This window comes from Dendrobium catenatum, unplaced genomic scaffold (genome assembly GCF_001605985.2).
Source record: "Dendrobium catenatum unplaced genomic scaffold, ASM160598v2 fragScaff_scaffold_1557, whole genome shotgun sequence".
In the NCBI taxonomy this organism is placed as follows: Eukaryota; Viridiplantae; Streptophyta; class Magnoliopsida; order Asparagales; family Orchidaceae; genus Dendrobium; species Dendrobium catenatum.
Genome location: NW_021320019.1, coordinates 3531227 through 3675405, shown reverse-complemented (window position 1 = coordinate 3675405; position 144179 = coordinate 3531227). Strand labels below are relative to the sequence as shown.

General features: G+C 33.8%; 4 protein-coding genes across 8 annotated transcripts in view; 2 read left to right on the top strand and 2 right to left on the bottom strand.

Moving 5' to 3' along the window:
- The window catches only part of LOC110114017 (mannosylglycoprotein endo-beta-mannosidase-like), a 54556-nt gene extending 38400 nt beyond the window's left edge, over nucleotides 1-16156 (top strand). The window contains 3 exon segments of the mRNA XM_028700583.1: nucleotides 14163-14831; nucleotides 14918-15145; nucleotides 15357-16156. Coding sequence (XP_028556416.1) covers nucleotides 14163-14831; nucleotides 14918-15145; nucleotides 15357-16100 — 1641 coding nt within the window. The 3' untranslated portion in view covers nucleotides 16101-16156.
- Nucleotides 16157-32253: 16097 nt separating this feature from the next.
- LOC110114100 lies at nucleotides 32254-72303 on the top strand. Of its 3 annotated transcripts, none has more exons than XM_020846875.2 (14): nucleotides 32254-32531; nucleotides 35629-35710; nucleotides 41114-41217; nucleotides 46087-46213; nucleotides 48312-48406; nucleotides 54030-54153; nucleotides 56904-56984; nucleotides 62600-62698; nucleotides 65375-65533; nucleotides 65635-65698; nucleotides 65805-65875; nucleotides 66720-66764; nucleotides 69219-69389; nucleotides 71492-72303. In XM_020846875.2, exons 1-14 carry the CDS (start codon nucleotides 32494-32496, stop codon nucleotides 71921-71923), a joined length of 1692 nt encoding a protein of 563 aa, XP_020702534.1. In that variant the 5' UTR covers nucleotides 32254-32493; the 3' UTR covers nucleotides 71924-72303. The 3 variants fall into 3 exon arrangements, with proteins under 3 accessions (XP_020702534.1, XP_020702526.1, XP_028556399.1); XM_020846867.2 differs by having other exon boundaries at nucleotides 69216-69389; XM_028700566.1 differs by having other exon boundaries at nucleotides 69216-69402; nucleotides 71492-71665.
- A 9225-nt stretch (nucleotides 72304-81528) lies between these two features.
- Nucleotides 81529-84590, bottom strand: LOC110114116. Its single transcript, XM_020846884.2, has 2 exons — nucleotides 82188-84590; nucleotides 81529-82110 (listed from the first exon to the last, which is right to left on the bottom strand). The coding sequence occupies exons 1-2, from the start codon at nucleotides 84270-84272 to the stop codon at nucleotides 81664-81666; spliced, it is 2532 nt and encodes an 843-aa protein (XP_020702543.1). The 5' UTR covers nucleotides 84273-84590; the 3' UTR covers nucleotides 81529-81663.
- Nucleotides 84591-94756: 10166 nt separating this feature from the next.
- LOC110114124 (10 kDa chaperonin, mitochondrial) lies at nucleotides 94757-119286 on the bottom strand. 3 transcript variants are annotated; one of them, XM_020846892.2, is made up of 4 exons: nucleotides 119097-119286; nucleotides 114928-115067; nucleotides 96619-97901; nucleotides 94757-95020 (listed from the first exon to the last, which is right to left on the bottom strand). In XM_020846892.2, exons 1-3 carry the CDS (start codon nucleotides 119199-119201, stop codon nucleotides 96791-96793), a joined length of 1356 nt encoding a protein of 451 aa, XP_020702551.1. In that variant the 5' UTR covers nucleotides 119202-119286; the 3' UTR covers nucleotides 94757-95020; nucleotides 96619-96790. The 3 variants fall into 3 exon arrangements, with proteins under 3 accessions (XP_020702551.1, XP_020702559.1, XP_020702566.1); XM_020846900.2 differs by lacking the exon at nucleotides 96619-97901 and having other exon boundaries at nucleotides 119097-119281; XM_020846907.2 differs by lacking the exon at nucleotides 94757-95020 and having other exon boundaries at nucleotides 97760-97903; nucleotides 114929-115067; nucleotides 119097-119283.
- Between the last annotated feature and the right edge of the window lie 24893 nt (nucleotides 119287-144179).

Sequence of the window (144179 nt, the reverse complement as noted above, 5' to 3'; positions counted from 1 at the left end):
CTTTTCTGAAATGAATTGTTGTCTTTTAATTATGTTATATGTGTTTTTTCGTACGACCATCTGATCTCGCCCGTTATTTCGGGTTAGCCGGGCCAGGTCATGATATTTATTGCCCCTTTTAGGAGTTGCCTGATAGATTTAGTAAGGGTGAGGCTTATTGCTCCATTTTAGGAGTTGTCTGATAAATTCATTTAAGATTGGACTCAAGGTTTAAAATTTTGTCGATTCAGCAAAATCTATTGAATCTTATCAATCTCATCATGAACCTAGTATAGTTATCGTTGGTCCCAAATGCTGCTAGCTACCATCCATATTTTGTTCATCATTGGAGTCTCTATCCACCACCCTCAATAGATACTGCTGTTGACCTCGTTTTTCGTCTGAGTGCCCTCGAGGGGATTCGATTGCTTTGATTCAACCTCGTCGAGCCCAATTCGAGCTCGAATCGACTCAAATTGAGTCGGATTAGACTCGACCACGTTCGATTAGGCTCAATTAATTTATTATGTTGCGCTGAGCTTGGTTCGATTTAAATTGGTGTTAATTTCGAGTTCAATTTCATATAATTAATTTTATTGAACCAGCTCGGACCCAAATTGATTCGAATTGAGTCAAATTCGAAGTCGAGTCTAATCTGGTCTTAGCCAATTTGACTGGACTCAGCCTAATTTAATTCTACTAAAATCCATTTGACTTTCTAAGCAATTTGAATTTATTTACTAGTTTAGGCAATGACTTCAACGACTCCAATTTCCCCAAAACCTGAAATCTTTCGTTGCCAGTGCCTCGACTACGTAACATATTTAATTTTGGGAGGTGTTCGAGTGCTTCTTTTATGAAGCAGGGTGAATAGAACCTATTTTCGCATTCGGAAGGGGCATGAGATCGTCCTTTAGGCTGAAAAAGACGGATTTCCCTCGCCTTTTACCTGGATCGGTCCGCCTGGGAGGGGGAATGGAAGAGACTTCAAGCAAGAAGTCTAGGGCATTAGCAATAATCTCCCGATTCGCTCAAACAAGGAGTCCCGTCGCGCCCGCCCTCTCTCAGTCCCGCTTTCTCCCTCTCGGTTCTACACATCCCAAAAAAAAAAAAACTCCCCTACTCCCTCCGTCTCTCCTCTGTTTTGGGACCGAACAAAGAGCAGAGCTCCCCCAGCCTCGTGTCTCTCTTGCTCACGCGACCCGCCTGAAGCTCTTCTCGTCTCTCTGTGTTCGCGAGCTTCAGGCGAAACAGAAGCTCCTGCCCGTTCTTCTGTTTCGACCCGACCCCTTTCCTCCGCTCCCGATTTCTCGTGCCCGGACCGAGCCCATTGCCTCCCCTGTCAACGCCGACCGACCTCCTTCAAGGCAGCAAGGTAAGCTTCCCCTTCTCCTTTCCTTCTTCCTTCATTTCTTCTTCTCCACCGTTGTTTTCTTTTCCTTCTCCCTCTATTCCTTCTTTCCTTCTTCTTCAATCTTTCTCATTGCCAAGATGAAATAAACCTGATTAGCTCAAAGTAAGACTTGTCTTGCATAAATGGTCATGATTCGTACATATTTGTTTGGGGTATTAATTACTTTATGGAGATGATTGTTTGAGCCATGGTGTCTTGTAAGGATCTGTATACTATTGTTGCTTATGATAAATAGACATGCCTTGAAACTGTTAGACGAATGCTAGGCCAACTCAAAATGTCATGTTTTTCTTTCTAAAGTTTGTTTGAAAGGTTATGATTTGATAACATTCTCTTTCATTTTAAGGGTCCTAGTGTGCTTTGAGTAAATTACATTGTGATAAGTCTAAACAAGTATATAGGTGAATCTACCTTTCTCTGAAGTATAAAGCATGATCCTTACAGTGATTAATTCTATGAACCCTTGTTGTATTGTATGCTAGTTGTTCGATGGAATGTCTCAAAGGAGTTCCAGTTATATTGAAACTTTGTATTAAGATGAATCGTCGGTTTCACATTTGTCGAAATAGCCATTTAACTACTTTGTTTCTTGCAAGTGTGGCCATTTTCTTACATGATTATTTGATGGGCAAAGAGGTGATATGTTTTTTTTTATGTTGGAAATTTGGCCCCATGTGTAGCTTTGTTTTCTAACAAAAAAAAAGGTATTTTAACGCTCTCGAATATTGATAATAATTATTACTGAGCCATGGATAGTTTCTTATGATATAGTTGAGATTCACATGTTGGCTTATATTGCTTGGAGAATAATTCTTCACATATAAAATCTGCATTCAGTTATGATTTAAATAGCATGATATTTGTATTCAAGTAAAGGTCATGAGAGATCATCAAGGGTGAAATTATTTGCTGTTAAGGTATGCTCATGAGGTATTCGTAGCAATGCCTATCAAGAGGTAATTTAAGTCTGAACTAAATAAATGAAGAACTTATACATTTGGATGATATTTTGTTAGTGCTCCTAAGATCCTTCACGAATTCTGAAGAAAGTTAAGAGTTCGTTCATTTATTTAAAAGGTAGCTATATATAAACCTATCGCATAGCTTGTTTATATGGTTGATTTAGTTAACAAAAAAAAATGAAATCACTTCTTAGCATGTGAATATTTATGGAATTGAAATCACTTCTTAGTATTTTGATGAACCATTTTATAGATGAATTTTAGAGCATATTTATGTGTATTTCTTCTTTGAAAGAGATCCTTGAGCTTATTGGAATTATGGAGGTGAATATTTTTTGAATATATGTGTTGTTCTTTGAGTAAGATTTAGACTTATGTTCCTCTTATGTTAATGCATCAAGTTATTTGTTTGACTTCTTTTTATGATTGATTGGAAGAACCTCACATGTGTTTTTATAATTAAATGGTTTCATCAGTGGAATTTAGAGATAGTATTAAATAAGCATGAGTTTTACATCTTTTCCGTTACCGGTGTAAGGATAGCATTGGCATCGAACCTTGGCAAAAATCATTGTTATGAAAATATGAACTTTATCACATAGAAAAAGTAGCCTAATGCATTAATTGTTATAAAATTTCTTGTCCTTCGAATTACACATTTACAAGCTTTTTTGAATGACACATAGCATGAAAGTGGACGGTTGTTGTAGAGCAACCATGAATTCCGTAGTCATGCAATTTATATTGTTAGTAACATGTTTAGCTATGAGGGTTCATGGATAATGAAATATCGCTATGCTTTCTTCTCTATTTGATTAAGTTTTGCCTAAAAAGTAATATTAGCAATTGTGTTGGATAGTTCTCATATATCTTTTGTTTCAAACATGGACTTTGCATGGAATCGATTTAACTCCGATTGAATGGTTAAAGGAGAAGTCTATGAGTATTATTGCAAATATTTTGCATGCTTCATATTTTGACTTAGAAAATATATATAGTTAAAATTCAAACTTGTTTGCTTTATGTTAAGAGTTTTTTTATAAATCATGTAGAGAAATACATGAATATCGGGGAATGTCATGTTTATTCGTATATCTTTGATGAATTTTCACAAGTCTAGAAGTGTTGGAGAGCTTTTTTATGTGCTTCAAAATCAGAAAAAATATTTTCTTTGTACCAAACCTCTCTTCTTTTGATTATATTTTAGTCAAATATCAAAATCAAATAAGTTGATCGTTTATTGCTTGATTTAGAGAAATGTAATTTTGATTCTCATCTTTGAATATATTTGATTTTATTATGAAGATTTTGGTTGAAGTGTAAGAAGTGATTTTGCATATATCTTCATTTGTAGCATTCAAAATCATCTCTTTTATACCCTTTTAGTTATTTGTGGTTATAAATAGTTTTGTAGAGAAATATGCTACATTGAAAGGTCTCTTTGCATGAGTAGAAGTGTTTCTTCGGAATGTTGGGAAGTTTTGTGAGTTTCTTTATGATTGGGAAGTTTTAAGAAATGTTTTTGTATTGAAATATTTTATGAATGGCTCTATGATTGGAAGCTTTGTGAAAGTTTTGTGAATGGTTTTTGTATTGAGAAGTTTTGTGACGAGTTTCATGAATTGTTTTATGATAAAAAATTTTATAATGTGTCTTGTGAATGTTTCTTGATGTAGGGCTTCATAATGCCTATTCATCGAGAAACTTCCACAAATCTACCCCACTCCAAATAAAAAAAAGCACTTGGTTGGTTTTGTGTGAAAAAAGAGTTTCTTTTTGTTTTTTTGGTGTTTTGTTTTCTTTTCGATAAGGGTTTCATATGTTGTTTCATTTGGGGATTTCATGAGTAGATTTTGGGGTTTAGAGCTTTATGGTTGATTTTGGATTGAAAGTCTCTTTGATGTCTTTATTTTGGAACGGATGATATTGTTTATGTAGGAAATTATCTTTCTTTTAGTTTGCACTTACTTTCAAAGTGGTTTTGGATTAATGTGTAGTGAGAGCATGTTTTGGATTCTAAGTGAAAAGTCCATGTTGGTTTTATTTTTGGGGATTTGTTCCCCTTTGTCGTTTGGAATTTTATTTAGAGGATAGTTAAGTTTGTTTGAGTTGGGTATTTATTCAAGTGCTTTGTTTGAAATGTAGGGACCTTAAAGAGCATTAAAAATACATTCTTACTTATTCGTATCACATCGAATTGGGGAGAAGGTTGTTTTAGAGACACATTTGGCTTCAAAGAAGTGTGCCTAACAACAACAATGCCTACATCTCTTTTATATTTAATTTTTATTCATTTCTTTCTATTGCATTTAGTCTTCTTTCTCTTTACTTCTCGTCTTCCTACTGTTTTGCTACTTATTATCATACTTTCATGCATAAATCTCTAAGCTTATTGGTACATGTATGAAAGTTTTAAGGTTTAGAAAATAAAACATCTTTTAGTCCTACAACTTTAGTGATATCTAAGGACAAAAATTAAGGACTGTGTCTTAGATAACATAGACCTAGGGTGCATGCTCTCTATAGGATAGAGACATGAAAATAAAAATTAGTGACACTTTTTTTTAGGTTTAGTTTTCTCTAATTCATTAAAAATTAACAAATCATTTGTAATCTAACTCTTAAAATGTTTTAAAAAAATATTCAATTCTTAATCAAGTTATTATTAACATTTGTAATCATTAAATTGCAAACCTAAAACTTACACCTAAAATCAGATTTAACAAATCTAATAATAAATTCCTAACCAATCTTAAAGTTTAAAAGATATAGACTTAAATTAGGAGATCGAACCTAAAACTAAATTTATTAGGATAAAAGACTTTTAAAGATCAAACCTTAGATTAATTTTTTAAAATCAATAAACAAACCTCTTAATACATAACAACTACTCCAAATATAAAGTTTATTGGATGTATTACTCCGGTCTGCGGGGCTAAGTGTCCTAAGGAGACCTAGTTCCTCAGCCTGGTGGCACATCGCCACGAATGGATTTAATGAAGTGTTAAACTTTAAAATTAATTTTTTAATTGGTTTAAGTCAAATCTTAATTGATAATAAATTGTTTAATTCACCTTTTTTTTAATTTATAACCAACTGAATAGTTCAACAAAATTGGTTGTCACTTGATAACCCAGGCCTACGAGGCTATTAAGTTAGCCCCAAATAGGGTGAAATAAACTTCACGGACTCGGTGTGAAATAAAGGTGACAATCAATTAAATACTAAAATTAAAAATTTTTAAAAATCAATGCTAAAATACTAATATTTAAGAGTTTACTTTATAAGTTGCAGAAATTATACCTGACTGTGGCGTTGTGTGAAGTGTAGCAGTTCCGATATATAATTAAGAGTTTACTTTATAAGTTGCAGAAATTATACCTGACTGTGGCGCTGTCACTTAATAGCTTCAAGCAAGCAAATTATTCTTGACCACGCAAAGCCTGTGACGCGGCCACTTAAGAGCTTTAAGCGAGCAAGTCATCCCAATGTACCTTGCAAGATAAAATAAAAGGAAAGTACACAAATGAGCGTAGATGCCATTCAGAAAATAAATACAGGTAAATGAAATTTAACACTAGCATTTATGAAACATGTACATATTATTGCTAAAACATAAAATAATGGAATGATTCTCTAACTTTGCAAGAATAATTGACATTGAATAATAAAACAAAACATCGGCCTAACCTAGAGCTAGAAGTCGGTCATAACCAAATAAGTCTAAGGTGTGTGTAAAAGGCTGTGTGGTTTAGGATATGTCTTATGTAGGATAATTTAGTTATAATTGTTTGCATTTGATTTGTTAAAGGACAAAAGAGAAATTTTAATTGAAGTTTAAATATTAGTATTTTGTATTAATTTTAAAAAAAAATTATTTTTGTATTTAATTGATTACCACCTTTATTTCACACCGAGGCCGTGAGGTTTATTTCATCCTATTTGGGGCTAACTTAATAGCCTCGTAGGCCTGGGTTACCTAGTGGTATCCAATTTTGTTGAACTATTCAGTTGGTTATAAATTAAAAAAAAAAGTGAATTAAGCAATTTATTATCAATTAAGGGTTGACTTAAACCAATTAAAAAATTAATTTTAAAGTTTAACACTCCATTAAATCCATTCGTGGCGATGTGCCACCAGGCTCTTGGAACCAAGTCTCCTTAGGACACTAAGCCCCACAGACCGGAGTAGTCCATCCAATAAACTTCATCTTTAGAGTTGTTATGTATTAAGGAGTTTGTTTATTGATTTTAAAATATTAATCTAAGGTTTGATCTTTAGAAGTCTTTTATCCTAATGAATTTAGTTTTAGGTTCGATCTTCTAATTTAAGTCTATATCTTTTAAACTTTAAGATTGGTTAGGAGTTTATTTTTAGATTTGTTAAATCTGATTTTAGGTGTATGTTTTAGGTTTGCAATTTAATGATTACAAATGTTAATAATAACTTGATTAAGAATTGAATATTTTTTTAAAACATTTTAAGAGTTGGATTACAAATGATTTGTTGATAAAACTAAACCTAGGAAAACGTGTCACTAAATTTTTATTTTGATGCCTCTATTCTATATGGAGCATGCACCTTAAGTCTATGTTATCTAAAACACAGTCCTTAATTTTTGTCCTTAGGTGTCACTAAAGTTGTAGGACTAAAAGATGTTTTGTTTTCTAACCCTTAAGACTTTCGTACATGTATCAATAAGCTTAGAGATTTATGTATAAAAGTGCGATAATAAATAACAAAGCAGTAGGAAGACGAGAAGTAAAGAGAAAGACGACTAAATATAATAGAAAGAAAAGAATAAAAATCAAACATAAATGGGATGTAGACATTGTTGTTATTAGGCACACTTTTTTGAAGTCAAGTGTGCCTCTAAAACAACCTTCTCCCCAATTCAATGTGATACGAATAAGGAAGAAGGTATTTTCAATGCCCTTTAATATCCCTACATTTCAAACAAAACACTTGAATAAATACTCAACTCAAACAAACTTAACTATCCTCTAAATAAAACTTCAAATGACAAAGGGGAGCAAATCCCCAAAAATAAAACCAACATGGACTTTTCACTTAGAACCCAAAACATACTCTTACTACACATTAATCTAAAACCCCTTTGAAAGCAAGTGCAAACTAAAAGAAAGATAATTTCCTACATAAACAAGATCATCCGTTCCAAAATAAAAACATCAAAGAGTCTTTCAATCCAAAATCAACTATAAAGCTCTAAACCCCAAAATCTACTCACGAAATCCCCAAATAAAACAACATATGAAACTCCTTATCGAAAAGAAAATAAAACACCAAAAAAAACAAAAAGAAACTCTTTTTTGACACAAAATCAATCAAGTGCTTTTTTTTTTATTTGAAGGGTTAAATTTGTGGAAGTTTCTCGATGAATAGGCATTATGAAGCCCTACATCAAGAAACATTCACAAGACACATTACAAAATTTCTTATCATAAAACAATTCGTGAAACTCGTCACAAAATTTCTCAATACAAAAACCACTCACAAAACTTTCACAAAGCTTCCAACCATAGAGCCATTCATAAAATATTTCAATACAAAAATATTTCCTAAAACTTCCCAATCATAAAAAAAACTTACAAAACTTTACAGCATTTCGAAGAAACACTTATACTCATGCAAAGAGACCTTTAAATGTAGCATACTTCTCTACAAAACTATTCATAATCACAAGTAACTAAAAGGGTATAAAAGAGATGATTTTGAATGCTACAAATGAATATATATGCAAAATCACTTCTTACACATCAACCAAAATCTTCATAATAAAATCATATATATTCAAAGATGAGAATCAAAATTACATTTCTCTAAATCAAGCAATAAACGATCAACTTATTTGATTTTGATACTTGACTAAAATATAATCAAAAGAAGAGAGGTTTGGTGCAAAAAAAATATTTTTTCTGATTTTGAAGCACATAAAAAAGATCTCCAACACTTCTAGACTTATGAAAATTCATCAAAGATGTACGAATAAATATGACATTCCCCAATATTCATGTATTTTTCTACATGATTTATAAAAAAAACTCTTAACATAAAGCAAACAAGTTTGAATTTTAACTATATATTCTCTAAGTCAAAACATAAAACCTGCGAAATATTTGCGATAATACTCATAGACTTCCCCTTTAACCATTCAATCAGCGTTTAATAGATTCCATGCAAAGTCCATATTTGAAACAAAAGATATATGAGAACTATCCAACACAATTGCTAATATTACTTTTTAGGCAAAACTTAATCAAATAGAGAAGAAAGCATAGCGATATTTCATTATCCATGAACCCCTTATCGATGCCAATGTTATCCTTGCACCGGTAACAGAAAAGATGTAAAACTCATGCTTATTTAATACTATCTCCAAATTCCACTGATGAAACCATTTAATTATAAAAACACATATGAGGTTCTTCCAACCAATCATAAAAAGAAGCCAAACAAATATCTTGATGCATTAATATCAGAGGAACATAAGTCTAAATCTTACTCCAAGAACAACACATATATTCAAAAAATATTCACCTCCATAATTCCAATAAGCTCAAGGATCTCTTTCAAAGAAGAAATACACATAAATATGCTCTAAAATTCATCTACAAAATGGTTCATCAAAATATTAAGAAGTGATTTCAATTCCATAAATATTCACATGCTAAGAAGTGATTTCATTTTTTTTTTGTTAACTAAATCAACCATATAAACAAGCTATGCGATAGGTTTATATATAGCTACCTTTTAAATAAATGAACGAACTCTTAACTTTCTTCAGAATTCGTGAAGGATCTTAGGAGCACTAACAAAATATCATCCAAATGTATAAGTTCTTCATTTATTTAGTTCAGACTTAAATTACCTCTTGATAGGCATTGCTACGAATACCTCATGAGCATACCTTAACAGCAAATAATTTCACCCTTTATGATCTCTCATGACCTTTACTTGAATACAAATATCATGCTATTCAAATCATAACTGAATGCAGATTTTATATGTGAAGAATTATTCTCCAAGCAATATAAGCCAACATGTGAATCTCAACTATATCATAAGAAACTATCTATGGCTCAGCAATAATTATTATCAATATTCGAGAGCGTTAAAATACCTTTTTTTTTGTTAGAAAACAAAGCTACACATGGGGCCAAATTTCCAACATAAAAAAAAACATATCACCTCTTTGCCCATCAAATAATCATGTAAGAAAATGGCCACACTTGCAAGAAACAAAGTAGTTAAATGGCTATTTCGACAAATGTGAAACCGACGATTCATCTTAATACAAAGTTTCAATATAACTGGAACTCCTTTGAGACATTCCATCGAACAACTAGCATACAATACAACAAGGGTCCATAGAATTAATCACTGGACAAGAAACACTCTACTATCACCTAGTCCATCTGCCGAGGTGATAAGGAGAGGACAAGAAACACTCTACTACCGCCCGGGGCGTCTGCCGGGGGCAATAAGGAGAGGACAAGAAACACTCTACTACCGCCCGGGGCGTCTGCCGGGGCGATAAGGAGAGGACGATAAACACTCTACTACCATCCGGGGCGTCTGCCGCGGCGATAAGAAGAGGACAAAAAATACTCTACTATTACCTGACGCATCTGCCGAGATGATGAGAAGAGGACCAGAGCTCAACAACCCCCAACGCACACGTGTGTGGTGCTGTGATAAAAACAAAGAGGTGAGTAATTCATCATTTAAGAAATCTCAAACTCATATTTTAGTCACCACATGATAGAGGACAAATCATCGTGGCCATGAGTAATCAAAATATAAGTAGAATTTTCTTAGGTAAAATGAAATCATGTACAACATGAAGTAACGGACTGATGTATATCTCTCTAAACAAGGAGGAACATACACAGCTAAGTGGAAAGAATAATCTCATACTAAAGAAGGGATAATAGAAGTGGCAAGGGAACACGCTTGCCACTAAAAATAATAACTATATCAAAGATCAATGATTACTGAAGGAATCACAGTGGTAACACTCATATTAACTGATGGGATCCTGTAAGAAGTGCAAGCAACATTTATGCATTCAAAGAGACGAAAGAATAATCTCATACTAAAGAAGGGATAATAGAAGTGGCAAGGGAACACGCTTGCCACTAAAAATAATAACTATATCAAAGATCAATGATTACTGAAGGAATCACAGTGGTAACACTCATATTAACTGATGGGATCCTGTAAGAAGTGCAAGCAACATTTATGCATTCAAAGAGACTGTTCTTACAGCTAAAAGCAAGCTCTCAATGGGAAATTATGTTGCTAAAGGAAGAAATTGATTGACTTTCTATTAGAAGATCAAAATCCACTAAGAAGTGATGTTAACATCTAGAGTAAGATGTATCACATTATATGAGAGGAAAAACATCTCCGTTATAAGTGAACAACCATAATAGAAGAAATGAACATATAGTCATCTCCTAAGCAATCAATAAAATGCTTTAACGAGAGAAAATGAAAGGAAGAGAATTTGGAGGGACTTTGGGCTCTTGGAGCATAGAACCGGGTTCATCCTGTGACAAGGGCAACTGATTCTACTCAACTAAGAGCTTTCATCTCTTTTAACATCATATTTTATTTATTTTCATATTATATTCACAGTTATAGATTAAGTATATCTCACACTGTCGAAAATATCACACGTAGAGGGAACGTTTATCATATCAATGAGTTACCCCTAGTATGAAATATCTTCTAATAACCGGAACATAAAGAGAGGGAGATATTGTTGATTTTGATAACCCGGGCCATATTCAACTGGGGAGAGAGAAAGATTATATATAGGATATGCACAGGAATGAGACATTGGCTTTGGTAACCCAGGCCATATTCAACTTGTATGAATGAATTGGGGAGCACAAACATCATAACAAAATTTGTAGAGAAATTCATATAATGACAATGGGTCAACATCACTACATTCGACTAATATAAATCAATGATAGACCCAGTATCACATTCTATATATATTCGAGTCAGTAGTTTTGGTATCCCAGACCACACTGAATGTGACAAGTGAAATTGGGGAAAGTCAACCCTCGAAGGGGACTGAAAAGGAGATTTCATGCTACAACACCGGAGCGATTGGTGGGCATGAGTGCAAGTACAAACACCCCTACGGCATATTTACATACAACGACTAAGGATAATCTCATACTTTGCATGACGAACATCAAGTGGTAGAGGATAAATCGTCGTGACCACGGACTGCCGAAAAGTATAAGAGATCCTTTGGAGTTATATATATACAGAGGGATATGTACAATTGGTCAGGGAAGAACAACTATCGTATCACGACCGATATGATGATGAAACATACATAGGGACATTGGAATAACATCGTCATACCTGACTAACACAGGTAGGCATGGACTCAGTATCACCTATAGAAAGTGGGCTGGAATTAGGGATATTGGATCTACCACACCACACCTGATTAACCTAGGTGGGTGTGGACCCAGTATCACCTCTAGAAAGTGGATTGAAATTAGGGATATGGGATCAAACTTATCACACCTGATTAACCTAGGTGGGTATGCCCAGTATCACCTCTGGAAAATAGATTTGAATTATTAGTTTTGGTATCCCAGACCACACTTAGAGTAACAAGTGAAACTAGGTAAAACAACCTCTCATAAAGGGGGGAACAAATCAAGGGTTTTATGCGCTAGCACCAATATGATTGATGTGCATAAATATAAGTACAAATATCCCTACAACATATTACCGTATCCCCTTTAAAGATATCATTATACTCTTTGAAGCGAACATCGTGTGGTAGAGAACAAATCGTCATGGCCACACAGACTGTCGAAAAGTAAAAAGAATCCTTTCAAGGAATACGAATACAGAATGATATTTACAGGAGGTAGGAATGTTCGCTAGTCTATAGCGAACAACCAGTACTAGTGAAAGGAGTGTCGGAAGATTTTTTACGGGAATCCTCGACTCTCGTTCCACACATTTGATGTGGAATAGGTTCCTTGCTAGTAGTCTGACGTCGGAAGTCTCCTCCCTCATCTGAGCTACTATCAACAACTAATCCACCCTTAGGTATCAAGTACCTACGAAAGGTAGGAAGGCGTCGGGGTCTACTCGGCAGTCTCAGGGTGAGAGAACCGAGCGAACACAGAAACTCGACAGGAAGAAGAGAATTTGATAAGGTACAAAATAGCCTAAAAGGCCGGAAGGGAAGGGACCAGAGCTAGGCGAAAGCCTAGCCAAGAAGGGAACCTAACTAAGAAAAGGATCCTATCTAAGAGTAAGACAAACCTAATCTAAGGAGTACCAAACCCGGAGTGCACACAAAAGAAGATAATATAATATCAGAAGATGGAGAGATAAACCTGTCCCACCGTGGTCACCAAAAATCTGTGAGTCTTCGAAAGGATGCTGCTTATGGGGTTCGAATGTAAAGACATACGACCGTTTTGTCCTACGGGATAGTGCGGTCGTACTCTTTACATTCGAACCCCATAAGCAGCATCCTTTGGAGACCCACAATTGCATCTCCGCTAACTTTCACTTGCAACGTTCCACAACTTTCAAGATCTTGTACGAACGTCATCTAGGTTGACAGCGTTCAATTCAATTCTTCTAGTTCCTATCATTTGATGACACCTCACACGTACTTTGCTCGACCTTGAGGGCACGGTCATTTCGAAGGGGTGGGTAATGATAGGGTAATGTGAGATAATTAATTCTTATATTAGGTTAATAAAACTAATTAACTAGTTAGAAGTTAGTGGTGATGATTTAGTCTTGCACATCTATTTTTATTTGGAGACATTTGGATGAATGAAAGAATGATGTGAGTTCTTCTCAATATCTACCCTCTTTTGGAGTTTCTGGCAAACTCGAATTTCCCGGTAGATGGAGTTGCCAGCAAACTCAAATCCACTATTTATCCCTTACAATCCTATAGGATCGTATCACATGATCGCCAATATTTTTTAAGTACAAGTGAAATGCTTCTTCTATAGCTAAATACGGTTGTACTATACAGACAAACACTACCAAAATAGCTTCCTTATATGAAGATACCTTCTGGTTATTTTATGATCAGATGGTGCCAATTCTAGTGGCGTGAAATGAATGAGGTCTTCTATGCTGTGAAAATCTGTAGTGACACATAACAGTTCCACGGAGATCTGACCTACAGTTTTCTTTCCACTATGTTGCATCCTGCAATGCATACTCTATCCGATCCTCCTATTCATTTGTGTATCCAAAAGTTTACTATTGGAAGGGGAGAGTTGGAAAATGATTCTTAAATTAGTTGCATGAAGGCTTGCTTTGTCACGACCCGCCCGGAGTTTCGAATTAACGAGGCGGGAATAGATGTTCGGACGGAAATGAGTAGGGAATTTCGGTCCCTTAAGTAAATGAGAATATTCCAAAAGACTAAAATACCCCTTGCATGCTATAATTCGTTTTAATAATTATTAAGGGTAGTTTGGTATTATGAAACTTCTAACATTTTTAACTTAAATTTAAGTGAAATTGAATATAGATTATTTTTATCAATTTGCTCGAAATTTTGCGTAGAATTTTATAAAATTAATTTCGTTGAATTCCGACGACTTTGAAATTTTACTTAAATTTCGTCACGACGCATAGAGATTGAGTTTGCCCCATCTTTAATCCGCCCTTGCTGCGCTATTGAGTTTTTTAACATGTATTCTTAAGTATTCAGGCAGATCTAATCTTTGTGTCAAAATTTATTAGTGATTTCTCTTTGTTGCAGGTTTGGCAAGAGTTCTGGATAACAGGTGACTGTGATGGAAGAGGCATACCTGTATCAAACCCCAATGGTCCATTGGACCATGACCTATTCCTTTTTTGTGCACAAGACACTATTAAGCTTCTTAGGAATCATGCAAGTCTTGCTCTTTGGGTTGGTGGCAATGAACAAACTCCTCCGAAAGACATCAATACCACTCTTATGAATTATCTAAAGCTCCACCCTCTTTTCAAGTCCAATGAAGAAAATTCTGTTGCTGGTGAAGATTTGTCACAAGAATCAACTGATCCTAGTCAATATCTGGATGGAACCCGTTCTTATGTTCAAGCATCAATGTGGGATGGTTTTGCAGACGGGAAAGGTGATTTTACCGATGGCCCATATGAAATCCAAAATCCAGAAGATTTTTTCAAGGATGATTTCTATCAATATGGATTCAATCCTGAGGTTGGCTCTGTGGGGATGCCAGTTGCGGCTACTATTAGGGCTACAATGCCACCAGAAGGATGGCAAATCCCATTGTTTAGAAAGCTCTCCAATGGTTACATAGAAGAAATTCCAAATCCAATATGGAAGTACCATAAATACATCCCATACTCAAACCCAGGGAAAGTCCATGACCAGATCGAATCATATGGTCACCCAAAGAATCTTGATGACTTTTGTGAAAAGGCGAGCTGAAATATCAACCGATTCTTAACTTGGATATGTTAATTTTGGTTAATATGCCATCTCTTCTAATCCTTGTTGTGTTTCAGGCACAACTTGTAAATTATGTACAATATAAAGCGCTCCTTGAGGGTTGGACTTCTCGAATGTGGACCAAGTATACCGGTGTTAATATCTGGAAGACGCAGAATCCATGGACTGGTCTAAGAGGTCAGTTTTATGATCATCTCCATGACCAAACAGCAGGTTTCTATGGTTGCCGCAGTGCTTCTGAGCCTATTCATGCACAGCTCAATCTCGCTACTTACTATATTGAGGTTAGAAAATATACATACTATTCATGCACAGCTTTCTGATATGCATTTTAAGGTTTCATTTGGGACAGCTTTCTTACTACTTCTTAAAGCAGCTTTTTAGTAAATTTTTGTACTAGAAAGCTGCTTTAAGAAACAGTAAGAAAGTCATCCCAAACGAAGCCTAAGTTTCACCTTGAGCTGTATGAGAGAACATTTGGTGGTTTTTTATCAGGTAGTGAATACTACATCAGATGAACTGTCAGATGTATCTGTAGAAGCTTCAGTTTGGGATCTTGATGGTAAATGCCCATATTACAATGTTACAGATAAGCTTTTCATACCATCAAAGAAAGTATTCCCGGTTGTTGAAATGAAATATCCTACATCAAAGAATGCAAAACCTGTCTATTTTCTTTTGCTCAAACTCTTCAGACTGTCTGATACAAGCATCATATCAAGAAACTTCTACTGGTTGCATCAGCCAGATACTAATTACAACATTTTGGAGCCTTATCGTGCCAAGAAAGTGCCACTGAAGATTACTTCTCAAACATTTATCACTGGCTCCTCGTATAAAATACAGATGAGTGTTCTTAATATAACTAAGAATTCGAACTCATTGGATCTCGTTAAAGAACCTGAAGCAGCGAGGTTCAAAAGTGGTGTATTAAGCAGGATATTTAGTGGCCTGCAAGTCTCAAGATCAGAGCATGGCTCAAGGGTGTTTGAAGTTGCTGGATCTGATACTGGAGTAGCTTTCTTCCTCCATTTCTCTGTTCATGATGGAAAGGCGGTGGAAGAAGCAACTAATGGAGACACTCGCATCCTTCCTGTGCATTATTCTGATAACTATTTCTCGCTGGTTCCAGGTGAATCGACGACCATTAACATCTCATTTGAGGTTCCTCAAGGTGTCACGCCAAGGGTTGTTCTTCAGGGTTGGAATTACCATGGCCATGGCTTCTCTGTCTGCTAATGTATGGGTGAGAATTAGCCCTTAACTTTTTTAGCTATTGGTTGCATATTGCATCATGCGCGCTGTTCTTATGAAACAGATTATTTCTAATAGACCATTGTTGTTTTTTGTCTGCTAATAAAATGCTTTCTATACTATTGACTGATATTTCAGATGGATTAACAAAATCCATTTTTTTGTACAATAATACATAAAAAATTGATGTGAAAACTTTATAGTGGTTCTAAAATTTCACTGATATCAAGAAAACCCACATTTGGTATCAGCTGCTAAGATGTAGCTTTATGGCTTCGCATGACCTGCTTTTTTTTGGGAAAATTTGGGGCAGAAGCTCGTATCATTGCTAAGAGAAAGTTACAAGGAACAAAACTATAATCCAAAACCTCATAGACAAAAGGAGATAATGAATTCTAAAGAAAGAAAATTACAATTCAGTGATATAAAACTAAAAAGGAAAGGCCAAAGCCATGAAGAACTCAGAAAATGCTCAAAATTATGCGAAAGGGCCAAAAATACTTGAGGAGCCAATGTTTGAGCCAAGTCCCTGGTTGTCCAGAAGACCGTCCAAGGGGCAGCTGAAAAGATCAGCAATCATCATCGTCCAAGGGGCATGACCTGTCAGTGCCATGCAAGATACAAATTAAAGTTATAAAATTGGGTGATTGCTATAGTTACACTCGGTAATGTACAACTAAAACCCATTAAGAATTTTATGAATAAAAAGCATTTAACTTGTTATGCAAGACTTTGGCAAAAGGACCTATATAATCTTAAAGTCATTTTATGATTTAAATGTATTTTGGATCAGAAATAATGCGTCATTCTTTGAAAATCACTATCAGTAATGCGTCTTGGGTGCTTAGGGTTACACAAACAAGTTTGTTGGGTTGCTTCAAGCAGTGCATATGAGAATCGTTTGACTGAGAATAAAAAAAAGAGCATGAAATAAAGAGCGAAGAGATGCATCATCTCTTCGGGAGTTTGATTCGGTCCCATTATCAGCAATGGATGCATCCTTTCTGCGCAATAACTACCGTCAACAAGCAAATCGATAAAAACGGGAAGAAACAAAGAAGAAAAAAAACTTGCGCCCTATCTTCCTGACGTCATACAAGCCGCTCGCATAAATTTCCTTCGCCTCCACTCCACCGAAGGGCCAACCAATCGGCAATTCTTTGTTGTATGATATTTCCAACCATGTATTTTAATTTCAAGTCTTGCGTCACGATTTTTAATTTGGGAGGATGGTTTAAAATGCGAAGACCCGCGTCGTGATTTTTAATCCAGGCGGATGGTTTAAAATGTGAAAACTCGTGTCTTGATTTTTAATCTGAGCGGATGATTTAAAATTTTGAAGACCATACGCTGTCGATCTTTGATCCGGGTATGATGCTTTTAAATTTTGAAGACCTTGCCCCGTCGATCTTTGATCCGGGCAGGAAGAAATTATAACAAATGCCGTCTTTGAAGAAATTATAAAAATAACCCCTTTGATATGCTTTGAAGTAGAACTATGATGTCAAGATCCCTAATTTGATTGCCTAAAAATTTTCTTTGAAGCAATGTGGCACTGAGAAGCAGAATTGTGATGCTAGGCTATCTATTAGGGATCATCATAAAATTGTGAATGTTAGTGCTACAGTGCAGTATTTTTAAACATAAAATACCATTTAAAAAAATTCATTTTTCTTTGGGAGGCAACAAATTAGAGAGAGAAGGAGAAGAGTTATAGAGAGAGAGAGTTACATTTGGGGATTTTAGAGCCAAATTACCCATTGGGCCAGTTGAGAAAGTTATAGCTCGAGGTAGGTTACCGTTACCCTACATTAGTTTCTAATTTCGGGTTTTATATGTGAGTTTTGGTATTTTATTTGGTTAAATTTTATACAAACTCAATTTTATAAAGTTTAAAAAACGTTTTGCTGTGTAACTTTTAGCATGTTGTAGTATAGAGTATTCTAAGCATGTTAACAAAAAAAAAAAAAAACTAATTTCACCAGTTAGTTTTGAATATACAACATTTCATGTATGTTGATGAAAATAATGACATGTGCATGAAGTTTTATAGAACAATAAAAGCTCCAAAATTATGTTAAAAATGTTGTTTATGAATGTTTATATAGTTTGCAAATGTTAAGTATGCGCACAAGTATTTCTCCAAAACCACTAAGTTTTTCCTACATGTAAAAGTTTATATACTCATGTGTCATGTTAGATACTTAGATACTATTTTTATATGTTAAAAGTGTTAATGTTATTATTCATATATGCTGGAAAGTTTGTTGGTGATGGTCGTACATGTTGAGTAGGTTGATTTCATGTGTTGCTAATATATATTAAAAATACTAATATTTACGTGTTAATGTTACTGTTCATATATGTTGAAAATATTAATCTTCTAATGTTGCCAATACATGTTGAAAATGTCAATGCTTCTATATTCATGTTCTTAAAATATGTGGGGAAAAGGGGTGTTAGATAATGTGGCAAATATTATGAATGTGGCAGATGTTATGTATATAATAAAAGTGGAGATATTGGTGGTTATGCACTCATTTGTGCACATGTTCATATATTCTTCCATCTATGCATATGATATGCCTGAGCAGATGTGAGCTGACAAGTGGAGGTATAAGTGAGAGTGGATGTAATAAGAATGCATTAAGAAATATGAATGTTATGTTATATGTTATTCAAATTATGCTACTTATATTCAAATATCATACTCAAGTAAATATTTATGTTATATTACATAATGCTATTTCTATTTTAAAGTTATGTTTAGGTAATGTATATGTTGTTATTGTTGGTGTGTGTGGACCTTCGAAAGGACACCTCTAGCTACTAGAGTGCAGAGAGGTATACGACCACACCACCCTGAGGGATAAAGACGATCGCAGGCCTCCGTGCTCCTCGAAAACGGGTCGATGGAAGGGCATATTAAATCGTACATACGACTAACCATTGAGGATAGCAGCTCTCGCCAATGCACCTCGATGGGTAATAATATATATGATCTGATCGTAACAACGAATTTCCCCCACCCAATACATCAACTCAAGTGGAGTTTATTTGATGGTGGAGTTCTGTTTCCCGTGGGTGCAAGCCCCCGTGGTTAATTAGATCTCGAGCCTAGGGCCCGATAAAACTCTCGATTAAGGATACAATAATATTCTTCCAGAATAAGGGATTGGTACGAAAAGGGAGACTAGGAAATCCTATTTAAAAGGAAAGAATGGTCTCAAGTGGGCTTAGTCACCATGCACGGTTCATCTCAGCATCCGGAGGGACTAAGGCAATTGGGGAGATAAAGAAACTCAAACACTCAGAGTACGTAGAGAGAAAGGATAAAAGTTACGCTACCTATGTGACGCGGATAAGTAGGATTTATAGTCCATGAAGAAAGGGAACTTACCTATTATTTAGGCATTCTACGAGACACCGGGTATAGTAGCCTCAAATCATAAATTTAAGATGGGATTAGTGTTTTACCCAATATTAACGCCCGTGTCCTAGCTAATGCACCTGGGCTTATACCCTACATGAAGAGGGAAGCCAACTAACCACCTAAGCGTATAAAATCCATGATATCAAGTCTTTATGAAAGATGAGTAGGTAGTTTAAGTATTTTGGAAGTAGGGCCAACATCTAGAAAGTTTTCTAATTGGCCCTGAACTTATATAGGGTGAATGCTCCTAGAGCTAATGCAATTAAATTTTAATTAAATTAGTTTCTAATGCAATGCATGATGGTTGAAGTCTCCAAATCAGATATGCATAAGATTTTAAAAATAGGCTTATAGAAAATTATTTTTTTAGAAAAGACTAGGCCTCCACAGGTCCGGCACTTCATCCTCATATGTTAGATTATCCGGACTCTACCCGCAGGCGAGGAGGTGTCTTATTAGAAGGAGAAAGAGAGATGTAATAATATGCATGCGACCTCGGACGGCTTCGGTTGTTCCCTATGTCGTTAAGTTTCTAAGTTATTTAAACCTTAAAATATTAATTTTTAATTACGAGTAGAAAATATTTTATCCTATAGAGCCTAACAAAAATCTGGCCACACACATGCAAGAAAGAAACCTAAGAAAATAGGCAATTTCTACTGCATAAAAAATAAATACATCAATATAAATCTAGAAAACACAGTAAAGTAAAGTCTATGACAAGTGTCATATAAGTACAACCCAGGATCTGCAGAAAAGTAATGGTGGCTAGGCTCCATCGACAATAACATGGATTCTAATCCTAATAAATAATACAAGCCTTAAAAGTCGGGCATTTCATCTTCAATGCTTTGTCTTCAAGTGGATTGTCCTTCTCCATATCTTCTTTCTTCAGATCGTTTCCTTTGTGCTCCGTTTAGTTCGTCCTCTAGAAGGGTACCCAAATGACTAGGCCTTTCTTATTCTCTTTAAGTACCGAGTATTTAAAATGCCAGACTTTTAAAGACTTTCACAACTCAATGTTTTATAAATTACAATACATTTTTAAAAAAGAAAATCTAGACTCATACCCCTGCAAGGTTATCCTAATAAAAAGCACAAGCAATAACACACAACATCCCAAGTAGTTAATATTTATAGAAAAATAAACATGCTTGGCCACGCTGTTTTAATTTTAAGGTGGCTAAGTAGTCTCTGGAGCATCTGCATAAAACAACAATAGTATTTAAAGCTTTAATTATGATTGCCCCCTTTATTAGCGTTGCATGAGCGTGACCACCTGCATAAGATTGGATTAGTATAAAGGCGGCCCTAACCCATGGGTAGTCTATCGCATAAATCACAACATAATCAATATATGGAAAACACATCAATAAAATAAATAATCATCACAACTAATCAATCATGGCAAACAACACACGTGTCACATATAATTGCATCACATCACAGAAGCAAAAAAAGTAAATAAAGCATCGGCCCTAATCCTAGAGCTGGAAGTGGTTTCTTAGCAAATAACTCTATGTGTGGGGTAAGCTTGTGTGGCTTTAGATAGGTCCTATACATGGTAATTAGTTTAAGTTTTCTAGAGTTCGAATTTGTTTAAGGCTAAAAGGGAAGCTTTAATTGAAGTTTAAATATTAATGAATTGGTATCAGTTTTAAATTATTTTAGTTTGTTGATCCATTTTAATGCTTAGGGTAGTGATATTTGAATTTCAAATTACAATAGATAATTTTGGAAAATCCTGGGTCTTCCTATATGCTAGGCTAAGGGGATCCAAAAGATCACTATAGGAAATAGACTAAGTTTAGGGGTTCTAGTATTTTTAGTTAAATATTAGGCCTTAAGGGGAGTAGTTAGGCATTGAGTTTGCTGGATTTGGAGTTTAATAGGTCAAGATATAAATTTTAGAAGATTTGGGCCATTAAAGGATTATTAAAATTGTCTAATTATGAGTGATTTTATAGTTTTGATCCAAATCAGCTCCAAACTAATTGGAATTACCCCCAAAGATCAGAAATGATCTAAGAAGATGTTCCCAAGTGTTTGAAGAAATTTTGAAATTTTTAATAATTTATTAAGGGCAAAATAGTAATATTTAATTAAAGTCAAATTAGGGATCAGATTGAGGTCCAATTAAAAGGCCCTAATTATCTAAGGTTAAGGGCTGAATTTTAAACAATTCAAGCTATTATTGATAAGTTTTTGATTTGAAATTGATTTATTAGAATTTTCGAAAGTTATCGGGACCTAATTAACAAGTAAATTAGGATTGGTTAATTAAAGGGTCTTGAGGCTCCTAAAAAATTCTAGAAAATTATAGGAGGTTTAAGATGTCACTAAATTTAATTATTAAAAGTTTTAAGTCATTCAGAGATCTATCATAGCTCATAGAATTTTTCTAAATTTGTCACATGTGTCCTTAATTATTGTCCTTAGGGTGTCATTATGTTAGATGGATTTAAAATAAAGTTTTGGACTAATCCTTAGGGAAATATGCATGGAATATTTGAAAATAGTAAACATACCAAATCCTAGGATCCAGGAGGGCCTAGCCTAAGTGCTCGTGCCTCCTACACATGTAAAAGATAATAAAAAGTAAGACTAAGTGCATTTAGCGGTGTAATTAGTGAATGACTGGAGCTCAATCATCTACTAATCTACCTCTTCATGAATTTCATTCACATGTAAAACTTATGTTTAAAATTCCAAGAATAGATCTCCCGAAATTAATGGATTTAAAATATACGTAATTTTAAAATAGTTTAAAATACGTAAATATTAAGTATATAAATATAAATTTAAGAAAATAGTATAATTAAAAGTAATTCAATTTAGATGTGTTTGAGAGATCCGCTGGTCACCCAAATGAGGCAATCAAAAAAATTTTGAAAATAGTTTTTTTTTTAATTTCAAAATAATTAAGATACTAATTATTTAAATAATAGTTAAATAAGCAATTAATTAAATAATACAAAAAATATGATAGAAAAATAAGTTTTAATGTATGAAAATATTTTAAAAGTGAAATACATATTTTTCAAAAATTGCAAGGTATTATACGCATAAATCCGATTTAAAATGAAATTACTATGAATTTTCAAATTTTAAAATGATTAAATGGGATTTTATAATAATTTAAAATAATAAATATTTAAAAAAAGTTATTAAATTAGATTTATTTAAAAAAATTAAGGTTTGTGAAAACAACTACAAAATAAAAATTATCTAATTATTTAGAAAATATTTTGAAATTAAGTTTATATAATTTTTAATAGAACACTCTAAATATTTAATTATTTAAAAAATTACAAAATACTCAAAATTAAATAAAATAGTTTTTCTTTAGAAATTGATATATTATAATAATATATTTAGTTTTAAAAATAATTTAAAAACATCTTTTAGAATTTTTTAATTTTAAAATCACATTTAAAATAATTTTTAAAATAAATCAAATTTATATAATGGCGGTAGCAGCTAGGGCTACGTGGCGCGCTCTGATTTGGCAGATGAAACTACGAACGCGGTTTAGCAATCATTGCCAATGATTGCACCATCGCGTAATCATTGGCATTGATTGTCACGGCGTCGGAACCAGGGCCCGGTCACTTAACCCCATCAATACGGACGCGAGATTGTCGGATGCTTCGCAATTTGAAATGGGTGGCCCTGAACTCACCGGAAGGTTTGCGGAACCGCGGGATCGAGATCCGCGGTTGATCCGAACTGCAAAACTGCTAGATCACGGCCGTTTATCACGGGATCAACGACCAAGATCGCTCTCCAGCGAATGGGAGTGTAACCCGAACCCTAGAATGATTTTTTGACTCGTTCTCTTGATCCAATGAATGAAAATTGATGAAATTTTAAACACATGCTCTATGAATGAAGGTCATTATGAATGGAGGTCATTCATGGGGATGTGGTTTTAAGTTCTAAAAATCTCTATATTAAAAGCTATTTAATTCTAAGTGTTGTGACATAGGTTTAGAGTTTTTAGAGAATTTCACATTAGGTCTTAAAATCTTTGGCACGGTTGAGCTTGTAAAATGTCCTTGTACAAGTTCCTAGTTGATCTCGAGCTTTGAAACGCCTTGGATCAAGCAGAAATTGCCTTGGCAGTGGAATAGCTTCGGTTGGCCGGAGATCTCGCCGCTGGCGAGGTTTGGGTGGAGAGTTTGAGTAAAAGAAGGTGGAGGGATGCTAGAGGATCTCACACACGAGAAGACTCGGGTTGAGAGCCACTAGAGAGAGAGAGAGAGAGTAAAAGCAAGAGAGAGGGTTATGAAACCCTAAACACCCTATTTATAGCTCTAACCCTATGATGGATAGTTTGGATTGATCCTAGGGTTAATTAAGAGGGTTATTAGGCTATTCTAGCCGTGGTTTTGAATTGGGGGAGGAATAGGAAAGATTTAATGGCTTTAAAGGGCTTAAATTTACCTAAATAGGTCAATTTGGACCAAAGAAGATTTGGGTTGACCAAGTCAAGGGTTGACTTGGTCAACCCAGTCAATTAAATCCATTAGGTAAAAGGATTGAGCCAGGATGAGTTTGGATTAGGTTTGAGCTTGATTTGACTCATTAAAGCTAATTGAGTCAATCTGGGTTGACCCAGGGCACAAGTCTGGGCCTAGTAGATTGGGTTTAACCCACTGAGCCCAAGGGAGGTGGTAATTTAGCTTGAAAAGATCTGAATTGGATTTGAAACCAAGTAGAGGGCTTTAAGTCAATTTGGGTCAACCCAGGTTGACCTGGTAAAGCAGGTTGACCCAGGGCTTGGGTAAGGGCTCAACAGTTTTGGTTTGACCCACGGAATTGAATGGGAGAGGTCTTGGGGCCTGACCTGGTTACTTTGACTAGGTCAACCCCCTTGACCAGGGGTTTGGAGAAAAACAAGGTCAACATTGTGCATATTATTTTACCCCTATTTCATTTTGATACAAAACTATTAATCACACTATTCAATACAAACATTATGATAATTAACTTTGAATATAAATTATTATTAATATATTGTTAAATAGTATAAAAGCTATTTTATAAAGGTATATTAAACTCTATAGTAGTATATTTTAGATAATCTACTGAGAAAGTGGTTAGCTCATCCTACGTATTTGTATGTGTTTTTAGGAAAGGTAAAGCCCTACTTGAGCATATTCTATTGATACTGACTATTAACTTGGTCAAGTTTTGAATCTAAGAATATTTAGTACATGTATTATTTTATCAGTCATGAGCATGTTTATGTCTTGATGAAAAAGGGAATTAAATCACGATTGATATATATTATTCTTTTGAAAGTACAATTCAATGAAATAAAATGAAATTAATGTTTTATTTATGTTTACATTTGATGTATTAGTTGTCTCTTTATTGTAAATGTTGAAAAAAATCCTTCAAATTAAGTCTCGTGAAGTATTAGTTCGGTTGTCACGATCTTGACATGATTCGACTCACTTCGGGATAGTGGGCTATATTGGGTTGGGTTTTGACATGTAAGGAGTTTGTGAAGGCCTAAAAATAATTAAGTTCTTAGGCTAAACTCTTTATATAGTAACGAAGTGCACATAAATATTTTCAAAGAAACCTTAACCTTGCTAAGGCTTGTATAAATCAAGCCATGCTTCATATTTTTTTAATAAGGCCTAATTTTGAAAACTCTATTTAGTTAATTCATAATAAAACATTATATAATTTTTATAAAATAAGTCAGCTTGATGAAAAATAATTTCAAAATATTTATGTGATAAAAAACTTAATCTTAGCTATTTAAAAGTACATCTGGCTCACTTGGTTACATGCCTACTAATTGACTTTAATAATATGTTTAAATTGTCCTTATACTTGAGTGATTAATAAATTTTTTTTTATAGTCTAATAACATTGTCCTCATGTACTTTAAGTCTTTTTTTGGTAGTGTACCTATTTCTTCCACAAGCTTAAATGAAACAATCAATCTAGATTCTTTAGCATATTTAAAATTATCAAAATCTATAGCACACATGGGCTCCCTAATCCATCCAATTGAAACCTCATACATTCAATATACATAGTAATGGGAATCCCATGGAGGTGAGTTTTTAATGGGTGATAAAGATGGCATCTAAATAGCATTTGAACACATAACAAGTGATCTTGATAAAGGGCGAGTTTTAGGATTATTATAATTATTTGAAGGCTTTTAATGCGGGTTTTGAAAGCTCTTAGAGAGAGGGGTAAATAAGAGAAGGGATGTCTATGTTTCTCAGAGAATTAATTTTAATTATGTATTTTTTGAAGTGAGGATTGGGTAATGGAGTTGATGGTTCTGGGTTTGCTTATTATTACTATGAGAGAGTTTAGAAATCTTAGCCATGTTAATGATTGAAAGGAAGGGGAAGGAGAACTCTATCTCTCATACCTTTGACTACAACTTCTACCTCTTTTGATTTGAGCATTAAGGACATAAACAATTTTGGTAGTGCTAAGACTGTGAATATTGGTGTGAGAAATTGAGCCACAACTATTACACATTGGTGGTTTTCAATCATAGTGAACTTTAAACTGAAGCTTCTTACTAGCCAAATTGATAGGGATCTCATTTGGGAGAAAGGGGACATTTGAAACCTAAACTTAAGCTTTTGAAAAAATCAATTTGGACTTGTTAGTAATAAGAGAGTCCACAGATAATGGTACCAAATTTGTATACTATTGAATCTAAATTTATCCGTGGAAGACACCCAACCTTGTTAACAGATCGAAATAAAGAGTGGGCGAGTAACATGAAATCTATGAGAGAATGGAGAGAGAGAGAGAGAGAGAGAGAGAGAGAGAGAGAGAGTAGGTCCAAAAGTTGAGCTTAAGGTCGCAAATTATTCATCATCACCCCTTATAGGATTTTGAGGGCAGAATATTAGACTATAAAACAAATGTTAACAGACATAATGCTACATATAATACTCGTACAATGCTATACAACATCCTAGACTCTTGCATCTCCTAATTGGGTGAAGGATGGATATGTCGGAAGGCTTCAGTGAGTTTCATCAAAATGAGTCAAGTAGTGTGTGAAAATTCATGAGAGTTGTGAAACCCTAAAGAACTAGTCCCGAGGCTAACCAAGAGGGGGTGAATTGGTAATTTAAAATTTTCTTTAAAGAATAAAAATTTAAAACCCCTTGATACGGAAGCAGAACTAATTTTACAATAATAACAATCAGATATTTCAAACATAAATCAAATAATAAAAATAAAAGTGGAAAATAAAATACAAAAAATAAATAGAAAGAACACACCAATTTATAGTGGTTCAGTCAACCTGACCTACGTCCATTCCTTGAAGACTCCCTCTCCAAGTATTACACTAAACAGAAGTGACTCTCTTTTTGTTCCCGTAGCAAGATGGAGAAGCATGTACATATGTTATTTTACATCCCCGGTGTAGTAGAGAACCGTGACTCTTTTACAGGCAGAGAACATCAACTCTATTTTCACCCTCCTGGTGATGGTCAGAGAACCACAACTCTATTTTCACCCTCCAGGTGACGGTCAGGGAACCACAATCTTTGATGAAGAATTCTTCTCTGGAGCGATAGAGATTCTAATTAGATGCTTGTAAGTACTGGCAAGATTATTGCTTGGAGCAACCTTGTGAACCCCCTTACAACTTCTCCCTCACAAAATCTCCCTCTCTTCTCTCACCAATATCTCCTTCTTCTCTTCCTCAAGCTCTCTCTCAAGAAGACTAAACATCAAAAGTTATCTCAAAAGAATATCTGAAACCTTTAAATAGCGAGCTTGAAAAAATTCTAAATTTCAAGCCATCTGACTTATGTTCATATAGTATGATACACGTATGGTACGGTATGATCAGTTCAATTCAAACTTATCCAGCAAGATCTTTTAAATGAAATGTTCAAAATTTATAATACATCATACAGTATGATCAAACATTGTACGGTACGATATACAGAAATTACTTCTGTTCATTTAGGATGATCCTTGGGAAGGCCAACTTCGTTCACGAGTGATCATCCATCATTATGAACATCGTATAGTATGATCATTATAAAAATCATGGATTTTCTTTGGTATGATCCAAATATGACCAATTTCATACACGGGTAATCATACAATATGAAATATTTCATATAGTATGATCAATCATAATAATTATCCATGATTTGATTGCCTGATATTGTGAGATTAATTAAGAAAGATTTTAATTATGTCGTACAGTACGATCCAAATAGTATAGTACGATATGTACAAAACTAATATCTTTCTTAACCTTTGCTAGATAGGGTTTTGATAGAGCACAAAAGTTTGAATAATACAAATTAAAATCATACAGTACGAGATACTTCATACAGTATGAATACTTTGTACAGTATGAAACCAATTTTATACAATACGAATTACCAAAAAAATAACTCTCTCAAAAACATTTTCATCTCTCCCCCTATGTGCGTGCTAGGTTACTCAGCAAAGTCATCCACCCAATTATATGACATGACTCAAGAAAAGAGAAAATACAGAAAAATTAAAATCGACTATAACTCTAATCTACCTTGTGTTGAGCTGATCAGAATTACAAGTGAATGGTGAACTTATTTCCTGAAATATTAGTATGCATAAACATAAAATAAAATATCATAGAAATAAGAGAAAGCAATAACATAGATAATAACATTTGATATCATCAAAATTACAGTGCTTGAATACAGTCTGCAATAGTGTAAAGTGGACAATAACGAGTGTGATAGGGTGAGAGCTGATATGAGAGGGGATCGACACTTCCATGTTGGTTAACGTGGCTGATGATTGGTTTGAAATCTCAAAGATCACCTAAAAAGAGATAAGCGAGTGAGATATTGTTATAGGAAAGGAGAGCTTTAGCCCGAATGGTTGGGGCAAGTCGAACTAAGGGTCTCATGAATAAACACCTTCATGTAGCCGAGTTTGATGAAAATATTCACCCTGGGAGTGAGCGGGTGATTGAAATGTGGTTTTGGTATGTGGTGAGTGCTGAGTTACCAACTCTAAAGAGAAATCCTTAATTTTCCCCTAGTAAAGAGAGCTCTTGGGAAGGCCTTAGCAATTGACGCGTGTTGGTCGTTACACGAGAGTTCACTTGTGAGTTCCGACTGACTTCCCCAATAAAACTTTCTAAGGGTTTTGGGTTATCATGGTGGAATGAGACAAAATTAGCATAGATAATTCTTCAAATAAGGAAAGAACAATTTACTTTTTTGAGTCAATGAGTTTGCATTGTTTGGATAAAATTAAAAATTGAATCGAATTGATTTTATTTTTTAAGTTTGATTTGATTTTTAAAATATAAATATTTATTATGATTTTGACTTTCTTAAAAAATTTTATTATTAATACAAATTTTTAACACAATGTATTAAAGGATTCGTATCATGATTATTCGACAAATTTTATGCTAACTATCAACTACCTAATGCAACCCTTCATTTTTCTCATCAAGGAATTGAGACCACAACGGGCCGCCACAAAGTTAAGGAAAAATTCTATAAGATGGTGGTCAGACCTGCAATGTTTTATGGTTTAGAATGTTGGCCATTAAAAGAGAAGCATAATATTAAGTTAAATGTTGTGGAGATGAGGACGCTCATGTGGATAAGTGGTTTTACTCTTAGAGACATGGTATGAAATGAGCTTATACATGCAAAGGTTGGACTAGCTCCAGGGGAAGAAAAGATTAGAGAGAGACAACTTCGATGGTTTGGCCACATAAAATAAAGACCTTCCAATGACCTAGTTAGGAGAGTAGATGTATTAAATTTGTCTTATGTTAAGAAAAGTAGAGGTAGACCTAAAAAATTGGTTAGAAAATATTAAAAATGACATTTTTTTGTTAGATTTAAATGAGAATTTGAACATTAACATGACACAAAGAAGAAAAAGAATTCACTGACCCTACATACTGAGATAAAGGTTTGATGTTGCATTAATACAATTTTTTATTTATGGAAAATCAATCAAAACATCAAATTAACTATATCAGTTTATTCAAAAATCAAATTGATACATACTCCAAAAATTATCTTGATCGGGCACGAATCTCGAGGCAAAAGCTAGTTGGAAACTTCAAAAATTAATTTTGGGAGCCCCCGAACTCCGATTTCAGCAAGCTTATAGTCAAATTGAGCGTCTCGGAAATACGAACCCAACGACACCAAGATCAACCCAATCTGAGCCCAAATGAGTCCGAATCAAGGGCTCAAAGCGCTATTGGAAGGTTTAAACCGCAATTTGAGTTACAGTCTCCGATTTTGAAGAGCTTATACTCGAATCGAACGGCTCGACGAGATGAATCCAACGAACCCAAGATCGCCGACTTCCGACATCATTAAGGCCTTCAAATGCCCAACGAATGGTGCATGATCAAAGGATTCGATATCGGCCGTCCATTCAAAACACTCCCAATTCGCCCCTGATCTCACGCCTATTTACGTGCTATACCACTCCAGAAAAACTATAAATAGAGCCCTCATTCTACACTAAAGGGACTCAAGTGAAGAGAGAGAAGAAGAAGGAAAATGGGAAAAGGAGAATTCCCTCTTCCTCGACCACCGCCGGAGCTCTTCCTGCCGTCCGAACACGCCGGTATTCTGCGTGATATTAGGGAGAACGCAGGAATTCTTCCCAACTTCCACGTGGTGCTGAAATTCTTCACAACTTGCAACAGAGTTTCCTTCTGACGCCGAAACTCGCCCAAGTGAAGCTGGAGTTCTCTTTTGCCACCAATAGACGTCGGACTTCTACCCAACGTCGAACCTTCACTCTTCGCCAAGTTTCTACCTGACGTAGAACTTCTACCGGTTATAGGACTTCGCTAGACGTCTACGCGAAGATGGATTTCTTTCCATTGTTGGACTTCTACCTGACGCTGTCCTTCTAATCTTCGTCGTCAGGCTACAGTCCTTCCGACTTCCATCGCCAACCGACTACGGTCCTCCTGACGTCCGTCGCCCACCGACTACAAGTCTTCCGACCTCCGTCGCCCGCCGACTACGGTCCTCCTGACTTATGTCGCCCGCAGACTACAATATTTCCAACCTCTGTTGCCCGCCGACTACTGTGCTCCTGACTTATGTCGCCCGCCGACTACAGTTCTTCCGACCTCCGTCGCCAACCGACTACGGTCCTCCTGACATCCGTCGCCCACCGACTACAAGTCTTCCGACCTCCGTCGCCCTCCGACTACTGTTGAAATAGAGAAAGAGGCAGTAATGACTTTTCATAGTTTGACATAGAGTTGTAGGGCTATTTAATGATTTATTATTTAAAATATTTAATTATTTAAATCATAATTAAATATGATTTTATTAAAAAATTTATTTGTTAACTAACTATTCTTTATCTAATAATAATTATTAAATATTAAATTATCATCCATTTATTTATTTATTTTTGCACTGCTAATAATCTAATTAATTAAGGTGAATGGTACATTTTGCTTTTTCTCTCTCTTTTTGCGCAATCGAAATGTTGCGGCCGCGCACTTATGACTTAGTACGAGAGATCTTTTCTAAAGGATTTAGCTAAAGCTAAAACTGAAAGCAAAAAGGGCTTAAATCTAATTGTTTTGGTGGCTTAATAGAGCAACAAGTTCGTCAACGAGAAAACATGCTCTAATTTGTATAACTCTTACTTTTAAAGTTATTTATTAATCCATAAAAGTCACAAACATTTTTTTCTGAACACATGAAAAGCATCAATGGTTCATTTTCCCCTTTACTTCTCTCTCACGACTCACGAGTCACGACCTCGAGCACTGCTTTAGTTTTCCCTTTCGCTCTCTCTCACCCCCAAATAAAGACCGTATGTGGCATATGTTTATGCCTTATAAGCTCAAAGGTTCATGTTATTTGCATTATTAATTTTGATTTTACAGCTCCTCTTAGCTCCGGTAACGAGAGACAAACAGAACTATTTTAATATATTCTAACATTCCAAATGAGACGACAAGCATAACTATTTTAATTTAGACATGTTGCGGGCTAGAATATACGCGGCGATAGAATTGTAATTCTACATCTTAGCGTTGCACGAATATCCAACTTACACACATAGAACACAAGAATTTTTACGTGGAAAACCTTGGAAAATGGGGAAAACCATGCGGCCTAGCACAGTTGAAAAGATTTTGTATCGAGATTCGTATCCGATGAAGATAATTTTTGATGATATATCAAGGCCCCTCCTGAACATAATTTCTGGCTCCGCCACTGTTTGACGCGAATTCGTTCCTCCCCGCGAGCCCATATTCGAAGCACCTCAACTTCCAAAAAAGAAAAAAAATTATTAATTTTCGATTAGTTTAGAATTGAGTTGAACCGATTCAACTTAGAAAATATTTAACTAATTTATAAATCAAATAAATTAAATCGAAATTACGAATAAAGAGAGGATATTTTTGTGGGACAAAGTGTTCTATTTTGCTAAAAAACAATAGCGGTTATGTGTTAGTGACAAAACGACGCTCGGCCGTCCTTCGCGAAGAATCTTGCAGGATGGGCAATAACAGCTTAAAGTGGGCCCCACAAGCAAAAGCGACCTCCAGCTTCAGGTAGATGGCTTCGGCTCTAACGTGCTCCGGTTGGACACGTGCGAATCGGGGCCAAGCCACAGTTACACGTGCGAACACATCCGGATGCCTGAGCTGTAAGTTCTGCCTGTTTCCGAATTCTTTATTTACGTTTTTCTTGGGAAGGGACGGCTTTTGACAGGGGAAGAAACAAGGGAGAGAGAATCACAAGAAAAGGGGAACAACACCCTCAGCTCTTTGCTCTCCCTCTCCTTACCTCTCTCTCTCTCTCTCTCCTCTGGATCTTCTTCGTTTTCCTCCTCTTGCGCCTTCTTTTCTCTCAAATTGGCTGGAGATCCTGCGAACTGTCTGCCGATTGGGTGTAGTAATCTTAGTTTCTAATGGAGCAGCTTGTAAATTTCATTATCCGTCCCCCGAGGTATGAGTATTGGGCTTTTTTATTGTTTCCTATTTTGCACTTTGTGTTCTTCTTCTACCCCTTTGTTTATTCTCTTATGTTTTATGCCTTGGTTGATCCTGTGAGGATTGTTCAATATATGAGCCTTGTTTCCTCCTACATAACCGGTTCTTAAAATGTCTTATTTTATTGTTTGTGGGGTAGGTCGGTTTTGGTTGGCTTTGTGTATATTGGACTGGTTTAGGGTGTAAAGCTTGATGAGATTTCCTGATTAGGAATACCGAAATTGAGTAGGAATCCGCGTAAGTCATCGTATGGGTAGAGTGTGGGACCGTAGAAGTGGTTCAGTCATAGCAAGTAGCTTTGAAAGAATCACAATAGCGAAGTTGGTGAAACTTGAAAACAAAAGGGACAGGGCCGTATTCATGCCTCAAGAAGAACTGAGCATACAGTTAGACATTTAGAATCCTCTCTCGCCAACTGTTTTTTTGTCTCCCTTCTTTAATGTAATATCTTTATTTCAGCTATGAAACATTTTTCCAAACAAAATCCCATGGATGATTAAGATTTGTATCACTTACCATATAGTGGCTATAATGAATATGCATAAGTAATTTAAATATGTTTAGTGGCGGAACCAGAAATTTCTTATATAAGGGCCTGAATTAATTTCTTAAAAAATTTATCTCAAAATTTTTTTTTTCATCTGTAGTTGGGACCGGCATTGACATTTTTTTCCATAACTCTTTTGCGAAATTAAAATACTTAGAACATGTAGAATTGGCAACCAAATTACAGTTCACTTCACTAATCATTTGCATGAAAATTGATTCTTAATTCTTAAAATAAATTCATGAAAGTATTAAAAGATGATTGATTTTGGTTAGTGAACATAATGATATCATCAATCAATATTAAATAGAATAGCAACATTTCACAATACAAATTGGATCTCATGAAGGATAACACTAAAAAAGACAATGAAAATACTATTAAAATAAATAAAGATGCTTGGTTACAAATTAGTTCCCACTTCTATGAATCCAATAATAAAAATGCGACAAAAGAGGGAGGTCCTCTTGTAGATGAAGGTTGATACAAAAATTTGGTTGGGAAGCTCATTTACCTCTGTCACAATTAGAAGATAGCATATACACTTATAGCTTCATCACTTATGAAAATTGCCAAAATTAAGAAACTTAAAAGGTAGAAGATACACCAAAACAAACTTACAGGCATAAGAGCCTTACACATTCTGAAAATAAAAGGTAAACCAGTAAGGCAATAAAATGAGTTTAGAAAAAAAAATTACATAATTTAAAACTATAGGTTTTATAATTGAAAGAAAAAGAACTTAACATAAGCAAAATGCTTGTTTAAGAACGCGATAGGCACAACGACTTCAATTTTCCAACATGTCCTGTAGTGTCAAAGCAGTTTCCTTGCCAGGAAACAAAGCCGACCTCACCCTATGGAAATCCCATGCGACAACGACGACTCTTGTAAAGTGCGAAGAGGAGTTTAGCAACACTCTTGGTCTGTAGTGCTTTGGCTTTTGAAGAAGGTGACAGGCACAGTGGCTTCGAAGAGCGCAAATAAGCTTCCTTTAGCAATTATTTCAAAATACGACAGAGGTGAAAGATCGCTACCTTCATTGGTGAATGAGGCTACGAACCATTGCTGCAAGCTCCCGTTCTAAGGTTTGATCAAAAGAGGCGACATGCAAATTAGAATGGTCAAGGTTCAAGCAGATTGATAGCTATTTATTTTATATGTTGTCTCTTAATGTTTTTAACAAATAGACAATTTGTATTCTATTTTATTAGCATTGCTTGCATCATTGTGCAGTGTAAGTACAGACATGCAAATGTATACAAGGGTGTATTGTGAGTTCCTCAAGCACAATAGAAGGATCATTTATGAAAAAGAAGCAAGGTGGCATCAAGAGAATTCAAGCAAAAATCAAGGCAAGGGTGGCCAACGTAGGGCTTGAAATTCAAATGATGGTAGTTTTACATGGATTACTCATACAACTCATCCCCACAACAAGGAGATGTCTAATGATGCTTCAAAATCATACTCCTACATCCATGGTGCCATATCGCTCCACTCCCCACAAGGCATAGGCTGACCTTGCCACCTCATTTTATAACCACACACACTCCCTACATTCAAGTAGTTATCTCTTGCATACAAGGGTTTTTTAATTTGAGTTTCCATTATGTAAGAGGGAGTATATGATATAATAGGGATGTGAATTGAAGTTTAATTATTATTGGAATGAAAATTTAGTTGTGCCTTCAAGAACTTTTACCTCTCCTTAGCTTGGTCATTGTGAGCACCAGTTGTTTGGGATAAGGTTAATTTAATTGCTACCATTGTTATGCACTTTAAGTCTCAATCCATTCCATCTTCCTCATATCTATAACCTATTAACATCCTCTCTAGCCTTCTTTCCACAGTGTAAAAGAAAATCCTAAAAATAACACCTCTCGGTTTGCCCTCTTCAATCAAACCTTAGCTCAACCCCATTGTCTCCTTAAGACTCTACACTTATCAACTCCATCTACCAATCTCCAGAAGTATTCTAAGCCCTTCCTCCTATCCCTTGAGAACAAATAGCTATGAGAACCTTCCTTTTTTTCATCCACAAAATTCTGTTTTAAGGACTTATTATGGTGTTCCACTTGTTCTATCTCCACAAATACCTTATTCTACATATCTCCAATACGTCCTTCTAACTCTAAAAACACCCTAATCCCTTACCATCTTCATTAACCTCTTTATCCACATTTTAACAACCTTGGCCAACATCTTGAAGGCTTCCACAAGGAATATAGCTTTTTTTTTTTGGGCAAATGACTATTTGTAATGCTTTCTGTTATTGGATAGGCATAATGAAACGTTATTTAATTTTTTTCATGAATATCAAGAGTTTTGAAAACTTATGACTTCTACGTGCTAGGATTTATAAATTATGCATTTTTCAGATGATACAATGAAAATTTCTGTCTTTTAATTTAGAGTCCCTCTCATAGTCTTTTCTAGATTTTTGTTTCTTTTCTTAGCTTGTTATTCTTGTACAGAGTTTAACTATTTCTTCTTTGACCAACCACAGAGCTGATTATAATCCAAAAAATGATTTGCTGGATCAAGAATTCATGTTGAAAGGGAGATGGTTCATGAGAAAGGACTTGGAGGTAATAATAATGTCTCTTCATGAAGCTTGTTGATTATTTTTAAAGTGGGAGGTTGGGAATTGCTTTTCTAACAACATTAATTGCTTAGTATCTCAAATGCATCGTGTGAATTATTAGTTTTTTCTGAGTCATTTTATAGTTACTTTCTTTGTGTTTTTCTCTTATATTAAAATTGATTAAGGAGTGTGATTTAGATCCGCATCTATGTCAGATGGTGACTTTGTTGCATACATTTTTTTTTCTTGTGAAATGTAATATATGGCTTGTTTATCAACATGAATTCAACTATAACGAGGAATGGGTGGTGTGTCATCTATTGTCATGGTCTAGATGTGAATGAAGGTGCAAGTTTGGCAATTTGAATATGATAAAAGAACTTAACATTAACTTGCTAGTTACATCCCTGGAGTTAAGGCAAAATGAAACAATTTTGTATTCCAAAGTAAGATTCACATATAGAAATAAATAAAAATTTATAACAATAAAATATATAAAATGTAATTTTTTGAATTAATGAAAATACTAACACTCTATCATCAGGAGAAATTAAAACATCAAATCAATGAAAAAAAAAAGATAATTACCACAAATAATTGAAATTAAACAAAGGCCATGTTAAAATAAATAAGCTCCTATTGAAATAATAATACCTGAATTCAAAGAATATATATTGTTAACAAATTTACTCCTAGCCTAATAGTTTTCGAATCAATCCAATAGGTTATATTTGGAAGTAAAATGGGTGTAAAGTATTCCAAATGCAAGGGTTTTGAAAATGTTGGTGTTTGGTTGGTGAAAAAGGGATGCAAAGTAAAGTAATAACAATTATTCTAAATTAATTACACATACATATGGTTTGAGTTACATTAGTTAAGATTTTTGTTAAAATACATAGGAATGTGAGAAATAAAAACTATAGAGATAATTTCCTTGATCTATGATTATGGCATAAACCGTTCTAGGTTAAATTAATTTAAGTAAGAAATCTGAATTATAAAATTTTTGTTAAAACGGTTTAGTGAAAATTTAAATGAATATATAATCAACCCAACTATTATGATTAAAACAGTTTCTAGTTGAAATTTGATTGAATTAATCAAGATCAAATTATCATTGTGTTTTAGTACTCTATTAATTGATGAAAATAATATAAAGGAAATGAATGATTTTAGGACATTTAGGGCCATGAAGTGAACAATGATGACCTTATATAACAATAGTTGTATTGCCGAAGGGAGGAAGAATCCAAGACTATTACAACATAGATCCATGAGGGACTTTTGCGATGTTCACCAGTCTAGCCCCAAAATAACAACTAAAATTAAATGAATACACAAATATTATCCAAACATGGTTCAAGGTTGCATTAACCACATTGCAAAGTGTCATGAGTGTCAAATAAATGTTAACATAATTTATTGTCACTAATTTGGTCCATCGAAAGTTGGGGTACCGACACTGTAGGTTCTATTGGCTCATCATTGTTAGTTGACTAGAATTTCATCCTAGCAGCATGGTTAACCAAGTATTTGTTCAACACTTTAGTGGTTTCTTTGGCTAAGGCTTTCAATTCTACTCATTTTGTGAAGTAATCGACCAGTGCCAATAGGAACCTTATTCAAACACTAATCTTAGGAGGGGCGTTAACAATGTTAATCCTTTGCATCACAAGCAACTTGAGATTGGTGATCCACCAGAACTCTTGAACCTATCAGTGAAGAATCGTAGAATGGGACTTGAGATTGGTGATCCACCAGAGCTCTTGAACCTATCAGTGAAGAATCGTAGAATGGGCTTTGCATGCTCTACGTGATTTAGCAAATTTGATTATGATCTTGGATGTTAGCCAGAAGAAACACTATCAAAATATATTGTTTGGCCGGACTTATCATCAAATGGATTTTGCACTCCCCATGATGGATATCTTCCAGCGTTTGTGCTTTGGTTGTTACCAGGCATAGAAGAAAAAAATTTGGTGAAACTGTTCTTGAAAGTACTCCATTTTAGTTAAAATCACCTAGCTACTTGGTACCTAATTGACCGGACATTCTTGCACCTACTTGTAGTACCTCATTGTTTAGATAAAGCTCTACCTCATCCACCCATCTCGGGGTTTCATCTGAATATGGCTTTTGGCTCCTTGTTAGATGGAACTAAACCTTTTAATGAGGTGGCATGAGGGCTACCATATTTGTCAAATAAATATTCTTTTTGGTTCTCTTCCTCAGGCACATGCTTCACCTTGAGATAGTCAGACCTTGCTATTGATGCTATGACTTCTCTAGTTACTTCTTTTAAAATGGGTCTAGTACTTCATATGATCCAATAATATGATTCCCCATCAGTTGTGAGCGGCGTGGAGTACTAACTCCTTACTCCAATTTTGGCCACCAGCCTCAGTTCAATAAGCAAAACTTTGTACCCCATTTGATTGTCAGTTTCATTAAAACTAAGTTGAATGAAAGTATAGCACAAAACTCCATTGCTATTCTTCCGCGAGGCTCCATCAATAAACACATTCAGGATCCTTTATTCTTTCGGTTGGTCTTGGGGAATCATGTTAAATTGATTGCTCTTAATGAACCACTAATATAGGTGTATGGGCTGGTCAATCACCATTTTGATGGGATGTACTTGGAAGGAGGCCCTCAATCTCCAGGCAAAAAATGTTCAGGGCTAGCACCAATTTCTTAGAGGGCATCTTTACACTGAACCATTGAGGGTGTGATTAACATTGAACACAACCTACTACTGCCTCCTCTTGCTTAAGGACATAGTTGCCCCCATGTTGTGGTATCCCAAGTATGGAATAACATCTTTAGTTGAGGGCTCACGAGAATGGGTGATGATTTTTAGAGTTGCTTAGCTTCAGTGAAAGCCTCCTCATACTTGGTCATTCACTCAAATTTATTTTAGTTTTTGTAACTTTAAAGAGTTCTTTGTTTCGCTTTCTCAAGCGCAAGATAAATCAACGTAGTTTGACAAGTTGATTAGTTAGCTGCAAGGCACCCTTGACTAAACATGGTGATGCAGCCTCTAGACCATTTATACATTGTCATAATTTGGAGATATATTGGCCGACGTAATCATTATTCCTAAGAATTTGTTTGAATTTGTGCCAAACAAGCTCCTGGAATGATTCAATTTCATATTATACCTCTTTAATGTTACAAATGTCTCTTATAAGTCTTCATATTTGGTCAACGACTTGCTCTTTATAAACAAGCCGTTGACTTAAATCTTAATTCCCTTTCTTTCTATTGTTGGAAGATATTATCTACAGCCATTGGTATGTGGTGCCTACATTCTTCAAATCGAATGATCACACCATGTAACAAGAAGTCCCTTCATTAATAATAACCGTGGTGTTTTTCTCATCGTTGGATGATCCATATTTGGTGGTAGCCTGAGAAGTCGTTTAACAAACTAAAGAACTTTTGAGTACTGAGTCCACCTATATATCCATCCTTACCAATAAGTACGAGTTACTTGTGCAAACTCCTTGACTTTTTTTAAGTTTACCCACGACTTTCATTTATTATTAGCTTTTTTGACCATTACAATGTTCAGGACCCATTCAAGGTGCTTGGCTTCCCTGATAAATCTAACGAGTAGCTTTGATACTTGTTCTTGAATTGCAACCTTGATCTTGATGAACTAGTTCTATTTTTTCCATTGATTAGCCCTATTTTAAATCGGATATGGAGATGATAGTTGGTGATATCTATACTGACGAAAAACATATCGGATGGCTCCTAGCTTGTAACACCCTACGGTACCCTTAAACAGTACTGTAGAGTGTTACAAATAAAATATAACATTTTTGATCTTATAACCATTTGAAACAATCCATCATTTGCATGTTTACATATTAACATATCATAAACCTTTACCAGTACATCAACGGAAGTACTTAAAATTTTTAAGAAATCATAAATTATAATTACAGAGCCATAAAAATTTGAAACAAACATTCCATGGGAATATTAACATACCTTTAGTTTAGTTTTACAAACAGAAATAAAATTAATATCTAGGATTGAAATACTTGAACTAGTCAGCAACCATTTTTTTCTTTCCCTTTTCCTATAACAACAGCCAGTAATGAAAATACTGGTGAGCTATAAGACTTAGTAAGTAATGCAGTTGTAATTAGTATTAAGGTCGCTTTGCCCTTCTCCAAGGGACTTCAACTCACGAGTCCGAACCCATCATGCGGCTGTTGACAAATTTGATTCCTCTCGTAGGAATCTCACTCTCATTCTCTCCCAAGAACAAAGTGTGGAATACAAAATTTTTCATATCAAATTCACCATCCTCTTACAATAGCTAAAGGCCATATATATAAGCCACAACATGAGAAAATAAAAAAAATTACAAAATTACCCCTCGGGCTACAACACTCAAATAAATTAACTTAGGGGTAAAACAGGAAATAACATAAAATAGAAACTAAAATGCAGAAAATAATTCATAAATGACAACTTAAATCAGAGCCGTCGATTTACGACGCCTCCTGTGATAGATGCGCCAGATTTTCGTGCCGATGTCCGCATCATCTTGTTGAGGTGGATGACATGCAGATTATTTATGACCATTCCTACGATAGAGGACATATTCCATGAGGTGAGCTGAGAAATGGTCATGCGACTGGAAGTAGAGAATAATGAAGAAGATGAGGGTTAGAGAAGCTTGTGGTGTCTCGGTTAAGTTGCTTCACTAATTTAAGAAGACAGTGGTGAGGGCTTGTGGTGATGAATGAAGGGGGAAAGTTGCAAGAGTTTACATCCGGGACTGCAATCATGTGTGAAGAGAATTTGGCTACAACCAAAATCCGAACTCCTATTTATCACGACTTCAGAGGTGGCAAACATTACAAGAGAGAGAGAGAGAGAATTGTTATATTTGGAGTAAAGCATCATTTCAGTTGGCTAGCCACGGTTCTATGAGGGCTGGCTTGGGTAAATGTTTTTTTTTTCGCCTGTTTGTTACATTTATAAGACATTTCACGTGTATATGTTATTGCATATGTGGCTGTATTTCATTTGTGAATCATGACATTGAACAGGTTGTCTCTTAAGAAAATTTGTATCCATTAAATTCTTAAATATGTATCTACTTTTGTGCTTGTCCATTTGTCTGATTAGCGAACATATCTTTCTGTCCATTTAATGTCTTGGACGATAGATTCTCTACATGTTTAGTTATCAGACATATCGATTTGTTAAAGCCTTGAGTCAAGTTCCTGACCCTTGATATTATATTGTGATGGTATTTAATTCAACATTCACATGCATAGAATGATTTAAGGGTCTTTCTTGCCATTAAAGTACTTTGTTTCACGTCAATGAGTTCAGCAACTAGCAATAAGAGGCTAAATTCTAATTTATAGAACTTTTGCAGATCAAAAATAGTAGGGGATATGTACTTCAATGCAGTCACTATGTACCCCTTGAGGTTCCAGAAGGAAAGGCTCTTCCCTGTGTCATATATTGCCATGGAAACAGGTAGAAGATCGTTTTACTGACTGATTCCTTTTTTTCCATAAAAATTTTCATTTTTATCCTGTCTATTTTTCTTGTTTTGGTGATTTGGAAACTGGAAAAAATATGTTCTGATATGGTAACACTAGGAAACATGTTATAAATCGTTTTGCTAACTTTTTTCTTCACATCATGTTGATATTGGTAAACTACTGGAAAAATATGAAGTTCTCAATATAATATGTACTGCCTTGATACATTTGATACGTTGACTTCTTATGATAATAAGTAAGATTAATCTAATTGAGGTCATGGGATTCTTATTTATCTTCTTAACTGTGAGAATCTTTCTTGGGTTCTTCATCATTGTGTATCAACTGACATAGAAGAGTAAATTAATAATTAAGGAAGTGCCCCATTTCCTTCCTTTTATGGTTTGTAGATTACATTTCTTAAACTTTAAGTACATGTCTTTGAATTCCTGTCTTAATCATGTGCTAAACATTCTTCATTGGTAAGCTTAACTTATTGAGCATGCTTGCATAACCAAGTGTATAATGCTTTAGATGAAAGCAAGGATATGATTCATATATTACAATGAAAGATGAGTGAAGAACAAATTATGGAAAGAGTCATAAAAAAAATGGGAATGATGGAATGTGTCAATCTTTGTGCTACAACCAGCAGCACTCGGCACCATACCGAAAGTAAGTCCATGACAATGGAAGAATTGTAGGGGATTGGAAAAGAATTCAGGTTGTGTCGAATGTTGACCATTCAATCCATAATTAAGTTCGGCATCAACAGTGTGATTGATCAGATTGTTTCTTGCTTTATTGAGAAATTTATATTTGAGAAATATTTGGATATGTTTCTTTTTTTATTAGTATTTATTTCTTGCCATATTTTCTTATTGTTTTTTTTTTACTTGTATCCCAATGGTTGCTTTTATTATAAATAGGGACCATTAAGGCTAGGCTGAGGCATATTAATGGTTGAATGATTTTTTGCTATTTGAGCAGTTGCCCCTTTTTCATCTCTCTCTCTTCTTAGGTCCATTGTCAATAGCTATTTCCCTTCTCTTTTTCCTCTTTTGCCCTTCTTGATATATTTTGGTATTACTTATTAGTACCTTTTAACGTTGCACCTTCATGTGCCCACAACTGATTATATTTGTTTTAATGTCACAACCTTCAATTGCACTCATCTTGCTTGCACTTATAGACCATTGATTGCATTCCCTACCCATAGCCATCATGCTTGTGTGACGTGTTGCATCTCACATTGCTCTTAAGCGATGTTTAATGGAATATCATTGTTGAACATCCCCTTGTGAACTCTAATATTATTGTCGCTTACTCCTCACATTGTTACCTACTTCTTGTTCCCCGCTTGCACTCAACCTTGGTGTTGCACCATTGCTTTTTTTTTTTGTGCAACAACCTGGTGTAGGAAACCTTGCTCTTGCACTTGTGATCCCAACCCACAAACCATTATTCCGTCGCTTTCCCTATGCTTTTCGGTGTATGTTCTCGGTGCTAGTTGATGTAGGCAGGGGGGGGGTCAAATCAAATCCTAATATTTGATTTTTGACTCCTCTAGCTCATTAATGTCTAGTAAAAAATTAGCTCATTTAACCCCACTAATTTGTCGATGGTCTCTATCATGCCAATGCTCTGCACCTCACAAAGCCATTTGCCAGTCATCCCTTGGCTTTTTGATCCCACAACTAGGATGGGAATTCATGGGAGCCTCACCTATTAAATCCTAGCTGACCCTTGGCATTTTGATCTCACAGCTAGGATGGAATCCGTAGGAGGCTCACCTGGATCACACTGATCTCCTTCCATATATAGGTGATTGATTTAGGAAGGATTATATTAGAGCAATTATTCATTATGCTATAATTATTTATTTATTTATTAAGATATCTTTTATTAATCTATAAATATGGACAAAATATAAAAGGTGTCCAAAAATCCTTTCCTTACATTTCCTCTCTAATCCTTCTATTCAAAACATCAAAAATAACAAAACAAAACCTGCCGTCCGTCAATGGGTTGCTGTCTATCATCAGAAAACAGCTCAAAGCCTGTTATTTTAACAAAGTTTGAAACTCAATGTAAGGGAAAAATATGGTTTGGAGTTGGTATACCCTTTAAAATGGGACATAGTGAAGGGATTGACTTTAACCCTTGAATAAAGTTCAAAAGTTGAGATTGATTGAACAAATTTTATACTAAAAAGATAAAATTTTATATACAAGTAATTCTAAGTAAAACAGGTAAGAATAGGCAATGGAAGTAAATAATATATCACATTCAATAGAGGTAATGTACATGAAAAACTGATGTTATTACTAGTGGAATCAATTCAATATACATGAATTTGTGTAGCAATAAATCAAGACAAAATGATCTATGCTACTTGATATTTCAAAATGAAAATTAAACGATATATACAAACGTGTGTATTACAAATAATTGAGTACTGGTGGTAGGACTAACAACTTACAATACATAAGAACCTATTACAAACACCAAGGATAATGGCTCTAACAAAGAATGATATGTTTATTCTCTAATAAATAAAGTTACTTCAAATTGAGTTATACACAATTTTAAATTTATTTGAGATTCAACTGTGTTAAGTTAAACTTAAATCGAAGCTCTTACACATCACGAACTTTCAATTAATTATAAGTATGAAATTAATGGCATTCAAATAATATTTAATTGAAATAGTTGCAATCTACTCAACCTATTTGGAATAAAATCATACTAATAACCTAATCATAATATCTATCCTAAAACTTCATCAAAACAAATGCTAGTGGTAGGGAAAGGGAGGAGGATGGCTTGAGGCTTGCTCTCGATTGTTGAAGGAGAAGAAGGAGATAAGGGAAATTGATTTTGAGGGCTGGAGGAAGGGCACAAGAGAGGAATGGTTGCTTGTTCGAAGAAGCTTGATGGCTGCGACGGGAACGGTATGTGATGCCTAGCCTGTTGCGATCTTTTTAAGGGGGAGTATAGATGAAGAAGCCAGAGATTTGCATGCTGATTGGCAACAGAGGGAGTGATCTTGTGTTCACGTGATGGAGTAGAGCAGCTAAAATTGAGGTTTGGGTTGCATGGAGGGGGAGGGGTCTACTAGTCTGGTTCAGAGAGGTTAATGGTTTATTACAATATTTGTTACAAATCTTAACTCAAAAAGAATTTATAAAATAGTGCAAAAAATATGGATTCATTGCTCTCAGTTACCATTCAATAAACACGCTCAATTTATATTTCATCATGTCTAGCAATGTTCTATTTATTCTCTCAATAACAACATTTAGTTGAGGCGTACTAGATGTAGTAAGCTGTGATAAAATGCCATGCTTAATCAAGTAATCAATAACCTCTGAATTTAAATATTTATTGCCTCAATCAGATTGAGAATCTGAATTGAATTACCTAATTGTTTTTCACCCTTAGCTTGGAATTTCTTAAACTTACCAAAAGTTTTAGATTTCTTTTGTATTTGATACATATGGCCATATCGGAAAAAATTGTCAAGAAAGATGATGAAATATTCATACCCACCCATTACGTGAACATTTAGAGGTCCACATTCATCTGAATGTTTCAACTCAAGATGTTTGGCTCTTTAATCATTTGTAGATGAAGTTTTTTTTTAGTTTTTACATTCAAGATAGGATTCACAACTAGGTAGAATGTCAATTTTAAGATCTCATTAGACCATGTTTTTTAACTCTTTCAATTCTATTTTAGGTTAACATGAACATGCTTAACATGCCAGTGATATATATCATCATCATCATGAGAATCTTTTTGTCTTTTGGACACTGGCAAAGCAATTTTGAACATTTCAACATTTAGTAGTAATTTAGGAACAAGTATTTAAAAATAAAGACTATCTAGTATCTACTAAATTTGCGGAACAAATATTTAAACCATTTCTCAAAATAATTATCGAGTTATTATTAAAAGAATTTCTAAATAAGTATTCACACGACCTAGAAATAGAAATTAAGTTTCTTCCAAAACCAGGAATAAAACAAACATTTTTCAGATCAAGTGATGTTGTTGAAACCAAAGTTCCATTGTACACTCTCATCATTAAGTCCCCAGTGGCAAGCTCCCTTGAAGAACTAAGCGCCTGCAAGAACGACAAACATGATTAGTTTCTCTCAAATCTCTCTACTTAACATATTTCTTCTTCTGCTTTAGCTTTCAAGATACTTTTTTAAAGTTTCTCTTTCGATAACTATGCTGATCACGTTGGAAATATTCTTCTTTGGCCTTTTGGTCATTAGTTTTGTTTCTTTTTTTTTTTTTCATTTTCTTCTAAATTCTTTATTTATTTTTCTTCCATATTTATCATTTCCAAATGTCCTCAGCAACATTTGCTTCAACATCCATTGCCCTGAAAATAGGCTAAAAAACTTTAAGTTTATGCAAGAGTTAATCAAATTCTGATTCATCTTATTGATGATATAAATTGACTTGAACTAGATAAAGGCAAAGGATAGTCTCTAAGATCATCTCCACCTTGGTAACCCCATCTATTATCGCCCTATTTACTTTGGCCTGAAAGTTGCTAACCATTTTCAAACTTTTTTTTTTTTCTCGTTTTTGGCTTCTTCCGTGATGAAATATTAAGCTCTTCATTCTATCTCCTAATTCTTCATAAATTCACTTTTTTGCTGTTCATTGCAAAGAGAATCGGACAATATTATGCTTAGTTTCGCTAAGTGTATTTTAAGAAAAAGGGCTTCAATTTTAGAAAACATAGATTTCTCTTTGATTATTATTTTAGTGGTTTCTATTTGAATTCTTCATGTTGGTGATGCTGATTCTTTTTTGATAACATAGTGTAAATTTATTTCAGTGGGTGCAGGGCGGATGCTAGTGAAGCTGCTATTATATTACTGCCATCAAACATTTCGGTTTTTGCCCTTGATTTTTCAGGATCTGGACTATCAGAAGGGGAGCATGTCTCTTTGGGATGGAATGAAGTAAGCATTCACTTTATGATGAAAATCTGTTTGATGAGTTGGAGAAGCAGAATGACTCTATTGATTACTCCTTTATTGGCGTATAGCCTCTATTTTTAATTAACAGTTGTTTGCATGATACATCTTCTTTATAACGAGCATTAACGCTGATATCAGACTTTGTCTTGGAGTTTTTCATTCCCTTGTAAATGAGGGCAACTTCTTGATCATTTTGGATGTGGTTGCTTTGTTTAACTACCATGTACTTATTGCACCTATTTGGTGTGTATAAAGTTAACTGTCGTAGTGATGTAGGTAAAAGATATAGGGAGCCTATACCCTTCGCCTACAAAAGAGACATGACGGACTTCTAACGACGAAATTGAGAAGGAGGAGAAAAGAGACGAGAACAATAGGGAAGAACGAACTCTTACATTTCAATTTTAAAACCAAATAAAAAAAAACTATGACGACGACTTACAAACAACACGACAGACACCCTAAAGTTGCTGTACTTTGAGAAGAAGGATACAGGTTAGGTTATTTAAGCACTGATTTCAATTATCTTTAAGCTATTACGTGTCTTTCTCACAGTGAGCCTATGGATTAATGTGCAGTAAATATTAATGTTTTATAGATAGTTATATTTTACATTTTAGCTGAAAATTGTCTTTTTTCAATAATTTTGCTACAGTTAATGATGTAACGTGTAGTTTGTTCTTGTGATAAAAAAGTGATCTCTCAATTGCGCATCTCAACTTCTCTTCAGCTCACACTGAAATTTCTTGAATAGCTATTATTATACAATTTGCATTCAACTTTACCTGTGCACAAAAGAATTTTATCAATGAGCTGATCTCCAGTATTACTTGTCATAATTCTGGTTTTAAATAATGAGCATGATTGATTTAAATGTCAACAATTAAAAGGAAAATGCTATTAGAAATGTTAATATATTCCAGACTGATTATTTATGAATGTTAATTTATTTTTTTTTTATTTTTTTGTGGATGTTAAATACATGCAGGAATCATGAAAACAAGTTTAAGTGCTATAATTTAGATCAACATTTATGGGCCTAATGCATCAAGTTAGATGCAACATAAATTAAGATATTAAGATCTTAGTTAATTATATAGACCCAGGAAATACGTAATAATTTTGTGGAATATTTAAATGAGAAAGTTAATGCTTAAGATATTTTCAGCGAGATCATAATAAAAAAAAACATGAATAGTACAATAAAGTCTTATGTTATTGGTGAATCCTTTGGGTATAAAGTTTATAAAATTATATAAGAATCAAATTTATGAATAGTACAATAAAGTCTTATGATAGCGTTATAAGACATAAGCTTAGCAAAAAGCATGTTGGTTTGAAGAAATAATGGGATTTATGCTAAGAAGAAGATCCATTATAGTGGCGATATTTGATGTGACAAAAATGAGAATGTTAAGATGAATGGATGGAAGAATTAGAACTATGAGATCGTGAAATGAAAAGATAAGAGGGACAGGGAGAATAACTCCTAAAGATAAAGTAGTGGAAAACAAACACATTATTTGGGTTGGTACATGCACAATAAAGAGTAGAAAATGCATCAAGAAGTTTTGAGAATTTAAGCAGGTAAGTACTATGTAGGAAAAGGGGTAAATTAAAGGCAACATTTACAAAACTGCTAAAAGATTTACTCAAATATAAATCTTAGACCTCAAATAATACTTAATAAAAATGAGCGGTAAATAAAGATTCATTAAACCGAGCCAAGGATAGAGCTAAGCATGATGACTATGATGATATTTTTGGTTTTTGTTCTTGTTATATATGTTATTGTTTTCAATAACAATTATTTCTATTATGCTCCTTTTTTGATGGTTTCCATAAGGAATTTTAGGCATTAGGTACCATTGAATTGTAAGTTTCACTTTGAAATTGCCAACATTTGCTAAATCTAACTATTTGGATCTTTAAATCACATTATAACATGAATTTGTATTTGGTTGTACTTCTGTTTTAGAAGATTCATATACAAGTTGTTTTTTTGGTTTTGATGAATATTTTTTATTTTTTTATGTATCTACTTTACTCTCAATTTTGACTCTTATTTGTGTTATATCAGAAAGATGATCTTAGGGCTGTGGTAAATCACTTAAGGACAGATGCAAATGTCTCTTGCATTGGTTTATGGGGGCGCTCAATGGGTGCTGTTACGAGGTATGTTTAGGATTCTTTGATTTATTCTTAACGTGTTCTTAAAATTTCCCTATGCAATCCATCCCCTATTAAATGAATCTTTTTTATGCGGTTATTGTTTCATTATGAAATCAAATGCAACTATTTATTACTTTGTATAACTTTGTTTTATGAATTACGTTAAGCATTGTAGGATAATGTATAAGTTTAAAATATAGCATATAGTAAAATCACGTATTTGAAAAAAAATGCCAATGTTTCGTTGCTTGTAAAAAAAATTTAGATGTTTAATTTTTTTTTTAATCTTTGGTTGCTTATAATGCACAACCAATTTTTGAATTATGCCAACTATGGGCAATGATAACAATTGATATTGGTTGTGTTCGATAACGGTGGTGGTGGTCGATAGTGTGGATGTTGGACGATAATGGTCCCAACGACAATTGCTGGCATCATTAGTGGTGGTCAGCTGTCGGTGGCGAGTGGTGGTGGGCGAAGCTTCATTTTTTATGTCATCAAAATTGAGCGAATTTCAAACCCCCTGAAAATGAGCTAGGTAAGTAATTCTAAATACCTCAATAGATTACTTTGTATTTGCTTTTGTTCTAACAAAATGCTAAAAAAATTAAATCTTTTGTATTTAGTTTACTTCGAACTATATATTTTTGCAACCCAACAACCCTTCAAACTATATAATTTTAGGAATATGAATAGAGGTGGAGCTTCTTAGGACTCCTTAATATATCTCCTTAATATATCTAATAGAAGAGCATAAAGGGTGGATGCACATTAGTAAATTACATTGGCTTTGAAAGAAGGAATGGCCCATTGTTTAACGGGTGGAAGGTGGTTGGATTGATTGGAGAGTGGAAGATGTAGATGGTGAGAAGGGAAGGATGTCACAACTCGGTTTGAAAGTTCAAATTAATGAGGTGGAAAAAGACAGTCGGACGACATTCACAATTCTCTTACATAACAAAAAATATTCAAATAAAAGAAATATCTGATTTTAACTGAAGTGCCATTAAAATAATTTTCAGTCTAAACATACGATAAAATAATTCTTACCTATTTTTCAATTGATCATCTTCTTCGGTACTCAAAACTTTCTTGACCAACCATTTAATTAACAAGGGTTTTAACTGAAAATTTCAATTTTATAGTTTGAGTTTTTCAGAATAAATCAATGGTTAATTATAGTTTATAATATAGCAATAAAACTATGTATGTAAACAATCATATTAATTTATCAAAATTTTAATTTAATAAATGTATAAATATTAATATATATTTAAATACTATAATTTCTTGGTTTATAAAACGTTTTTTAAAATTTCAATTCAAAAGTAATTCAATTTATTTTTCTTCCCGTTGAATCAAGATCACACAAACTATACCAGCTTCTTGTTTTTCTTTCCTAGAACATACAATTGTATAATTAAATTAGTCAAATCAAACTAAAATTATAAGCTCATTCTCAATTAGAAATTTACTTGCTCCAATTTTTCTTTTCTTTCTTCAACCTTCTACTTTGCCTGAGGTAAAAAAATAACGAACTACTCACCTTTTCTCTAACAATAAGAGTACGAAATCTTCCCCTCACACAATTTTTTTCCCTCACATATAAACTCCTCTCTTCCTTGCCTTCAGCTCTAATAGATCGAACGAGCTCACCTTATTCCACGTGAGGAGTTGTGTTCAAAGCATCACCCTCAAAATTGGCAGCTTCGCTCTGCTCCAGCCCACTTGCTCTTGAGTTCACCTGCTCAATCGTTGCACCTACTCGACCACTGCTATTATGGGACCGGTTTAATTGAACCGGTCTAGCTGGACATCACAAATTTATGGGATATGAATAGGAAGGTCTTGAATTATGGCTCTTCGATATTCAAAAATTGGATCTATCATCGCTAATGCACTCGTAGAATAAATATCTATGATCTGTTATTTTCGGATCATTGATTGGAGACATTGTTTGTGTTTGCATTTTCCAAAACACTATTGGTTGCCCAAGTTAGCTGTCACGACTCGGCTTGAAAGTACAAGTTAATGAGGCAGAAATAAACATCGAACGATTATTATCGTTCTTTCAATAACAATAACTACTTAGTAGACTCATATCCAAAATATAATTAAAGAATCACTAAAACAATTTTCCAATTTGAATATATAACAAACAAGTTATTATCTATTTTTAGTTGATCCCCTTGTTTTGTACACAAACTCTTCTCTTTCAGTCATCTAATCCACAAGAGGTTTATCTTAATTTGAGTTATTTATAATAAACTCAGTTAAAAACTTATAATTTGCGATATAATAATTAAGAATGCATATAAATTGTCATGTTAATTTGTCAAACTTTTCATTTAAAATACATATGAATATTTAGTATAAATGTATAGCAAAACTTTATTTCTTTAAATAAACTTTATTCCTTTAACATTTCAATTATTACAGGAGCACCGCCTAATTTTATAGCAATGAATGTATAATCATTTTCATTTTTATTTACTTTTCCGTTTAACATGCACGGGTACGCTGCGTCTCCAACCAATACAATAAGTGGGTGAACTCTTGTATTTTCATGTAATATATCTTTTCCCTTTCAATATTTTTCGCTTACATATTACGATTCCTTTTATTCATTTTTAAACTTTGATTATTTAGTCATCCTCAATTTGATGCATATCTGACATATCAAAGAATTAAACATTAACAAGTATATGTACATGATATAATATTCAATAATTGAAATGAAATAAAATAAAATAAAATTGCTATAGAATGGACGTAATCACCAAATTTTCTTCTCTTTTGTGTGTAGACAATCTTTTGAATTTCGGATTTTCTTTAATGTAACACCTAAGGTTGCATACACAATTACATGAATTTGCATAGTTCTCTTAAAACTATACTTTCATTAAATTCAATTAAATTTTCCATTAACATATATGTATCTCTTATTTAATCTTTTCCTAAGAACTCTTGTCATCTTCAGCACTTTTCCTCAGCTGTCAGCTCAACGATTTGAATTATTTATTGTTCTAAATAATATTCATTTGTATTAATTATCATTAATCCACTTAAAAGAAATCAATTGTCATCAAGGTAACATTGAATTAATTGGATTTTGTTAAAAATAATTTCAAATTCATCAAACCTCATTAATAAAACATTAAATAATTCTAATTTGTTATATCATAATTACAATTACAACATCTACTGTTAAATTCTAAAAATAATTGTAAGTTCTTACCTCAATAATTCTTTTTTTTTTCTTTCTTGCTGATTTGAGATTTCCATCAATTAGATTCTTCCTATTAAACGATCATTTACTTTTGTTTTAGTCAAAACTATAAATTATACATTTATATTATTTTTATATTTGAACGAGAAAGAAAATTTTAAATGACTTACTCTTTCCCATCCTAAAAAATGGAGGCTCAAGAACTCTCTCGCTGAGCATTGAGACGACAAACCCTCAACAAGAAATAACTCTCTCTTAATTTTTCTATTTTACAATATCTCTCCTCTCTTCCAATTTCCTCTACTCTCAGTCATTGTCTTCTCTCGGTCACTGCCTTCTTTTGACGGTTCTATTGGAGTGAGCAAAATTTGATATCTCACGCAAGGAGTTACATATAATCACTTCCAATCGCATTGGTTCTCTAGTTCAATGGATTTTTCCACTCGCTCGCTCGGCCCACACGCACTCCCTCAGCCTCTCATGTTCGCCTGCTGCTTGAGAAAGGACCGGTTTGATTGAACTTGTCCAACCAGTTCTTACATTAGCCCTAGTCTAGGCAGACCTACTATGTCAGTCTAGGAGCATCATCTTCTATCACAATTTAATCATTGAAAAACACTTTAAGATTACCTAGTTTATTTATAATGCCTTTTGCTGGAACAAATTTTAAATAAAACACAATATTACACTAGGAAAATGGTATAGGTACAATAACAACAATTGCCTAGAATTGCTAGAGTATAAGGAAAAGTACAAAATAGCAAATATATGAAGTTAAAAGCTAAAGGATAATATGCTCAACGATATGAGAAAACACTAAAAGAGGGAAAGAGCTCATTGGATTTATCATGTTTGAAGCTTGGTGAAAACTGGAGAATGATGGTATTTTTTTATTACGATCTCATTTGGTAAATATGATTTGAAACCTCTTATCCACCAAGAAGATCATTATTCAATATTTTTGTTAGAATCATTAGTTTGTTAAGCATCATGATTATCTAGATTTTCCTTGATAAGAGGGTGAAGGTAAACTTCCATAATTGGAGAATCAAATTCCATTATCTTACTTACAAAAGATGCATAAGTCATCATACATGTAGGGCTAGTAGGGTTTGGCACAATAGTCTTAGGATCTCGAGGAAAGTCAATTGATCCTAAACTCTGGAGCAACATTTTACTAATGATGGAGCAGTAGAAATTATTGTGGGGTTGGGAAAGATCTGAACATTTTAATGACCCTTTTGTCCAAACATTTGGTTGCCTTAGATCCGGATGTACCTAAAATCATTTAGTGAAATTGTGTCAAAAAAAATTACAAAATAAATAATATAGGTAATGCTTTTGAATACTATCTTCTATCAATAATCACAATACTCTGGAGCCAATCCACACCTCTTTTTTCAATGATAATATAACATCCATTTCAACCAAAATTCTGGCAACAAATAGGTCTCAAAAGATTATTATTGGTAGTAGCAGCTACTTGCAAAAAATTACCAAAGATTAGGGCTGTCAATTCGGGTCAACCCGTCGGGTTCGGGTCGAATCCGACCCGACCCAAATTTAAACGGGTCAACCCGAACCCGACCCGTTTTTGCAAACGGGTCAGACCTTCCAACCCGGACCCGACCCGAGCGGGTTACGGGTTGACACCCGAACCCAGATTTCCCGGGTCGGGTTCGTGTCGGGTTAGCGGGTCGTGTCAGGAATTGACAGCCATACCAAAGATAGAACTTAAAAATATGAAGTGGATTGGTTGAAGAAATGCAAATGTAGTTTAGAAAAAACTACCCAAATAGGATTGATTTGAGGTTGCATAGATGCATGAAAATTAGGAGACCTTGTAATAATACACATTGGAAAACCATTAATATAGTATGTTTAGAAATGAGTTTTGTATAGTCTTCACCTGAGATTAATCTTATAATGATGTGATGAAGATCAATAATTTCTAGGAGAAATTTTCATTTCAACTTTTTGAAAATTTTAGATATTATATAATTAACTGAATGTTTAAATTTTAAGGTTTTCACCTTAAAATACCTCAATACATGTCTGTGCAATTTCAAACTTTGGATGGAGTTCATCAATTGTCCAGAGTGCATTGTATGTCGGAGATTTTTTATTTACTAGGTTATCGTGGAGGGTCCAAATCTTTTCGGTATGACAACCATTTTGGTTTTATTGCTATACCTTTTTTGACTTTTTGAGATGTCATCATGTCGTTGATATATATCGGATATAAAGCATCAAGGTAGAATAAATAACCATATCTTGCCTTATGCTGAACTCCGATAAGTAACAGTTTTGCAGAATAGTAATGACGTTTCTCTCAAATTATATATTTTCCATTATGACTATATATTTTTAATATCTAATAATGCTCATGTTTTGCAGTTTGATGTATGGAGCTGAAGATCCATCCATTGCAGGAATGGTTCTTGATAGCCCATTTTCGAATCTTGTGGAGTTAATGATGGAGCTAGTTGACACATACAAATATCCCTTACCAAAATTCACTGTATGAAAAAGATTACCTGAGGCTCACATGTGCAATTTGTCCTTTTTTTTTCAAGGATTTGAACCTAAGAACTCCACTTAAAACATCAATAGTACAATTCAGTCCAGTGCTTTCTCTTTTATGCATGCACACACAACATATACTGATATATAAGATGTACATGTCAAAGCACACATCCTTAGGCTCTGTTCATATGTTATGAGTTTGGTATCAACGGAACTAAAAGTTCGAACATCTCAGATCATAAATTGCAAATTTATAGTGAAGCCCCAAATTGATTAATAATTACTTTTCACATAAGAAAATACTTCAATTTTTTTTTTCCGCATGCATGCATTGAGTCGTGATCCTTGCTCATGCTCTTTTTCCACTGCCAAAAAATTCCTCTACTTTTATTTGATTTTGCTGTTTTTATTTGTCCAGTACTAGGATGGAATTCTGTACGCACTACTGTTACAAACAAATGTTAGCTACCTGTGTATGTGGTCTTGATTTTTGATGTAAGTTCTTAAGTAGCAATTTTATTCAACAAAGCTCTCAGCTCTATTGCAGTTTCGTTTGTTCTGCCTTACGGTACATAATATAAAATCATTTAACAAGAGCAAATCTTTTGTGATCATATTTAGTGTTCACGTTGTTTCCCTAGACACCTGCATCTATTTCAACGTTCAACTGACCAAATTAGCAGATTATGTTCTTGGCCTGCCTCCCTTCAGAAAGTTGTTTCTATGGATGCCTAACTAGAGGGCCATGTCAGGATTGAGCCTGGCTGTCCATTTTGATCTGGCCAGGTGAACCATTAATTTAGTTGAACCAAGCACAAGTTAAACCCATAGAATTTATTCAGTGTCCAGTCTTGTAGATGAAAGCCAGTTGCATCACTGGTAATGATATGTAATGCTACTCCCAAATAGTTTGGATAAGGTGCATAGTGATTGTGATGGAATGTGAATCTATTATTATATCTTTCTTTCCTTATAGGCTAGGTCACTTCAGCTCAGGCCTTATTTAGCAATTTGGAGAGCCTTCATTTGAACAATATTATTAGTTTTATATAATCCATGGTTTAAAAAGACTCTTGAGGCGCCTACCTTGAACCGTGCCTCACCATAAGACACCCAATAAGTATCTTGAGGCTGTGATACTTTGAGTGACACTTTCTTTTTTCATTCAAGTCGCATGTTTCGAGCCAATTTTTCTTGAGGCATTTGTGGTGGAAGCAGCAACAACAACAACAACAACAACAATAACAACAATATCAAGCCTTTGGGTTTGGCTACATGAATCCTTTTTTTCCATTGTGTCATGTTAAAAGTCAAATTATCATTTAAATCTAATAAAGAAAGATCATTTCTAATATTTTCTAACCAAATCTTTTAGATCTTCCCTACCTTCCTTAACATAAGTCAAATCTAATACCTCTACTTTCCTACCCGGGTCATCGGAAGGCCTCCATGTAACCAAACCATCTAATCTTATCTTCCATTGGAGCTACTCCAACCTTTTCACATATATACTCATTTCGTATCCTATCTCTAAGGGTAAAGCCACTCATCCACTTAAGCATCCTCATCTCTACAACACTTAACTTAGTATTATGCTTCTCTTTTAAAGGCCAACATTCGCACCATAAAGAATTGCAAGTCTCACCACCATCTTATAGAATTTTCCCTTAAGTTTGAGGGGATCACATAACAAGCTCGATGCATTCTTCCACTTCAACCATCCAACTTGAATTTTGCTAATAATATCCTCATCTATTTCACCATCACTTTGAAAAATAGATCCAAGATATCTAAAATGTGTACTCTTATTAATGACTTGATCACTCAAAGTCACAATCCCCTCGCTAGGTCTATTACTACTAAAATTATACTCCATATATTCAGTTTTAGATCTACTCAAGCGAAAACCTTTAGACTCTAAGGTTGACCTCCATAATTCAAGTTTACCTTCAACTCCCTCTCTAGTCTTATCAACAAGAAGAATATCATTAGCAAAATGCATACACCAAGGTAGATCCTCGAGGCATTTTTGGCGAACACATAAGATTAATGTTTACATCAAAACACTTTTAAGTAATATACAAGAGAGTTTAAGGTTTTAGGTTTAGAGTTTAGATCGATTTGAAGATAAAGAGTTAAAGTTTTTAGGTCTTTTTCATTTTTTAGCTTTTTTTTTAAAATATTTTTACTGATTTTTATTTTAATTAACTTGTTTCTATTTTCATTTAATTTTTCTAAATTTTCTTTTAATTTAATTTTTTAGCTTTCTTTTAAATGTTTTTTCATTTGCTTTTTTAACAGTTTTTTATTATCTTCTTAACTATTTTTTTTAATTAGATTGTTGTTATTTTCTTTTAGTGTTTAGGTTTTTAATTTTAACTGTTTGTTAATAATTTGTATCATATTTATGAATTATCTTTAATTTTTTTTTTTTTTTTAGTTTGAGGCTTAGCCCTCCATTTGCTTGTGGCCTATGCTTATGCTTCACCTCAGAAAGGAAAAACACCCAAGTTTCCGATTTTACTTTTTTAAACCTTGTCATATATACGGTGGCAAGTTGGCCAGCACAAGCTAATATCATGCTATTTTCTTCATTAAGGAGTTTTAACGAGTTCGGTAATACTATTGGAGTATTTGAAACTTTTATTTTTAGTCAATTTTTTATTGAGCTTAAAACTGTGCTGTAGAAAAATGCAATTATCCCATTTGTCATTCGAAAATTAAACAATTAATTATTCTGTCCAGGTCAAGCTTGCTATACAACACATGCGCAAGATTATCAAGAGGAAGGCAAACTTTGACATTATGGATCTGGATGCTATTCAGGTTGAATTTTAGTATTTTACTAAAAAAGCCAGCTCTAAGTTCCTGAGTTTCTTAATTTTTTGTATTTTTTCTTCCTTTATTTCTTTCTTTTCTATAGTTAGAATTTCTTTAAATGGTTAAATGTACTATGCTTTTAAGTCTTCAAGCAGAATATGAATGCTTAACATGTTGCAGTGCTCTTGTAGAGTTGCTGGGTATTAATTGAACAATCTGAAAGAAACAATCAAATAATGATAAACTTATATTATTTGGCAGTCTTAGGATTCTTTAGATTGGGATCCAATGTCAGTGGACTGATATAGCCACTTCAAGGTGGAGACAGGGCTCACCATATAGGTGAAAGATAAAAATGTTGACTTTTTTTTTTTTTTGCTATTGATCTCCCACTGAAATGTTTAGGGACATGAAGGCTTTTTTCTCTTTCATTTTAGTGTTTTCGTTCACACTAAGATGCTAAAGAGCTTCAGTGTAGAACTCTTTTGTGGCAAAAGATGCTAGTGTATTTATAAGCTGATTTCTGGGAAGAGTTGACATAAAAGTCATCAAAGTCAGATAGTTTAAAGAGAAATGGTTAATATGGCGTTTGTAATGTTTAATAAATTGAATCAACCTTGTCCAATTGAATATTTTTGAAACCCTGGGGTATCCACCATATGTGTAATGTTGTTAACTCCATTTTGATATGGATGTCACGAGTGAATTGCTGAATGATTATAAAAAACCATGAAATTCTGCTTGCAATGGTTTTAATAGCTGAATTATCTATTATGCAATTAATTTTATGAAAATTTGAGCTTTGGAATGCCTTTCTAATGCTTTTTTCAGGCTATGGGAACATAGTTTGGCCTTCATAATCTCAACAATTTTCTTTTGCACGAATTTCAATAATTTGCTAAAGTTCGTTCTTTTTGTGATTTATTTGCATCTTATTGTACTTATTTGTGCACTAACGTTTCATGGTGTAATCATTAGATTCTATCATCTTCTTTTTCAGTATTTATTCTTTTATGTTTAGTTTGTTGATCAATCATTAAATAGGTCATCATATTACCTTCTCCTGACTCTTCTTCTTTCATTGTTTGCATGTTTTCTTGCCATTCTTTTGAAAGTGTATGGTGATTTGAATGATTTTTTATTTCATAATTATGCTATAGAGCTTGCATCCTAGGTTGAATCTGTTATAGATCCTGACATCAAAATATGAGAATTGGGCTTATTGAGACTTGTTTTGTATGATTTTTTAAATTGTGCCTTGTTCTTTTCTTTAAAAAAATAAAAGAGTACTTTGCCTTTATGTTACGACCCGGCCTGGAGGCTCGAATTAACAAGGTACGAATAGTAGATGGTCATATGGTTGATTAAATTTTTAATTTCTAAAATTATCACCAATAAACTAAAAGAGCCACTAAAAACCTTTAAATAAAAAAATTATAATAATTACCTTTCCCTTGGAGCGTCGCGCCTACGATATGCATTATCTCATTTTCTACTCATTTTAAGCTTTTGAATACTACCTGTAATTTATTGTCAATAAAAAGAGTATTATAAAATAACTCAACGAATTATTCATGCTTCTAAATTATAGTAACATAAGACATTTGAAATAATATGCATGCTCATTTCCTGTTATAACCCGACCCAGATGCTCGAATTAATGAGGCAGAAACAGATGGTCAGACAGTTAATTCATTTCCTTAACTTATACATAAACAAGTAAAAAAAATATATGAAAAAAAAAAATTAATATTAGCATCACTCATAAAATTAAAGAGCCACAAACAAACTTATAGATCTCAAGTGAATATACATAAACCAGATTTTACCTTTCTTCATTCAATCGCTTCTTCTGAAGATGTATTCCTCTGTTTCATCCATTTCTATTTATCAAAAGATTTACCTAAAAATTTATTTAGTTGTTTGAGTTTTACCTAGTAACTATAATGCACTGATACACCTTATGAAGGTATACAGTGTCGGACTCGATCTCGAAATGGCTGGAACATGTGTTGGACACGGCCAAAACATGTCTAATTAAAACGAACACTCGTGTCGGACACGTGTGTCCTAATATTTAATTATAAAAAAATCCTAAATAATAAAATGAACCCATTTTAAGTAGCTGTGTGTGTTGTATCCCTTTATATTCTTTATTTTCGCAATTGAATAGGCTAGGGTTTACTCGAGCGTCGTCTCTTCATTTAACAAGCAGGCAAGTCAAAGGAAGCTAAGACGTGAGCTGGCGAGGCCAAATGAGGCTAATACGGAAGCAAGCGAGGCCGAAGGAGCCTAGCTCTCGAGTAGATGAGGTCACCAAGATCGATTACATTAATTTTCCTAAGAGCCCTAGCTCGGTGTATACAAAGACCTATGTCGACAACACTAGATCTATGCACGACCTTGATTATTAGATCTCTATCACTCTTGATCTCTACCAAGGTAATAACATCAGTTTTTTCCTCCGTTTAGGGTTATGGTGGAACCGTTACATTGAAATTTTGTTTCATGTCTTTAGATTTCATTAATTTCTTGAGTTTATTTGAGTCCATACTATTAAATTTGTTAACAAGTTATTAGTAGTTTATCACCATGTTGTACTAAATAGTTTTTGCTTATATTTTTGTGGTTGTATTAGACATTTCAATGCTTATTTGTTTTATATTATAAGCTAGATAAGTAATTATGATATTGATTTATTATTGTTTATCATTTCTAATATGATACTATATTAATTTCTATGCGCTATTTAAAAATTATAATGTCGTGTCTATGTCATATCCGTTTCCTATATTTTCTATTATAGTCGTGTCCTGTGTCTCTGTCGGTGCATCATAGCCTAGTAAACTCAGTGGATAATCACAACTTCTAGCATAGCATTTATACATACATAAAATCATATTCAATAAATTTTCTCTTACATTTAAAATATATATATATATATATATATATATATCCTTAGTATATATCTGTCACGTAACATGTTGCATTTCATTTTCATTTATTCATTTTTCATTTCCCAATTATTCATTTTCCCTTTTTCATTTAGTACAGGAGCACCGTCTAAAATTTTATACCAATAAATGTACACAACCATTTCCATTTTAACGTACACGGGTATATTGCGTCCCCAACCAATATCATAAGGGGATGAACTCCTGTATTTTGCATGCATATATCTTTTTCCTTTCAATTTTTTTGTTTATATATTATAATTCTTTTCATTCAATTCATTTCCATTACATATACTTATTGTTGTTTGTTATTATTTTTCCATACAAATATATTGTAAGCTTTGATTGCTTAGTCATACTCAATTTGATGCATATCAGACAATTAAATATCAATAAATACATATGCATGATATAGTATTAATTGAAATGACATAAAAGAAACTAAAATTGCTATGAACAATATAATCACCCACTTCGTTGCTTTTTGCTGAAATCCTTTTCCAGACTTTCATAGTTTCTATATGATCTCTTTAATGTAACATCTAAGATCACATATACAATTACATAAATTTAACTTGTTATTTTTCAACTAACTTCCATTACTTTTAAATAAAGTTTCCATGAACATATATGTAACCTTATCTAAACTCCCCTTGATATCTCTTTGTGCTTTAGTATTTTATCCCAGCTCAACTATGTAAATCTCTCACTGTTCTAAAATAATATCAACAACATTTTAATTACTACTAAGATTTAATTTGAAAAATTCAAATATCATTAAAGCAACATTAAAAATTTCTTATCACTTAAGATAACAGTGAGTACTTCAATTATTGCCAAAGATTACTTTCAAAGTATTAATTATCCCTAAAACAATATCAACTGTTTTTAAATTATCATATTACACTATCTATTTTTAAACCCTTACATAATATGAAATTAAATATTCCATATTACTTAAATCATATTAATTACCTCGATAAATCTTTCTTTTCTTCTTTGCCCTCGACTTGGTTAGAACATATTAGAGGTGTTAATATTTAAACTGACCTGGAACCCAATCAAAAAATTATGGGTTCAACCAACCCGTTTGTCATATGGGTCAGGTCAATTCGTTTGCCATACCAAGTTAGTTGGTCTGATCGGGTCAACCTAGTAGCCTGAACTGTTCCGGCAGACATTTTGACCCGTTTACAAAATCGGGTCGGGTTAGGGTCAACTTATTTGGACCCGGGTCAATTCTGGGTTCGATCCGAACCCGAACCGAATGCCCATTTTTACACCCCTAGAACGTATTAGAAATGATATTTTTATTGGATTTAGATGAAAATTTAACTCTTATTTGGACACAATAGAGAAAAAGGATTTATGTAGCTGACATTACAATGAGATAAAGACTTGGTATTGTTATTTGTATGCATGTCATCCAAATAACAAAAATGGTTTGCAATAGCACAAATAGAATTTATGATGTTAGAAAAGCTGACAATGTTATACATTGTCATATCTCATTTTCCTATATATTTAAAACAAATTATTGTTCTTTGAGAAGTTTTCTAGTATGATGGGCCACCATGTGGTCCAACTATTATATTAAAAAATATTAAATTAATGAACTAAATAGTAAATATTGACATCTAACACGTTATTCTTACAATATTTATGTTTATAAGTATCTTATATGGTCACGGCTAGCTTAGGGTTGTCCTCGATTCTTAAGATCTATAAAAAGAAGCATCTTGAGATTTAGCTGCAATTAGGAAACAAGAATCAATGGTCTGAGCTCTTTAAACCCTAAGCTATAACATGAGGAAGTATATTCTTGATTTTTGTGCATTTGTACGTGAACAAGTGGACAATACCTTCTCAAGCTTGTAAAATAGACCGTCTATATTTCTTGCCCCATTGCAGAGTAGCTTGCAATACAAAATTCTCAAGCAAACCCTGATTTCAAGGAAATATATATATTTTTAAATTCTTGATACTAATTTCTTACTAATCATTTATAACTTTGTTCAGTACTTGTTAATACTCGTCAGTAAGGGGCAATCCTAACTCCAGTGACTATTCTAGCTCCTCACATAAGCAGTGGAAGATAAATCTAATAATTTTAAAATCAATTTACTCGGTTTGCATTCTAGCATTTAAAAAGTTTTAATTATTGAAAGATAGTACTTATACACATCGTAAAATCCTTGCCCTATGCTCTAGATTGATGTGTTTAATGGTTGGAATTCATTATGGATCTTTCATTTAGATTTTAAATTGCATTATCTGAATGAATTAAGAGAATAAAAGGTTAGCTTCATTTTTTTGTATTTTAACTTCTATTTCCTTGCCTCTAATTTAAGTTACATGTTTCATCTTTGGCAATCTTTAATTGTGGTCATATGCTGAATGATAAGCATCGTAAGGCTGTTTTATATGCTGCTTACTGCTTCTATTTTGTAGAAAAGTTGTTAGGGCTATTATAGTGTAATTTATTTACTATGTCACTTACATTTTAATTAATTTACATTATTTAGTTCTTGTTGATTTCATGTATCATACTGAATTTTTCGGATAGATGTCCTTTTTTATTTGATAAAACATATGAATCATCGAGTTGTCATTTGAATATATACTTATATACTCTATCCTCGGATTTTTTTTTTTTGCTTTATGCAGCCAGCAAAGTGTTGTTTCGTCCCAGCTTTGTTAGGACATGCCACTGATGATGACTTTATACAGCCACATCATTCAGACCGTATACATGATGCTTATGCTGTAAATTTCTCCAGCCCTTCTCTTGTTTTAAACTTTTGTGTGTTTTTTTCCTTTTGTATTTCTTCATTTATTTTTTTTTTTAATTTTAGGTTCATTGGTTATTCTTTTGAACATTTAAACCATTATTAGGTTGTTAACTATCTTTGTTAAGGTTTAATTATTAATGAGTAGTGGATTGTAATTAGATGTTTGTTATTTTGTTAAGGTTCAAGTTTTACAACAAGGAACTAAAATTGTGACATAGTGAAAATATACTTGAGTTGTTTTATCGAATTGTTTAATTATCTCAAACGATCTTTAAAATAGACCTAGGAATTCTCATTATGAAGTGAAGGATCATAAGATTCTGGCACATGCTGCTTAACTGGACAAGGTTCTAAAATTTATGGGACCAGAGGAACATTTGGAACCTATGTAGTCAATTGCATATGATTGGAAGAAATAGCTTTATTTGTAGAGGATACTTCTTAAATCTTTAATAATGATGAAGAAAAGTTTCATCATAATTACAAAAATAAGAAGATTTTTGTGATCTAGAATGATAACCATCAACATAATCATAATTGTTAATATGTTCTAAAATTCTTATTATGATAATAAGAATCATAATCATTGTCATTTTTGTATGAATGAAGATAGTTGAAAGAAGAAGATTGACATACATTAGTACAACCTTCTAGAGATTGAAATTGAGGATTCTAAAGATGGTGCTTAAATATGTTGATAAATCTATTGTTTATGGTGATATGGTGCCAATGAAACTTGAGCAATGAAGAGGCGTGATATAGTTTATGTTGATTAGTGGTAACATGTGAAGAAGCTATTATACTTGGTGTTGAGTGTGGCAAGGAGATTTGGCATCACTATATATAAGTGGTATTGATGTAGCATAAAGTCGTTTTGAATGCATAGTGAACAAGAAGTGATTGTGAAGCCTAGATGGGCATGTGAATATGTGGTACATTATAAGTTATAGGCGAGGGTCTTTGTGTAGAAGAGGAATCATAGAGAATCAAGGTGAGGAATCACCATGAGAGATTTACATATAGGGAGGCTATGATGTAGATGTGGGATGCTAAACGTGAATGGGTGTGGAGTGATGCTGGAAGTCGGGTTATGCATTTGGGATTTGAGGCGAAATCATCAATTAAACACCTGTGATTGCATGTGAAGTCGGTAGGTTATGGGAAGGAGATGATTGTGGTTACATAGCTGATGCAAGTCAGGTTTACAAGAATAGACATATTATCCTTGTTGATAAATTGGATTGTACATGAATGTCTAATTATTCAAGTTGTTGGGGTCTGATGGTCAAAAAAGAGATTGAATCTTGTTCTGATATCAAAATTAATGGATGGAAGAAGGAACTTCATGTACGATTTGGAGTGATTCATGTATAGAACTTAGATCTAGAAATTGCATTCAATTGGCCTCACAAAATAAATTTCATTTATCAATATATTTATCTAATTACATCCCGTTATTATTTATAAAAATAGGATTACAAGGAAAAATTCAATTTTTAAATTTAAAAATAATTATAAAGAATAATTTAACTCTACACTTATTACCATCCAAATCATGAAATTTTGGATAAAATAAAACATGCATAAAAGGTCGTGAAATCTGGCTCTACCGTGCTCCTTTGTTGCTTGATTTGTCTCCTTTTGATTGACCTATGACAATCTTGTTATTTTTGGGTTGAACTAGTTAATTGTATTGCATCAAGATTGCTTCTGTTATTGTTTCTTGGATTATACATTCTCTTCATAAAAAAGGATCATTATAAGATTTTTATTTATGATAAATACAATTATTTGCGAAGAATTCTCCCCCTCTTAAGGTGTGTCTGATTGCTCTCTCTCTCTCTCTCTCTCTCTCTCTTTCTCTGAGCAGATTTCTTTCACTTCTTCCAGTATTTTCATTGCTTATAACAATTTTTTTTCTTTTTTTATTAATCAAACTGTTCAATCACGACCATCATCTCATCACCTGCACTACTTGATATATTTGTATTATTTCTACTAGGGTAATTTCACAAGTTGCTGAGAAATTGGGTCATCCCATCTTTCATAATGGTGAAGATTGATCCACTTATTACTTGAGACTTTAAAGACTTATGCCCTTTTGTTGATAAATGTATTAGTGGTTTTATTTTTTGAATGTGCAAAGAGACGAATCATTTATGCTGAAATTGTTTTACCTTACCTCTGTGACTATAATTCTGAGAAACTCTGGTGCTACCACCCGTAATATGATGTTATAAATTGTAACATGGCAGGCCGTAATTTGGTAGCCTTTTCTCTTCGCTTTTCATTTATTTTGAGATTTGGTTTTCATTGGGCACACTTCTAAGCCAAATCAATGGTTTTGTCGCTAAGAAATGGCAAAATGTTTGTTTTTATTAGTTGCAAGGACATGATATTTAGGAGAGAAAAATGATCTTTTGATTTTTTATTGGAAAATATGGCATAATGATAATATTGATATCATTTACTATTTTGTTTGTGCCTTGATATTGATTTAATTTATTATTATTATTTCTTTTTCTTGAAACCCTTAAATGTTATTTCTCATCATTGATTTTTTTTTGTAGCCTGTTTGATAAGTGGTTATGTGGGTATATTATTGTGGTGTTGTTAACATTGGTGCATGAATAAATGTACAAAATTGTAGGGTGACAAGAACATTATCAAGTTTGATGGTGATCACAACTCCCCGCGTCCACAATTCTACTTTGATTCAATTACAATTTTTTTCCATAATGTTCTAAGTCCTCCAAAGTATGTTCCTGATGAGCACTACCTTCATACTATGCATGACTATTTTGATCAGGTAAAGTGTAGTTCAAGATATATGTTTTTTGTTTGAACTGCTTTTTTTTAATAACCATATCTTGAGGTTGATCTTTTTTCTTGACGTGATCTTTTCTGCAGGATAACTGGGATACTATCAATGACATAGAATATAGAAATCACAGACTTATAGAACCTGCTCCAGGCAAATACTTTTGAACCTTGTGCCACCTTAATGTGTCGTTTTTGAGAGAGAATATTGAGCTAGAACTAAACTGCAATTTAATAACATTCTGATTGATTTCTGTTAGGACTCACAACTAGCAGTACAGAGGATGCTATTTCTCAACTTCGTTCCAGAAGACCAATGAGTCGGATGGAGGTTGTTATTTCTTATATTTTCTGAAAGCATTGATTCGTAGATGTTCATTTACAATGTCGGACTTAAAACTAATTTACATTTAACATTTTTTGCCCTTTGGGGTTCATTCTAAAATTCCTATCTGAAAAAAGCAAGGTAATATTTTCCTATGAAGGGGAAAAAAATAACTAACCAATTACTTGTACAATGTGATAAATAAATATCAGTCAACTCTGTCAAGTTGTTTTGATAATGGTTCAACTGAGAATGAATAAAACTTGAAAGTTATCTCACTCTATCTTGTTTAAATAATCTTTGAAGGTGCATTTTTCAGAAGGCCACTAGCCACTAAAGGTCAAATGATTGAAATTTTTATGTTTGATATGTATTGTTTTTCTAAATGCATGTTCATGAGAAGAAACAATTCTAAGTTTCTAGAACTGATAAAAAAAATCTTCGATGAACTGCTCTTGCCACAAAAGTTTAAAAGTTCTTGTGATTGTTATTTTTCTTTTGCTATCTTAAAGAATATTATGTATACCGTGATATCCTCAAGGAATGCAATTAATAAAATAATTTTTATTTATTTATTTATTAATGGCTATTCTCGATGATATTTGTTAAGCTTGCTATATGAGGTTTGATATTTTTGCCATTGCATGCTAGCTTAGGGCAAAAGAATATTTGCAGGTTTAGTTTACCCCTCTCAAAGGTAGTTGGCATGTGATTTTTCAAATTAAATTGTTGACATATGTTTTTATTACTACTTTCTATTGGCTCAAGTGTCATTCATGAAGCAAAATGAAGCCTTATTAGTTACGATATTTTGAAATTTACTGGACCATTTCTAAATCCTTTTTTGCAGGTTCCTTCTGATATTTCATGTTCAGAAAACATCCATGGGCCTGAGGTATCATATGAGCTTTGATTTATTCATTATTTTATGTTTGTTTCTATTCTTTTCACTTATTTACTATCCATTGAGTAGTTATATATTTTTTTAGTGTGAAACTACATTGCAATCATGTTTAGGTTCTTGTACGCAGTAGTACCAAATTTTTTGAACCTATATTTTTGTGGAATGAATGACATTTGTTCATTTAGTGATATTAATTATATGGTAATAATGATACTCGCACTTTTAAGGATGTGTTTTTTTTTTTCACGTAGCTCTCATTGTTCTGTTGGTTGGGAGCTTTGGTTACCAACTAAGAGGTTTTGGGTTCGGGTCTTATGTATGTGGTGTGTGTATGAGTTTGCCTTAATTGACCTAAATGTTCTCCCCCCTCAAAAAAATAAATAAATAAATAAATAAAAGGATGTGTTTTTTAAGGCAAACTGAATCCTGTACAACAACATCAAGCCTTTGTCCCATTATGTGGGGTCGGCTACATGAATCCTTTTTCGCCATTGTGCCCTGTTAAAAGTCAAATTCTCATTTAAATCTAATAAAGAAAATTCAGTAAAGGCACTCATCCACCTAAGCATCCTCATCTCTGCAACACTTAACTTAGTATTATGCTTCTCTTTTAATGGCCAACATTCGGCACCATAAAGCATTGCAGGTCTCACCACCATCTTATAGAAAATAAATATTCAAAATAAATATTCAAATGATTCTTGGATCAGATTTCACGTGAAAAAAAAGGAAAAATATATAGCAATAGCTTTTGTGCACGTTCAAGAAAAGCATTCCATAAAGACTTACATGGCATTTGTGCACGGTTTATCAAACCCTCAGCTTGCTTGTTCAATTTGCCTCCCTGTCTTCTGCCTCTCTTGATCTCCTCATCTTTGTCTTTTATTTTCTCTTCATCTGTTGATTTTTTGCTTTTTTTTTTCTCTTGCATTATAGCACGCTCAGTCTTCCTCATGGTCTTCCTCGTCCTTGCTGAGTGGCACATATGAATGTTAACAACAAAACTGTTTTCTCTCTTGATGGCATTACTTCCTCTCTCTCTCTCTCTCTCTCTCTCTCTCTCTCTCTCTCTCTCTCTCTCTCTCTCTCCCCCTTCTCTTTCTTGCAATTGTTAAAAGATGAAATCCTTTGTTTCCTCTCTCTCTTTTGTGTTGGCAGCAGATGGAACCCCGTGCATGATTTCCTTAGATCAAATACCTTTGTGTTTCTCACTCTCACAATGTTAAATGGCGAAACTAGCACAGTCAATTTAGTTAAATCGATAGTTGTTAGTTCTAGTTATATATATTCTCTGGGTTATTATATTAGGCACTAGTTTCCTCAATGTATATAAGTGTTTAATGCTATCATAGGTAATTTATTATTGGTATAATGTAACAAGAGTAGATGATGGATGCAAAGCTACAAGGTAGTTTTCATCATTATTAGCCCAAACATTATAATGAATATACACTGCCGCTGTATAATATTCATTATGAACTTCATTTAATTTTTCAATGTTAACAAATAGCTATTACGAATAAATTATAAATAATGCAACAAAATCAAAATAAGATGTGGAGGTGATGAAGACTTATAAGCTTTCTAGGGGAAGTATGATGGATAACTTTATTAAAAGTTGAGAACTGAGACGCCAAAGGAAGTCCAAGGAACTTCCCAACAATAATAACTAGCTCTATTGATAAAATAAGTATTTTAGGAAGGCAACTATTTCCTAAAAATACAATAAACTAAAATGAAATTTATTAAGATTTATTTGCCTTCGATGTCAATAGCATATTTGGGCCTGAACTTTTGTGAAGGAATCCATTAGTATAAAATACATAAATATATAGTTTTGATTCAACATTCTCATATCATTTCTCCTAATATTTGATGTATCTGTCAACATTGAATCTCATATGAAATCAATGTGATTATTATCGTACAAATCAAGCCTCCTAATAGATAATCTCATTAGAATTGGAGAATGAAGTTATAAGGTCATGTCTGAAGTCTATTTTTTATTCACACGAAGAGAGAAATGTGAGCTTACTGGCACAAGTGCACATTTAGGTTCAACTTAAATTGAAGTCCAAAAAGTGAAGGTTCAATGTTGAAGTGTTGAATCTTTTTCTAGATGCCTATCTTGTGCTCTGGAAGCTAATTGCTAGTCCTGATTAGATGGCGCCACCATCTTCTTTCTACCTCTCCAGTGACTTGATGGGTGTAAACTTCAATCTTATCTGTGCCATGCAACCCTTGAAGATGAAAATAAAAAGTGCTAATCGCCTTATTTTTAAAAATCAAATATTATTACACATTGTGTAAATTTTAATTTAAACTGAACCTTAATTAATATGTGCTGATTAACTTTATACCCGCTCTTTTGGACTTGTAGTTTGGCAGTTTGAAGTATGAAGCTTGTATGCAATTATCAGTTTTTTTTTTTAATAATTGCAGCAGGAAAATGGAGGTGAATCTGATCTTGGTCCAACTGCTAGACCGTATGCTGATGCCCTTCCAAATGGTCACACCAATAGCTGGCCTATTCCAGCCCGAACAGATGGTGAGTATGTGGAGTATTCTCTTGATGGCTTATCTGATATGCCAACCACTATTGAAGATGAAGAGAGGGTAGGTGGCTCATGTACGACTTTCACACATTTATGCTCTACTTGTCAAGTTTTGATTTGTATTATAACTCTATTTATTGTTGATGGCATAGTTGCTTGTCAATAGCCGTCTCTCATGCTAGATCCTTGTCCTTGTCCCTCATGCCTACTCTGATACAGTCCTTAGCAAGTTCAATATAAGATAAATTTTCCATCTTTTTACATAAGCAAGAAGACATTTTCACAATTTTTATTAATAGAAGTCCTTATTTTGAGTCTTTTGCATGATTATCATCCATTACCCTTCATTTTGATTCTTTTATTTTTTTGATAAACAATAACAATTGTATTACATTTCTGAACTTCGAATTACATCCCTAGAAAGTAGATGCTTAAAAGATTGAATTGAATAATTTGTGTATAGTCTATGAACTGCACATCACTTTCTTGAAACATAACTCATTTACATTCCTAGGTGAGCCGTGAAAAAATTTGATGTACTTGAATCTAGGATGCACATATATGAATGTGGAAATACGGACATGAGACAAGTCTATTGTTGAAAATATAGGACACGGATATGCATTAGAAACAACATTCATTTTTAATATTTTTAAAATTAAAAATAATGCATAGAAATTAAACAAAATAAAGAGAATAAATTGAGAGAGTTATAGCAGTGCTCATTATTTTCTTTTTGCACATTGCACAATACACAAAGATATATATATAAAATATCGAATAATACAATTTAAACAAATAATAGTTAAAATTATAGCATGAAAATTGAAATTGCATATTAGTGAATTTTTTTTTTTATTAATGTTGTTTCGTTTGTAATTAAAGAATAGTTATTTGGAGTATTCATTTGTTTTCTCTTTGACTACTTCATGTTTATTTGGAGGACCTCGGGCTTCGACATCGAGAGAAGAGGATGTCAATCATTGCCTCGTTAGGCTTTGGGGTTGGCTTTTGCATTGAGGGAGGAAAGGACTTTGGTCGTCGGAGTTTGAGTTGAGCTTTGGTATTGAGAGGGGAAAGGAAGTTGGGAATCGAGCATGTGAGAGTCATGCTTTGGAAGCTAATGATTGGATGCATAAATCAGGCAATATCAACCAAGCACCAGTTGAACGTGTAAGAAAGGAATAGTTTGGGTGGAAAGATTTGCAAGAGAAGTGTTGGAGGGAGAAATGAAAAATAAATAAGTGAGATTTTTAATTAAATTTTTATGACAGGAGTGTCGGACATGTCTGCTTTTTATTATTTTTTTAATTGGACACATGACAGCTATATTTGACACATGTAGGATAGATGTCGAGCATGTGTCAATATCCAACATATGTCGAACATTGCATATCATCTTAATATATAATGTCGGAGTATCATTGACTTGAATTAAAGGTACAAATATGTTCTAAAAATTATCATCATCAAAGTGAACCTTAAATAGTTGAGATAAATCTAAGGACGAGGAAGATGATGAATATCATGATAAGCTGCCAATAATTGCACCATAATCGGTCATCTTATAGTTCTTTAGCTTTCTGAATTGTATTGGGTCGTTTTTCATTTTGATTTGGAGTTCATGTCTTTGAATCACATAAATAACCTCCATGCAATAATATGTAGGTAAGCTGTATGCATGAACACGACATACTTGGAATTGATGATCTAGATACATGTGATGTTTAGCTTTTTCATTATTCTTGAAACTTTTTAATATGAACACATGCATTGATGTTGTCGGTGCTAATTGCAACTTGGTCTCTCTTTTTTCTATTTTTATGTGTTTTTGTTTCTGGTAAAGCTGTTGGACAGATGAAAATTTCCAGTCCGATAGCAGTTTTTATGCATTTGTCTTCCAAATTTGGAAAAAAGAATGCTGAAAAATCATAGAAACTGCACCGTTTTTTTTTTTTTTTTTCTGTTTTGTAAAGTAGGAAAAAAGCACCACCAAACAAAGCCTGATAAGAATGTCATTAAAGACAAACAGAGCTCAAGTAGAGATCTCTTTTATTTGAATGTATCCTTGAAAATTATAATTGAGGCGCTCATTCGTCACTACTTAGATCTCTTTTGTTTGTATTTATTATTGAAATGCATTCGTTTTTTAACTCAATGCAGATGATTATGGAAGCAATAATTGAGTCCTTAAAAGATTTGAAACAACAAGGGCAAACCCAGGAAGACGAGCAATGCTCTGGGAGTTCCTCATTATTCGTTCCTCCAGCTTCTATTCCAGCATCAAATGAACTGTCAGATGCTGAGGGCTCCAGTTCCGCCATTACAAACATCAAAACATCTACAGAACCTGCTTTGGAGATGACAGAATCCGGCGAGACCGAGCCATTAATCTCTGAGAAATGTGCCTGTTCAAAGGACATTTCCGGCGATGATAAGAGTTCTGCAGGTGGAAGTAGCTCAGGCCAAGACACTGAGATGGCAGCTGGTACGCGGGCCACCTTGGTGGTGCAAAAGAATCCAACAAACCCGGCAAGCAATGTCATGGAAGGATTGGCCCAACGGTGGGGTAATCTATTCAGAAACAGTAGATAATACCTGCTGATTTTGTCAAAGTTTTATTAATTGCTTACGTTCTTGGTGACATTTTTTCTTCTTGTCGGAGTCTTTTGAAGTCTGAGGCGCTGCTTTTGCTGCAAATTCTTGATGTCGCGTGTGTTTTTTGTAAAGGAAAAAAAGATGGGGTCCGTTTTTTTTTTTTTTTTTTTTTGTATATATACCATAGCCATTATTGGGTGCTTGACATGTTTTGAGTTTTCTGGTATCGCTTGAATTTCTGAACGTCTGGAATCCAAGTCCTTGATTCATCCCATCCTATCTTGTGTGCGGATTTGGATCACAGTAAACTGTTGTATGGTTGTACTTCCGTTCATCAACATGCATATATGATGAAATAATTCGGTGTATCGCATGAACTACGTGTGTAGAGTAACGAAGTACATAGCTTATACTCATGACTGTTATCTGCTTCTAATAATTTTTTTCATGTGATGTGGATTATCAAGCTGGAATATTCGGCTATCGCACATTGGGAAGCATGCTTCGACAGACATGCAATGATGATAATGTATATCAATAGCGGTTAAATAGTGGATTGTTCCTCCTGAATATCTCAAAGAAAGCTTCTTTGTAGTCTTTGTAGGAGGCTTTAACTTGACTTCAATAAGAAAGAGCTTCACACAACGGCCTTCTGTAGGATGATTTTCCTGCTCCCCACTCTTCTATAATATACTATGTATCTTTTTTTATGGTACACACTAAGGCTAAGTAAGACAATAGTATATAGTAATATAGAAATAAAAAATTTTGGAAGCTCATTTCAAGCCGGGTTTCTAAGTTATAGTGATTTATTTTTTTGATAGAAGCTCGAGAAGCAGCACAATACTAGCGAAGTATTCTCCTGAAAGAAAAAAAAAACTATCATACTCTAGATCGGAATCATGGAGAAGTATTGCTTGATCATTTCTAACAATTTAAACCTTTTATGAATCGTTTTATGCAAAAAAAAAAAAAATTTTTTTTTTTTTGATACATTACATTATTTCCATTACTCATCTTTTGCGTATTTTGGTGTTTCTAATTGCCCACTTCTTTTTTATAGATACCCAGTATAGTTATAAATATAGTTGATCTTTTGCACCCACTTTAAGATAGGAAGACTAATAAAAGAATCTCAATTTTGTATGTTTTAAAAAGTATTGGAATTTTGATTGTTATTCTTAGTATTATTAGTATTTGAAAACATCTTCTTATAATCAAAAGAAAAATCATTGTATTTTGATTTGTTTCATCAATTTCTTTTTGTTCTTGATTTATTTCATTGTTGTAAATGGATTTATTAAATATCTTATTTGTCAAAGAAAAGTTGTGCATTTATCTTAGAAATGGTGGTACATAGCAATCACTTGCTTATCAAAGAAATCAAATTTCGCACTATATACTCTCCTGTTTGTTAGCATAAATCTATGTTTTAGCATTCATCTAAATCTTTCAGTTATATTCATATGGTACTTCCTCACATTTGGTAGATTATAATTTCCTATAATATTATTATATGTAGGTCCTTTATATTTTTTATAATCGTATAGGTTGGCAAGGGGGCCTATGGACGAAGTGGTGGGGTATCGGGATTTTCCAATAATTTGGCACAATGTGTTCCACTTGGCACATGAATTTCAGAGAATTATCATTAGAATATATATATATATATATATATATATATATATATTGACATTTAGATCAATTAAGATAAATTTGTACATATGATATATGCAAAATTTAAATTCAATACCTTTTAGTTAATATTTTTTTTTCTGCGTGCATTTTCAATGTGACGCATTGAGAAACTCCTTCCTCCTACCTGGCAAAAATATCATATTCTTATATGTCTTAACAAGGAATGCATCTGACGTATGATGTCATTTTTGGTAAAGAATATAATGACATATATTGGCCGTTAGGTTCTCCTCAATAACTTCAATCTTCATGCCTTCCTATTTCAGCATATATTGTCTTCATAATGTTAATTAGCAGTGTCAGGATTCCTACCATTTCCATAACACTCCTTTGTAGAAATTTCCAACCTGCCTTGTTCAAACATGCTCCATCCCTGTAAGAGGGAATCATCATAACTACACCGTGTGTGTCCCATAATATGTAGTCTTTTATGTCTAACCAAGAAGGATCCGGCCATCTTCTCTAATGCATCATCAGTGGAATGCGCTAAACATTCCTTTAATTTAGTGCTTCCCTCCATAATCAAGCTTTTCAAAGATTTTTTTTCTTTCTAATACATTGCACAAGAAAATAAAACAACCACAGGAAGATATGTAGAAGAAGTGGAGAATGTAGGGAACCAGCTACGTATATTAATTTATAGGCGATGTCCATCAGGTTCCATGATCAATTATGAGTTAGTAAGAAAATAATGAATACCTTTATTTGACATTAATAATAGATTTGACAATACAAATTTATTATATCGAAATATATAGGATAGGCTGATTTGAATATGCTGAGTTAAGACACTAGTTGATTTGACATTACATCTTAATTTGACACCACAGGCTGATTTGACCACACTTGCTGAGTTGAGAATAGTAATTGATTTGATAATATATCCTGATATTACAACACAGGCTGATTTGACAAAATATGCTGAGTTGATAACACTAGGTAATTTAACAATACATCATGATTTGACAAGACATGTTGATTTGAGAACACATGCTAATTTCATAATGGATGATGATTATTATTATGTACCATAATTATTTTGTAACTGATTTTCTTACAAATTTGAATGATTTGCTTAATTTAATATTCTTTTGTGTAACTAAAATTCTTATTAAATGTTATAAATCATATAATATTATTTAGTTTTAATTAAATTTTCTTTTTGCATTTAGTTTATTTTCTTCTATAATATTTAAATTTTAAAAAATTATATTTTAGAATATTAGATTTCTTATATAATGAATAACATATTAATAAGTTATAAATTCAAAATGAACATATCAGTGAAAATAGGAAACAGAGAATAAGTGAAATTACTTTTATTAGTGTAATATGGTTTCTTAAGAAAACAAGTTTATTTTCAAGTAATAGGAAAAATTAAGATTTTATATGACTATTCATATTAATGTTGACATTACGCAAATATTGTGATTACAATTTGAAAAAAAAAATTGATTACAGATATGGAAGATTAGGGTGGCCGATCTCACCATCTTCATCGAGCTTAAAAAGCGTCAGAACCTTAGCCTCATGTAGCAGAAGATACTGACATTTCGAGCATCACTGCATTAGGCGATACCCATAAAGAAGCTGCTTTGGATAAGGTATAAATTATTATTTCAGTTATATGCGTGCTCTTACTTATGGTTTATGAGATGATAATAATTTAATTTAAATTCATAGGCTTCAGTGTTACTAAGGGATGCACACCTACACATGACACGAGAGTGTTTGATTGTATGCTGAAGATTTATTTATGGATTACATGTCATAAGAATGGATCTTATCTGGCACATACTTTATGTTAGAATGGACCATTATCTGATCACTGCGCTTGTTGCCCATGATTGGATGATTCCTCATGCTAGACTGCTCAGACTCTCATGTCTTGTTATAGTACCTACCACTTATGAAAGATTTGATGCAGTTCAGTATGATGTCACTGGGCAGTTCATGTGATGCCCCAAGATCTAACTTGGAAAGAATGTCAATCAATTTTCCAAACAATTTACCAGAGTTATCTAAAACCTTCAATTAAGCAGTCTATCAAACATCTATAAAATTTAAAACATCAATATACAAGTCAATTCATATCTCAAAAGTCATGTACAATACTCAGGAACTACACTACAATCACCAGTACTGAAATCTATCCTGAGTACAAAACATCACCCTATAAGATGTGCAGGTATTGCTCGGACTTAAGGTGGATGGGGATGCCATGGTTGGGCCACCTGTTGTGGGACATAGTCTACGATGGGAGACCTAGCATGATTATTATGATGAGTTGCTCGGTGCTCCCCCATATCTAGAGGTTGTATACCACCATCACACATATCATAATATCTAGGCTACATTTGGTATGGGGCATTCGCATATCAACTAGATGATACAACCGCACTAGTTGTTATGAACCTTCTACAAAGAGTCATATGATGAATTGGATGCTAATGTGTTCATGCAGCATATTAAAGCATATATTTTATACATGATTGGATGATTCCTCATGCTAGACTGCTCAGACTCTCATGTCTTGTTATAGTACCTACCACTTATGAAAGATTTGATGCAGTTAAGTACGATGTCACTGGGCAGTTCAGTCCTCTCAAACATGTATAGAGAACTATCTTTGGGGATGAAGCCCACAAGATTACATTTTTTTTGGATGTTTGGCATTACTTTAGGTTTGGTCGTGGGAGAAACTACATCTTGGTAGACTAATACTTCGAGGGCCCGCTTTCCTCGATATTATTGGAAAACATCTTGGTTACAGGCATAATTTCTTGTTATATTAAAGTGAATCACATGTCATTATATATTCATTTGTTATAACATATCAGCATCATTTTACATACATGTGGGGGGAGGATCGTTTGCGATAGGTCACAAATGGGAACTTATTAATTTATCGGGAAGAGCTAGATTTTTAAATTGAATAAGAAACTCATTCGACCAAACATTATTTGAACAGGTCCCAATGATACAATATAGTGATGAACTTCTTGCGAGGCTACCTCCTATATACCAGGAGTCCTCAGAGATATACAGGGCACGGGTGCCATTGAATTATTGGAGATGGGTTGAGTGGCACATGGTTGATCGGGTGATGCACCAATTTAGGGGTATTCAATCCACAGATATACAACCCATTGAAAGGACCTTCAAGCGAGTTGATGGCCGTGGCAGAGTTGATGTTGATTGGACAAAGTATCATATGGATTACATTTCTCTGTATAATAATAAGCGCGAACATATCATTTCAATTATTCCACCTGAGAGAAATAGAAGATAGGAGTTATCTATATACATGAGATGGTATCGGTCGTGGGCTTCCCTATATATATTGAATATTCCACAACAACCTCCACAGACATTCTACCTGAGGTCATCAGGAGAGCGATTGATGGTAAGTATGTTTGATTCATATACTCAATTTATTTATTTACTCATGTTTTGTACTAATATTGCACTGCCAAAAAAATAAGCTGATTGCATCAAGCATAACAAATGTATCACTCACAGATTCACTGATTATCATGGTGAAAGTGTAAGAACTATATAGTAGACACATGATGATTGTGATGAGTTGTACTCCATGCTAGAGGTTTCATAATTTATTTACTATAATTTTCTTGATTCTGGTGAGGAGCATGAGAGAAAATAGTCCAACAAAGCTCATGATAAGGATCATATGTCAAGGCAGTCAAATCAGATGCTCCACCCATGATGATGGGAGAGAGCAGCCATGCAAGAAAGACATATGAACCAGTAAGATAGTCAATATATGTTGGGTATGGAGACTTTGTTGTGTCATCACAATTTGCTGCAGGACTTCCTAGCATGATGAGGGTGGCAAGGTTTGTCAGAGGCAGGACCATTAAGATAATATTGGAATTAATATGATTTTTATTTAGGTAGTAGTGCTCCTGCACACCAGATAGATACACTAGCATCACAACAAAAGTCGCTATACACATCTGATTTACAGATCCCCGCATGGATGAATCTATTCGGACTGCCCCACTCTCCTACACATCAGGATAAGCTCCTACACCATACTCAACATACACAAATCACTGCAGACTTGGGTGAACAAAGTAGAGATACTATTGAGACCCAATTATATCTTAGGAGAAACCGACCACCTGATAAGTACACACCGGGTAGTACAGCCATCCCTAAACATAAGAAGTAGTAGGGTAGAAGATTAATATCATGTTTATAATGGTGTTGTAATCAGATCACTCTTCTTATTTTTGTGATATGAACTTATATTTTATTTTTTGTTAATTGAGTAGCATAATATGATGAAAATTCAATATATTTTTAAATAATACTTTTTTAATTGTTATATTTGAATATTGAATTAATTTTTCTTAGATTACTGCTTAAAAGACTAAAATAATATATGAACTAATGATCAGAAAATATAAACTAAAGAATCATAACTGCTCATCTGAAATATATAATTTTTTTAATGAAGAAGCGCATGAAATGGATTACATAATAAATTAAAATACATAGACACGCTAATTCATACTAAATTAAAAAAAAAAAAAACTTTGGTCCAGAAAATATAAAAGAAGGTGATGAAGATAACATTTAGATAATAAAACATATGTACTAATTCCTAAGTAGCACATGCATATGTGATTGGAGCTATGTTCGTGTTGGACAACATTTCATATCGACGTCGAACTCATATTGCAGGTCTTGCTAGTCCTCAACATTAAAGAACTATCTAGGCTAACCATTAGGTAATACCTCATTCATCTGATCTTTATAAAAAATTCATAATGAACTGATCAAATCTCGAACACCAACTACGATATAAAATGACTTGCTGAATATCAAGGTGATTACGATCAATATCTGGCGGTGAATGATCGCCATCTCGGTGGCATTTCATCTCATGGTATCACATCTGTAAGTAATGAGGGCTGATAAGGTGACCATTCATCTCGCCGAACCTAATTTGAAGAGATTTCCAATTGGCGACATTTAAAAAAATCTTTTGTCTTGTAAAATTTGACCTGGTCAACTCAGCATGCATATTCCAGAGGAAATCTTCTTCATCTTCTGACCATTCATGGACGCAATACCTAAAGATCTCATTTGCATTCACCTTTTGCTCCAATGGAGTGTCACTGACTTGTGCTATACAAGTATGAATCCTTCGACTTGCATCATCAAATCTCAGTGGCGGAGCTAGAAATTTTATTCAGGGGGGTCTAAATTAAAATAGTTATGTTTGTCATCTCATTATCGGTGTCAAGAGAGCTATAAGATTAAAATTAAAAAAAGCAAATAACATGGTCCTTAGAACTTAGAAGGCATAAATATCTGCCATGTGTAGGGGTACAACCGAGTCAAGCCGGCTCGCGAGCTGGCTTGGGCTCGACGAGTCGAACTCAAACACGAGTTCTAGCTCAACGACTAATCGAGATCGAGCTCGAACACTTGACTGCTCGACTCGATAGCTCGTCGAGTAGCCCGAACACGAGAGCGGGAGCGGACTTCGCCGTCAGAGCGGCCGGGTCGGGGTTGCAAGCTTCGCTACAAGAGCGGGAGTGTGAACGGGCTTCGCCAGGAAAGCGGGATGCGGCAGTGGGCTTCACTGCGAGAGCAAGAGGGGGCTTTGCCGTGAGAGTAATTAATTAGATCATTAGCATTGCAAAAATAATTAAATAATTGTGTAATAATTTAATATTTAATAATTATTATTAGATAATAAATAGTTAATTAACTGATTAATTTGGTAATAAAATCATATTTAAATACTTAAATATTTTAAATAATAATTAATAAAATACCACAACAACTATGGATCAAAATCTCTTTTCATTATTCCATTCACAAAAGTCATTCCTCTATCCCTCTTTCTCTCTCTCTCTCTCAATATTTTATCCCATAAGTCTTTCTCTCTCTATACCTGAAGCATTGCATTGGCTAGGTAGAAGGTGGATTGAAAATGCATGATATCTACGTTCGCGACAGCGTATGAGATGGGTGGGGTGCTACTGTCAAGTTTTTATTTTTTTTCTGACGAAATTTAGTTAGAATATTTCAGTTTGATTAGTAATATATTAAAAGATTGATGTATATATTTTTTACTAATGATATCAAATAAATATAATAAAATATTAATATATTAAAGCTTTAAATTACCTTATTAAAATTTGATGAGAATAGCTTAACTTAAATTTCTAAATTCATTAATATTGATATATCATCAAAAAATTATCCTGATCTGGCACGAATCTCGTTGCAAAATCAAGTTGGAAACTTCTGAAATTAAAATTGGGATCATCCGAGCTCCAATTTCAGCAACTTACAGTCGAACTGAGCGTCTCAGAAATACAAACCCAACGACACCAAATTCGACTCAATCCGAGCCCAAATGAGTCCAAATCAAGGATCTGAAACACTATTAGAAGGTTTGAACCATTATTGGAAGATCACTGAATTCTGATATCACTAAGGCATACAAATGTCCATCAAACGGTCCATGATCAAGGGATTCAACATCGGCCGTCCATCCAACCATTACCCATTGGAAGATCACTGAATTCTGATATCACTAAGGCATACAAATGTCCATCAATCGGTCCATGATCAAGGGATTCAACATCGGCCGTCCATCCAACCATTACCCATTTACCCTTGATCTCTCACCTATTTACGAGTCATGTCACTCCAGAAATCTATAAATAGACCCCTCATTTCTCTTGAAAGGGGACCCAAGCAAGAAAAATAAGAGAGGAAGGAAAAGAGAATAGAAGAATGATAGGAGGGAAGAAACTCCTCCTCGACTACCGCCCGGAATTCTGCCTGACTTCCAAGTGGCGCCGGAATTCTGCCCGACTTCCAAATGACTATGGAATTCCGCCCGACTTCCATGAGATGCTGGAATTCTGCCCAAGTGATGTCAAAGTTCTGTCTAACTTTCAAGTGACGCCGGAGTTCCACCCGATCTCCAAATGACGCCGGAATTCTGTCTAATCTCCAAATGACTCTGGAGTTTTGCCCGAATACCATCTAACGTCGGAGTTCTCCCCGGCCACCGACTGACGTCGGACTTCTACCTAACGTTGGACCTCCGCTGGTTGCCAGATTTCTGCCCAATACCGGACTTCTGTCGGTTGTCAGATTTTTGCCATACATCTATCTGATGTTAGATTTCTGCCCATTGTTGGACTTTTACCTGACACAGTCCTTCCGACCAACGTAGCTCGCCGACTACGGTCCTTCTGGCTTACGTCGTCCACCGACTAAAGTCCTTCTGACCTCCATCGCCCACCAACTACGGTCCTTCTGGCTTACGTCGTCCACCGACTACAGCCTTCTAACCTCCATCGCCCGCCAACTACGGTCCTTCTAACTTACGTCGTTCATCGACTACAGTCCTTCTAACCTCAATCGCCCGCCGACTACGATCCTTCTGATTTACGTCGTCCATCAACTACAGTCCTTCCGACCTCTGTCGCCGGCCGACTACAGTCATTCTGACTTATGTCGCCCACCGACTACAGTCTTTCCGACCAAACAAACACATCAACAGTGATACTTTGTATTTCCATCATGTATTTCATATAATACACATCAAGCCAAAGACCTTCCCCATAAGGAAGGGCCTCAATTGTAATCGACTGCAAATAATAGTGGATTCATTCAAACTGGACTAAGCCCTGTAGTTTTTCCACTTTTTAGGGGTTTTTCACATAAAAATCTTGGTGTCTCTAATAAATGCTACACTCTCTCTTATCTAATTGTGTGCCAAATTTTCGTACAACGCTAAGACGCTAAACTTATATTTCTCTACCGCCGCGAATATCCTAAGACGCAACAAATACTAATAAAAAATAAATTCAGATAAAAAAAATATTTATAAAAAATCAAATAAATTCAACAATCCTCCATTTATTTTACTTCCAAACACTCCGTTCAATTACAATCTCAAAAAAAAAAAAAATGTAAATATAATAATAAAAAATTATGAAGAACAAATGTAAATATAATATACATATTCACAGAATCCATCAAGTTTCTGAGTTTCTACCCAAAAGGTCCAGCGCTGTGTCTACCAAAGAGGAAATCGTTACCTCATGGCGGCCCAATCCCACGCTCCCTGAGAAGACATTGAAGCACTCCAATTCCGATGTAGTGTCAGCGACTCGCATCAGAACTTGCTCCATTCCCGAATCCCTGAACAATTCAATGTACTTGTCCTCATATTCCATCAGAGTTGCAGCGAGTCCGATCACAAATCTCCTCATTCTGGGAACCTTGCTCTCTGGATTCTCGTATCTTCGCAGAATCTCCACCAGCTTTTCAACAAAGTTTTCATCTTTGATTCCAGCTCTTTCAATTTCATTCCTGCCATCTTCCGGATTTCCGAGTTTCAGTATTTGCAGAGCAAGTCCGATCGACACCTCCAAAAGCTTCTCCTTTTCATTCTCCTTCTCTTCCATTATCGTCTTCAATACCTATCCACAGTTTTTAATTTTTCAGTTTCGATCACATCGGCAGGTTAAGGAGCAATGAGAGATTAGAAGTGTATTACCATGGGCATTGCTTCTGCGATTATCTGGAGCCTGTCGGATCGCTCTGGGGCAGAGTAAGCGCAAAGGCCTCGCAATATCCTTGCTGCATTCACCCTCAGCGCCGGATCGCCGAGGGCGGCGACTAGCTTGGCAACCACATCGTCTCCCTCCCTCAGCATCCTCTCGCAGTTCCTCCTGCTCTCGAGTATCAGCATCGCCAATGCCTCTCCTGCCTCGTTACATACCACCCCCACCTCCTCCGTCACTATCGGCCGGAAAAATGCAGCAAGAATTAGCCGGATCATGCTCCCTGTCGCCCCTATCTTCTCTCTTGCTTCCTCATTCATGCCCAAACTGGTCAGTATCTCTACCCCTAGCATCTGAAGCTTCAGATGGCTCTCCCCGTATTGCAGTAGTTCCCTGATGTTACTCACCGAATACACAATCTCTGAGATATCTCTTCGCAGTATTTTACCCGTCTCCCCCGTTGCACAAACTAGAATCTTCATCACTTGCAACGCGCGGCGCACCGTCTTGACCCGTGACTCCGGCGCGCGATCATCGCGCAGCAGCGCCGAACCGGCGCTTGTTAGATCGATGATCCGCGCGAGCAGGCCCCGCGCATTCCCGATCTTAAAACAATTGTCATGATCCCTCGCCAGTCGCTTCAAAATTAAAAGCCCGAGCAGGTTGAAGGCGGAGAATTCATAGTTCTCCTTGTCGACCACGACCGCCCTCGGCGATGCTTCGTAGGGTCTCCCGTTCGTGCTTCCCCCGCCTGTCTGCAGCAGAGAAGCGATAGACTCCATGGCCCCCGGAATGGCAGCCACCCGTAGCGCTTGCTGCTTTTTTGAAGCCAGCTTCGACACGATTTCGGATGCCGAGCGCCGGATATCTTCTTCTGCCGGGTCTTTCCAGTTGAGCATCTCGATCAGTCGCTCGATGACTGGGGTGGAGCTTCCGATTTTGCGGAGCGTGTCTCCGGCGAACCGCTTGTTTTCGACGAACCGTTGGAGGATCCTTGCGCCAATGATCTGCTCATCGGGTGAGTCGGAATCGAGGAGCTCCTCGGCGAAGGAGACAAGGTCCATCTTCAAACCGTCGAAGATGCTGCCATCGATGCACTTCGAGTAGGCGTCGTAGAAAAAACGACGGAGAGAAACCATCCCGATAGGACCGAGGTCACAATCCTCGCATACCCGTTCGACCAATTTCCCTTGCTCGATTCTCCAAGTCCAATAGCCCTTTTCCAGGAGGAACATGAGGGCCTCAGCGAGCGCAAGACTGTAGAAGACATTGAGGGCAGATTTCTCATTTACCTGCGCATCATCACCGTAATCCTGCTGGCCTATTCGCATCAAGGAAAGTGCTGCACAGGCAGCTGCTGCAATGATTTGCAGCCAGTAGAGCAAAAGGCTGATGTTCTTCGAAACAAAAACCCAGTCGGAGTAAGGTAAGAGGGGGACGTCGGCGGGGAGCCAAGTTCGCTTTGGCTGTGATAAGGATGCTAACCCATTCAGTTGGTGCATGTTAAAGGCAAGCCGGCGGCTGGGCCGCGCAGCGAAAGATAGGGGCCGCATAGCAGCGCGAACAAGGCGGCGCGGCATGGAAAGATGGGATTGGATGCGGCGGCGGGAGGTGGCGGCGGGGAGGGTGCGTGTTGATAGATGTTGCCATTCGAGCTCACGGCTACGGCTAAAGAGGCGGGCAGCTTCGACGACAAGAATGGCTGTGACGAACCAGAAGTCTTTGGCTTTAAGAGCGGAGGCGAAGCCACCAAGGAGGACGACGGTGGCCCAAACAAAAGCTAGTTGACCGAGGCCGCACGCTGTCTTTTCAATGATGGCGAGGCGGAGGGCGAAGAGAGTCAGCTTCTTCTCCGGTGCATCGAGGGAGCTGTGGCGGGGGATGCTGCGGCTGCGGCCTGAGGGGGTCTGGTCACTGAGCTCGCGCTGCGGCTCAAAGACTGTGGAGCCCCAGCTGCCGCTGCCGCTGCCACTGCCGCTGTTGTTTCCTCCATTAGGGCGGCTTACTACCTCCAACTGGATGATGTTAGTGTTCTCAACATCCCCATCTTTCTTCTCCAGTAACCTCTCGCTCTTCATCTCTTTCTTTTTTCTTTCCTTTGATCAAACGTGGAAGCCATGATCAGCATATTTATGATGGTTGGAACAACTTGGAAGGGAAATTTAAGAAGCACTGAGTTGAGTTCTCGCAGGGGAAAATTAGTCGAAGAAGACGGGGAACAAGTCCTCGGTGGCAAGTGATGAGAAGGTAGAAACTTCATCAAACTTCAAAATACGTTTTTGTTTATTTAATTATTCAGTCATGTTGCTTGTGATCCTCTTCGGGTCATTTTCTCTGCATTGGCTTATTCTAAAAGACGTGGTTGGAACAGCCGGATTTGTTTATCTTCTTCTCGTGCCGTCTTGATTCCTTGAGTTGACTGCCTCCTTGCTTTCATTTTCTTGTCATTTTGGAGCTTAATCTACTCTCTTTTCCCCTCTTTTATTAGCTGAACGACTTGCATAATACCTTTAGCAGCTTTTCTAGATCTTGACCAGTAGAAGTTTGCCCGCGGTGATTTGTATTTTTTTTTTTTTTTTTTTTTTTTTTTTTTTTTTTGAGGTATTCAGGCCCAATTCACACACATCATCCATCACATACTTAAAATTCGAATTCAAAAACTTTAATTGATAGTCAAAGCTCCCAATTAACATAGTAAGATGAGCAGTATTGTCGTTGAAGTTTGTGGATAAGTAATTAACTCATTCTTTTAATAATTTAGGTGCATCATGTCTGCGTTTGATAGTCCGCATTGAAAAATTATTATGTGCGGACACTGGATAGTCCGGAAGCCAATCAGAACGTGTCATGTCATCATAGGCGGATCCACATTGGCCTAAGGGTGGGCAAATGCCCACCCTCAAATTTTTTTTTTTTAATATTTAGAGGGAATTTTTTAGAATATTTTGGTTATTTTGCACATTTTGCCCCCTCTAAAACAATTTTGTTGTCCTAATTTTATCAATCCTAAGCATCTTTGCCCATCCCTCAAAAAAAAAATTTGTTTTGCCCACCCTAAAAAAAGGAGCTGGATCCGCCCCTGCATGTCACCCGGTATATAGTAGTACCGAGTAAAAAATGATGTAATGTATTCTGATTGATCTTTAAACGTCGTCGAGAATCCGCACAGAATCATTTTGCCCGCGTTTGATGGTGTTTACTAATAGGTGTTGCAGAAATCATTATTTTTTTGTTAAGGTGACGGTGAGCGTAAATCACACATAGATTAAAATAAAAATATGAGATTTTATGTGATTTATAAATCTCTATTAGAAGCTTCTGGTCCCTCTTACTATCTGCTCTATATTCAGGTTATTTTTTTTTTATTTTTTTAATAAATAAATATTTTATTCTTTTAATATTCTTGATTAAAGTTTTATAATTGTTTAAATTCCAAGTCGTTTTTAGATGACTTAGACATGGCTGCAGGCATATTAAATGGTAGTTGGAACAGCTTGGAAGGGAAATTTAAAAAGGCACAAAATTGAATTTTTGCAAAGAAAATTTAGGGATTGTTTTGTTTTGGATAACTATATAGTGTTTTATAAGTCAGTTGTAAAGTTGATGTGGGGAAATAATTTTACTATTTTAATAGTAAAAAATACCTTTCATTCATAGAAATAAAAAAAAAAATTAAAATATATTTATAATTAATTAACTCTTATATAACATTTTCTATAACATTTATGAAAGTATATCTAACCATTTTAAAATTTATCATCAAACTTTCATTAAAATATTTTAATATATACATGTAGAGAGAGAGAATTTCAAATTGAATCTAATTTTATAAATAAATAGATAACGCTACTACAGGTGGATGGCAGCAATATGTAACATGTGAGGAAGAGTAGTGGGCTTAATTTGCCCACTTGTCCTGTGCTGGGGTTGACAAGTTAGATTAATATGAGTCGTACAAGCTACCATTAATGAGTTCTATATGCCTGTATTTATGGACTGAACCACAAGTAATTATTCGGAGATCAGAACATGTCACATCATCTGATACATAATTATATCGAGCACTAGTATCAAACAAAAAAAAAATAATATGATGTTTTCTGATTGATCTCCGGATGACGTCCAATATCCGCATAGAATAATTTCACCTAAATGACAATCCCACAAAAAAAAAAAAAAAACACTTTGCCAAATGCGTTTAACTAATCAGCTCATAGCTACATGTGCAAAGCAGGTTTTCATATATAATATAATAAAACATTCCCATAGATGTATTCGAATAAAACACTCGATATAGTACAATAAAATGAAATATTTAGTATAGCAACAAAAGATACTTCTTAACAGTTTATCTTTGCAAGCCAACATACTTGTTGAAATCTGCAATAGACGTTAACCTGCAGAAGAGAAAACAAAGAAACTTGTAGCTCTCTATATATTTACATGTAGCTCATGATTACACTGTAAAGTAAGTGGACACATGGACGGTACAGATTTGACCGTTAATGATCAATGGTGAGAAATCTTTGCACGATTAGGTCTAGGAAAACTACAGCACATGGAGGCATGATGAAAAGTGGAATGCTTAATACTTATAGGTTTGCTTAATATCTCCCCTCAAGCTAACCGGAGCTGCATAAATGGTTAGCTTGGTTCTCAACTGAGCAAACCGAGGAATAGAAAGAGATTTTTTAAATAAATCAGCTAACTGATCTTGAGTGTAAATATGACAAATTTTTAAGACTTGATTTTTAATGCAATCCCTAACAAAATGAAAATCAATTTTTATATGCTTAGTTCTAGCATGAAAAATGGGGTTGTTAGCCAGTGTTATAGCAGATATGTTATCGCAGAAAAGAACTGTAGGTTGAGAAATAGAGATATTGAACTCATGTAATAACCGACGAAGCTAGATGAGATCAGTGGCAGCGGTGGCAAGAGCACGATACTCGGCCTCAGTGGATGATCGAGCTACATTTTTCTGCTTCTTGACAAACCAAGAAATAAGAGTGTCTCCAAGAAACGTGCAATATCCAGAAGTAGATTTGCGATAAGTCAGATCACCAGCCCAATTGGAATCGGAGTAAGCAGTTACCTCAAGTAAGCCAGAAAAAATTGGAAGGCCGAATGATAAAGTGCATTTTATATAACGAAGAAGTCGTTTAAGTAGTTTGAAATCATCTACAAGCGGTTGATGCATATGTTGACATAACTTGTTAACTATATACGCAATGTCAGGACGAGTTATTGTTAAGTATTGCAAAGAGCCAACCAAATGTCGAAATTGGTCAACATCAATAGAAGCCAAAACACAGTCCGAAACAGAGAGAACTTTTGAAGGAATAGGAGATCCGATTGGTTTGCAATCCATCATTCCAGCACGGTTCAAAATATCAAGCGCATGGGTAGACTGTGATAAATGCAAGCCATCAGAAGTTGTAAGGATTTGCATACCCAAAAAGTAGGAAATTGACCCAAATTCTTCATGTGAAATTCAGCTGACAAACCTAGTAAAAGGTTTTCAGTCGTGGGGTCCTGATTCCCAGTCAATAATATATCATCTACATACACAAGGATGTATATAGTAACAGAATCCTTGCAATATAATAAAAGTGACGGATCAGCTGTACTATGAGTGAAGCCATAGTTTAAAATGTATGTTGAGAAAGTTTCAAACCACTTCCTGGGAGATTGCTTTAAATCATATATGAATTTTTGCAATAAGCAAACATGTTTAGGATATAAAGGGTCCACAAAACCTTGAGGTTGATTCATGAAACACTACAGAAAAACGCCAAAATCCGGCGGTTAGCCTAAATTAACCGGCGGTTTTTTCCGTTACCGGCGGCTTTACAGCGGTTTTTTTGCCGCCGGAAAAAATCGCGTAGGAAACTAGTACCGGTGGTTTTTTACCGGCGGTTTTCCGGCGGCGCCGACATCCGGTGTCAACCGGTTTTTTGACCGGCGGTTTTCCGGCCGTGACGCCGCCGGTTATTTGACCGACGGCCTACCGGCGGTCGTTTTACCGACGGTTCTCCGGCAGTTTAGTTTTTCATCGTTTGCTTTTAAAATCGCCGGCCTTCGCCGGTAGACCGCCGGTTATTTTACCGGCAATAGCCGGCGGTCTACCTGTCGGTATTACCGACGCTCAAAACCGTCGGATGTCCACTGCTGAACCGCCAGTGGCCGTCGGAAACCGCCGGTAATAAACCGGCGGTTTAATGCCATTACCGGCGGCTGATTATTGGCCGTCCGGTATCGTAGTTTCCGGCGGCCAAACCACCGGTTAGCCGCCGGAAACCTGTAGCACCTGCAAAAAAAATTGACAGCATCCCCTCTATTCGAGGGAGGTTCACCCTAAAGTCTAAACCTGTAGAAAGAGCAATATATGTTGGGCAACACGCCCCTATATTCATCACAATCATATGTTGGGCAACACGCCGCTATATTCATCACAATCATAAATTATAAATACAATCACAAGCTCATCATAACATTACAATCACAGTTCACAAGTAAGTTCATGATAATATTATAATCACAAGTTCTAATTAATACAATCATCAAACATAAAATAGATCTAATCATCATCTGTATCCTCACTGTCTGCAGATGGCTGCTCCTGTTGGTCCTTCTTCCTCTGTTTTTCAGCTCTGTAGGATTGCAACTCTGCTTGCATTTCATTCTGAACCTTTCTCATTTCTTCAATCTCTCTAGATTGAACCCTTTTCATCTCTCAATCTCTCTAGTAAGAAGAATTTGCCACTTGGAGGTCACAGCAACTTTGAGTAAAATTTGGATTGTAGGGAGCTTGGCCACCGGACCAAATGTATCTTCATAATCTAATCCATATTGTTGATGGCATCCTTGTGCAATAAGGTGAGCTTTATGACGGGCAATAGAACCATCCGAATTTAACTTAGTTTTGTAAATCCATTTGCAGCCCAAAACATTTTGATCAGGTGTAAAGGAATAAGCTTCCAAGTTCCTTGTTGTTGTAGAGCTTGCGAATTCTTGAGATATAGCCTTTCGCCAACAATTATTTTTAATAGCCTGAGAATAGCATGTAAGATCCAAGAGAATATTAGCATGACTCATACTAATAATATGCTGCGGTTTCAAATTACCAGTCCTCGATCTCGTAAGCATTGGATGATTATGAATTTCAAGAACTGAAGGATGTATTTAAGGAGCTAGCGGATGAGTCTCGGCCATATACTGGACTGAAGAAGATGGGAAATTTTCTGGAGTAGGTGGGAGAATTGTGGATGGATGTGATATTGATAAATCTGGGAACGTCGAGCGAACAGCATGTATAGAAGGAGCAGACACTTTAACCATAGTGGGAACTAAAGTCAAAGGAAGAGGATATGTAGATGTTTTTGCTGGAACAAGATCAGATTTTTCACTCTGAAAAGGAAAAACATGTTCAATGAATTTAAAATGTCGTGAGACAAAAACTTTGCTAGAGGAAATGTGATAACAAATGTAACCTTTTGTGGAAGAAGGATAGCCAAGAAACACACAGGGAAGAGGTTTAGGATGGAATTAGGAGATGAAATTCTGTGGTAGAAAAGGGTAACACAGGCAACCGAAAATGCGAAGCGAGCTATAATCCGATTGTTTGTTATAAAGCATATGAAATGGATAGTACAACTTATTTGAAATGGATGGCAGGAGATTGATAAGATGTACCGCAGTTTGAACAGCATGCAACCAGAATTTTTGAGGAAGGTTAGCATGAAATAAAAGAGCACGTGTAGTCTCTATAATATGCCGATGCTTCCTTTTAGCTAACCCATTTTGTTCTGAGGTATAAGGACATGTTAGTTGGTGAATAATTCCAGCTTTGGCAAGTAGCAATTGAAATTGTTTAGAGACATATTCACCGCCACTGTCAGATTGAAAAAAACTTAATTTTAGCATCGAATTGGCGTTCAACTAATTATTGAAAGTTAGCAAAAATTAACGGTACATCAGATTTAGCAGTTAAAGGAAATAACCAACAGAAGCGAAAAAAATCATCAACAAGGATGATATAATATTTATAACCTTGTAAGGACAAAGTAGGGGAAGGACCTCATACATCACTGTGAATTTACTGAAGAACAGTGTTAGAATGAGGCATAGAAGGACTGAAAGAAAGCTTATGACTCTTTGCAAAATCACAAGCATTATAATTAAAAGACGAAGATAAGAAAGGGACATAGGAGAAAATAAACTTTTGCAATTTAAGTAAGACCAGATAGGAAGGATGTCCGAGACGCCGATGCCAAAGAGACTTCGTGGTAGAAACAACAACCATTGCAGTGTTGGAAGCAACAGGTTTAGTGGAGATTGGATAGAGTCCACGACGAGCTGGGCCTTAAAGAAGGATTTGATTGATCTTCGTATCCTTAATAGTATAACCAGAGGAATCAAATAAAATTGAACAATCATTGTCAGTGATTAGTTTGTGTAGAGAAAGAAGATTATGATGAAGGGTGGGAAAAAAGTGAAGAGAGTTGAGTTGAAGCTTACGATAAGGAGTGTGTAATAGTCCTTTACCAGTTTGCGTAATAGGAAGTTGATCACCATTCCCAATCATGACTTGTTGCTGGCCAGTATAATTCTGCGGCTCATATAGTTGGGTAATATCAAGCATTAAGTGAGATGTAGCACCGGTGTCTAAAAGCCACTCGGTTGGCTGATTGTATGTTGTAGCAGTATTCGCCTGAATTGGAGGGGGCAGAGAAAAATCAGCTCTATACCAACATTTGTATGCCGAATGACCTGTTTTACCGTAAATCTGGCAATCCACTGTGGGATTTGAATTTGGTCCAGATCGAGATGAACCTCTTCCTTGAGTCGATCGTGCACCAAAACGACCATGATAACCACGGCCACGTGCTCTACCATGCTGAGCATACATAGTAGGAATATTTTATGACGGAGATGATAAAGACAACTCACGAACATACTCATCAGCAAGGTTCAACTCTTCACTGCACAACAGTGAGTAAAAATCATCTAAAATAATAGGATTTAAATTCGTTCGAACGACAATTTTAAATACTTGATATTGGCTCAACAATCCATTGAGAGTGTAATAGATAATGTCCTCCGATGGTAACGACAAACCAGAAGCTCCAATTTCGTCGACTTTACTTTTAATTTTAGATAAGTATTGCATTATACTCTTATCCTTCATTGTAATATGATGTAGCTCATTTTTAAGTTGAAGGATGCGTGATCTATTGGTGGATTGCAATCGGCACTCAATAGTCTCCCAAATTTCAGAACACGAGTTCAGATTTAAAAAAATAAGGAAGAAAGGTTTGGGAAATGGTTGAATAAAGCATTGCAGCCAAATTCTGATCCACAAGAAGCCAAGTACAATAATCACTGTTTAACTACATATTACCATATTCTGATTGGACAATTTTAGGAGGTTTAGATGTAGAGCCATCCAAGTAGCCATCAAAGCCATTTACGGTGAAAAAATTGAGTATCTGTGATTTCCACAAGGGATAGTTATCGGTAGTGACCTGAATGTTGAGAACTGATTTAACATTCGTCATGAGAAACTTCAACTGAGAAGGAATTGGTGTGTTTGCCATTTTTACGATTTTGGCTCCTGTAACAGAGGTAGAAGTAGGAGAACTTGTTGATGAAGCCATCTAGGTTGAGAAAGAAAATCAGAGAAATCGACAAGGGTTGACAGTCGTTCAGAAAAAATGAGCAAAAAAATTTGGCTTTGATACCATGTTAAAATCTGCAATAGGCGTTAACCTGCAGAAGAGAAAACAAAGAAAAGCAGAGAGGAAGAAGAAGCTGATTACGTGAAATTCATCCCCTCCTCTTTCATTACTGTAGCTCTCTATATATTTACATGTAGCTCATGATTACACTGTAAAGTAAGTGGACACATGGACGGTCCAGATTTGACCGTTAATGATCAATGGTGAGAAATCTTTGCACGATCAGGTCTAGGAAAACTACAGCACATGGGATGATGAAAAATGGGATGCTTAATACTTATAGGTTTGCTTAATAATACTTAGGGGGTCATTGAGTAGTTTAGCTCTTTTAATTTGAGTTTAAACTTAATTAATTGAACTCAATTCTATTACTCACGAGGTAAATCATTTATGATGAAAGAAAAAGTTTATATATTTTAAATTAAAATAATTATTATAATAAAATGATAATGAGAAATGTTTTCTTATTGTTTTCTAAAAACAATTTTTAATGCAAAAATTTCTAATTCTAAAAATTTTTATTAAAAAAATTGTCCCAAATAAAACCTAAGACTTAAGTTTTGTTTGGGACGGCTTTTTTACTGCTTTCTAAAGCAGTTTTTTAGTATCAAAATTTTATTTTTTATACTAAAAAAATGATTTAAGAAATGATTTAAGAAGCAATAAAGAGCCTTCTCAAACGAAGTCTTATATTACCACTGTTTTTTCACTACTTTCAATAAAATTCTATATTAAAAATATGTTTTCTACAACAACTTTAAAAAAAATTACTTTCTAACAACAACTCTATAATCACCTTTGTAAAAAAATTATATTCATCCCAAAAAATCTTAAATTTATAATAAAATAATAAATCAAATCTTACATGTGCAATGAAAATGAAAGCAATATCACTCAAATTAATGCTAAGGCATGACGAGTAGCCTACCGATCACATCAAAATAATCTTTATCAGAACATTCACAACAAAGAAAGCCAAAAAGGTTAAATTTCCATTTAATTCTTCAATCCTCCTCCCTGCGCTTCTCAATTGGTTCAGAATTTTATTGTTGGCTATCAGTGGGCTCTCGAGCATATTAGGCAGATGGTCACTTCGATTCCTATTTTGGAGCATCCGGCTGTTGCCTGAGATGGCTCTAATCTTCTTTTTTTTGGGACATTTAGGCCATTTAAGGCAAACACGCACACACAACGTATACACAAAGACTCAAATCCAAAACCTCTTAGTTGGAAGCCTAAGCTCTCAACCAACAGGCCAAGTTGAGTTGTGTAACCTTCCTGTTTTTAAGTTCTTCACATCCCATTTTAATGAACATTTTGAGGAGGTGCCTTGGTTTAAATATGTCTGGCACAAGCAGCACTCCTTGTGGTATTCTGTTTATGTCTGGAAGGCGGTTCTTGGGAAGCTTAAAACATCAGATTTACTTATTCGAAGGTCTATTGATATTCAGCCGGAGTGCTGTTTTTGCCAGGCTACTTTTGAATCTCACTACCATATCTTTTTTGAATGTGACTTCCCATTTTTGGTGATCTAATCCTCTTGTCTCTTTTGGATTCATTCTTGATAAGGCCTAATCTACTACAAGTCTTTTATTTTATGGAGAATATTTTACATTTGAAAGCCTGGGAGAAAAGGTTATGTTTCTTAGTGATTTGCTACTCTATCTATTACATTTGGAGGGAAAAAAACAATCAGAAATTTTCTGGTTCTTGGGAGTTCCCTCCAAAGGTTATTTTCACTATTAAGAAAGCTATCAGATTCAAAATTAAGAACTGGAAATTTTTTGATCAGATTCTGGAAGGGTTTTGGTTTTTGGGAATGACCGGACTAAGATGATGGTGGCCCTTCCTTTGCCATCTTTATGGTTGGATTGCCTTTTGGCAACCACTGTTCTGTCATTCTGGATGGCTTCGCAGGCGAGTCTTCGGCATTGCAGTTCCTCGTGCCAACCTATTTTTGCTTCGGCTGGCCATGTGGCAGCCTGAGATCTTTGTTGGCTTACTCTTTCACCATTGCTATTTCACTGATTTCTGGTGTTTGTTTTGGGTAGGACTGCCACCATTCTGAGTCCGGGTTGTTTTGGGTTTCCTCTCATCTCTACCGGTTTTGTTTTTGACAATTTGAGTTTCTTTAGTATTTTGGGCTTTTCTTTTCTCTTTATAGGTTTTTTCTTTTTATGTTATAATTGTTTTTCTTATTAATACAAGAGCTCTGCCCTAAATTAAAAAAAAAAAATTAACAATCAAACATTACATTTGATTATGAGTAGCATCGAAAATTACTACAAAACTGCAAAACAGCTGACTCTGCAAAAGATCTCAATAAAAACAAAAAACAATCAAGCAGGGGACAATTCAAGCTTCTTATTTTTAAGATGAACAAAATTTTAATTAGTTATACAACAAAATAATAATAATAATAATAATATAACATCAAACAATAAAAATAATAAAATAAATTAAAAAATAGCCAACATAATGCTATCAAAATTAATTTTAGTAATAATATAAGTTAGAGTAAAAAAAAAACTATTGCGCTTTTTAGTAATAATATAAGTTGCTACGAGAAATGGCGATCTTCAATTTTGTAGGCCGAAAGCTGCATGCAATTCGCCAACACTGAAGAGTAAACGTTTGGAACTTCAAACTTCAGATGGATGGACAAACAAAGTCAGATGAGTCATATTAGGATAATTTTTTTTTTTGGAGGAACATAATTCTAAAATTACCCCTCTCAACATTAAAAAAATTTTTGAGGGTGGTCATTTGCCCACCCTAAACTTAGTGGGTGATCCGCCCATGCAATCAAGAAACAATTCGAATTATAAATATTTAATTGTCTGATGATACTATAAAAAGTATAATTTTTGCAAGTCAGAAGAACATCTAAAATGAAAATTTGCAAAATATGCCAGCAGCAGATCCAAAATGACAACAATTTCCATCTTTTACAATGGAAAAGATGTACTTTTACATAACATAAAAAGGCTACCTGAACTCAATTTTGAACAAGAAATATTGAACTCTGCAACGCCTCTTATTCATGAAGCGTCCCCAGGATGTCATCATCTCTGTAGAGGTGGTAACTACAAAAGTTCCAAATGATTAACATTAGCTACAATCTAACGACATAAATAAATTCTGGGAAGCAATTTAAGGAAAAAATAAAAAGGGCAGACTAATAACAGCATTTTCTTACAGTTCTAATCTTCTCTTCAATCCTTTTCAGTTCAATATGTTAATGTAATTTGTAGCAAGATCACTTGATCGGCTTATGTCATTAGTTTATATCCACAGTCTAAGAAATTTAGTTTTAGATAACAAATATTAGAGAAGTTTTCTTAATATTATGAAAAGAATTAAATGATCATCAATTATATTAAAGGACTATTTTGATCTCTTTAGTCTTTTAAAAGAAATTAAAATAGTTTCATGATGGGACTATTTTAGTATGTCTTTAAGAAGTTTTGAGATATCAAAATGATCATTCAATATAGTTAGGGATTACTTTTGATATTTCATAAAGAGTCTGAGGAATTATTTTGATCATTTTCTCTTTAGACAAAAGTGAGGTTAGACCATCTCTAGTTAAGCATTTACTAATTGACAATTTCCACAAGAGTAGCATCTGAAAACCAAGCATCATCTCTATCCGGAATACTAATTACAGCTATCACTGTCCAAAATAGGTTAAACCTAATGAATTTCCACCAATAATTCATTTGAAAAGACATAAAAAGTAGATTTAATGCCAAAATATGACAAACAAGGAGAATGAAAATTTGCCTAAACCTTTTTATTATGTCACGACCCGGCCTGGCTAGCCCGAAATAACGGGGCGGGAAAAGACGATCGTACGGAGAACACTTATTTCATATCATAAAAATTTCATTTTAGAAGCATTTATAGGACCCATAGGAAACAGTTTTGTGAAAGCTCTTTAAAAAAATTTCAATTTTTAGGAAAAAACCTAATTTTCAAATCTCAAAAATATTTGGGGAAAACATGATTTTTGTTGTTAATTTTCTTCGTATAACATTTCCTAACAATCCTCCTTTAATTTCCTAAAGAAATTCAAAGTTTTTCTTAAACCTTAGAAAATATTTCTTCCAAAAATCTTTGAGAACAAAGAAAAAATGTAAATTCTAATGCATACCTTAGTCTCCCCTTAGTCTCCTCTATGTTTTCCCCCAAGTCCCTTCGCCGGAAAAGCCGTCGAAGCTGCCGCCCGTCGCCCTTGCATTCGTCTCTCACGTCCACCTCCCCTTCGCACGGTTCGGCCAAAAGAAATAATGGGGACCGAATGAAAATTTGGTCCCCTTAAGAGGAATGAGAGTTAATATTAATTGCATAAAGTCTTAATTGCCCTCACTTGAAATATCTTCGCTTTAATATTTACTAAGTGTAGTTTAGACATTATGAAACTTCAATGATTTTAAATTTCAAATTTAGGCGAAATTTGCTAAATGTTCTTTATATCAATTTGCTTGAAATTTTGCGTAGAATTTTATAAAATTAATATATTCGAAATCTGATGACTTTGAAATTTCACTTAAATTTCATCACGACGTGTCGAGATGCTTGCAACGCTTATGATCGTCGATTTCAGGTTTTACAATTCTCTCTTCTTAATAAAAATTTCGTCATCGAAATTTAAAAACAATACAATAAATAAAAACCATACCTTAGCCAAACAAATGAGGATGGATCACCCTCACTTCTCACTCCTCACAAGTTGCATCCTTTTTAGATTCATGTTTCCATAAGACTTTAACATAAGGGATCTGTTGGTTTCGTAGTTGCTTCACACTATAATCTATGATCCTTTCAGGTTCTTCTACAAAGGTTAAGTCCGATCAAATATCCACTGATTCAGTATTGACCTTCTGAGTATTATTGTATGTCCTGGTCTCTATAGCAGATTTTTGTCCTAGAAGATGGCAAGACTTTGTCATATGTCCAGGCTGATGGCACCAGTAGCAAGTGTTAGTGCCAAAAAGGCACTCTCCCTTATGCATCCTTCCACATTTGCTGCATATTGTAGCAGCTGAAGCACTGCTGTTAGAAATGTTGTGTCTGGGCTTCTTCCAAGTAGACACTCCAGACTGAGAAGATTGAGCAGACTGAGTGGGCTTTGACCTGCCCTCAATCTTTCTTTTATGAAAGTCCCTCCTCCTCTGAGTCGCCTGTAAGTCCATCTCAATCATTCGGGCTCTTTCCACTAAAGTGGAATAGTCTTCAATCCCAATAGGTATGAGAGGCTGCCTTATTATATCCTTCAGTCCAGACAGGAAGCGGTGGCACTTTTCTTCAGCATTTGGTATCAGGTGAGGGGCATATCTAGACAGCATAGTGAACTCTGCCTCATACTGTGAAATAGAACGATCTCCTTGAACAAGTCTGTTAAACTTATCTTGCATTTGTCTCCTGAATGACATAGGTACAAACCAGTCTCTGAATACCTTCACAAACTCTCCCCAGGAGACTTGACTACTGGATTGCCCTCCAAATGTCTCTTGCAACTGGCTCCGCCACCACCTTTCTGCTTCACCATCAAAGGCATAAGCAGCAAGAGTAACCTTCTTATCCTCAGGGCAATACATGACCTCCATAATCTTCTCTATTCTCATCAACCAGTTCTCAGCCTCTAAGGGTTCACCACTTGAAAACAACGGAGGTTTCATATCTATAAACAGCTTTAAGTTCTTATCCATAGAAGTACTCCCACTGCCATTGGCCTGAGTCTGGGAATTCTTGATCATCTGAGTCATCACTGCCATCATCTGAGCAAATGACCTCATTGTGGAGTTGTTGCCATCTCCTAGAGGATCTGCTACTGTAGGTAACGCCCTCCCTGCTTCACCTACATTGCCTTCAGTGACAATAGGCTCAGGGTTCATTGTTGGTAGCTCCAACCTTTCTTTATTCCCAATGTCATCAGTGACATTTTGCTCAGGATCCATATCCCTGAGACGAAACACAACATTATAAGTTAAAAATTCATAAAATTCACACTTCCTATACATTCTAAGACCCATAAAATTATCCTATAAATAAGCATTTATTAATTGACAATTTCCACAAGAGTAGCATCTGAAAAGCAACCATCATCTCTATCAGGAATACTAGTTACAGCTATCGCAGTGTCCAAAATAGGTTAAACCTTATGAATTTCCACCAATAATTCATTTGAAAAGACATAAAAAGTAGATTAAATACCAAAATATGGCCAACAAGAAGAATGAAAATTTGCCTGAACCTCTCTATTATTTGCCATCATGATGAAAAAGAACAATTTTACTAAAAGTTTTAACAAAAAGATCCTATAATTTATCCTTTTCTTAAGACAAGGACCAATGTTTGCATTGTTTAGTGCAAGCCATGACAGATATGACGGAACTTTAACATCAAATGCTAGGATTTGAAAACCATGCAATGACGTCTGAATTATGCCTGAGCGTTTTGCAAACCTAACTACCCAAGCTACAATGCATCAATGCCATTGTTCAGGAAACCCAAATAATAATACATGTAATTAGCAAAATTATAAAACCAAGGCATCAATGACTGGATTTAAACTATCATTTTTTAGCCCATCGCCAAAAAATAACTGCCTCTACACCGTGCTCAGTCATTAGAATTTGCAAACTCAAGCACAAAATTAGTAAAAAACATGGCATCAATTACTAGGTTTCAGCCAATCATTTTTATCCCATCCTTTAAAAAAAAATTTTCATGTACACCATACTCTGTAGACACGTTGGCTGTTGTGATGTGGATGAATTTCGTAAGAATCATGGTGAAGAGAAATTCTTATTCCTTTTTCTTGGATTTCAAGAATGGTAGCATGTCGAAATTAATAGACTATTTTAAGGGAATATCAAAGGGAAAAATATATGCAGCATTTACAACAATATGCACATTTGACTCTTAACTATTTTCCTAATTGAATTTAAATTTGAATTTTAAACTATTCTTACGGGGTTGCTGATCCATGGATGCAGAATGAACTGCCGAGATTTGCTCATGAGTTGTCAAGGAATCGATATGGGGTTGCCAAGGTTCAGTCATTTATGGGCGTGAAAACAACAGGTTCAAGAGGCTGCCAACAATACTTTGAGATAGATAAGATAACATTCTGCAGAGTTCAATGTATAAGAGAGCAGTAGCAAGTGGTGTAGCAACCGTTTTATTATCTGTCAAGCATATTCGAGTAAGCAAATCCTCTGATATTGGAGTTGAGACAGAATTAAGTATTGAGAGTAGGGGTGGCTTTAACTATAAGCAAGCAAATGGTAAAAGATCCTAGAAAGAATCAATGAACAAAAGATTTGGATGAATTTCAGCATTTAGCCCTCGTCTTTGTCACCTAAACCAAAAACTCGAACTCCTACTAAGAAGAGCTGTGAAGAAAAACTAAGTCAAATGCATGCCTGGTTAACTGTTTAAGAGGTATAAAGCCCTTCTAAGAAAAGAAAATTTTAATAAAAAATAGAAATTACATAATAATAATAATAATAATAATAATAATAATAATAGAGATAATATGAAAGAAATAAATATCGCGCACCATAAGGGTAATGCATTTTGTGTTAAAGCCTATTAAAAGTGAAGAAAATACATTTTTTTAACATACCAAGCTTTGCTATACAATAAGCACGGATGATGAGCCATGCGCTATGGTGAGGAGCGTGATATTCACATGTTTAGGTGTCAGAAGTGGAGGGAGGGAGTCCTATTTAGTTGAAGAGGTTTTTTGGTGAAGGTGGTAGAGGAGACAGAGGCACAATGGTGTTGTTGTTACAGGAAGGAGTACACTCACTTTATGCTATAATTAATATAGGCATCAACCAAGGAACAACTATGATGAACTGCAATAAAAAAAATTAAAAAATAAAATAAAATTAAAAAAAATTAAAAAATTAAAAAAAAAAAAAACTATGATGAACTACAAAATAATTATAGAAAAGATCAAGCTTCTTAAGTAAAATTTACATGGTTCGGCTTAAGTAAACCTACATTGAAAAATGAAAGAGGTTTCAATCCATCAACAAAGAGGTCACAATTGTGGTGTAAAATAAAATGGTTATCAACAATTTCTTCCCAAAATTCAAGTACACCCTCGTTCAACAAAGAAAGAAAGAAGTCACAAGTCTCACAATATAAATAAGAAATAGATTAAGAGAGATGAAAAAAAAAAGAGAAATAAAAAATATAAAAAATTACCAACTTAAAAAATTCCTCCAAACAAGTACCAATAATTCATTAAGTTCTTATGAATTCCTTTTATTTTTGTATCCTTCACTCACTCTTCTCTCTCTTCTCAATTCTTTCTCAACTCCATATAAACCAAAGATTACCACATGTTTTCATATTAGTTAAGCTTCAATATGCAGACTTATATAATCACTAACCCAATGCAAAACTAGATGACTTGTGCAAAATCACCAAACATATTTTGAAAGGACAAAATGATCAAAATGATCCATTGACTCTATATGAAAGATTAAAATAGTTCTCAACTATATTAAATGATTATTTTGATCATTTTTCTTATTTTGAAGCTTCATATAAGAAGCTTGATACCTATCTCACCATATGATTCATACATGATATTAAGTCAATATCTCACAAATCTCTCCTTGATCCAATATTATGACAGAATTTAGATTTTTTTTTAAAGACTCCTCATCATGTTGAGTACAATACACAAGGGCATTAGTATCACCAAAGAGCCTAAATCATGCAACAATAATAGTAATTAAGGAAATCAACTTTTTCCTTAAATTTTATACATGCCTGACTCCAGTTAAAAAAACAATCACACTATCATATGTTATCAACTTGACAATGTTTGAACCTTCAATCTTACATAAAGAATCATTTTTCATGCAAATGCAACCCCAAAAATTTTGGCTCAAAAATGAAAAAATCTCCAAAATATAACACATGCTAACTTGAAGAACCCTAATTTCATAATTCATTATCCCTTGCGCACATCTCCATCACTCATCAAAAGAGCATCACCAATATTATAAATATTGGGTATAAACTCATGTGTATCTCCTTATTTGATTTTATGATAGAAAACTTTGTCTAATGGTTTTCTAAATGAGTATTTCATATTTTATCATTTCATAACTATTACGTTAATTAGATGATTATATTAAGCTTAATAAAAAAAATGATTACCTGGATATATGATAAAGTGTACAAGACTTGAAGTGAAGACATAGACTCCAAGATATGTTGGTAAAAGCTTAGTCGAGGAATTTTTAGCATTCAGAATATTTTATTTAATAGAATTTATCAAATAATCTTATGAATGATAAAAACATGATAATCGGATTAAAACTATTCAAAGCTTTTTCTTTAAATTATATAAAATTATACTATATTTTTTAGATTTATTAAAATTAGTTTACTATTCTTTCCATTATTTTTATTTTATTTTATTGATTATGTAATATGTTTAATATGATTTAATTTTGTGATTATATGCTTAATTAGCTAATCATTATAATGATGACATCTATAAGTTTGAGTCTTGAATTGATTCAAAATATTTCATTATGTCAAATTTTGCTTACTACAATAATTTTATCATTAATCACCTACCTAAATAAAATGAGATTTACTTAAAAATTAAAATTCTTTAATTACGTGTTTCTTAAGTTGGCAAGTTTACATAATTCACATGATTGATACATAGCATTGAATTTGCCAAAAAGAGTTAAGCTTAATTATGTTAACTAAAAATCATAAGCTTAAATCTTCTCCATTAACTAGATTAAAACTTTTTATTTTTACTTGAAACTTTTAGATTTCTTAGAGCTTATTTAATATATTTATAATTTTACCAACATATAAAAAAATCAATATTAATAAAGAAATCATAGTATAATAGATGAAATTGGGCAGACTTCACTAAAAATTAAACTTATTATGACTTTTCAAAGTATTAATTATTTCCACTAAAATTTGACTAGCCTACGCCATTAGAAGGATTTAGACTAGATGTCAGTTGTCCTTTCATTATAAATTTTCTAGCTATTTTCAAGGCATTTTAAGTAGATTTTTTTTTCTATGCTTTAGATATATTTTGAGACAATATATAAATAAGATGTTAACGAATAATGAAAAACTTATTCCAGAACTTACTTTGTTAAACCAAATTAACATATCCCAAGAGATGCATCAAGTGTTTATCCAACATCCTTCCTGCAATTCTTCATTAATGATAATATCTTTTATTTGATCTCTTAGTATCAACTATTTGTTTATTACTTTATTTTATATCTTTCATACTATATTTTTCTCCGCCATTAAGGAGGAAGTTGGAGAGACAAACTTCGAGTGTTATTGGGCGTTGGCATAGGACTATGGGTGGAGGAAGTTGGAGAGACAAACTTCGAGTGTTATTGGGCGTTGGCATAGGACTATGGGTTGATCAAATCACGTAATTATCTTAGTGTCCATAAATTTTATATATTTACTTTCTAGTACTTAGATTTCATTTTATTTATAATATTAATATTTGGAATATTAATGCAGTAAATGTTATAATTAATATTATAATAAGCTTATTTGAATAAATTTATTTAATCAAGCACAAATTATTAGAAGTAACTCGCAAAATAGTTTATTTATTTTCACCATTATTAGTAGTTTATGATTATTTGGACACTAATGTAATTTAGTTGTAGTGAATAAATTAAATAAATAGTGTAGTTAAGTTAATCAATTTGCATTGATTTTAATAGTAACTCAACTCTCTTTACCATTCATCTACAACTTAATTAAACTTATGGAATAGCACTTGTAGGATTGCATAAAAATTGTAGGATTGCATAAAAATACAAGTGAGTTTTTTAATATATTTAAGTGCAATAAATTATATGGTGTCAACTTGTTTATTCTCTATATGCACATTATGTATTTATTAATTCCTACATTTATTTATTTTTAATTTAGGTTTAATTGTAGCATAATGTATGGCTTTCATGCAGTATTTTATTATCAAATTATTAAACTTTCATTAGCATTATTTGTAAAACTTTAAAATTACTAAAACCAATATTTTTTTAAATTCCAACTCACCTCTCTTTTAGTGTGTCAATTGACTATCAAAAACTTGATTAATCAGCAACTACATTTGCATTTGTCAACTTCTTATGGCGATCATCATATTCACATTGATCTTTTCTTTTCTAAGAGAGGACAATTTCTCTTTATGGGTCCTTTCATTTTGTAATAAAAGCAAATAAAATCCTAAAATTTATTGAGACTAGCTCCAGCCATGATTAGAAGAGGGGCTTAGGCTCATAAGATATGCTGACCTATAACAAACATTAAGCTGGTTTATAAAACCCCTCAGCTTAGTAATTACCCTCTTAGAAAAAAAAATAATTATTGTCATCTTATAAACCTATTATTTCATGTCCATATTGTGCAGTGTCTCATAGAAGCTTTCAAGGAGAAATAGCATAACAACAACAAAGTATGATCTTGATCATTAATATTCTTCTAATCACGAAAGATAGAATTAAATTCATTCAGATGCAATTTAGTAGAGGCGTATCTCCCTAAATGTGAAGCAAATAGTCTTTGCGTCTGATAATATTTGTTGGAGAAACTTTTAATCATGTATAAAAACTCTTAACTTCAGTTACAAATATTCTACAATTATTTCCTCTAAACCTCGCATGCCAATCATGGTTAAATAACTAAGAACTTTCTCATTCATCTCTATCATGTCTTCTCACTCATGATTTCAAGCATCTCGATATGCCCAAGTTGTTTCTCCTTAAGTTCCCATTGAACTAAAACACCATGTATTTTGGCTCTCCAAATCCCAAAACTCTTTAAATCATCAAATGCCTCAATCTCAATATTTCATTATCATTGTATACCTGATAAGCCACCACTCTGATGCAAGGTACAAAAAAAATACACCCCAATTGATGCAAAAAAAAATTAATCTCAAAGAAAGAACGATTAATCATAAAATAAATACAGATGACATCAAACATTAAAAAGAGAAGAGCACCATAGTTTATATTATTTAGCTTAAGTCTGATCTACTAAAAAAAAAGCCACAATTATGATGCATAATAAAAGGACACTCAACATGCTTATGCTTATCAAAACCATCATACACCTCAACCCAAAAAAAAAAAACCCAAGTCCCAATAGATAAGCATGAGAAAATTAACTTAAAGATAAAAATATCATACAAATACAAAAAATTGTGTTACGCTTGAACCGGCCCAAGAGGGGCCGGCTGGACCCAATTCAGCCCGGGTCTACACCAGGCGGAGGCGGAAACACCCAAAGGAGGGGGCGGACAAGGTGGACCCCACTTGGGGCTGATTTGATTATGTGGGAGGAAATTTTTGAATGCAAAGGGCTGTTTAGGTAATTTGTAGGAATCCTTTATTGTTAATTAGGAGGATTAGGAGGGAGAAGGGCTCATCTTGAATTTGAATGTAATTTGAGATCTAGGTTTTCTTGCTTGGGCTCTTGGCGTTGCCGGAGATTGTCGGAGAGTTGTTCTTCCTCTCGAATCGAAGAACATTGTATCTTTCTTATTGTCTTGGTTCTACTATTGGAATACAATTGATTTCTGTGAATTCTTCTCAGTTTTCTAGCATATTCTTCCTGTTTTTCCCTGTTTCTTGGCTGATTTCTGCTGTGGACAGCAGTTTCACATTGGATCTACTTGGTTTTGGTGAGAAACACTTGGAAATCCAAGTGTTTCCTATCAAATTGCCTTCCTAGAAATTCCTCAAAAAGGGAGATAAATCAATTTTTGAGATGACACTTGGAACTCACAAATCCGAACTACTGATTTTGTTCTCCTACTATCCCTCTTCTATTTATTCTCAATGTCTTCTCAACTCCTTCACAAAAATTCATTATTATCTTATGGCTCTATGTCAATTAAATTTCATTCATCGATTAAACTATATACCAATTAAACTCTCAAAGCCACAGCTATCTTATGTAAGATCGCCTTAACAAATTTCAAGTTTTCACACAAAATTTGGTACTTGCATCACCATGTGATTCATACATGGATATCAAATCAATATCTACAAAATTTCAAGCTTTCACACAAGCTTAAAACCTACCTCATAATATGATTCATGAGATAAATTGAGCGGATACCTAAGAGGCGTAAGTGTAAGGAATAGAGGAGGGCTGGTTGTGGAGTTGGGACATGATGGGATTAACTAGATATGGGTGGCAATATACGGATGATATATCTATGGTCAAAATTGGAGATATAAAGGGATGCTAGTGAAACTATATAAAAAAAGGGTGTTCCTAGTGAGATTGAAAATAAGCGAAAGAAAAAATGATTGGTTAAATTTAAAATGTAGCAATGTACAGATATGATAAATGCTCGATATAGGAAAGTGCTTTGAGTGAAAGAATAAGCTAGGAAGACACATGTTGCAGAACGAGGATCAAGTTTGCGTAAGGAATAAGGTTAGTAATAGAGACAACCAAAACTACAGAATTTGTAGTAATCGAGAGAAGCACCAAAAAGTTTGGCATATTGGGAGAGAAGATGAAGTGTGGAGACGAGAGACATCACGAAAGGTATATAGCAAAGTAGTGGTCAATGCATAAGACCAATAGGAAAGAGAATTGGAGGCATGAGCGAGTGGGGAGAGACTTATTTCATAATATGATTATAATAACATTCAAAATACCCATTATATTTCAGTTGTGAGATGAAAAAATGCAATTGTTTGCTAAAAGATTTCTATCATGCAATGTCACAATCCCACGACTAGATCTATTACTATTAAAATTACACTCAATTTATTTGAATTTAGATATATTCAAAAGAAAACCTTTAGACTCTAATGTTAACCTCTATAATTTAAGTTTTTCATCAACTCCCTCTCTAATTTTGTCAACACGAAGAATATCACCAACAAAAAGGATACACCAAGGTACATACTCTTTTAATGATTAATAAGAACAACCATGACTAAAGCAAAAAGATATAGGCATAAAACTGATCCTTGATATTAATCCAGCTGAAATAGGAAAATACTTGATCAAACCGCCTTAGGTTTGAACAAAAGTACCAACTCATATATACATATCCTTAATGACTTGAATATAAACTTTATTAACTCCGTTCTTTCTAGAACTCTCAAGAGCACTTCTCTTAAAACTTTATCTTATATTTTATCTAAATTAATAAATATCATATGTAGATCCTCCTTAACCTCTCTATACTTCTCCATCAAACCTCTCAACAAATATATAGCTTCCATATTAGACCTACTCAGCATGAATCCAAATTAATTTTGAGAAATATTAGTATCATGTTGTAACATATGCTCAATTACTCTCTTTCATAATTTTAATATATAGCACATTAAATTGATTCTTTTATAAGTTACACACTTCTATGCATCACCTTTATTCTTAAAAATAGAAACCAACAAACATCTTCTCCACTCATCTGACATATTTTAAGTCTTCAAAATAATATTAAAGATTTAATAAGCCAAGAAATTTCTTGATCATATAAGAATTTTCACATCTATTGAAATATCATTAGGTCAGACTATTTTTTTACACTTTATTTTCTTTAAAACCTCTCCAACTTTGATTTTATTAATACGATGATTAAAAAGATATCTATTTATCCTAAGATACTATTGTCAATTGTATTCTAACATCCTTCATTAAAAATTTTATCAAAATATCTCATCCACCTATGTTGAATATTCTATTCTAAAAAATTACTTTTAGATATTTATCCTTAATGCACTTCACTTGAACTAAATTTTTATTTCTCTTTACTTGCCTAAGTTATACATACATCATTCGCCCTCCTTAGCATTTAATATATCATATAAATTACTAAAAACTAATTTTTTTGCATCAAATATTATTTTCTTAGAATCCGTATAAGCCCCTCTATATCTTTTTCAATTTTTCGAACTTTTGCATCTAAACTAATTTTTATAAAAAATATTTTTCTTTTTTTATCTTTTTGCACATTTTAATTCCACCACCAACTATTTTTACTATTGAGCTTTTTTTTATTCTTCAAGCAACTACTTTATAAAATTTTTAATATCACAAGTTATTTTCTCTAACATAACATTAACTTCCTCATGATCAACCCAAATTTTAAGATTTTGAATCTTACTCACAAAAATATTTTATTAACGTTCTTTAAATAAACCGTATTTAATATTAGGACAATATTTTACTTTTTTCTTTTATTTTTCACCTTTATATCTTAAAGTTTTAAATTAATAGGAAATACTATGTACATAGACTATCACTCAAAATAATTTTAAAATCTTTTTAATTTAAACGATCTATTTTTCTTATAAGAAAACAATCAATCTGAATGTTAATATATCTATTCTTATATTTAATGAGATGTTCTTCTCTTTTCTTAAATAAAATATTAACAATTGTAAAATCATAAACTAAAGCAAAATTTAATGTAGTCCTATCGCATTCATTAATTGCTCCAAACTCATAGCCATCATGAATGTTTTATACTCTTCTATCACTCTACCAATATGTTCATTTAAATCTTCTCTTATAAAAAATCTTTCTTTAAGAGAAACCCTCTGTATTAATTCTTCTAAATACTTTTTAAATTTTATTTTTAAACACATATCTAAACATACTTGAGAAACATATGTACTTATAATATTATTAATCATGACATCAATAACAATTTTTAAAGCTATAATTATATTTCAAATTTTATTAATTTTCACAACATCATAATTCAAACTCTTATTTATAATCATACATACAACTAGTACGATAAATCAAAATATATCAATCTTCTACTCCCTTTCTCAATACATTTAGTTTCCTAAAAATGTTAAATAGTTATCTTCGTATAAATCATAATATATGTCAAAATATCAGTCATCCCTTGGCATTTGATCCCACAGTCAGGATGAGAATCTGTGGGAGGCTCACCTGGATCACGCCAATATCCTTCTATATTTGGGTAGCTGAATTAGGAAGGATTATATTGAGGCAACTATGTATCAATTAGAAGTTATTTATTTCTTTATTAAGACATCTTGTATAGATCTATAAATAGGGATAATTTTGTATAATAATTAGAAGATATTTTTACCCTTCTCAAATTCTATGAATTATAACATGGTATCAGAGGCAAAGAAAATCGGGCGGCCTTCATTGCCGAATGTTCCAAGTTTCTGACACTGCAAGAAGCCGCATACCCTTCAAGATGCCAGCGCAACCACGGACGAAACCCTCGATTCAGCCAGTCGCTGCCCCAGACGGAAGCTTCGATTCCACCAAACACCGGCGTCGCAGCAGGGTCCGAACTTGCGCAAGCGTAGACGAACATCACAAAAGGAGCCGAAGAAGCGCCTCTTGTGAAGCACCCGAAGCCGAACGGGAGAGACATCGAAGGAGGATAGTCGAACAACCACAAATGAGCCGAAGGAGCGAAACTTCCGATCCGACCGGAAGGGAAAGTCGTCGAAGGAGTGTAGTCAAACAACCACGAAGGAGCCGAAGAAGCGACGCACCTCCTACGAAGCAACGAAGCCGTTGCCATCCTGATCGACGCCATATGTCATCTTCCGGCATTGCGCGACGAAAACCCCTTCGCCGAGGTCGTGCATCACGCGTGCGAGCTCCTCCGCCGATAACGAACTGTTGCGATCAAGATCGAAGACAAAGAAATCGCGGCGGAGATCCTCGAACGCTACGATGGAATCGACCTTGCTAGTATTCATATCCACAAACTCCTCAAGACTGATGAAGCCATCACTGTCAGCATCGACCTCGCTCATCACTTGAGCGAGCTCCACAGCTGACGTCGTGTGCCCTAGGCTATCGAAGATGGCGCCTAGCTCCAATGACGAGATCTTTCCGTCATCGTTAGAGTCAAATTTTCGAAAAATGAGTTCGAGCTCCTCTTGTGTCACCATTACAGCAACTTCCAGTGAAGTTGGCTCCGAAGCCTCTCCACTGGATGGGGTGGCCTTTGATTTTCTTAAACAGACTTCTGCTTGCGTAACTACTCGGTCCGAGTCATAAAAGACCAATCGGTTATTTCAACAACAACAAGAAGGAGAGAATCATCGACCTTTATTGTTGACATAATCAAATCAGCCTTTATTGCTGGTATAATAAATTCAGCCTTTATTGGTGGTATAAACAAATCAGCCTTTATTGTTGATCAAATCAGCTTTTATTGCTGATACAAGCAAATAAGCCTATATTGCTGACATGATCAAATCAGCCTTTATTACTGCTATATCACAATACAGCCTTCATTGCTGGAAACTTGATGAATACAAAATTCCCACTACCGGCCTTCATTGTCAGAATTTTGAGGACAAGTTCCCACTACCGGCCTTCATTGCTGGAATTCTGAAGAATACAAGTTCCCACAACCGGTCTTAATTGTCGGAATTTTGCGGATAGTTTTCCATCATCGGCCTTCATTGCCAGCTTTCTCTTGTGGTTGATATCCTATCTATAACCAATGCAGCTCTAACTCTGAACGAGTAATTGCAAGCTGGTCTCCAGCTTAAGGGGGAGTGTCAAAATATCAGTCATCCCTTGGCATTTGATCCCACGGTCAGGATGAGAATCTGTGGGAGGCTCACCTGGATCACGCCAATATCCTTCTATATTTGGGTAGCTTAATTATGAAGGATTATATTGAGGCAACTATGTATCAATTAGAAGTTATTTATTTCTTTATTAAGACATCTTGTATAGATCTATAAATAGGGATAATTTTGTATAATAATTAGAAGGTATTTTTACCCTTCTCAAATTCTATGAATTCTAACAATATCTATTAGTTTCATTAATTTGCCTGTAAGAGTAAGTATGTTCCAGGTTCTTATCCCAATTCTAATTTCATGGATTAACTATTTTTCCCACATCCATCCATGATTTAAGTACCCTTGGTTATTTAACACTATTTCAGGATGCTTGTGCAACTGCTCTTGCATACTTCTCATTGTATTCAAGCCATATAGAACATTGCTTTCAGGGAACGACCTAATATTATTGACACAATGTATTAATATATTGATATCATGATTGTTCGATAATTTTTATGCTGGTTGTCAACTACCTAATACAACCCTCCACTTTTTTTCATCCAAGGCTTCAAACTAACAATGCAGTGTTGTATGATTCATATAAGAGCATCATTTTTTAATTAACTAAATATGCTTAACTATGTTAGTAAATAATAATAATCTTATATTTTTCAAATTTGTTAATTTGATTTAAAATTTTCATGTTCACATGAAATTTGTATGACAACTCATTGACATAAATGTGTTCTTAAATGAAATATTTATAGTTTTAGAAGATCATTTTTAATTAAAAATTAATATAATTACATAAAAATTAGTATTTATACAAAAAACATTTATAATTACTAAACTTTGACTTCATTTTTTATTTCATTGCATTTATATGTAATTTCATAGGTTACATTGCATACTTTCAATTAAAATTAAATTTGTTATGATTTTTCAAAATATTAACTCTCTTTATTAAAACCTGGCTAACCATTAGAGAGCTATTTGAAGGTATTTACCAGTCGTTGGAGCCTCTTTTTAAGAGCATTTAAGAAAAATCTTATATATACATTTGATATATTTTAAGATACTACAAATATGAGATATTTTTGGAATAGAGATGGAATGAAAGAACTTGTTAAAATTTCTCATATTTCATCTTTTCCATATTCTCTTCAAAACAAAATTCTTTCTTGAGAAAAATTTTAACTTAAAATCTTTCTATAGCTTAAGCTCATACCTTCCATATCAATAACTAAAACTTTGAAGTTGTTCGAACAATTATCAAGTTTAAAAGATTATTCTAAAAATATTTAAGTTATATTTGTTTTCTCTGATATATTTATGTCTGATCAAATAATTAGATTACAAATTTGTCTCTCTTTATTATAAAGTTTTAAGGAATTATAACTTGTTACACTGGGAAGGACATGATATTACGGTAGCAAGATTAAAATAATAAAATCCTGGATGGTGGAGATCCAGGTGATGACATTGGCAAAGTGAGAGGCCGAACCATGTAAAATTGTGATATCTCTTGCTAATTTTTCACCTTTTCTAAGTTTGCAACGGGCAACTTTCTGACAAATCAATTTTTTAAACTTTGCACTCTTTTAATTTTGCAAGTTCAAATAATTAAAAAAAAACACCAACTCATCCCTCTTAGTTGTGCCACGCCCTTCAATTGGTAGTAGTGTTTGTGTGTTTTTTTTTTTTTTTTGGTGTCTTAACCATCAAAAGCAGACCCACTCACAATGGCACATAACATTCTCTTTAGCAACACTACAAGTCACTCCACCACAAAGCTCCCATTTCTAGACAATATTTCATTTAATTGTTGGAAGAACTTCATCAATGAAATATGTCAACCTTAGAATATAAGATCCACACTAAGGCAGATGGACTAAAGGTTGAGTAGCCATTTTTGGAATGAATTTGAAATAAGGTAGCACTCGATAAACTAAACTCCAAAATTATGGCTGACTTTTATTCTACTCTAAAACCAGATAATTATATAAAAGTCCCAATATTGAGACCTCCAAGAACATTTGAGATTAATTTATAGAAACTTGTGAAAGAGATAATGAAATTAGAAATGAAATCATTAAACGATTAGTCAAATAAATTGAGTTATTTCACATGAAATATAATGAGTTCATTAGCGATATATGTACAAATTTTATGAAAGTTGTAAACTAGCCACACTCATTAAATAGAATATATAAAAATATAGAATTGGCATAAAGATTATTCGTTGCTTGAACTTGCAATTAAGAAATCTAAGGATCTTTTCAATTATTCACTTGAACAAATATTTGATTCTTTTAGCACATTAAGAAATTCCAAACAAGAAAGAAAATGGGGAAAAAAAGATGATAGTCCTACAGGTTAAAAATTTAAAGACACGAACATCTGAAAGTGATGAATGAAGGCTCAAATGAGATACTCACATTACCGAAAAAATTACGATCAATATTGAAAAAGAGAAACAAGGTAGGAAAAAAATAAAGCTCATACGTATGTAACTCATAATACTTCTAAATATGACGGAATAAAATGTTTTCATTGTAAGAAATATGGGAACATCAAGTGGGATTAGCCTAGACCTGGTTGATGAAAAGAAAATAAGAAAGAAAAAAATAATAAGAGAGAGAGAAAGCACATGAAAGACTCCAAAACAGTCTTAAGGCCAAGTCAGATAATAATAGTAGCACTTTTTCCTTCACAAATTCAAATAAAGAGGCTAATCTACGCCTTAAAGTTGTAGAGGACTCTTTTTAGCCAAATCAACTATATCTTCTACTTAGTAGTGCAATGAGTTTATATTTGTCAAAAATCTTATATACGTGCAACTAATAAACTCATTATATTTCATACATAACAATTCAAAGTCATGAACTAATCTATTAAAACTTGTATTTTGAAATTCATTATTTCGTTCATAAAGTATTATAAGTTTATGCCAAATATCTTTAACAGTCTCCATCATTGAGAGTCTCATATAATCATGTTTTAAAACACAATATAAATCACTCATCAACTTAGAGTTTAATTTATTGAGTTTTAGCTCAACTAAAGCCCATTCTGAAATAACTGTCAAACTTTACTCCAACTATAGTCTTGTCAAGGGATTGCATAATCCAGTTAATATGTTCAATAAACAAGGATATTGTTCTCTTAATAATTGACTAATGTGTATCTTCCAAAAATCAAAGAGAATATTATATAAAAATGAGGGATAGTCGGTGTTGCTGAGGGGACAATCATGTGTCAGAATAAGTAAGTCCACCATTGATGGTTAAATTAAAAATAGAGCTGAAGATCTAGTACCAATTGAAATATATGACTCAATCAAGATGAGAGGTGAATTTATGCTCTTTTTTAATTTCCTGGAACTTGAAAAAATTTAAATGAGGTGAAATAAAAAAAAAATGATTTATAACAAATAAATATTAAAAAAATGCAAAAGTGAAAATTAATAAGAGACCAAACAAAAAACTATACTAGATTCAGCCTTATCTCCATCACTGCCTAAGCCTCTATCATTTAGAATTCCATTATTTTAACCTTATTAGCATAAAATCCTCTTTAAATTCCATTTTCTCCTCTTTCATCAGTCATGTTCACAGATCCTTCACTATATCCTCTAGTCCTCTTTCTATAGCTCTGTCTGGCCTGCTCCCCTTTAAAACCATATCCCGATCCCTATCATTGTAATGGACAATCAACCATTTGGTTCCCTCACTGTTCACATCTGAAATAATATCCAGTCATCAGAAAATATTTTTCAATATCTCTCACCACATTGGGCACACTCCGGTACATTTCCCTCAGTCGTCTCAAATCCTCTCCAGTTGTCTAAAGATTTACTTTTTTTTCACTGCTAACTCTCATAGTCATATCATCTCCCAATCTCTTCCTTCTCATATCCTGTCGTGATATAGCTAAATTGTTTTCCACCAGTCTTGCTCCCTCAACTAGTGCTCTAACTACATTACGTGATCACAGATGGTGGGAGGCATGTATAAGAAGAGAGTATACGGATTAGGCTCACAAGCCTACCCATATGAGTCATAGTCGTCCAGCTCAACAACCTATAAAGATAGAGACATTGAGGAGATAGTCAATTGAATGATGGCTACTCTGCCTGAGTAGAGTAAATGTGACAAGTTCAAGTTGATATGCTCATGCAGCAAAATCAGATGCAAGCAGAGATGCGAGCAGTAATGGAACAACATTAATAACATAATTAGGAGGCCGAGGAGAGTGAAGAGATTGAGGACGATTACATTTACTTTATATTGTAATCATTTTAATGTCCAAAATCATATTTTTGTGTACAAATGTAGAACATAAATTTGTTCAAAATATTTGTGTAATGACTGGTTTTTTTATAATTTTTAGTTGAATTATTAATTTTGAGTTATATTTGTATGATATAATGAGTTGTTATTATGTCATTATTTATTTTTTGTATCCATAAAAAATTAGACTACAGAGTTTTCTTCTTTTTTTTCTATAAGTATCCGATAGTATATCCATTGTAAATGTTTGATACAGGCAGCGACAAAAAATTTGATAGCAAAATCTGCCAGAATTTTTGGCATAACTCTCCGCAGAAATTTCTGACGGAAAATTCCCACAAAAAAATTTGTCAAAAATTCTAACAAGAAATCCAGCAGATTTTGACGTCGGAATTTTGGTCTTTTTGTACTGATAGATATCGGAAGTCCGTAATTTGAGCAGATTTTCAACAAATATAAATTCTAACGAAACCTTGTTTCCAACGTGTGTTTTAGTGATGAAAATAATTCCGCCGAAATCCACCGAAAATTATAATTTATTATGGATTTTTTAAAACATACTTGACCATTGATGCATCTAACCCAAATTCAATCTCTTTATTGCACACACCCTGACAATCCATCTATTTAAACATCCTTATATACAATAGCTACATATGCAAACAAGCACAACTAATTATAAAATTAGATAGATTTCATATCCTTTTGTTTACATTAGCTTGTTTCACCCATCTAATACCAAAGGGCTCTAGCTCCAATGGTATGCTCACTAGTTTGTAACGCAGAGGTCACAAATTCAAGCCCATCTTGTGATCTTCTTTAAACTAAATAATCACTAGCTCCGTGAGTGAAATTTGTCAAGCATGCATCTCTATAACAAGCTTCATGCCTTTTTTTTAAATAATTAAAATATTTAAGATTAGTTTCTATCCTTAAAAAAAGCATAAAAGCCAATCCCACGACAAGAAAACACTGTATGAAACTCACACTAAACAAACAAATATGCTTCAAAAATAATGATGATTAAATTTTAGGACCAATAGCAAATCCCATGTCTCATGCCAAAAATAAATGAGAGATTAAAATAAGAAACCATACCTTTTTTCTTCGAGCTTCACTTCAGTTCCACCATACTCAGGCAAAAGAACAACATCTCCTTCCTTCAAAGAAAGAGGGATATGTTTCCCATCTTTATCTCGAATCCCAGGTCCAATAGCCACAATTTTTCCAGAGTTAAGCTACACCACAAATAGAAACATGGTAAACTTACAGGAAATTAGAACAAAATATAAAAGTAGAATCAAGAAATGCACTATAATGACTAAAAATTTGCCTAAAGAAAAAAAAAACAATTGATATTCACAAATATTCAAAACAAAATCAAGAAAATAAATAATATAAGAGATAAACAAGAAGGCAAACGAAGGTATTCATGAAACAACATAAAAATAGTTCCAGGCTAGCTTTAGCTCAAAGAACTGGAAAAAAATGTTGTGTCAGTAAATCCTGATGGATTTCACATCCGGATGGGTTTCATTACCCTTCAATTTGCAATGAGATTAGTGCAACTCTTGGATATTATCCATCAAGGTCCAACATTACACAAATTCCATCAAGCTATCCTAATGCAATTTTTTATTCTTAAACAACTACTCTTTACATTGACAGGGAAGTGAAGGAAATTCTATGTTGTTTTAGAATGAAGATGCATTATGCAAATCTATGGTTGCTATTCATATTCATCGCCAACCAAACAATCAAGCTCGGTGTCTAATACAGCAAGAAAAAAATGTAGGCTGTTTAGTTCAGTGCTATTTAGATGTAAGCATTATTTAAAAGTCAGTCATATGTCAGTGTTTTCTTTTAAATATTGTATGTTATCTTAAAAGTACATTTTAAGGCTTAAAAAGTGATGTGGTGCATTAATAGCTAAATAAGCCCTTAGGAATAGATTATCTAATTTTGTTACTACTAGCTTCTATAATGTTCTTATTAGCCTATAAACATGCAAGCATTGTCGTAGGAAAGATCATTAATGAATATATATCCTTTGTAAAGCCTTAGATCTTGTGTTGTTCCTTAGATTGGGAATTTCTTCTAGCAGATCCGATTTTTTTGCCGAACCACTACATCAGTTGGTATCATAACCTGAAGCTTGTGAAGAATGACGGGCTGCTGAAGAAGATGGGCTATCGATGACGATCGAAGCGAAGAAGACAGATTGAAGAAGAAGAATATGAGTAATCAATGACAATCGATACCGAAGAAGGTGGATTGTCGACAACGATCGAAGCCATTAAGCCTTTTACGAATCTGAAGTGAATGCACCACTTGATTGAATAGACAGTTTACTTCGTTCCATAAAGAGAATATGAATGACTTCGACCATCATTCCAGCGTCTTTGTCTTCGCTCCTCTCATCCGCTTCACACAAACGATCCCAAATCCACATGTCGCGTCGGAACTTGCTTTCGCCTACAGATTCGCCACCAGATTCGTGTGCCTCCAGATCCGCATCGTCTCACGATCTCGATCCCCTCCAGCAAGATTATGTCGTTGCCGCTCGCTCCCAATCCGGTCTCTAACACTTCGCATGCTTCAGTCCACTCCCAATCAGCACGGCCTCGGCACCTTCGCTCACGCAGGACATGTTTCCCTACTCTTTTGACTTTTTTTTGTACCGAAGACCCATACCCAGAAATCTTCCCAAACACTTGATCACACTTCGCACTCGCGCGGCCTACTTCTGCCTCCAGATTCGCCTGCGTCTTTTCCATACTCTCCTCCACTCCATCACCCGATAAGATCCCCCCCCGCACGTCGCCACTACACTCATCACCCGCTCGGTCCCATTTTCGTTGTTGCACGCACCACCCGAGCTTGTCGACCGCACTTACACAAGCAATTTGCTCGGTCCATTTTCGTTGCATGCTCCAACTTTTGTGAGATCTCCTTTTGCAATCAGACCCGCGATCCCACATCTAGAGTCGAGCCCGATATCCCACAGTCTTACTTTGATTCTGCCTTCGCTTCCTCTCGCGACCTCCGCAGTGCCCACACATGACCTATGTCCCGCGCTCCCAATCCCTTAACGCGACCAACATCATATATCCACTTCATCATCGAAGCTCTGATCTGTTCAAGAGCTTTTGGATCTACTAATCCGATACAAATTCAAAGGAATTCACCAAGTAGAGAAGAGGCTGGAGATATGAAGTTGAAGGTACAGAAGTAGAGTGACGAGAATATGAAGCTAAATGAAAAGTTGAGTGTTATGAATATAAACTACAGCAACCTTTAGAACTAGCTGCTTGATCTCATGAACTCATCTCCTTCGGAGAAGGGATTAACAAGTTCACCCACGAGAAAAAGGAATAGTATAAGCCAAGAATATGATAGCAACAATGATGAGAACACCTGCTTCATCCCACATGTATAGAGCAGGCTCAAGTATGTTGCCCTTGCATTAAGCCAGAGATAGTCCTGAAGGCCTTAAGAAACATAGATAAGTTCACGGACCTAATGTTGAGGGATAAAAAGAAAGGGTCATGCTATCGGGCTGATCATTTGCTTAAGGACTAGAGAAAGATTCAACTCTTTCATCCGTGAAGGTAGCTAAATTGAAGCATATTTTAGAGGTTTCCCCAAAGCAAGGTCTGCTGAGAGTGCGGGTGTTCACATTAGCTGAGAATGAGCATTTTGTGGATCCTGAAGACGAATCAAAGTTCCTTATGTTTCCAAGGGAATTGCAAAGGGCTGGCAAATCAACAAAGCTGATGGATCTTGGAGAAGCAATTAGGAAGGGAACTGAGACTCTTGGGTACTTCATTGGAAGAGTATAACTCTTTCTGACTCGCTTTGGTATAGACAAAGCACATTTGCGTTTTCGGCAACATTTAATGAATGAGATGGCTCACTATGCTGCAAACTGTTGGGATGCTGAGATAGAGTGCTCATATGGATGTATTGAATATGTTGGAATTGCATATAGAAGTGGTTATGATTTGTGTGCTCATACGAATAAAAATGGTGTGCCATTGGTTGCTCATGAAACGTATCAAGAATCCAGTGAGGATGAGAGGATAGTGATCACTCCATTTTTGAGAAAAATTATAGATGGCAGCAAGCATTCTTTTGAGTTTGGGATTACTGATGCATTGGATCTCTGGTTCATTGATGTGAATTTGCATATTTGGTTAAACAACAAGAGGTATTTAACTGAAGGAAGTTTGACTGAGTACAAAGCTCCAGTGATATCGGTTACAAAGCCTCTGAAAATAATTTTCAAAGATTTTTCAGGAGGAGCAACCCTTACATCAGATTGCCTAATGCTCATTCATAATTTGATTTCACCTGTAATAAAGATGAGCAACAACATGAATAGATTAAGCCATCAAGAGAATGAGCTTGTGGGCATGCATCAAAGACAAAAAAAATTATCGAAGAGGGTTGCTCATGATATCTACACCGACCACCCTACTGAGTAAATGCCTCAACGGAGTCGAACTCTTTCACGTAGAGGGAGAATGATGTGCTGCATCATTAGGTAAATAAGCCCTTCAGAATAGCTTATCTAAGTTTGTTACTACTTGCTTCTAGAATGTTCTTATTAGCCTATAAATATGCAAGTATTGTAGTAGGAAAGATCATTGATGAATATATATCCTTTTTTAAGCCTTAGAGCTTGTGTTGTTCCCTGAATTGGGAATTTTTTCTAGTAGATCTGATTCTTCCGTTGATCCACTACAAAAAAAAGATTTCAATTGCATCAAGATAACACTGATTTAGAACATATATGCATTGTATCCAACATTTATATGAAGTATTTAAGGATATCATAAAACCAAAACACTATCATCTTAAAATAACATGACATTATATTGCAATGCATGCAACCAAAAAGCCCTTTAACGAGCAGCAAAAATAAGATAATAACAGCTACAATGCACAAACCGTGAATGAATTGAATTACATAGTTAACGAAGTACTTTCAATCACAGGTACACATGTAACTAGAAACATGTATGCCACATGACACAATATTCCCAATCTATAAACAGAACTTGCGAGTAATCCACAAAGAAAGTGGAAGAAAACAGCCAAGGAGGCATAGCCGAAAAAAAGATCTCAATTTTAAGAGTTAAAGCGACAGTGCAAATAGAGATCTTCTTAATCCAGCCCGCGAAAACAACGAAATAAGCTAACAACCCACATAAGCTCATCAATAACCAATATTGTAAGAACCAGGAACGGGAATCTAATCCTACCTTGTTGTTCTTCTCGGGAAGAAGGATGCCAGTATTTGTCTTCGTCGGAGGCACTATCTTCTCCACAAGAATACGATTGAACGCTGGAACCAGACGCTTCGCCATCGGTGCTCGTGACGAAACCAACTGATCGGCTGAGTGAAGGAATTGGGCTTCAGCCTGGTGATCACTGGGTAGGGTTTAAGGAGGGTTCTGGATATCAGTTTTACATAAATACCCCGGCCTGCTCAAAATAATGACATAAATACCCCGGCTTGCGCGAGATAATAACGGCGTCTGGATGATGATAATAGCTAGACTTTATATTGGATGACACTAATCTCAAACTATTGGCCAAACTATGAAATGCATCTAAATGTTATATTCATTTCTAGCATCAAATGATGGAATCTAAAAACTATATCACTTTTCAAAATTTATTTCCAACTTTAAGTAATACGAGTCAAAAAATATTTGTATTTATTCCTTATTTATTATATATTATTTAAATTACTTTTTATTTTTGTTAAGATTCAAACATTAAATCATCATTTTAAAGATAAATATGATATCTCTTAACCAAGAAATTGGTAGTAATAAATAAAATAATAAAGTTTTGTGAGATGCTAAATTACAAATATGAAATGTACATGTTATTGCAAGCTAGAATGAACTTGAGCTGGGCAGTACACTAAGCTTAAGAAACTATGGTTTATGATTGATCTGATTAATCATGGTTTCCCTAGTCAACTAGGTCAGACCAGGGGTTGGAACTAGATCCAACATGTTCAAATAAGTAACTTGAGGCCACTGGAGGTGGTCTCAAGCAATGGAATAACCATTTGATCCAAAATGATCATTTGAACCCTTAAGGGGCAATTTGATCAACATGAGTTGACTTGGTCAACCATGCATGACCTAGGCTTTAATTTGAGTTCAATGCACTCCTAATGATGTTTAGCATGCATTGGAGAATGTCTCAAGGTTTGATTTGACTGGGTCATATTGAGGTTTGGAGAAAATTCTAGTTTTTTTTCTAAAAGGGCATTTTGGTCAACTATGGGTCAACCTAGGACCACCAAAGTGCAATTTAATTTTCAACATGTCATAACAAGGGTTATGGACATTGTCAAGGGTTTTGGGAAAGGTTCGAAGGTAAAATTCACAAGATGGAAGGTCCAATGACATAGTTTGTAAATATTTGAAGATTTTGCATCCCTTTTTATTTCAATTGAGTTTCTGGAGTTAGAGGCCTTATATTGGGGTTACATTTGGATGGTTGACACTAGAGACATGCCTAATAAATATGTAATTAATAGATAATGAATCGAGGGTTTGACTGGGTTTTAGAGTGATTGAAAAATACCTAAAAAGGGTTATAGGATATGGGCCCTTAACATTGAATTATGCTCTCGAATTCTAGATTTAAATGCAATTTTGAGTTTGATTGATTGGATTTGAATTATCCAAATCAATATCAATCAATAAGGTGATTAAGGATGATTGGATAAAGGAAATTAAGTGGTAGTGCACAGAGCTGAGTTGAGTAGTGTATTGAGTCACCTTACTACAGTACAGGGTTGCAGCTTTAAGTGATCTTAGATTGATATTAACTGGATGATTGAAGATGATTGAAATTTGATTGAAGTCTGATTAAAGTTTGATTGATGATTGAATTGAGGATTGAACTGATGATTGAATTGAGGATTGAACTGATGATTGAATTGAAGATTGAATTGAGGATTGAACTGAAGTTGGGATTAAGGTTTGAATTGAGTTGAAGTTTGATTGAAGATTGAATTGAGGATTGAATTGAAGTTTGAATTAAGATTTAGATTGAGTTCTAAATGATTGATAACTGGTCGATTTTCAACCATCAGATCAACCAACAAAAGTCTAGAGGAGTCATGATGACCTCATACATAAATGAGATCAATTCTACCCCTCTTCAATTCCAATTCATTTGAGGTAATTTAAACACTATAGGATTAAAAATTCATAACTATATTAAGATTAAATGAATATTCATTCTAAATTAAGTTAATTACCTGAGTCCCAAAACATCAAATGTTATATAATCATTGTTGGTCTCCCATTTAAATGGGTCATATTATATAAATTTTGAAATACATGAACTTATGTAGCTCATGATTTTGATGTAATCTTTCCTTTTACCCCTTTCAAAATGCTTGCAAGAAGCTGATCAAAGAAATCATCATCAAGCTCAAATCTATGAAAATAACTTAGGCATTCATTAAAAGGATAAAAATCAATAACTAACATCTTACTCCATAGTAAGATATGATCTAATGAGTAAATCAAATTATTTTCTCTGATAAAAAAGATATCATATGATAAAGGAACCATTATTAATATTAATTACTTGTAAATCTATTCAATAGTATGTGGAATATGATGAATGTTTATAAGAATAAATTAATATCTATGAGAGATTCAATGCTAAGAGTCACATGACCAATCATAGAAATATTCTTCCGAGGAGAAGAGATTGAAAATTTCTTATTAGAGAAGAGCCATTTTATTCAACCTACATGCGAGCATTCAAGATACTATTATCTAAAAGCTTTAAACACTTTACTTCAATAGGAGATGTTTTGGCCAATGTGGTGACATTGATTATGTTAGAATAAATAATCTCAAAAATAAATTTATTCAAATAATCATGATCCAATTTTCAAATCTTCTCTAAAAAATCTAAAATAGATGAACTTCCAATAATATTATGGTCAAAGATGGACAAGACAAAAGTTCTAAGGACATCCACATGTCATTGTTTACTTGAAATTGAACCTAATGAGGCTACTCTTGATTTACTAGAAGTTGTAATATGAGATTAAGAAATGCTATTCATATCGAGATGATAGGGGATTTGTTGGTTAGATAAAAAACTATGACATTTAAGCATCTTCATAGAGAAACCCACAATGAGGATGGATGTGTAGGAGAAAAATACAATATGAAGTTCTATAAGCGAGAGATTATCAAAAATATGTCTCAAGTTAATTAATGAGACTGATATATCCCTAGTAAAAAAAGGAATCTTCAAATATTTTTTTATTAAAATAATTGCAGGTTAGTCATATATAAAATTAATCACAAAACAATAGTTGTTTGCCAAGCTGATTGAATGTCATTTGAGAAATAATAGAGCAAATTGATCATGGAAGAGGAAGAAAAAAAGTTTTTATATTGTAGTGATCAAAATGAAGATCAATTCACCTTGTGGAGGCACAATTAGGGCTTTTTACCAACCTCTATTACTGGGCTATTTAAGTTAAAAACTAGTCAGAAGTCAAGGTTGATTCAACACTTCAAATAGTGTAATTAGAAGTCAAGCCATTGCAGGGAACACTACTAGTACCATGAGGATCCATAGAAGCCTCAATAAGAGGAAGACTAAGACACTTAGTGATAATTCTTGTTTGAGTAACTAATAGTTGATGTAGAGGTTGAACAATGTCTTATGGTAGCTTGTGTATTGATAGAAAGAGAATTTGAGATAAGAGGATGTTTAGAAACCAAATGTGAGGTGGAGCAATAACGAAAATCTATAGCACCTCAATTAACAATAATGGAGAAGGACCAAGCAAAAATATGGATGCAATCATGAAATTGATGGCTATCTCTATGGATGAATCAAAGAGGGGTGATGTTAGCACCAAAGGGCATTGACTTTAGAGGAAGAAGGCTACATGCATAGATGGGATGACTATGGATGACATAGGTGACATGGTGGTGGAGGGGTTAATCCCATCGCAAGGGTGATCTACTTGAGTAACATGAACAATATCTAAATCTGAACATTTTGCGAAAGGAGATTACCATAGAAGAAATTAGGATTAAAATGCGAGGTATATGAATCACCATGGGTTTGTTGAACAATCAGTGGTTGTTTTATAAATATTGTACTATGTAGGTAATATATAACTATGTTTTTTCGTGTGTTAATTTATGTGAGATTTAACAATAATTTTTTTAAATATCACATTATATGATCTTAGTTGTAGTTATTTTTTTGGTGCATGTTTTAAGATAAGATTTTATTATATGTCCGTGGACTTAATAAGGCATACTTTTTTCACATGTGGCTCATAAGTATATATATATATATATATATATATATAATAATAATAATAATAATAATAATAATAAGAAAAAGTTTCTAATTTGATGGTTTTTATTATTCAATTGCATAAAAAATTTATAATTCATTTTAAGTATTTAAATATTTCTTATAAATAAAAATAATTCCATTATACCAATCTTCTAAAAATTAAATTATAGGTTGAGTGATGGTAAAAACTAAACATACCTAAAAGGTTGACCAAATAATAAAACTTGTGAATTGTTGGAATTATTGACCAAAAATCATCATAACATCCTGCTTTTACTTCTAACACATCACCTATTAGTGCATTGTGAGGTAATTTGACATTTTCCCTGAATTAGCTATATCTTTTTAATTTATATTTTCAACCTACATGCTATTACTATGATAGATTTACACCATCAATCCCTCATTAGACATTTTCCTGAAAATGCCCCTCTGTCTGTGCTTTATGATACTAGTGGATGGAGCTTTCCTGTTAATTGTTCCGCTGAAATGCAACTTGTGATTTCCTCTATCCCTATCATTAGAGAGGGAAATGGTAATTTCTTATCTTGGGTTACTGGAAGTGTGGCTAGCTTTGGCGCCTTTATTCAATATTATTACAAAAAATGATAGGGATGTATTTTGGTGTAATTTTGTGTGGCATGAACACTATGCATTAATATATTCTATCTTTGATAGGCTTTATGGGCTTTTTATGGCGTTACTTCCTGCTATTTTTGAAGGATTTGTTTTGCTCTACATTGCTGCCTGATAGTTATAATATGGAATTTTGATCGGTTTAGGTGATTTTTTGGATGGGGTGATGATGAACGGGTTGCATTCTCTTCCCTTGGATGGCGACTCTTTGCAACTAATCTTTATTAGACGACAATTCTGACAATCGGGGGATATGTGGCTCTGAGGGTGTAATTCATATTATTCTGAGCCTGCTCCTTTCGGGTGGTTATTTTTGTTCATTTTCTTGATTGTAGTTTTTATTTTCCCCTTTTCTTTTTGACATGTGTATTTTTGCATCGTTTGGTGAGCTCTCATTCTTGTTGTTTTCTCTTCACAATTTTGAACTTTTTTTTTTTGTTCTTCTTTATTACACATGTAACTAGTTGTTTTTCTGATTAATGGAAGTTGGGCTATGCCCTTAATTTTACTTTTTAGTCAACAATTATAATTTTATTTGGCTACTATTTTCTTATTATTTTTTTAAAAAATTTTAAGATGAAATTTTTTTTTTAACAACAAGAATAGTTAAATTGTTTTTCCAATAGTAACTTCACAATAAAATTTATAAAATCTTGTAGTCATTAGTAACAGACCGCAATATGTTATTGTTTCATTAAAAAAATACAAAATTTCTATTAGGGCATCTCCAATCTAAAAATTCATTTTTCACTCTAAAATGTAATAACTCATCTCTACTCGAACTCTATTTCATAATATCAAAAAAATACTTTGGGTATATTCTTTCTCCAACAGAATGGCTTTTGTGAACAGTATCGTACTGTTCATGTCGCAAGAATGGCATAACTTTTCGTGTTCAGGTAGAGCAGCTTGCGGACTACAAACACTGATTTAGCGTTCGGTTGGAGATGATCTTATGTCATCAAGGTTAGAATCAACTTCACTTTTAAGTGTGGATAAAATAGAATTGACATTTACATAATCTTAAGAATATCAAGTAAAAGAATTTTTTTTTTTAAAGAATTTAAACAAATTCAACTCGTAGATATGGTCTCTTTTCATTGTAATTTCTTAATCTCCAACCGAGAATTTAATTTCTAAAAGTATTCAAGAGCTAAAAAATTAAAAATGCCTAAAACACTCGTTTAGATCTTGAGTTAGAATGGATCAAAGCCCAAGAACTCTGCCACCTTGTCTAATCAGCCTGCGCTGATGAAGTACAGTTCCTTCCTGTTGCTACTTCTGGATGACATCTTGTGCCATTAATAGAGCAAGACTTTCGTGGCAAAAGCCTGTCATTATTATTGGTTACTTTGTGTTCTTTTATTCATCAAATTCAGCTTGCTTAACTCGCAAACTTCTTAACTTAATGGACTAGTAAACAGTAAGTTAATCAATCACAGCACTCTATGACTCTAGCTCTGCATTTTTTAAGCTAAACTTTGTCTAGAAACCACGTTGAGTAAGCTAAATTTGCGTTGGAAACAGCTAAGTAGACAGACTCCAAAATGAATAAGCTCTTCATGTTTTTGTTTGATTCCATTAAATTAATCTACAAAGCAATTCTACATTAAGAAGCAACACAAAGTAATTTATTTTTAATCAAATAAGGACTTGCATAGCCATTTGTTCTTAATCAAGCTATCAATTCTGATGCCACTTAGTTGGGAGAAAGAAATCAATTAAGGACCAAAGTTTTCCCAAACACATTGGCCATTAAATCATTTTCTTACCAAAAGCTTAAACTTATAGGCGAGGGCCGCCTTATTGCTATTTATATAGTAGAGTTCATTTGGTTGTCTACAGAGTAAAAAGATATTTAAAATCTGAAAACACATCTCTAGTAACATTTTGAAGAAGCTTAGATGATGCCTATTTTATAGTAAAATGAGTGTAAAGTATTCTAAATGTAGGTATTTTGAAAATATTAATATTTGGTTTGAAGTAAAAGTAGCGCAGAGTAAAATTTTGAATGATTTGTAATTCACTCTCTAGTCAATTTTTGCAAATTTAGAACTAGTTAGGTTTGGCCAATTTCCAAATATACTGTAAATTTTTTGTCATTTACACCGCTACACGGCACTGTCTGTCATCACTGGTCACCACCATTGCCACCCTTGCCCATGCCACCAGTTGCTAGTGTCTATGTCGACCAGCACCTCTCATTTTCATTGGTGCAGTCACTATTCGCCACCCATGATGATCATCGTCACCAACTGCCCATCCTAGTTACCACCACCCACCATCTACCTTCATACCAAAAGACAAACAACCAAAAGTAATTACTTGCATTTACTTTCAAACAATTTAAAAATTTTTCAAATTTATTACATTTCTTTAATATTGCATTCATTTTTCAATGTATTTCTTTTTCCAGGAAAACAAATGACTTCTTATTAAGTTTGAAATCAATACAAGTGCCCTATAGTATCTAATCAAATAATAAATTTTATTTGTTTATAAAGCCTAACTCTTAACTTCAAGCAATCAACTAAACCTTAAACTAAATTTCACTTATTCAATATAAGACCAAACTTAAATTCCAAGTGCCTTGACAACTTCCCCAACCATTAAACTTTAATTCAATCATGGACTTAAGCAGCACAACCGATGCGGCATTATGTCAATCACAAGCAATCAAATTGACCATCACCCAAAACAAAATCCCGGAATCCCCGCAAGCCAATAAACTACTCTTTCTTTGTTCCTCCTTTTAAGGTTTCCAAGGCCCCATCCTCACCTAATTTCTTCCCTAAAGTTAGAAGATAAAGCAGAAGAGATACCAAAAAGGTAGAAGCAATGGCTAAACTAAAAGAGATAGGCCTCACAAGAAGGGACAGAGCCTTCTTCTTCATCTTATTTTTACTTCTACAACTGCAAGCTGGAAGATCTACTAATGATGTGATTGATGAGCTTGGAAGGATGAGAGCTAGATTTGGAGTTAGCCTTTCTCCTTCTCTACTACCAAATGGAAGATATGGAGGAGGAGCTCAGCGAGAAGGAAAAATGTTTGGCAATGAGAAGAGGAATGTTTACACAGGGCCTAATCCTCTGCATAACAGATGAAAGATTTTGTGGTTTTTGTCCTCATTTTTCTTTTATTTCTTTTAACAATTTATCTTCCTTAGATATCTGTTAAGGCTGGACAAGATAGCATTGCTGATTTACTAGCTATGCTTTTATAGAAAAAATATACAGATATATATTTATATATAGCAGAAAATTTCACTCTTTTAGTAAATTTGAGGTTCTTCTTGAGGTTCTATCTTGCTTTCTAAGATTATGATTTCTTTTTGTTAAGAAGTTCTTGTAAAAATGTAACTATATTCAGTTTTAACTTGTTCATTCTGTCTAATGGGTAAGCTACTTCCTTCAACTTGTTGAGTTTGCCAACGCCATTACTGATAACAACACGAATAGATTCTTTATTTTTGTTGCTTATACTTTCAATTTTAATGCATAAAAACCTATTGTAGCAAGTCCTTACCATTCAATTATTATTTGAATTTTCTTGAATCTTTTCATTACACTTCAGGTTGTACAAGGGTTTCTATAACCATTTGGTTTCTTTGATAATGTGATGGGAAGCTTTTTGGTAGGGTGACCACTAGTGTCTTGGCTAATTACTTGGGAGATTGTTAGCAACCTCTGGCTCCTTGCAAATATTAGCTTCATAAGAGTAATTTGGGACATCAAGAATTTATGGAGGCTAGGATCCCATTTCTTTAGTGTAGAGATCATATTAATGAGCTTAGGAAATAAATGGCTAAGTAAACTTATATCATTTTATATCATTATTTTGTGTGCTAAATGAGTCTTCTCTTGTACTCTTCTTGATTTTCTAAGAGGTCATTTGATTATAAATTTAAAAGAAAATTGATTCCTTAGCAAAAAATTGCCTTCATTGAACATGATTCTTGATGCATACTTGAAATAAAACTTATAAAATTAAATTCAACATCATATAAACATCGATTTCAACAAATTTATAGTCAAAAGAAACATCTCGATGAGATAAACCTAATGACACAAAAATAGTTCAATCTAAGCCCGAATGAGCCCAAATTAAGGGCCTGAAGCATAATTGAAAACTTAAGAATATTAATTAGATGAACAAATAATCTCCAAATTTAGCACACTCATAGTCGAATAGACCGGCTCTATATGACTGTTCTAATAAGCCAAAATTTGCTTAATTTTGATATCATTAAGGCACTTAAATGCTGAACAAATATTTTTTTGATCAATGAAATTATTATGAGTTGTCCAATGTAGTGCTTTAAATTTTCTCCATATTTATGAGCATGCCACTTCCAGAAATCTAAAATAGGCCCTCACTTTCTACATGATGAGGGGGATGAGCTTAAAATTATAACTTGGATATCGGCCTTTGCTTCAAGAAAGCTTTGAGATTCTAAGATTCTTAAAGCACCATTATTGAGCCACCACCCGATTGTTGACATCAAGCCCGACCATTATGGTTCTCAGACCTTCGTCATCTGACTATTGTCTTTTGACCACCATCACTTGATTATAATTCTTCTGACCACTGTCACATGACCACAGGCCTTCGACCTTTGGTGCTCTCCGACTATGATCCTTTAACCACCATTATCTAATTATGATACTCAAACCTCCATCTTTAGCTAACAACAATCTTCTAATCACCTTCACCAGACTATGGTCCTCCAACCACTATCACCTGACCATGATTTTTCTAACCACCATCGCTTGACTACGGTCATTAATGCTTTCATCATTAGACCACAGTTCTTCCCACCACCATCGCTCGACTACTATCCTCTAGTAACACCTCTTGAATCATGACTTCATTTACTTGTTCCAACCCAATCTGATAAATTTAATGTCCCTTGATTGTGTCTATAAATGTTCTTCAGGTATATGAATGTCTGAATCTATTCTGAAGCAGGTCCCCAGGGTATATTTGCATGATTTAGAAATCTAGAAATTTTCCCTTTGTGCACCACAACATTGGGGTAGGCTGTGTCACGACATCGAGCTCTCTATCTTATGTCTATAATAATTCAGTGTTGCAACATTGTGTCTTCCTGTGGGGAGCATCGCGGCTCGCGGCTCATAGAATAGGACATCGCGATGTTAGGCTATTTTTTTTAAAAAAATAGCCATTTTCTCCTTTTTATTTTTATTAAAATCCATTTCTCACCTTTAGAAAGCTAGGTTTGGGTAAGTACGATCCATTTTCTGTTGTCGGCCTAGTTCTAAAAGTTTTTCAAATTGAGGTGTGTTACATTCCACATATCTCAATTTAAAAAAATATAAAAATTTAGGATTTTTCTAATTAAATTTATAAATTCATACTGCACAAATGTGGATAACTTTATACCTGCAAAAACTTTCAATGTATAACTATAATGCCCCATAATCAATTTTGAAAGAATTATCTATTTTATCTTATTAGTTAATTAACCAAAGGTTCTATAAATCATCAAAATAATAAATTTATATCTATAAAAAGAAATTAATAATTACATACCTCAAAATATTACACTATATCTATTCTCCCAAAATCAATATATAATTTTCAGGAGATTAGTACAATCACTATTCTATCATAAAATCCTAACTAAAAAAAATAAGGAAAATATAAATAAAATAAAAAAAATATGAGGATCTCTGTCAATCTCACTCAACCTGGTCCCAGCCCTTCTGTGACCTGAAATCATTTAAATTCATATAATGAGCCAAGAAGCTCAGTAGTAAACCCAACTCACTAAAGCTTTTAACATAAGACTAGAAGAATCAATATGCATACTTAGTTCAGTCAATATGATCAATCTCATCATTGATCATCTATCATTTAAAAAGCTCAGAATGATTAATAATAAAATTAGGAAAATCATCACAATGAATCTATGAATTAATAATATGCATGAGAATTATTATACCAATAAAATAATGGTAGTATAATAATTCAAGCATCAATAAAAAGAATTATAGACACATGGATGTCAATATTATCAGTCTTATCATCTTACATTTATTCTATCAATTATATGCAATCAATATTTGTATCTATTCATATGTTATTTATGTACACATTTATCAATACTATATGTATATATATGCATCAATATATGGTTCAGCAAGGTAGGACATCCAACTTTAATTTGTTGTTTTCATCTTTTCATATGTTCCTTCTTCATATTATTATATCATACCATTATTATTCATCTTTTATCATTATTATTACAGGTGGCTTTAAAATTATTAAGATTCATCACCCTCTATGCAAGGTATTATATTTTAACAACCAACCCATTTTATAGAGTTAATAAGTAAACTTTCTTACTTATGCAAATGCCACAATCAAAATATAGTATGAAACATTCAATTATGTTTAATACAAGAAAATCTATAACTTCATAAAATTATAACCTTAATTCTACATGGCTAAATTCACTGATGTTACTATTAAAATGTTCACACTATTCATATATATTATATATAAAAAGTTATACTGTAAAAACTCAATAAATCAGTAGAAAGTACATTTTAAAAATTTAAGAGAGAAGAAATATGTTAAGTTGAAAATCATTAAAAACTAAAATGAGATTTGTGCTACTTACAATGAATAAAAAAAATCTCTGAACAAAATTGACAGATGAAAAGGCTCAGAACAACTTTATCTCTCTTCATTCTTCGATAAGACACTGAAATTCAAAATTTTCATTCAAGAAAAATCATTTCAAAATTTGATTTATTACAATAACTTTCTATGTATTGTAAGGCTAATCATTCTAGATATTTAAATATTTTCTAAAAAAAATTGCCAAGTAATTTGAAAAGTGCGCTATTTTATTTAAATAGAAAATAATTCTAATCCCAAAAAATATATATTATAGAACAATTAAAACATTGAACTAATGTAATGATCAATCCTCGATAATCTGGTGATTTTATGAAATCATGAAATTCTTCTCAGAAGTTAATTCTTTTGCTTATCTATAAAGCTTCCATTAGTGATGTTGACACAACCCAAAATCATTTAATCATTGAATCAATATAAAAATAATAAAAAACACATGCAATAGTAGTAGAATCTATAAACAGTAAAACACTATGGTACGTAAGCTAATAAAATAGTAAACCAGTACGAGTATCAAATTTATAAAGAAATCATCGTATCCGTAATACCAATAAGTACATAAATTAGATAAAACAACAAATTAAAACATCAATAAAGACTAATAAAATAAAATTATATAAAAGTATACACATGCTATTCAAATATTCTATATCAGTATTAAATTAGTATCTTAATCACATGCTCAATATATATATATATATATATATATATATATATCATACTTTTATATGAATAAATCAATAAGAGTGTTAATAATAAATTCATACAATAATATAAATAATGCCTTGATAACATTCATTTCAATAGCCACACTGAACAATTAAGAATTCTAGCTATCACAGAGTTTTTTAGTATTAGTGTTAGTATTAGAAACCATTGGCTCAATGAATAGAGTTGTCACTCTTTGTCCGTCGACTTAGTAATCCTCTCCTTATAACTCTCAATTAGTGTATCACGGAAATTAATAGAGGATAAAATCATATTACAGTATTTAAAGGAAAGTCCGTTGACCCACCATCATGTTTAGATTAATCCGTCTCCAACCAACTAGTCAACCAGTCTTTACTTATCTTATACTTACACATTATTATCATGGTACTATAATAGTAATCTCATTCATATATCAACATTCATTTCTAATACATTATAGTAAATAAAATATAATTGAGTTTAATTCAAAAAATGTCAAAATATCATAATGTTAGACAAGAAAAATCAAATTGAAAAAAAAAATTATTTTTTAGAATTTAACCAAATTACTAAATATTGCATAAAATAATATTCTGAAGCTTTAATTGAACTAAATAACTATTTTTAGATGTCAAATAAATTTCCGAGTAGGCAAAAATTGCAATATTTTCAAAATCACATGACAAAAAATCTTAAATAAATACTCAAAATATTCATAATCTCAATCTCTATAATATATAAAAATTACGTGGTGAAAATTTTACCAATACAAAATTATTCTCATTTTTCACTAATGAAAACATAAATTTGATCAAAAACATATCAAAAACACAAAATCCTTAAAAGAAAAAATAAAGTAAATATTCCTTACAACGAGATGAGCAAATATCCCAATTGGGCCGACTAACGAAAATAGCTATGCGGCCTCCAAATCCTAACTTTCTTTTTTCTTTCTCCTCTCATTTTCCTCTAAATTCCTCTTACAAGCCTCTATTGCCGAAATGAGTTAATGGGAAATGGATTTAATGATATATAATAATTCTTTAAGATATTTTATATATCGTTCATCTAGGGAACAACAAAATGTATAATGATATAAAAGGCATGTTCTTGTGGCTTAGATTGGAAAAGGATGTTGTAGATTTTATTGATAAGTATGAAGCATGTCAGTTGGTAAAAGCATAACATCAACAACCAGAAGATTTTCTACAATCATTATTTCTTCTGGAATGAAAATGGGAAAAAGTGATGATGGATTTTGTTATGGTATTCCCTATATTGAGATAAGAAAATGATGTTATCAGGGTCGTAGCAGATCATCTAACAAAGTTTACACATTTCATTCTAATTCAATAGTCGAAATCAGTAGACAGATTGACACAATTATATATGCGAGAGATTTTCCAACTAAATGGAATACCAAAAGTGATAGTTTCTTATAAACATAATAAGTTTACTCCTAAACTGTGGAGAGGTATTCAACAAGGTATGGGTACAAAACTATATTTTAGTACAAATTTTTATCTGCAGACGGATGGATAATCTGAGGGGATTATCTAAGTGTCAGAGGACTTTCTAAAGTTATGTGTTTTGGACTTTGGTGGTAAATATGAGGATCACGTACCTTTGTTGAATTTGCTTATGATACAATTTTTTAGTCAAGTATAGGTATGGTCTTGTATGAAGCACTGTATAGAAGGAGGTGCAAAACCCCTCGATAAAAGACATCAGTATGTTTGAAAAAAAGGAAAATTGATTCCAAGGTATGTTGGATCATGCGAAATAACTAAAAAGAATAAAAAAATCTTTTTACAGGGTATAGTTTATAAATCATATATCTGATGTTAATAATGTATTTCATGTGTCATTTCTATGAAAGTGGGTATTAAGGTCTAAAAATCAAATATATATAGATAAAATTGAGATACTCTTGAATCAAAGGTACGTGATCCTCAAGTTTCTTAATCTTTTTTCTATGTGCCAAAATTCACGGAAGAACCAGAAAGAATTTTGGTACATGGAAATAAGATTAAGAAATAAATAAATTTGAATGGTTAACATCTAGTGGAAGTATAAAATAGACAAAGAAGCTACTTAGGAGAAGGAATCCAAAATAAGATAATTAAATCCTGAATTATTCTGCTAATATGAGTTTTGAAATGTCGAGGTTGATATTTTTTTAGAATGGGAGAATCGTAACACCTCTTTAATCAAGACATTATTTACCTATTCTGACATGATCTAATAAAGGTAATTTGAAAAAAATTTTGTATTTAATACCCCTTGCATTTGTATGGAAATGTTTAACATGCATGTGATGCCTTAATCAATTTTAAAGTGGGTCAAAGGGGCCAATGCTAATGATTTGGAAATTTGAAAAATTTTCCCCTGGGGTGCCATAGGGTCAGAGTAGGTGGAACGACCCTCTGGCATCGTGACATTGAGGTATCTCTTTTGGCCAAAATAATTTAGTGCTGCATCACTGGGGAGCAGCATTGTGACTCGCTTGATTTGGTACCATGGCACTAGACTAATTTTTTTTAATAAATATCCATTTCCACCATTTTCTTTTTATGAAAATCAATTTCTCACCTTTAGGTAGATAGCTATAGGTAGAGAGAGAAAAGAAACTTTAGAGAAAGAAAGCTAGGTTTGGGTGACTTTAGTACATTTTCTACTATCAACCTAGTTCTGAAAGTTGCTCAGATCAAAGTAGGTTATATTCCACCTATCTCAATTTTCAAAATTAATTTTTTTTATTAAATTTATAAATCCATACTACAAAAATGTGGATAGTTTTGTACCTGCAAAATTTTTGCCATGTTACTTTTTTGTTTATCATAAAACTAGTTTGTCTAGACATTTAGGTATTTTTCTGAAAGATTTTTGTCTGGTAATTTGAAAAGTGCACCATTTCATTTAACTAAAAAATAATTTTGATCCAAAAAAATATGTTGTAGTACAATGAAAGCTTCAAAATAATGTTATGAATAATCCCTAGTAATCTAGTGATATTATAAAATTATGAAATTCTACTTAGTAGTTAATTATATTGCTTATTGATAAAACTTCCATAAAATTTTTAATTTGGTTTATTTACATTTCATTATTGTAATGTTGTACTATATATATATACCTTTCTTCTTGAAATATATAATTTTGAGGACATCTGATGCATGTGGAAGTTCTATTCTGGTGCTAAATGCATAAGAAGTCGAAAGGGCATGAATTTTTAAATATCTGATATATATTGGACATTAAGAGTCATAAGGGCCTATTTTTTGATATGCCAGCATATGGATTTATAAGGGCCTGAATTTTGATATCTATTTTTGATGCGAGGTATAAGAGCCCGAGGGAAATATGCTTCTTCTACTCTAATATATGAATTACTTGTTTATTTACTTTTAGTGTACAATATGATTTATTTCAATCGCTTAACATTTATATTATGCTCAATATAATGAATTTCTTTGAACTACCCCTAAATAATTGCATAATTAAAAAACCATTTAAAATTTAGATCGATGAATGTGACCTATTTAGTTGTGTTGGCTCACATTTATTCTATCTTATATTTTTAGTCAAGAGAAAATGAAAGAGCCTGTTGAGTAGTTGAGTGTATGAGCTGATCCATTTGAATATGTATTAGTTTTTTTTTTTTTGTAATATCATGACTAGTTATGTGATTTGTCTATTTTGGTTTGTATAGCCATGATTGTAGTGTGTGTGTGTGTGTATATATATGATAACTAAAATGAAAAGAAATTTGTAGATATGTTTATTTTATTTTATTTACTAAAGTTAATTAGAAGTTCTTTGGTCTGTATGATTTACAAGAAGAACTCTAATAAGTCTCCAAAAGTTAGATCTTGGGCTGGCCTGTCACAAGTCAATAAGATAGGATTTGTATATATGTGGGTCATATTAGGTTGGATTATGACACCTCCAATCATTATCACCCTACTACAGTCATTCGACCTTCGTGCTTGACATTATCGCCCGGTGATAGTTCTTATGATCTCTATCCCCTACTGACTACAGTCCTTCCATCCTCCATTACCCACTAACTACAATCCTTTAACATATATCACCAGTCAACTATGGTCTTTCGACCACCATCACCTATGTATAATCCTCATATATTTGCACTTATTTTTTTTTTATATATATTTGCACTTATCAATTATTATCATTTGTCTTCCATTACTCAACTACAATCCTCTAACTACTATTAGAAAATCAAAATCCTTCTGACCACCATTATCTGACTGTGATCCTTAAACCTCCATCTCATGACTACGGTCCTTCAACCTTTGTCACCCAACCACATTTCTTTTGACCACTATCACCCAACCATAATCCTTAAACCTCCATCACCTAACCACTATTCTTCTGACCACGGTCGCCCACTTATGGATCTTCTAACTCACATTACCCATCAAAATAATCCTTATGAATTCCATCACCTACCGACTATGATCATCTAACCAACATTACCCACTAACTATAACTCTCTAATCAACATCACCTGATTATAATCCATTGATCATCATTTTTTGACCATAGTCCTTTTGACCATCGTCACCCGCCTATGGTTCTTTTGGCCTATATCGCTAGCCAATAATAATTCTTTTGATCGCTATTTCATGTTGACTTCAATATTTGACCACTATCACCTGCCTAATATAGTGCACCGACCATTATCACTCGTCGACCACAATCCTCCAATCATTATCTTCTAACCATTGTCCTTTGACCTCTATCTTCAACCAACTATGATCCATTGAACTCCGTCACATGATGACGACAGTCCTTTGACCACCATTTTCTGAATATGATCTTTCATGTCATAACCAGACATAGTACAACCTGCTACACTTGGAAAGGTCATATCATGTACAGGGTTATAATAATAGATTTATAGTTTCCTTAAGACCTAATTTGAAATAATTCTACTTCTACCTCACAGTTTTTCTCAATACACAATGCAAAGCCATTCTAAAATCAACCAATATATATAGAAACCAAAAAATAAATTCATTAAATAACTTTCAATAGAGTAATATACATCAATCATGATGTCATGTTCATTCCTCAAAACATAATTGAATCCATGACTAATATATATAACTTTAAACAAAGGATAACATTTCACATCATTATATAACATGACTACATAACATAAGATTTTCACTAAATCTGATATCAGAACATGAACACATAACATTCAACACAACATGAACACATAATATAATATCCACATTTTTCAATGCCTCATTATACCTCAACTTGATCATCTGATATCTATTCATGGACAGATGGAGGAAATCACATACATCTTAAATTCCTCTTATGACTCTACTTCCACTTATATACCTACTTGATCATCTCCTATCTGTTCAGGATAGATAGAGGAAGCATCCTCCCCCTTTACATCACACATTGCATTCTCCCCTCTAACTCCCTACTTCAGCCCTTGGACTTATATTGGATTTTAGCCATAGGGCTCTTCCAATCTCAATAATATGCACTTTATGAATACTTCCCCTTATTAGAGGGTGTCACTTGTAAACAAACCAAAATAATAGTAGAATTCTTTTAATTGGGATTGACCACATGATTTTTGTTGACCTGCTTTTTGCACCAGACCTAGGTCAGAGAGTTGGCCTGGTCAAATTTGGCCAGGCTTGACCCCAGGACCCATCCCAATGGGTTACTTTTCATATTAACTTAATGATTATTTTTTTAAAGTTTTTGTTATTATAAAGTATTTTTAAAATCTTTTTTTTTATGCATCAAACTTAGATAAATCATAACTTATTCATTTTAAATCGGATTTCAGCGTGCAAACTCTCATTCTTTTCAAAAAAATGCCTATTTTATTTTAAAGTTATTTTCATAGGCTGAATTATACTTTTCTGTAAGATTTCTGTTTTACTTTACTACTTGATTATTTTAATATTATTTAAATAATTTATTATAATAATTATTTTTAATTTAAAAATTACTTTTTAAAACCCTTTTCAAAACCTTGCTTGGGTGGCCAATGGATCTCCCATATATGTATTTATTACAAATTGATTTATTTTTAATTACTCTATTTTCCAAAATCTATTTATTTATAAGTTTTTTAAATTATTTTAAAATTACTTTTATATTAAACCCTAATTTCGGGAGATCCACTCCAATGGAATTTTAAACATAGATTATATATGTGAAGAGCAATCACGGGGGAGTGAAAGTGAATGGTTGAGTCCCAATCATTTACTAATCGCTTCATTAATCACATTTATTTTCTTTTTATTGTACATTAAACCCTAATTTCGGGAGATCCACTCCAATGGAATTTTAAACATAGATTATATATGTGAAGAGCAATCACGGGGGAGTGAAAGTGAATGGTTGAGTCCCAATCATTTACTAATCGCTTCATTAATCACATTTATTTTCTTTTTATTGTACCTTGCATGTGTAGGATGCATGAGCATCTAGCTTAGTCCCTCCTAGATCTAAGGACATAGTTTGTTTACTTTGTTTGTGTACCCCCTACATTGTTACCTTAAGGGTTAGCATTAAACTTCATTTTAAATCCCTACAACGTAATGACACCCTAAGGATAATAATTAAGGACCCGTCTAGCAAACTTAGAAAAATGATATGAGCTAGGGTAGATCATTGATTGACATAAAAACTTCAAAATTTAAACTTAGTGACATCCTAAACATTCTAAAATTTTATAGGAATTTTTAGGACTCTTTAGACCTCTTAATTAACCAACCCTTATTTACCTGTTAAATAGGGTCCGATAACTTCTAAAAATTATAATAAATCCATTTCAACTCAACAAAATATCCATAATAGCTCAAATTATTCAAAATTTTATCCTTTACCTGAGATAAATAGGGCTTCTTAGGTTGACCCTTAACTTAACTTTAATTGAAAATGACCTTTATGCCCTTTTTATATAATTAAAAATTATCAAAAATTCCAAATTTTTCCCAAACACTTAGGAACACCTTCTTAGGTCATTTGACCTTTGGGGGTGATTCCAATTAGTTTGGAGCTGATTTTGGATCAAAATCCTAAAATCACCAATAATTAGGTAGTTTTAATAATTCATTAATTGCCCAAAACTTATAAAATTTATATCTTTGAATATAAAACTCCAAATCTAGTAAACACAAAGCCTAACTAACTCACCTTAAGGTCTAGTATTTACCTAAAATGTTAGGAGTCCCAAACCTAGCCCATTTCTCATAGTGACCTTTTGGATCCCCTCAGCCTAGCACATAGGAGGATCTGGAACTTTCCAAAATTGGCTAATATAATTTGAACTTCAAATATTACTACCCTAAGCATTAAATTGGTCAAAAAACTAAATTAACTTAAGTGGACCCTAATCCATTAATATTTGGACTTTAACTAATTTTTTTTTCTGACCTTTAACAAATTCTAATCTTAGGCAATTTGAACTAATCATTCTACATAGGACCTATCTAAAATCACACAGACCTTACACATACATAGAATTATTTGCTAGGGCACCACTTCTAGATCTAGGCTAGGTCGGTGTTTCTTTTTCTACTATGTGCCAAGTTTTTCGAGTTTTCATTGCATGTTGTGATGAAATTGCTGTGTTTGCTTACTTTACAGCACTCTGTGAAATTGATGTGATGTGTGTTAGATCTAACCCTAGGTTAGGGAAGACGTATATATATTACTTTTCTTGCAGGCGACCATGCTCATGCAATGCTAAATAAAGGGGGGGCAACTGTCATGATTTATAATGATGTTTTGTGTAGGTACTTGCTCAACCCCCCTAAATAAATGAGGGCTAAAAATAATTATTATAACTACTACAGGTGCTTCATAAATTGCTTAGCCCTTAGTGATTAAGAGTATGACCAAGTGTGGTTGTATTGAGCATCTTTATTTTTTATATAATCTGCTTGGAACTTTTATTAGGATAACCTTGCAGGTGACTTTAGATTTATTATTTTCCATTTATGTAAAATTTGTAATATTGGTGAGAGTTGTAAAGATGAAGTTTGAGTGGGGATATTCTTATCCAACTCGAATTCCAAAAGAAGAAGACATCCTCATAGGAGATAATCTTCTTCTATTTGGAAGATCGAGTTTGGATGGCTTTAGATATCCAAAGAGAAAAGGCAATACCCCCTTTTTAGGGGAGATTGTCTCTTCGTTTGGATATTAAAGCCACAACGAATCCAAGGAGTCCAAGGAGGAGAGATCTAAGGAGTCCAAGGAGGAGAGTTCCAAGAAGTCCAAGAAAAAGAAGTCCGAGAAGACTGAAGACTTGAAGACTTAATATTTCACTCAAAGTCATTTGCATCAGTCATAGGCTTAGAAATCCGAGTTGTTGGCAGTGATGCCTGACCACTTTATTTTCTACAGACCCTAGGTTAGAATTAAGGGCAGTTGACCTATGAACATTTATTTGATTGGTTTATTTATATTAATGTGTTTATTATACTTGCATAGTAGAAATTACTTACTTTTCTTAGGTTTCTTTCTTGTATGCCGATTTTTTTTTTAGCATGGATATTCATTAGGCTCTCTAAGAACCATAAAATTTTTTTTACTCGCAATCAATATTTAAAATTTTAAGATTTAAATAATATAGAAATCTAACGACCTAGGGAATTGCCGGAATCATCCGGGGTCGCATGCATATTAATGTATTCTTCTTTCTCCTTCTATGAGACACTTCCCCGCTTGCAGGTAGAGTCCGGATAATCTGACCTATGAGGATGAAGTGCCGGACCTGGTGAAGCCTAGTCTCCTTCTAAAAATTATTTCATAATAAGCCTATTTTTAAAGTCCATATCATTCATAATTTGAGATCTTCTAAACTAGCATGCATTACATTAGAAACTAACTTAATCAAAAATTTTATAATATTAGTTAAGGGCATTCACCCAACATAAGTCCAGGGCCAGTTAGAAAACTCTCTAGAAGTCAGCCCTACTCCTAAAAGCTGTACGACCCACCCATCTTTTCATAAATGACTAGACTATATGGTTTTGAATCGATTAGGTGGTTAGCTGGCTCCCCAATCCATACCGGGGTAAGGCAGGTCTTGCATTGCATGAGTTAGGACACGGGTCTTAGTGTTGTTCATAGAACACTAAGCCCAACTTAGATTTAGGATTCGAGGCTACTACACTCGGTCTCATAGTATGCCTTAAATAGTGGGTAGATCCCTTCTCTTTAGGGACTATAAATTCTATTTATTTGCGTCACAGGATGACGCTACCTCTATCTTTTCTCTCACGCATGTGTTGAGTGCTTGATTTCTTTTATCAAGTTTCTCCTTAGTACCCTAGACCCTCTGAATTCTTGTCTGAACCCCGCATGTGGATTGAGCCAAATCGGACATTTCTTCCTTTTGAGTAGGACTTTCTAGTCTATACCCTTGTGCCGATCCCATTTTAGATAGGATAATGTATGATCCTTAATCGAGAGTCTTCTCGGGCTTCGACCTGAGATATAATTAACCACGGAGGCTTGCGCCCGTGGGAAACTGAATTCCACCATCTACTAAACCCCATTCGAGCTGATGTATCGGATGGGGGAAACCCATGATTGTGATTAGTCTATATATATTATTACCCATTGAGGCGTGTAGGCGAGAGCCACTATCCTCCATGGTTAATCGTATGTATGATCCAATCCTTCTTATCCACTTGGTTCATTTGCGAGGAGCGCGGAGGCCTGTGATCGTCTCTATCCCTCAGGGTAGGTGCGGTCTCTGCAATCGTACAACTGTAGCGGTGCTCTTTCGGAGGTCCACAATTTTTTCCCTTTCATGGGGGTTTCAGGTAAAAAATCTAATGTCTCATATGGTTCATACACTCCTCTCTTATCTATGTGTGTGCGTGTGTGCGCGTGCGTGCGTGTGTGTGTGTGTTGGGCCTTCATGTAAAGCTATGGTATTAAATTATATATCAATCTATCATCGTGAATGTTTCAACACACAACGAAAATCCTTAATAAGCACATTAGACTGCATAATGAACAAAAAAGGAGGTTTAATATTCAATAATTTAACCATAGTTGAATTGGATGATCCAATAAATATTAAAATTATTTTAATATGATTTAACTAACATAATAATGATTTAACAATTATATTTTCATCAATTTAATATATAACATTCTTAATTAGAATACTTTACTCTTGAATACTTTGAATGCTATTCTAAATCAAAATCTTGTAACAAAATATTTTTGTTATTTTCTCTATATACATCTATATAAAAATACTTGCAATAATAAATTTGAGCACTACTACTAGATTGGAAAATCAATGATAATCAAAATTCGAAGGAATTTCACCAAAATCACTTTCTATTTCTTAAGATATTCAAATTCAATTTATGGTATATAAATTTAAGTAGTTTTTTTTTAATCTAAATCATTTATTTCTAGCCATTTGATCAAAATAAAAAATGCTATAAATTGGTCATTATTAAAATCACACAATTCATAAAAAATCTGGTAAGTTCAACAGTTCTTTTGATTCAACTATCGATTCTGATTATATGTTATACAAATTTTATTTTAAAATTAGAATGATTTGACAAAATGATCGCCCAATGGTTGAATGAGTCGGATCTATCGATCTAATTTGATTTTTAACTACCCGTAGTTCTAACACTGACTCAAGCTTCATATGGGATAACTTTTTTACTGCTTTTAGGCTTTGTTTGGGATGACTTTCTTACTGCTTCTTAAAACATCTTTTAAGTATAAAAATATTAATTTTTAAATTAGAAAACTGTTTTAAAAAGCAATAAAAAAATCGTCTCAAACGAAGCCTAAAACATCCTTTTATTATAAAATTTTTTGAACTGAAAATTTTACAATAATGTTTCGTTTGGGACGGTTTTTTTATTGTTTTTTAAAACAATTTTTTAGTAAAAAAATTTAATTTTGTACTAAAAATTGATTTAAAAAATAATAAAAAAATCTAAGTGCCGACAGTTGCTGTACGAGCTCGGCACGCGGCAGCTGGTTCGGGAATTCAATTTAAAAACTTAAGTAAAACTAAAGTAGTAGTACATGAAGGAAACTATGTATATTGTAACCTCAAGCTAAAGGCTTCTTATCTTTACTTTAAATCATGTAAAACAACGTAATGAGCGCATAACTCAGAAATTTAAAAAAAAAAATCTTACAATTGAAATCAATGCAAGGCAAAATAGAAACAATATGTTATAAATCATGTAAGAAAAATCTAGGAATCAATATGTACTATCAGTACCAATCACCTTTATCAATCAATTAATCATTTTATCTTTATAATTCAATCATTTTTGTCAATCTATCAGTTATGTAGTTAATAGTAGTGTTAGTATTCATATTCAATAGCAATAAACTGTAAAAATAATTAGTATATGTATTCAATAATCAATAATCAGGATAATTAGTATTATAATTAGTAAGTAGTATTCTATCAAATATTCAAATGAGGGTAACTTGCTCCTATACTTATGACTCACAATCAGTAGTCCCTTATGGCTCACAATCAGTAGTCCCTTATGACTCCAAATTAGTGTTCTCTTTATAACTCCTCTTGAATCACGTAATAGTCACCGCCTCGGCTCCTTATAACTTTCAATCAGTCTCAAACTCCTTATAACTCCCATCAGTGGACCACGTGGATCTTAAAGATATCACATGAAGTTATCATATCATATATATCTGATATCAATTAGTATATCATTTTCTATAGGAGCAGTATATATTAGTATAGTACATCCTTTATATCACATATCAATATCACATTTCATTATTACATCTCAGTATTACATTCTAATTCATATCAATTCTATCAATCATTACAACACATATATTTCAGTATTATCATATTAATTCACCGTATATCACTTTCAATCCATTTTTAATATATATGTTCTATGCTCATTTTATTTATAAATTTCTATACACATATTCTATCACCATTGTCATTAAAGGGAAGTATTACATACAACCTATTCTAAACATATAAAAACCTAGTCCTTGTGTTAATTGTGATGCCTTTGCTCACGACTTAATTAATTATCCAACAATGATATCCACCTAAATTGATTAAATAGTTAGGAGAAGAATTCATAATTCTCTAGAGGAGGGAATATTAAAAAGGGATTCATCCCTAAAATTGTTTTTTTTTTCTTCTAGCATTTAAACCACCCCTTTAACTCTTATGAATTTAATCTCCCTATATATATGTCCATTCATATAGAAAAGAGGCTCAATATCAATATTTCTCTTTAACTAATTCTATTGAAAGCCCATCCAAGTCAATATATATATATATATATATATATATTATGTGTTCAAAGGTGTGGCTACATTGTGTCTTCCCAGGCGTGTAATACTTTTGCTACCTCTGCACATGTGAAAGTGTTGTACAATATTGTGCAATTTAAGGCTATCACTCTCTACATTCAAAGGGAGGAAAACTAAACAAAAGAAGTTTTCATGCCTAGAATCAAATTTGAAAGAATTATTCTTTTTATCTTTTAAAAATAATAATAATGACCACCGAAGCTATCTAATTTTTTATCAATAATATAAACTAGTAGCAAAAATTATTTTATTTATCCAAATATTAATATATATTTGCATTCATATATATTCCTATAAATCATGTAACAAAATCTAGGAATCAATATGTACTATTAGTACCAATCACCTTTATCAATCAATTAATCATTTTATCTTTATAATTCAATCAGTTTTGTCAATCTATCAGTTATGTAGTTAATAGTAGTGTTAGTATTCATATTCAATAACAATAAACTGTAAAAATAATCAGTATATGTATTCAATAATAAATAATCAGCATAATTAGTATTATAATTAGTAATTAGTATTATATCCAATATTCAAATGAGGGTAACTTTCTCCTATACTTATGACTCACAATCAGCAGTCCCTTATGACT

Bases quoted from the DNA above. Each gene is read 5' to 3' on its own strand.
- LOC110114124 (XM_020846892.2), bottom strand. From the start codon at position 119,201: ATGGCGAAGCGTCTGGTTCCAGCGTTCAATCGTATTCTTGTGGAGAAG. The intron at 115,068-119,096 runs GTAGGATTAGAT...TTTGTGGTGTAG, and splicing joins TTCCCGAGAAGAACAACAAG to CTTAACTCTGGAAAAATTGT. The intron at 97,902-114,927 runs GTATGGTTTCTT...GTTTCGTCTCAG, and splicing joins GTGAAGCTCGAAGAAAAAAG to GGATATGGATCCTGAGCAAA.
- LOC110114116 (XM_020846884.2), bottom strand. From the start codon at position 84,272: ATGAAGAGCGAGAGGTTACTGGAGAAGAAAGATGGGGATGTTGAGAAC. The intron at 82,111-82,187 runs GTAATACACTTC...AACTGTGGATAG, and splicing joins TCGCAGAAGCAATGCCCATG to GTATTGAAGACGATAATGGA.
- LOC110114100 (XM_020846867.2), top strand. From the start codon at position 32,494: ATGGAGCAGCTTGTAAATTTCATTATCCGTCCCCCGAG. The intron at 48,407-54,029 runs GTATGTTTAGGA...CATGTTTTGCAG, and splicing joins TCAATGGGTGCTGTTACGAG to TTTGATGTATGGAGCTGAAG. The intron at 65,876-66,719 runs GTTGTTATTTCT...CCTTTTTTGCAG, and splicing joins GACCAATGAGTCGGATGGAG to GTTCCTTCTGATATTTCATG.